The following is a 144,179-nucleotide window of genomic DNA, read 5'->3' as shown; positions in this document are numbered from 1 at the left end:
TCCAATATTGCGGCCTCTTCTTCTGCCCAGGACAAAACTCTAGTCTCCTCTCTGCCCAGAGATCTCTAGACTTAAGTATAAAGGCCACACTCCAGCATTCAAGAGCCTCCACAATATATCTGAGCTCATTTTTCCACCTTTGGTCCCCCTCGACTCCTAATAGGTAGGCTGTCCACACCTTCTCTTGCTCCTTACACATTTGTCCATTCTCCTGGCCCTGTTCATGCTGCTGCTCCATCTAGAGCCATGCTAGTTATTATGGCAGGTGCTACCCACAGCTGGCCTATTGAGAGCTTGATCAGTCTGAACTGAGCCAGACTGTGAATGTAAACATGTGCATCATATTTTGAAGACAGGATGAAAAGGAAGAAAGTAATTTATCTCATTAATTTTATATTGATTAGTGTGTTAAAATGACCCTATTTGGATATATTATGTTAAATGTACTATTGAAATTAACTTTACCTTTTTAATGTTTCTTTTTACTCTTTAACGGGGCTACTAGAAAAATTTTAATTGCAGATGTGGCTCACATTACAGTTCTTTTGGACAGCGTTCATCTAGAATTCCCCCTCTACCCTATCACCTTCACCACAATCATCACTTCTTTAGAAGGACTGCTTGCCTCCTTATTCTCCCCATCAGCTGTAATTCCTGTATCCTTTGAGAGCCACCATCATGGCAATGGCCATGGGTTGGCACCCTGGACCTATCTGAAGGCACTAGCTCTTGTCTACCCCATCTTCTAACTATGATATATGGAAAGAACACAGGTTTGAATGCAATCCACTCATTTGGTTAGCTGCGTGTATTTTCGGTACATTATTTAGCCCCCTCTTTGAGCATCAATCTCTTCCTCTGCAAAATGGGAGTAACGATAACCCATCTCAAGTGTTTACTATGAGGATTATCCAGAGAATGACACACAGTAACTGCCCAATTTGTGGTACCTAATACTACTGCCACTACTGCCCCACTATTATTTTAGATTATACACTCTTTGATCATAGAGGATCAGAGACTATCAGATGTGGGCAGGATGAGGAGGCCCTTTGCCTGAGCCATAGGAGCTCAGCTCTACATGAGTGTGCAAGTCACCCTGGAAGAGCAGGTCCTAGTGACCAAACTCCTTGGACAACCTCCATCCCTCCATTAGTGCAGTGGACCATCTCTAAGTTGACTTGCCTCTGTGACTCCTTGTATTGGCCTTTGTGCCATGAGCCATGGATGATTCCAGTCTAATCCAGAGATCCTTAACAATAAGAAGAAACCCTGAAGAATGACTTAATGATGGACATAACTGGGCATCTGAAAGTGGAACAGCTGTGGGATGATTTTGCTTTTGCAAAAACTCATTGTGAAGAATCCAGGGGATGGCTGAGGTTCTGTTCAGAGCTGGAATGCGAAGTTCAAAAGGCCAGAGAGAATGAAATCAGGGCAGAACACCCAGAAAGACTGGGGCTTACTGGTTCTCTTTTAGAGTAGATTATTCTATAAATGAAAGTATACATTCACTGGTGTAAAAATTGGAAAGCCACATAGAGAAAAATTGCCACCCTTTTGTTATACAAGTCAAACATAACCACTATCAAAATGTTGCTATATTTCTTTTATTAATTTTATTCTCTACATACTTTTGCATAGCTGTGTTGTATGTACACTTTCATAGTCTCCTTTTAATATAAGTGGGTGTTTTTTTATTTTCTAATGGCACAGCAATATATTTTCAGTATAGAAAAATTTTAAATGTGAATAAAATGGAAGTTAAAAATTTAGTAACATTTACTGAATTCTTTTAAACAAATAAATTGCACTTAATTATGAGAATTCCTAACAGTTCTGTTCCCCAGATATCTTTTTTTAAAAAGATTTTATTTATTTATTCATAGAGATACAGAGAGAGAGAGAGAGAGAGAGAGGCAGAGACACAGGCAGAGGGAGAAGCAGGTTCCATGAAGGGAGGCTGATGTGGGACTCGATCCCGGGTCTCCGGGATCATGCCCTGGACTGAAGGCAGCACTAAAGCACTGAGCCACCCAGGCTGCCCCCCAGATATCTTCTGATCAAGGGAATAAACATACATCAAAAGGTTCTCATGTAAAAAGTGAAAAGGGAAAGAATTTCCTTCTTCCTACATCCTCGTCCTTGTTAGCATTCTCCCTCCTGGTAACAATTAATACCAGATGAGTAAATGTGTCTGACAAAAAAACTAAAAAAGAAATTATATGCATGTATCTGCATATATACATATATCTCTCTATTAATTTATAAAACAAATGATAACACCATATCCATTATTATATATATTACTCTTTTCATTAAGTATATCTGGAATACAGGTCTGTATCAGCTGATCTTCCTTTTTAATGGCTATATAGCATTCCATTTTTGTCTACCATGGTATTACTTAATCAATTCCCCAATGATGGATATTTAATTTGTCTTTCGTACTATGGCAGTACTGCAGTGAACATTCATATATGTTCATACATTATATTCAAACACATATACACATACTCCTGCAGGAATATCCAAAGGTAAGTTATCAGCAGTGATATTGCAAATTAAAGGGACAATTCCATAGCTTGAAATATTAAATCTGGAAATACATTGCCAACTCCCATGTGGTCCCTCCTTGTGAGCTGACTTGGGCTTTCTCACAGCATGGCCGACTCAGGGTGGTCAGATCACTTTTATAGTGGCTAACTGGCTGCAAGAGCAAGAATTTCAGCTAACAAGGTAGACATCTTATTATCTTTCCGGATTCAGCCTCAAAAATTATACATTGTTTCTACCATAGAATTCTGCCCAGATTCCAGAGGAGGGATACAGACACTCCCTCTTGATAGGTAGACTCACAGTCAGGCTATAGATTTTCACCTGGGATGGGAGATATTGTTCTGGCTACTTTTAAAAAAACAATCTTCCCCATTCTCCAAACATTTGCATAAATTTATACTTCCATTGTGTATATTAGAATATTCTTTTCCCACGACTTTTTCAAATCTTACTGGTGAAAAATGATTACTTCATTTCTAGTATGATTTACATTTCTTAGTAACATGAACAGATTTTCATAGCTTTCTTGGCCCTTAATATTTCTTTTCCTGATATCTGGCTATTCACAAACTTTTCTGACACCTTTCTATTAATTTTAAGGGCTGCTTGTATGTGAATAAAATTATCCCTTTCTCACTCTGGATTGTAACAATGTTTTTGATACTGCTTTTCCTCTTTAACTTTGTTTTTTTGTCATTGAAATTTATAACTTGTTTCTAGTCATATTTATCAATATTTTCTATTATAGTTCCTGGGTTTTATATCTTGCTGAGAAAAGTCTTCTTCATTCCAATGTTTTTTAAAAAATAAAAAACAAGTTTTCTTTTAGTTTTAGTCATTTTAGCTTATAATCTGCTCCAAATAATGTTATATGGACTATATAATGTTGTACCATCTTTGGTTTCCTGAAAATAACTCCCTTTGGCCAATCCTCCCATTTTCCTTCTAGACCTCTTTCTAAATTGTTGTTTGCAGGAGAGTGGAAAATCAGATGTTTAGGTTTGTTAGAACTATGTACAAAATAAGAATACATTGATTCTCAATAATGATTGCAAAAGACCCTGTAAGGGGAGCCACAAACTTTTATACATGGCTCACATAACATTCATTTTTCTGCTTAAAGATATTGCTTAATCCCTGGTTTTCAGTTACATTCTGGATAGCTGAGATTGCCAGATAAAACAGTAAATAAGACTAATAAAGCTATATGCTGTCTTGCTGTATGTGGGTAGGGTCCTACAAAAAAATATTCACATCAACTTAGTTTTAACACTATTCTATTTTACAGAGGGGGAAAAAAGATAGGTGTCTTTTTAAATCATAAACTGCATTTATTTATTGTTTTGTGATACTGTAATTGGGAATTAAGCCTAATTTTTATGAAAAAGACATCTTGCACACAAAGACCCACCTTCCCAAAAAAAAAAAAAAAAAAACCCACCTCATAATACTAAAAAAGAAAAAGAAAAAATCTTTGCCAAAGGAGTACTCCTGTAATGGTCAAGCTCTAAATGATTGGGCTTACTTTTTTTCTTTAGTAATTGGGAACTCACTATAGCAAAACATTGGAAATCCTCACAGTTTCTAAGTCTTTTCCACAATGTATATAAAAATAATGGAAGGCCTTAAAATAAGTGAACAAACTAATTTAAATGACATAGGAAAAATGAAAGGGAGAACTGAAAGTGGGAAATTCCTCTGCGATAGAAAGAGGACCATCCTGTATAAATAGGGCTACACTCCTGGTAGAAGGGCATTTGCGCTCTGAACTCTCAGAGCTTTGGCTTCAGCATCGAGATGGTAATAGGTGAGACTCTTCCCATTTTCATCATGACCAGTAGATGCATCCTCCAAACAACTCTCCTGTTGTATTTCTCCACCATGGCTCTTGCCATGAGCAACGACTTGCTTCGATCCCAGCTAAGCAGCAGCAGTTTGGAGTGTCAGGAGCTCCTATTACAGTTGAATGGAACCACTGAATATTGCCTCAAGGACAGGATAAACTTCGAGATCCCTGAGGAAATCGAGAAATCACACCAGTTCCAGAAGGAGGACATCATATTGATCACCCATGAGATGTTCCAGAAGATCTTTGATATTTTCAGGAGAAATATCTCTAGAACAGGATGGAATGAGACCACTGTCGAGAACCTTCTTGTGAAGCTCCACTGGCAGAAGGAACATCTGGAGATAATCCTGGAGGACGTCAAAGAGAAGGAAAACTTCACCTGGGACAACAGGACTCTTCTGCACCTGAAGAAATATTACTTAAGGATTGTGCAGTACCTGAAGGCCAAGGAGTACAGCATCTGTGCCTGGACAATAGTCCGAGCAGAAATCTGCAGGAACTTTTTCTTCCTTAATATACTTACAGATTATCTCCAGAACTGAAGATCTCTCAGCCTCTGCCTCTCGGAATGGACGATGCTTGACAAGGATTTCAGGCATTCCTCAACTGGCAGATGCTCTGTAAGTGACAGCTAATGTACTGCATTTGAAATTACATTCATTTTTTGTACTAACTTATTTGATCTATGTACTAAGTTATTTTCCTATTTATTTAAACTTTCACCCTAGAAAATAAATTTCTTTTTATGAAACAAAAATCAACATGGAATTTTAATTTCAATTTCATTAGCATCATGTCGAAAATTATGGAGCACCTAAAAATTACAATTCTTTATATATTGTGCCTACAAAACTGTAGAGATTCTTGCCAAGGAATTTAAAATCCAAAGAAGCCATGTGGAATATATAAAATGATGGATGATAAGGGGAGGTGAACCGTTCAGGAGAATTAATGTGGCCTCAGCCTCTTCAGAATTGAAATGGAAGAGGCAGGCAAGTGGCTCTGGAATTAGAACAAGGAGGTTCCATTGCTTCTATTCTGCTTCTCCTCTGTATCTTCAGGCTCTCTGATCCTAAAGTTAGAATTTGACTAACAGGGCAACTAGAGGAATATTTCAGCTCTTGTGTTTGCCCTAAACTTATTCCTAATTCCTATTATATTCAGGGTGCTCTGCTTGCCCGACACCCTCCCAACCCCACAGGATTTTAAAATATTTATGTGCCCCCCTAAGCTAAGGGTGAGAAGTCCCAGGCACTTCTGTGACATTGTGAAGCAAGCAGTCCTTTTCTTGTACTCTTCCCTGACAGTTAAGATGTATAGCAGTCTCAGTGGAGCTGGGGATCTCTTCCTGCTTCCAGGGCACAGGCACCATAAGAATAAAGAATTCTGCTTTCTATCTCTGCTATCTGGCTAGATTTTTCTACCCATTTGGCAGAAAAGCAAATCTGCTCCTGGTCCCCCCTGCCCTGTTCATACAGAATTCCAGGCTACCTTATCAACTTCTGATGCTCTGCATCTCTGAAGCCCCACGCACCCCTAAGTCCAAATCCAAGACAAGTGTGGCAGATTAAGTCATTTCTGTCAAGTGAAAAACCAGGAAGCATGGCTCAGGAGAGGGAAATTCAGGTGGGATAGAAAGTGTCCTGATTTTTCTCAAGGACTACACTGAAAAAATACAATTTTCCTAGGAGGTCCTGGGGCACCTGGCCAGCATGTACCAATTGGCTGGGTTTCTGTCTTCGCACTGAAAGCCTTGGGAATTTAGACTATCAAGACAGGTGCTCCTGTCTTAAGCAGCTGCCATCCAGGTGCTGCACTCCGCCCCCATGTATGTAATTGGATTTAAGTCCACCTCACAAGCACCCCTCCAATGGGCACAATTCCATCACTGTTGTTCTATAGCTCCAGCAACGAAGTCTCTCAGGTTGAGTCGCTGCCCCCAGGTCACACAGCCGATGCGTGGAGGTTTAAAAAATGCAATGGGCTGAATCGTATAAGACTTTGTTCACATCTAAGCGTTTTCTGCTAAACCAGTAGGGAAGTCTGAGTTCTGTCAAAAGAGCGTCAGCGGAGATCTATCGCAGGGTGCAGACAATGAACTTGAGGCTCCCTCTTCTGGCCGTTACACACCGGCTATGAACCAAGAAGTGCTACATGCCGTGGCAGATCCAAGGCCTTGGGCCTACGATAGCCAGCAGAGGCCTGGCGATACAAGGAACCCTCCCTCTCCTCAAAACAACTCACACTCCACCCCCACCACACCCCTTTTGCGGGGCTACAAAGACAAGAAAATGCAGACTAAGGGGCAGTGGTTAGAAGAGCCAAGAAGCCTAACTCTTGGCAAGGGGCGCCAGCTGCCCATCGCCTTCCCTGCGCCCACCTTACTGAAGGAGTCTCAGCAAGAGGCTCTTCTCTGCTCACCACCAAGTGGGCCCAGGAACCCAGAGGCTGGGGAGGTCTGCTCTGCATGTGTGCTGGGAGCCAGAGGACAGAGGCAAGGCTCCTTCTGCAGAATTATAAATATTTATGCCACAGCTGAGTGTGTCAGCCCGTCTACAACACCAAAAGTCTGCCCATCACTAGGAGAGCATAAATGATCATTAATATTAATTCGAAAAGCACGTGTGTGAGTATGTGCCTATGCTAAATGGATGGCCACATGTAAAGGAATACCGTTATTATTTTAGCTGGCACCAGAATACATCAAAAGAGAGTACTCATTTAGAAAAATAGTGATGAGCCTCCCAAAGTTGTGGATATGGCAACGCAAATGGTAGTGCAATGCCAATGGTACGTTTCTGTGTGTCTGTTTCTGAGGAGGAAAAAGACAGAAGCCCATCAGATGGTCTGGAGCTGTGATCATCCCTGGAATAAAACAGCAGTGAAAATTTTCTGGTAGGGGCAAAGAAAGGGCGTTTAAAGACCTTCTTTTTTTTTTTTTTTTTAAGATTTTATTTATTTATTCATGAGAGACACACAGAGAGAAAGAGGCCGAGACACAGGCAGAGGGAGAAGCAGGCTCCATGCAGGGAGCCTGATGTGGCGCTCGATCCTGGGACCCTGGGATCACGCCCTGGGCTGAAGGCTGCACTAAACCACTGAGCCACTGGGGCTGCCCTTTTAAAGACCCTCTTAAGAAAATGAAAAGATATGTCACAGACTGCGAGAATATATTTGTAAGTCACAGATCTGATAAAGTATATATCAATTCATAAAGAACTCTCAAAACCTGATAACATCCTCCATAAAGATGGACAAAAGGGTTCAACACTTTGGGCCGCCTGGGTGGCTCAGCAGTTGAGCATCTGCCTTCAGCTCAGGGTGTGATCCTGGGCTCAGGGATCGAGTCCCACAATAGGCTCCCTGTGAGGAGCCTGACTCTCCCTCTCCCTGTGTCTCTCCTGAATAAATTTTAAAAATCTTAAAAAAAAAAAAGAAAGATTTCCACACCTTACCAAAGATGGTACACAGATGACTAATAGATAATCAATATCATTAGTTGTTAAGGAAATACAAATTAAAGCCATAGTGAGATACTACTATGTGCTTATTAGAAGGGCTAAAGGTAAAAAGACTGTATCAAGTTTTGGCAAGGATGTGGAGCAACTGGAACCCTCAAACACTGCTCATGGAAATAAAATATGGTACAACCACTTTGGAAATGATATTGTAGGGTTTTTTGAGAATTTTATTTATTTGTTATTTGACAGAGAGAGCACAAGCAGGCAGAGCAGCAGACAGAGGGAGAGGGAGAAGCAGGTCTGCTAAGCAGGGAGCCCAACATAGGGCTCAATCCCAGAACTCTGGGATCATGACCTGAGCCTAAGGCAGCCACTCAACCAACTGAGCCACCCAGGTGCCCCCATTTTTATAGTTTTTAAAAAGTTAACATAGACCTACTATATGACCCAGCCATTCTGCTCAGTTGTTTACCCAAGAGAAAGGGTGAACCCACGCACGCACAGGCTTATATATGAATGCTGGCAGGAGCATTATTTATAATATCCCTCAAATTCAAATGATTAAAGAAATTGTAGGTGCACCCAGGTGGCTCCCTTGGCTAAGCTTCCAACTCTTGATTTTGTCTTGGGTCATGATCTCAGGTTCATGAGCTTGAGCCCTGTAACAGGCTCCACACTCAATGGGGAGTCTGCTTAAGATTCTCTCTCTCCCTCTCCCTCTCCTCTACTCCTCACCCCACTTCCACCTCATGCTCTCTAAATAAATAAATAAATAAATAAATAATCTTTTAAAAAATAAATTCTGGTATATCCGTAGAGTGGAATACTATTCAGCAAAGGAATGAATCCTCAGCACACATAACATGGATGAATCTCAAATAATTATGCTAAATACAAGAAGACAGATTTTATTTTTTATTTATTTTTAAAAAGATTGTATTTATTTATTTGAGAGAGAGAGAGAGTGAGAGCGAGCACTAGCCAGGGGAGAGGCAGAGGGAGAGGGAAGGGGAGAAACAGACTCCTCACTGAGTGCAGTGCTCCATCACAGGGAGCCAAAGCATCTTTCATCCCTTTGTCAGAATCAACATACATTGTTTGATGTCCTAAGATCCCTTAGTAAGATTCCAAGGTAAGATGAAATCAATAGGCCCTTAGGCAAGAAAAATTATCATAAACTCTAAGTTCATCACTGTCAGCCTTTGCTTGTTAGGGGTTTTTATGTCACATTCACACGAGTCTTTCATATTTTAAAAGGTTGCCCAAGAAGTTGATCAATAGCTTCAGATTCTAAAACCCTGAGAGGAGTCCAGAGCACTTTAAATGTTGCACCCCCACACCACATGCATTTCAAGCTGCAGAATATCCCGTCTGGTACTCAAGGAAACTACTTCATCTTTTTTTTACTGTGGTACAATATATGTGACATAAAATGTACCATTTAAACTGCTTTCAAGTGTACAGCGTACACATATTTGTGCAACCTTCACCACCATCCATGTGTAGAACTTTGTTATCTCCCCTAGCTGAACCTCTGTGCTCGTTAAACACTAATTCCCTGTTTCCCCCTCCCACCACCCCCTGGCAACCACCATTCTACTTTCTGCCTCTAGGTGCTTCATATAAGTTGAATCATATAATATGTGATTGCACATCTCCAAGTTTCATCTATGTTGTAACATCTGAGAATTTCCTTCCTTATTAAGGCTGAATAATATTCCATTGTGTGTATATACCATGTTTTAGTTACTCGTTCATCCACTGATGAACTCTTGAGTTGTTTCTATCTTTTGGCGACCATGAACAACGCTGCGGTGAACACCTGCTTGAGTCCTAGCTCTCTTTTAGTAGAATTGTTGGATCACGTGATAATTCTATATTTAATTCTTTGAAGGATCACCAAAGCAACAGTTTTTAAGTTATGTCTTCGTAGTGCAAATATTTGCAATAATAACAGAATGCAAGCACAACAATAACAGCCCCATTTCTTAAAGACATGTTCTGCAAGGGGCTCTGCTAAGGGTGTTATAAATATACACCATCTTATTTCATTCTCCAGAGAAGCCAGGAAGGCAAGTATTATCTCTTTTCTACACATAAGAAAACTAAGGCTCAGTAAGATTAAATAATTAACCCAAGTCCACAGTTGGTAAAAACAAAAAAGAGAGAGAGAGAGATGTATTTGGAACCAGAGACCAGTCTCTAAACTACCTGGCATAATCTACTACCTCCAAAAATGGTATTTTTGACCCAAGTACACAGCAGTGCTATTGTGATTTAGAGAGAGAGTAAGAAGCTCTACAGCCTAGTGGCTCCAGCTCCTGGCTTTGCTGCAAGGGCTGTGGGGACCTTCTGCACATGTGGCTGCTCTCTTCACTTAAGGAATATGTCTCCTTGCCATCCCCATTCAGAAAAGGACAAGAGATCTGGGGGCAGGGGTGCGGGGGGTGGGCAAGAGGATTACTAGGAAATTCTCACTGGCTCTCTTGCCAGACTCTACAGAGAATATTTCTTCTTAAGTTTTTTTGGAGGCAATTGTCTAAACCATGAGTCATAGTTTTCCCTGGCAAGGTTGCATTTCCCTCTCTCCACCACAATGGTCCATCCACCGGAACAGGCAACAAAACTGTATGCGGTTTCCTTTTCAAGTCTGGCACTAGCTACTTTCATTATCTCATGGGAACATTTAAGAACCTGTGTTATTTAAAGAAACATGCAACAAATTTCTCTTTACTTTCATTTTTAATTTCTTGTTGCTCTCTCTCCTTTTCTTTCCCCAGTGAAAACCCAGAGGTAAGGCAAATAGTTTTCAAAGCAGAGAGTGACTTACGAATCCGGAAACGCATGAATTGGAAATCTGTGAATTTGAAAACCCATATATATATTTTTTTTTTCTTTTAGTAGGTTCCATGCCCAGAATGAAGCCCAATGTGAGGTTTGAACTCATGACCCTGAGATCAAGATCTGAGCTGAGATCAAGAGTCAGATGCTCAACCAACTGAGCCATCCATGTGCCCAAAAGTCCAAATTTTTTTTTTTTTTAAGTTTCTTACACCCAAGAGGAAAAGGCTCAGGACATGGTGTTGTTTTATAAACCTGAGAGCTAATGTGGGTCCTGCCACTTCCTAACTGTATGATCTTGAACAAGATATGTAAAATGGAGATAATCCTACCTCGTCGGACTCTGAGGAATAAATGTAATAACAGAATGTATGCTTTGGTCCAGCACTGGGCCTTACTTATGAAAATGCCCAATGTTTTACTTAATTTAAAGTGAGTAAAAATTCATAAAATTAGGGGCACTCCTGTAGTACTCTCCTCAAAATCTTACACAAAAGCAAGTCCTTAATAAATTGATAGTTGGTAGCCACATTGCTCTCATAATGGGATCTAAATGAATGTCATTTTTACAAGTCATATTTATGGATGTTAGGAAAGAATATTCGGCATCTATGATTACAAAGTATAAATAAGACTTTTCTAAAATTCCAGTTTCAACATTTGTATAAGTGGCCTCTGGAAAGTTATTTAAGAAGCAAAACCAATTGTTTCACAAACCTTTGAAATGTCAAAAAAAGATGGGTAAAACAGACTGTGGGGAAGGGTGAACAGAAAGAATAATCCGTCTTTGTTGGTCTCCTATGATACGTCTGAACTGTGCTCAGCATTTCACATATTATATTGGATATCTGTGGTTGTCTGCCTGGCTTTGAGGACCACCACCTACAGCTGTGGGAGCAGGCATCTGACCCAGACTGGGCCACTGAGAGCAGTGGTTTCTCCACGGCCACAGTGAGTGGTCAGACATAGATAAGTAAGTCAAGTAGTGGCCATAAGTAGGTCAAGCAGAACTCTTGGTGAAATGCTAGGGGAAATAGGGTCTCTATCTGCAGTAGCAGGTGCCTGGTCCAGTCTAAACCTAGAGCCAGGAATGCAACATCCAGCTACACAGCTTTATGCTCTGCACACCTTTATTTTTTATTTTAAAGATTTTATTTATTTATTCATGAGAGACACAGAGAGGCAGAGACACAGGCAGAGGGAGAAGCAGGCTCCATGCAGGGAGCCTGATGTGGGACTCCATCCCAGGACTCCAGGATCACACCCTGGGCCGAAGGCAGATGCTAAACCGCTGAGCCAGCCAGAGATCTGATCCCTCTGCACACCTTTAGGTGGTGCTCTTCTCTGGTGATCCCGACATGTCCCACATTGGAAGAAATGCTTAAAAATAAAGCCAACTTGGGACGCCTGGGTGGCTCAGTGATTGAGTGTCTGCCTTCAGCTCAGGTTGTGATCCTGGGGTCCTGGGATCAAGTTCCACAACAGGCTCCTCACTGGGAACCTGCTTCTCCATCTGCCTATGTCTCTGCCTCTCCTCTGTGTGTCTTTCATGAATAAATAAATAAAATCTTTTATTTATTTTTGATGAATAAAATATTTTAAAAATAAATAAATAAAGCCAACTTAAAGCAGAAGGGAAAGACTGACGAAGACACATACCTTAAAGTATTGTTTCAGCCATGCCTGAAGGTTTATGTTCTTAAATGTTTAAGTTATCTGAGCTATGAAATAGAATTAGATAGGCCTGGAAAATAAACTAGAAACCTACCTAACCATTGCACAATCTCTCTTGCCTTTGGAGGCATCCCATTTGTATGTTCCTTCAGCCTAAATTTTAGGAAGCCTGCTCCAGCTAGGTCTGCCTTTCCTTGGAAGCGTGGAGAGGCAAGGCACTCAAAGCCCTTACCTGCCTGGCCCTTTCTTTGCTCTTCCAGTGTAAGCTGACGTCTATGCACTAACCAAGATCAGTGACATATGAAGCCTCCTACAACAACCTCACCACTGAATGCTTTAAATTGAGGTTCCTCTGCATCTCTATAGAAAGACAGCCAGGCCCTCAGAGTTAAACTATCCCCTCATTTCTAGTTAAAAGTTACGTCTTCTTGGAGGCACACAGCTTTGTTTGTCCTTTGGGGCAACTCAACAAACATTTCCTAAATGTGCAATGCATATCAAACACTGTTAGGCACTGAGCTTACATAGACAAACAAGATACACATGTTATACTCAAGAAACTCATTTTCAAGGGGAAACAAACAGATAAGTAAATGGCTAAAAATGATAGCATGATGAGAAACGTCATTCTAACATAATGGACAATGCATACAGGAGCCCCAGTGAAGGTACAATCTGTTCTGTCTGATAGGATTTGAGCAGCCCTCACAGAGAGGATGTCTGCATTTGGATGTGAAGAGATGGTAGCATTTTGAAGTGAAAAGAATGAGAGAGGGGATATTTCTAAAAAGAGCAGTCTGAACAAAAGAACTAGAGTCATGGGGACACATAGACTGTTCGGGGAATAAATGTCATGAAGCACAGTGCAACAAGAGTGGGAAGGAAATGAGGCTGGAATCTAAGTTGCAATAGATGCTGAGGACCTGGAGAGCTGGGTTTTTAAGAGGAGGGGCCTTGGCAGATGATCGCAGCAGGAAGGGGTGGATTAGGGCAGGAGGAGATGAAAACTCAAAAGGCTTTGAGGGTCTGAGCATGAGGGGGATGACGGCATGAACCAGAACTTAGAACAGGTCAGTTTATAGACACATGTCACGTGGATTCAGTTCTGTATAAACCTCTCAGCCTTAATATGCTCTTTTCTCTTCATATTTACAACTTCCCTCCCACTTTGCTACAGAGATACATTTTTTTAAAGATTTTATTTATTTGTTTATGAGTGACACAGAGAGAAAGAGGCAGAGACACAGGCAGAGGAAGAAGCAGGCTCCATGCAGGAGCCTGATGTGGGATGGGACTTGATGCCAGGTCCCCAGGATCACGACCTGAGCTGAAGACAGATGCTTAATGGCTGAGCCACCCAGGCGTCCCTAGAGATACACTTCTGAAAGGACTAAAACGAACGGTTCTCAACTAGACTGAGAAGCAACAGTTGGTGTCATTAATGAACCATCCCCTCTGGCCCCAGAAGCTCTTCTCAGCTCACCAGGAGACTAATGAGGGGTCTCTAAAGCAAGGACCACACACAGCTGGCTAGGCACATGAAATAACTTGAAGAGATTAATATCCTCTACATCTGTGCAAGGTATAAATCCATGTCTGTACAAGACAGAATATTGCTCTTGTCTGCTGGCATTTCCACTGCTTTTCCTGGACATACTTAGAAGGCTTTCCCATTCAGTGGTGGGGATGGCCAAGCTTTCAATCTGTGGCATTCCTTGGCTTCTGCTGCATCACCCTGATCTCTGCCTTCATCTACATATGGTATTCTCTCTGTGTGCATGTCTGTGTCCAAATTTCCAATTTTTTTTTTTTGGCAGGTACAATTCTCCTCTTTGTTTTCTTAAAAATATTGTATTTAAATTCAATTTGCCTACAGTATAACACCTAGTGCTCATCCCATCAAGTGCCCTCTTCAGTACCCATCACCCAGTTACCCCATTCCCCCCCCCTTCCACAACCCTTATTTCCCAGAGTTAGGAGTTTCTCATGGTTTGTCCTCCTCTCTAATTTTTCCCCACTCAGTTTCCATCCTTTCCCTTATAATCCCTTTCACTATTTCTTATATTCCACATATGAGTGAAACCATATGATAATTGTCTTTCTCTGACTGACTTATTTCACTCAGCATAATACCTCCAGTTCCATCCATGTCAAAGTAAATGGTAGGTATTCAACCTTTCTGATGGCTGAGTCATATTCCATTGTATATATTACCATATCTTCTTTATCCATTCATCTGTCAAAGGACATCGTGGCTCCTTCCACAGTTTGCTATTGTGGACATTGCTGCTATGAACATTGGGGTGCAGGTGTCCTGTTGTTTCACTGCATCTGTATCTTTGGGGTAAATATCCAGTAGTAAAATTGGTTTTATGATATTAAGAAATGTTCCTCTATCCCTACACTTTGAAGAGTTTTTTTTTTTATAAAATCTTTTTTTTTTTAATTTTTTTTTTTTTTATGATAGTCACAGAGAGAGAGAGAGAGAGAGAGAGAGGCAGAGACACAGGCAGAGGGAGAAGCAGGCTCCATGCACCGGGAGCCCGACGTGGGATTCGATCCCAGGTCTCCAGGATCGTGCCCTGGGCCAAAGGCAGGCGCTAAACCGCTGTGCCACCCAGGGATCCCACTTTGAAGAGTTTTAATCAGGAATGGATGCTGTATTTTGTCAAGTGCTTTCTCTGCATCTATTGAGAGGATCATATGGTTCTTGTCTTTTATTGATGTGATTTATCTTGGTTGTTTTATGAATGTTGAACCACCCTTGCATCCCAGAGATAAATCCCACTTGGTCGTGGTGAATAATCCTCCTAATGTATCTTGGTGAATATTTTTGCATCCATGTTCATCAAGCATATTGGTTTGTAATTCTCCTTTATGGTGGGGTCTTTGTCTGGTTTTGAAATCAAGGTAATGCTGGCCTCGTAGAACGAGTTTGGAAGTATTCCTTCCATTTCTATCCTTTGAAACAGCTTTAGTGGAATAAGTATTCTCTCTTTTTTAAGTGCTCGGTAGAATTCCCCTGGGAAGCCATCCAACCCTGGACTCTCATTTGTCAGGAGGTTTTTGATGACTGCTCCAATTTCCTCACAGATTACTGGCCTGTTCAAGTTTTCCATTTCTTCCTGTTTCAGTTTTGGTATTTTGCAGGTTTCCAGGAATGCATCCATTTCTCCCAGATTGCCTACTTTGTTGGCATATAGTTGCTCATACTACATTTTTAAAATCATTTGTATTTCCTTGGTATTGGTTGTGATCTCTCGTCTTTCATTCATAATTTTATTAATTTGAGTCTTTTTTTTTTCTTTTTACTAAGTCTGGCTATGGGTTTATCTATCTTATTAATTCTTTCAAAGAACCAGCTCCTGGTTTCTTTGATCTGTTCTATAGTTATTCCGAACTTTATTTCATTGAGTTCTGCTCTAATTTTATTATCTCTCTTCTTTTGCCTGGTGTAGGCTTTATTTGCCATTCTTTCCCCACTTCCTTTAGGTGTAAGGTTAGCTTGTGTATTTGAGATTTTTTCCAATTTTTTGAGGGAGGCTTGTATTGAGATCTGTTTCCCTCTTAGGATCACTTTTGCTGTATCCTAAAGATTTGAACTTTCATCTCATTTACATTAGTTTTCATGAATCTTTTTTATTCTTCTCTAATTTCCTGGTTGATCAATTCATCTTTTAGTAGGATGCTCTTTAACCTCCAAGTGTTTGAGTTACTTCCAAATTTCTTCTTGGGATTGAGCCCTAGTTTCAAAGCATTATGCTCTGAAATATGTAGGGGATAATCCCAATCTTTTGGTATTGTTTGAGACCTGATTTGTGACCCAGTGTGTGGTCTATTCTGGAGAAAGTTCCATGTGTACTTGAGAAGAATGTGCATTCAGATGCATTAGGATGGAATGTCCTATAAAAATCTATGAAATCCATTTGGTCCAGTGTGTCATTCAAGGCCCTTGTTTCTTTGGCGATCTTCTGCTTAGAAGCTCTGTCTTTTGCTGAGAGTGCCATGTTGAAGTCTCCTACTATTAATGTATTGTTATCTATGTATCTATTTTGATTATTAATTGATTTATATACTTGGCTACTCCCACATTAGGGGCATAAATATTTATAATTGTTAGGTCTTCTTGTTGGATAGATCCTTTAAGTATGATATAGTGCCCCTCCTCATCTCTTACTACAGTCTTTGGCTTAAAATATAACTTATTGCTACTGTAGCTTTCTTTTGAGGGCCATTTGAATGGTAAATGGTTCTCCACCCCCTCATTTTCAGTTTAGAGGTGTCCTTAGATCTAAAATGAGTCTCTTATAGACAGCATATAGATAGGTCTTGCCTTTTTTTAAGATTTATTTATTTATTTATTTATTTATTTATTTATTTATTTATGATAGACATAGAGAGAGAGAGAGAGAGAGAGGCAGAGACACAGGAGGAGTCTGTGTAAAGCCTACACCAGGCAAAAGAAGAGAGATAAAATTAGAGCAGAACTCAATGAAATAGAGACCAGAATAACTATAGAACAAATCAAAGAAATCAGGAGCTGGTTCTTTGAAAGAATTAATAAGATAGATAAACCCATAGCCAGACTTAGTAAAAAGAAAAAAAAAAAGACTCAAATTAATAAAATTCTTTTTTCCTTTTACTACAAAATGCATTTATTTCCAGACAGACAAAATTCTCCAACTGCATATATGAGTACATATTATATGGTCCTTCTTCGGTAAATGTCTTGTTTATAAGAGCCATTTCTAATTACTAAAATGCATACCAAAGATTTTTGTCTCTTAAAGTATAACTTAAATAACTTGATAATGTATAAGCCATAAGTCTGGTCACTGACATGAGTGGCCTGCGATTCTTCACTGAGTTCAGCGCGGTATCAACACATCATCCCACAATGAGACTTCACAAGTCATTAGGCAGCAAGCACCTAGCTCACCTGCTGTTGGTGTGAATAGTTGCGGTTGTGGCAGCAAGCCCTCTTCTGTGGGAAAAGTTATGTGCAGACAGTGAAGCATGATATATGCAATGTGGAGAGGCATTTCACAGAATGCAAACACCATTCAGGTAAATAAGTGGACTGGAGCATGGAATTTCAGTGAACGCGAATCTGTTTACACTAGTAGGTAGCGTGGCACCATCTCACTGGGCACTCCATGCCAGGAGCCCAACGCGGGACTCGATCCTGGGACTCCAGGATCGCGCCCTGGGCCAAAGGCAGGCGTTAAACTGCCAAGCCACCCAGGGATCCCCGGGTCTTGCTTTTTTATCCAATCTGATACCCTGTGTCTTTTGATTGGTTCATTTAGCCCATTCGCATTCAGAGTAACTATTGAAAGATATGAATTTAGTGTTATAGCATTACCTATACAGTCCCTGTTTTCTGCAGATTGTTTGTCTCACTCCTTCACTTACAGGGTCACTCTTAATATTTCTTGCAGAGCTGCTTTGATAGTCACACATTCTTTCAGTTTCTGTCCATCCTGGAAGTTCTTTATCTCTCCTGAATGAGAGCCTTGTTGGATAAAGTATTCTTGGCTGCATGTTTTTCTCATTTAGTACCCTGAATATATCATGCTAGTCCTTTCTGGCCTGCCAGGTCTCTGTGGATAGGTCTGCTGTTAATCTGCTATTTCTCCCCATATAAGTTAGGAATCTCTTGTCTTGAGCTGCTTTTAGGATTTTATCTTTATTTCTGAAATTTGCAAGCTTCGCTATTACATGTTGGGGTGTTGATTGGTTTTTGTTGATTTGTGTGTAGGGAGTCCTCTCTATCTCTTGAATATGAATACCCATTTCCTTCTCCAGATTAGGAAAGTTCTCAGCTATTATTTGTTCAAATATACCTTTTGGTCCTCTCTCTCTCTACACACATTCTCTGGAATCCCAAGAAGATAATATTATTCTTTCTCAAGCTATAACTTATTTCTAAGAGCCTCTCTTCATGGGTTCTTTTTTTTTTCCTCATGGGTTCTTAATTATTTTTCTCTTTTTCCTTCAGCTTCCTTCCTTTTCATCAACTTATCTTCTACATCACTCACTCTCTCTTCCACCTCATTAACCCTAGCAGTTAGAGCATCCAGTTTAGACTGCATCTCAGTTAAAGTATTTTTAATTTTGGCCTGATTAGATCTCAATTCTGCAGTAAGAGAATCTCTAGAGTCTTTATGCTTTTTTCAAGAGCCACCAGTAATTTTATAATTATACTCCTGAATTATATCTCTGACATGTTACTTAAATCCATATCCATTAGATCTGTGGCAGAGACTATTGTTTTAGGTTCTTTTGTGGTGAATTCTTCCTTCTAGTCATTTTTTCCAGTGCAGAATGGCTGTATGAGTGAGCAGAGTCAAAAATATCAACCGTGACCTAAGTAAAATACACCCTCGACAATTTTGAAAAGGTCACAGACCAGAAAGTAAAAGAAAAAGAAAAGAAAAAAGACCAAGAAAGTGAAAAATAAATTTTAAAAAAGAAAAAATAGTAAAAATTTTTTTAAAGGGTTGGGGAGAATGTGGTGGGGGAGAAAGAATATAGTCTCAGAGAGTGGACCAAGATGGTGATCCTCTTGGTTCTGAGTGTATTTTGTTCTGTATGTTAGAAGGAGCTAAATTCCAGATTTGTATAAACCAGCAAATCATATAGAGAAACAACAGCAAAAACAAGAAGACAAGAGAAAGGGTGGAATGAGAAGGAAGAGAGAACATAATCTCAGAGAGGACCAACATGGTGCTCCACTTAATTCTGAGTGTATTTTGGTTTGTATGTTAGAAGGTACTAAACTCCAAAATTATAAAACAAAACAAGACCAAAAAAAAAAAAAAAACCCCTCCATAACTTATATATCTACAAAAATTAAATTGAATATGTTGAAAGGAAGCCAAAAATGAAAAATATATCTATGAGATGTAATTGTAAAAATATGAAAATCAAAAAGGAAAAACTTAAAAACTAAGAGTTGATAAAATATTGTAGTTAAGGCAGGAAAAAAGAAAGAATATTGGCAATTTTTAACTTGAAAGATAAACAAATCATAAGGAAAAACCCCTCCAGTTCTATATACTATTTTCCCTCAGTCCTGGAGCTTTCCAATGTTACTTGGTCAGTAAGCTTGCTATTCCCCTGTTCTTCCAGCTTGTATTCTGGGGGAGGGGTCTCTGCACTTACTCTCAGGTGTTTATGGCTGGGCAGAGATGTCTCACCCCTTGCCAGGTGGCCTGGCTCTGTGTGAGCTGTTTCTCTTATAAGGCCTTTTATCCCTGGAGGCCACACCCCTCCCAGATGAAAGGAGAAATAAGTGGCAGTGACCAGATCTCCAGCCCCAGAGCCAAGAGCTCCCCTCACATACATAACTCCTTCAGTGCACATTCGCTTAGATCCTCCTGGGGAGCAGGTGTGGGGGCACTCATACAATTTGAAGGGCACCTAGCAGCAGGAGAGCTTTTGTCATCTTGAGCCCTCCCCAGTTCCACCTGTCCCAGAGGGAACAAAGGATAGCTGGCTTTGTCTGCTCCTAGGCCCTGGGGTGGAGAGCACTCAGCCTCTCTCAGTCCACCTCTCCCAGATGTCCTGAGAGGGTTGCTGCATTCCAGTCCTTTACCAGGATCTAGGAGGCAACTGTCCAATCCGACCACAGTTTGCAGTTTATGGCGCCAGTTGAGCTTTCTCCCGGGTGCCCCTATTCTTAGTGTGTCTCCAGGAATGGTGAGACTTTTCTGCCCCTCATGTGATTCTACCCTATTTCCCCACTGAGGACTTTTCAGGCAGGGAAGACTCTCTCAGGAGCAGATCTCTAAAAGTCCAGATTGTGCACTGTACTGCTTTCCCAGAGCAGCTTACAAAGGTTCCCTCCCCTTGCCATTTATCTTCTAATATATCCTCTGTTTCTCTTCTCTGCACTCCTACCTTGTAAGAAGCGATCACTTTTCTCTCTGTAGTGTTCCAGCTGTTCTCTCTTTACATTTCAGGTTGAATTCATAGGTGTTCAGGATGGTTTGAAAGTTATCTAGGTAAGTTTGGAGGACCAGATGAAATGAGGACTCTTACTCTTCTGCCATTTGCCTCCTCTCTCCCAAATTTCCACTTTTTATAAGGACAGCATCAAATTGGATTAGGGGGCCAACCTATTCCAGTATGATCTCATCTTTATTCACTACATCCACAGCAAGCTATTTCCATGTAAGATTCACATTCTAAGTTACAAGGGGGTTAGGAATTCAAAATATAAATTTGAGGGGAACACAATTAAATACATAACACAGGAGAAGATGACATATCCCTTTCACTTCTCTCCTTTGTTCTGCTTTGTGCAGAGTGAGGAAAAGCTGATCAACTCTTCTGTCTTTCATCCTGAGAGAGAGTCCCCTTTCTCTACCTTGGTTTTCAGCTGCAGCAGCAAGGAGCTGGGGCACAGTCTTCCCCTTTCCTTGAAATGTTTCTATGAAGTCGAAGTGAAAACCAGTCAGCTAAAATGCCACTGAAATTTTCACAGGCTGTTACAGTCATCCTTTCATTATATTTGCTGTATGTAAACTTTAAAAATAATTTAGAGGACAATAAGATATTTGGTGAATTTGCTTTAGACCAATTGGCCTCTGTCCATTGTGCATGTGTATCTTTGGCTCTGTTACAGAAGGGGAACCACATGCATGGAGGGGGAAAAACCTTAATATTAGCTTCTTCACCTCCAGGCTGCAGCTTGAACTCTCCTAAAATCCAATGTCGCTGAATCCCAAGGATTAATTTTCTACTTTATACTCCTGAAACAGTAATTGTGGTTTGCATGAGAGTTTGAATTTCTATTTGCTTAGCTTTGTTCTTGTTTCTTATGGCCTAAATAACACTGGATTTATTAAGCCAAGAGTGCTTAGCTTTTCTGGGCTACGTTATAATACTTTCTGTGATGATCAACAAAGGTTTCATTCTTAAATTGATTCCTCCTAAACCCTTGGTTTCACCTAGGATCTGTTGGTTCGGAGAGGTCTGTAAAAATATAAATGTCCAACCATTGAAGATGAATTAAATAAATTATGCTACAGCCTTAAACTGAAATAGTATATAGCCATTAAAAACGATCATGCTATACCAGCAAACAACCGTCTGTCAAGAAGCAAACCACTAGTGTTTCTTTTATGTAGGCAAAATATTTGTTCCCGAAGTATTTTAGTGTGATGCCTTTTTAAAAATGAAAGAACTTCATATGTATTATTAAAATGTTTTATTTTTAAAATATAAGAGCATAAACATGATGTCCAGTTTATTTTATATGTGCTGGATAGGAGCATTTCAGCTCACAAAAAAATATTTTAGCCACTCAGAAAAAGTTAAATATTGGGGAAAGATTATTTTTGAGTGAAATTAACTTTAAGCTCATGTTAATAGACACTGAGGGATATTAAATCAAGTTAAGAGTCTGAATGATCCTAGTGCACTAACTTCCATCATGTGGACATACTGAGCAGATGAACTTATATGTTCCTTAATGACTCACCTGGTCATAAATTCAAAAGTGTAATGTATTAAAATATTTATAATTATTAAATATATTAAGAGGTGAATTTACATAAATATAATAGCAGAAAAGAGATTATGCTACATCTTTATGCGTTAAAGTTTTTTAAAGATTTTATTTATTTATTCATGAGAGACACACAGAGAGAGAGAGGCAGAGATATAGGCAGAGAGAGAAGCAGGCTCCATTCAGGGAGCCCAATGTAGGACTTGATCCTGGGACTCCAGGAATTGTAAATGAAATAGTAAAGTGAGCATCTTTGAGTGACAGACTTGTGGATAGGTTTAATTTTCTTCTTTGTACCTCTCCTGAATGTTTAACACATTTAGCAGCAGGTAATGGCTTTCAGTAATCATTTAATAATAATAAAATGATCTTAATTTTGAAAACTGAAATACATTGTAATCAGTCTTATTACAACCCTAATGAGACAGTTGCCTTAGCTGTACCTTGACATTCCATATGCTACACTGTGATCCTGACCACAAAATAACTAGGAATGTGAAAATAAGCTCTGCTCAATATAGTTAAAAGCCTCAATTTAGTTATTGAGAATCACATAATGATATTATTTTGTACCCTGGTATAATTTTAAAACATAATTATCCCATCATAAACTTTTATCATTAAAAGAAAATACACTGGGTGGCTTACTGGTTGAGTGTCTGCCTTTGGCTCAGGGTGTGATCCTGGGGTCTTGAGATCGAGTCTTGCATCAAGCTCACTACAGGGAGTCTGCTTCTCCCTCTGCCTATGTCTCTGCCTCTCTCTCTGTATCTCTCATGAATAAATAAAATCTTAAAAAAATAAAAAATAAAATAAAATAAAATGCACTAGTCTGGGATTTAGGAGGCTTGAGACTACGTTTCTCTCTTTGCTATTAGCTAGTGGGCAAATCTCTCTCCAGGACCTCAGAGAGCTCCATGGAGATTAGTTCTGTCTCTCAAAGCTTTTCAATTTTATCTTGCATCCATCTTTTTTAAGGTGATAATTGAACATAAAGAACTTTTCCTGGTCGTTTTAATAGACCTGAAGCAAAAGGACTGGATTGGACTATATCTATTTTTGAATATATATTTGAATCCTTATGTTTATAAGGCAAGACCCATAACTTGTGTAACCGTGGGCAAATTTCTCAACTTTTCAGGGGTTCAGCTTCATCACTTTAAAAATGAGCAAACAAAATAATCTCTCTCTTTAAGATTTAAGACATGAGATATTAAAAAATAAGACATGAGATATTATATCTAAAACCAAGGTACAATTCCTGTTACATAGTTAGTGCTAGACAAATGTTAGCTCTTATTTATTGTTGGCTTCATCAGTTACATGTTTCTACTCAAACACAGATTAAACCCTAGGAAAAACTAAAAGTTTTCATTAACATACATTTTCATTAGGGCACATCTGCTTGTCCATTTTGTTAAGTGCAAATAGACTTTCATGCTAATTATACACAGGAATGAAGTTGATGCAAAAAAAAAAAGAGAGAGAGAGAGAGAGAGAGAGAGAAATGATTCTACATCAGAATTTCCTGGGTACCATCAAAGGAATTCTTAATTTGTAAGAACTTGAGAATCATCTTTTCTTATCATTAATAAAAACAATTTGTATGAAAGTGTTTACCAGCAATCACAACTTAGAATGTTCTACTGAAATCAGCTCATCTCATAATAGTAAACAATAATTTAATGAAAGTGTTTATTTTCCCTTGGCTCTTTATCCATTTCCATTCACAAGCCTTCCTCAAAAAATTGTACCTACACAGTTGTAATACTCAGGCTCATACAAAGATTGCCTGTGATTTTAGATTAATGCTTTTTTAAAGCATCATTTGAAAGTGCTCTTGTAATTGAACTCCCAAATTCTGAATTTCAAGTGGAGAGCCGGGGATTTACCAAATATGTGATGAAGAATCATGTTTTCATGTCCCTTCGCTTTGGCAGGAACTCTTGTTTCAATTGAAAACATTCCCTTACCATTACAGAAACCCAGAGGGCAATCATGAATTAAGACCTAGAAAATAAAACTGAGAGAAAAGAGTAGAATAACATGTGGTTGTCATTTTCAAGGCCACAGAGAGGGAAGCGGTTTTCCACTGCTAGCTAAGCAAAGAGAAGCACACGTACCGCATTAACATGGAGGGCAGACAGTAAAAATAGAAAGAGATGGTGGTTCACCTTTTTCTTTCATGGTGAAGCAGGTGTTGACTTGCCCTGCAGTTAGGGCTGCTTAGTTGAGGATCTTGATGTCATTTTAAATTTGAGGTAAAGTTTTTCTATTTATATTTGTGGCCTCTCACAACCACTCTGAAAGATATGGTGTTTTAACTCAGTCTGGCTCCTCTTCCATAAAGATAAAACTTAGTAGGTTGTGGGACTTCCCCAAGACCATAGTTAGAAATTTGATTGGAAGTCCCTATCTCTGAATTTTCAGTCTTACAAATTACTCTGTCTGTCCATGTGTAAAAAAGAGGAGGGAAGGAAGGAAGGAAGGAAGGAAGGAAGGAAGGAAGGAAGGAAGGAAGGAAGGAAGGAAGGAAGGAAGGAAGGAGAAAAGAAAAAGGTGTTGGTTTTGTTTCAAAAATATATTTACAATACCAGGTTGTAAAGGCAGTATTAATTTGTAGAAATCACTACATCATTCTGCTAGCCTCCTTTATAGCTGGTGGTCACCTCTCTTGTCTAATCTCTGTTCGCTCACCCGACTTATATCCTGTTCTATCTACATTCAAGCAAACAAGACACATGCCTAAGATATCATAATATTTATATGGAAATGACAACTCATCTTCCCCCCCGTCTCATGGCAGACATTGCTAGCTGATAACAGTACTCTTTTCTCCCCACCCAGATGAAGCCTCAGAATCCTCCTCACTCCAGAAAACTAACACCAACTCATTTGGAATGAAACCTCTTTGTTATCTCCAATTTAGAGCCCAGTCCTCCAATCCAGTAGCTTCTTCACTGAATAACATTGCCTCTGCTGGTTATGTGGTCCTTGGTACATTTAATCCTCCTGAAATTCACTTTCCTCACCCATGAAATGAGAATCATAGAATTACCTACATTGAGTCTGTAATAAGAATGAATATAAAAACATTATGCAAACATACAGAATGACTGTTATTACCTTTAATATTATACAATGGTTTTATTCCACTCATTTTAATTGCTCCCCTCATAATTATCTTTCTCCCTCAGAATATTCTGGTCCACCTTACACAAAGTAGTGCCTCACCTAGCACAGTGTCTACACATAATTGGTTCTTCATGAACATTAGCCATCCCACCCCACCCCACCCTACCTCCACCCCACTATTTGTTCCTGACTCACTCCTGGTCATTCATCAACGATTAGTGTTTACAGTGTTTTCACACCACCATCTGCCCCAGTTAAATAAATTACAAAGCATAACATCTCAGGGGATCTAAAAACAATATCTTGAATGGTTTCACTATTCTGCAGCGTTCTTTTCGCACAGAGGGAAAACCCTGGAAAGAAGTATGTCAGTGACAGGGGTATCCCAAAGAGGATGATGACAGTGCTGCTGCTCTTCTGGCAATGGAATAAAACACTGATAATTTCCTATGTTCTGGTCATTGATCATTAATCTTTATACTGTCATATGTGATAATATTATTATCTTCACTTTAGATATCAGGAAACTGTCACAGAGAGGTTAAACAACTTTCCAAGGCCATGCAACTATTAAGTTGATATATTAGTGTTCTCCAGAGAAACAGAACCAATAGGAAATAGATGAAGATGTAGATATAGATGAGATTTATTACAGGATTGGCTCATGCAATTATGAAAGCCAACAAGTCCCATGATCTGTCATCTGCAACCTGGAGAACCAGGAAAGCTGGTGATATAATTCAGTCTGAGCCCAATAGTCTATGAATGGGAGTGGGGATGGGTGGAGGGATGCCAATGGTGTACTGAATCCGAAAATTCGAGAATCAGGAGTGTCAACCCTCATCCAAAGGCAGGAGAAGCTGGATGTCTTAGTTCCAGCAGAGAGAGAAATTTGCCCTGGCTCTGCTTTCTCATTCTATTCAGGCCTTTAATGGGTTAGATGATGTCCATCCACACTGGTGAGGGATCTTCTTTACCCTTTTTATTGATTCAAATGTTAATTTCTTCCAAAGACACTTTAACAGACATGCCCAGAAATAATATTTTACTGGCTATCTGGGCATCTCTTAGCCCAATCAAATGGACACATAAAATTAACCATCACAGTAAGTCATGCAGTTATTATGTAGGGATCCAAAACCAAGCAGTCTGGTTCTAGAACCTATATTCTTGTCTCACCGCATTTCTGCTTCCTCTTTCCCTACTTTCCTCTATGGATTTATGGAGGTTGTGTCAAACAGAATGGGATCTCTCAGGATGGTGTGTTGATGGGGCCAGACCCTCTTTCTCCTTTGGTCCCCTTCCTGCACCTACAGAACTGGATGGGCACTGTCTATGTGCTGTCCATTCTTACCTCAAGGCATGATTTGGCCTTTTAAATATCTCATGAAAAATTTTTGATAGCTATAGAAATATAAATGCATATATCGAAGTATCAGTAAATAGGTATGAAAAGGTTGAATGCAAAAGCAGTTGGAGACAGCAAAACAAACATAGGGTAAACATAGGATAAAGGAAGATTCTGGCTGATGGGGTAAAAGGCCAAAAACAGTCCTAAACTGCCAGAAAATCCATTCAAAAACTATTTCAGAGGAAGATCAATATTTACAACCCTATAATCCTTTCACAATGTATACATGTATCAAATCATCATGTTGTATACTTTATATATCTTATAATGTTATTTATCAACTATACCTCAATAAAGCTGAATAAAACCAATAAATATGGATTAACCAATATTTAATATAGTCCTTTTGTGCTTCACCTACATTTTCATCCTTAGGTTACAAAGCGGATTTTTTTAAAGAATTTATTTATTTATTCATGAGAGACAGAGAGAGAGGCAGAGACACAGGCAGAGGGAGAAGCAGGCTTATGCAGGGAGTCCGACGTGGACTAGATGACAACTCATCTTCCAGGATCATGTCCTGGACTGAAGGCAGCGCTAAACCGCTGAGCCACCAGGGCTGCCCACGAAGTGGATTTTAAAGGCAATCAAAATCTTGCAATATGGCTTACAAAAAATAGAAAGAAAAATTAATAAAAAGTGGGACAAGGAAATAAAAATATGCTATTTATTGGGCTAATACATTAATAGCATTTTTAAGTTTATTTGCTTAGAATATTCAAAATTGACCTCTAAAAGGATCCTTATGAGTTAAAAAATACTGGTTATTTAACTTAATCCATTATTCAACTATTTCAACAAACATCTGTTGATATGCTTTCCACAAAGAGAGACATTTTTAGACAAATATAAACTAAGCTTTTGCCACCAACAATCATAAGTAGAATAAGTGCTAAAGAATGTGACTGAGCTGAGCACCAAGAGGTTCTTAGGTGGAAGGTCTGTTTTAGGTCACCAAACAGTGTTCACCCTCTCTTGCACCTGTGGATCTCTCCATGACTTTCCAACATGGACCACTCCATGCCTTTGCTAATGTCTTTGTCTCTCTTCCTGGACGGTGTTCTCCAACTCATTTCCTGTTGAACTAAGTATTCTCAAGAATGTCCAGGGCTTTTCACTACCTTCCTCATTCTCAAAGACATGATTCCTTCTAGAATTTTCTGAAGAATTTTATTATAACTCATCACGCTATATTATATTTTATGGCTATTATCATACTACTAGACTTCCTTGTTCCCTTCGTGGTCTTTTTGTAATGTCTAGATATGAGCATCTTGAAGGCAGGAGTGCTAGCTTCTTTCCTTTCTTGTTTCTGTATCCCTAGTGTTTAACACAATATCCTACACATGACCCATCTTCAATAAAATTAGAAGGAGAAATGGAAACTGTTAGCAGCTTTAGAGTGTTTAGAGTCTTAAGAGTTGACAGCACATGCAGGAACTGAGAATAGGCTGGTGTGATGGTACTTGTAATCCTAAAAGCAATGGCATTCTTCAAACACAGAGAGTACATCAAGCTCTGTCTTAAGCATTTAACATGAATCAGCAAAGAACTGAGGCCTAGAGGGCTATATTAGCTGCCTCAGATTGAAGGGGGTAAATCTGTTCCAAACCTTGGCAGCCTGGCTTCAGCACTGGTACTCTCCATCACTCTGATTTTCTACCTAAAGAGGAAAAGAGGAGTATCATGAGTATGAACAAGGTGATCAGAATTAAACAGGGGCTAGGAGACCAAAGACATATTTCACACATTCCACAATTCTGGTTTTTGTTGGAAGGAAAAAAAACAACTAACAAAAATCTCAATATACATAAACCTATTGGAAGGACTCTGACATACAAGTTTGTGATAAAGCACAATTAGCTAGAACAAAGCCTTGAAAACCATCCCAAATATCTAAACAAGCATTTTACCCAGAAAGAGTCATTCTTGATTGAAACAAGGACAAACAACATACCTAAAGGAAGGAAAGCCACTATGGGCCATGCAATAGAAAATGTAAACTAAGGCAAGGACATTCACAGCTTTGTTTCCACTTAACTGATTGTTGGTCCTTCATAGGAGATAGTTCAAATCTATCACAATTCTAAAATTGAAATGTGCATCACCATCCAAAGACACTACAAAGTTTTGTTTATTATTAAGAAGTAATAAACAGATAGTGGAAAAGACCACAAGAAAGTAGCAAGACTCTGAAATGTTGTACAAAAACAAGTCTTCCACAGATATAAAAATTCAGAGATGTAGAATCTGTGCAACCAGAGGTGATCCATATCCTGGCTCTCTCTGAGGAAGGAGTGACACTATGAATGGGCTACCATGACCAGCTGGAGCTTGCCAGGTTGAGCCTTAGTGCTACTTCTTTCTAGTACTGCCTGTTCTCTGGACTGTCTCTTTCAAAGGAGGAATAACTGGGAGATTTTGCAATATTTAGAAAACCAAGGAGGCAGATTTCCTCTGAGATGTCTCAAGGACAGAAGCAACTTCAGATTCCTCCAGGTTTCAAATATTGACCAGGTTCCAAAGGAAAGTGCTGTCCCAGCTATCCGAGAAATGCTACAGCAGGTCCTCAACACTTTCAGCCTCAGTGTCTCCCAATCTCCATGGAATGAAAGCATGTAGAGAAACTCCTAAGTGGACTTTATCAGCAAACAGAGAAGACAGAGGCATGCCTGGAGCAAGGAACTGGGCAGAAGGATCATTCCTCCTCTCAGAGGGAGGATTGCAGACTCAGAATAAAGAATTATTTCCAAGGGATCCATGACTATTTGCAAGACCAAAAGTATAGTAACTGTACCTGGGATGTCATCCATGTAGAAAACCAAAGGTGTTTTTTGTTCATGGAGCAGCTTACCAGAAGACTTCAGGACCAATAGGTCATTCACGTAACTAATTTGGAGCTGATTGCTAGTATCATTTTTTTTAATTTTATTTTTTATTTTTTTTATTTTTATTTATTTTTTAGTATCATTTTAGATATCTCCTCAAACCAGTGTGATATTTCTAAGCAACTTTTTCTTTCTTCTTTCTATGACTTAGGGTAATCTTGTCAGTCAATTTTCTGGATTGATAATTTTATCAATTACTCTTGGGGTGCCTGGATGACTCAATTGGTTAAGCATCTGCCTTGGGCTCAGGTCATGATCCTCCCTGCTCAGCAGGGAGTCTGCTTCTCCCTCTCTCTCTGTCCATCCTCCCCAGTTGTGCTCTCTCTCTCAAATAAATAAATAAAATCTTATCATTTGCAAATATTCATTTAATGGATTAGCTTATTAAAATCAACTAAATATTTATTATTAAAATAGTAATATATTTGATGATTCTATGTAAAACATTATTTTAAAATTAAATGATTCTTTTATTTCATTTTTACCATCAAATCTTCTAAATTCAGTGTTCTTATAACTGTGCAAAGGATCATCTTCAGACTGCTTCATTTAACAGAGAAAATAGTCATGTTAAACTATCTTTAAGATCATTTCACAATGCCGAAGGAAAGAATGTCTTGATAGTAGGACTATCAGCCAACAAAGAAGATTGTGGCAGCGATGAAAAATGTGGCAATTTCGATTCTCAGTAAGTCCTAAACTTGAGCAAGAGCAGAACATGTCTTGCACCCTAGCCATCATCCCAATCTTGAGCATGCCTATCTTATATTTTGGATGTCAAATGTGATTTTGTAAGAGAATGAGGACAAAGAAAAGCATGGGAAAAGTGATGGTAGTGGCTAAGAAAAAATGAGGGAAGGGAAGAAAGGTGGAGCAGGAATTTCTGAGATGCCCTCTTACTGTGTCTCTGCACATTGACAAATGTGTAAAGCCCCCGAGGATGGTTGCTTCCCTTTCTTAGACTTCTTGTCTTCCACTTAAGCCCATCGGTGATAATTATCAATCATTGATGTCTATTAAATCAGTGTCATCTTCAAGTTTATGTGAAACATGGGGCCACATTCTCAATATCACGATTCATGCAGGGAAACTTGGACTCAGACATATAGAGAGGCATGTTCACATGGAGGCAGAGACTGGAGTAATGCATCTGTAAGTTAATGGAATAGCAAGCTTTGCTAGGGGCCACCAGAAGCTAGGAAGACGGCAAGGAAGGATCCTCCCTTATAGTCTTCAGAGAGAAGATAGTCCTGCCAACAACTTGATTTTGTATTTTTCACCCCCAGAACTGGAAGGGAATACATTGCTTTTGTTTTAAGCCACCTAGCTTGTGATACATTGTTTTGGCAGCCCTAGGAAGCCAATACTGTCACCTTGGTCCACTCTGCTCAGTGTCCACACATTGACCCAACTCATCATGTAGCCAGTGGTGGCCTCTCACTGATCATAAACTTCTCCTGCAGTACCATGCTCTCCCACATTCCCACAATCAGTTTTCTATGTGTTCATCTCTCTCACTACACTGATAGAGAATATGCATCATTCTTACCTTGGTTTTGAGTGGAGAGAAAAACAGTCTCAGAAAAGCCCACTAATCAGAGATGGTACCCATGGGAGTAATCAACTGGTTTTTGTGGTCTCTTAGTGCTTCCACCTTTCAAATGTTCCTGTTGCTAAGTTAAGAGTTAACACCTCTCCTGTGTGCACATCAAAAGTCGTGTGCTGCCTCAGAAACAGCTTGTGGCACTTCTTAAAGGCTCTGAAAGCTTTTGTTTATTTGTCAGTGTGTTTAATAGAGAATATATGCCATATATAGATTTATAGGATTTAAGATTCAGTGTTTTTTTTAAAGATTTATTTATTTATTTGAGAGAGAGAGAGAATTGAGTAGTAGAAGCAGAGGGAGAAGCAGATTCCCTGCTGAGCAAGAAGCCTGATGCAGAGCTCAATCACAGGACCCTGAGATCATGTCCTGAATTGAAAGCAGATGCTCAACCAACTAAGCCACATAGGCACTTCTACAGGATTTAAGATTTAGACTATAATATAATTCAGCAGTAAAATAAAAGTAACGTTAATTTGATCTTTTAAAAAATATTATTTCAGAAGACATTTACAAATTCTATACACAATGCCTTGGGATCCATATCTTCGAAACTAATTTTCAAAGAAATACAAATGTAGTCAGAGCAACAGTTGGAAATGTCTTTGGTTATTAGATTAAAAAAATCATTGACAATATGTTAAAAGTTGTTTTTTAAGAACTAAGAGCTAATTAAAATCCTAGGGGCATGTGCCTAAATATACATGTTTCTAAGTTTCAAAACCAAGGACTGATGATCACAACAGAGGCAGAGTGAGGAAGAATGAGCACATGACTTGGGTCAGAAAATCCAGCTCACAGAGCAACTGGGTGGCTCAGTTGGTTGAGTGTCTAACTCTTGATTTCTACTCAAGTCATGATCTCAGGGTCATGAGTTTGAACTCTAGGTTGGGCTCTGCACTTGCAGGGTCTGCTTGAGATTCACTTCCTCTTCCTCTGCCTCTTCCCCCACTCTCACACTCTCTCTAAATAAATAAATACATACATACAATCTTTTTCAAAAAATCCAGCTTTCAGTAAGTACCAAGTCTTGACCACCGTTTACTATGTGACTGGACAGTCACAATCCCTCTGAGGCTCATTTGCCTTGAGCCTAAAGACCTTATCAATATTATCTACCCTTCCTACCCATGAGCGAGATTAAATGGGATATCATATATAAAAATACTTTACCATATACAAACATATGGTAAAAATATCATATACAGAAATATAAAAATATGTTGAATATAATGTGAATCTTAAAACCCCTACAAAAAAATACATATTTAAGCCAATTCAAAAAATTATTTTTGTATTATTTACCTGTAGATTTTTTTAAACCATAATAAAACCTAACCAACTTAAACATATTTATTTAAGAACCAATAAGTTTATTTTTTTTTAAGATTTTATTTATTTATTTATTTATTTATTTATTTATTTATTTATTTATGAGACACAGAGAGAGAGGCAGAGACACAGGTAGAAGGAGAAGCCGACTCCCTGCAGGGAGCCTTATGTGGGATTCAATTCCAGGACCCTGGGATCACACCCTGAGCAGAAGGCAGATGCTCAACCACTAAGCCACCCAGGCATCCCCCAATAAGTTTATTTCAAGAGGGACAATCTTCATCCCATTATAGCTTCCATCAGGTTGAGGTGATACTTACTTGTTACACAGAGTTAACATGTCAATTCTTATTAATTAGTAGCAAAAATATCTTAGCACCAAAATGGATGTATCACACTTTGCAAATTATGTATTTTAATTAAAAATTTATTGAATTTCAGCTATAATAGTGTGCCAGGCACTGTGCCAAGTGTGTGTGTGTCTGCATGCACACATGGGCACACACACACTCACACACACACACACCCCAAACAAAATCAAATTTATTCCCCACCACAATGCTGAGTAGTTAGAACTATTACTTTATAGATGAGGAAACTAGAGTGTAAAGCGATGAGTTCCTTACCTAAAAGGTATCTCTGGTAGTAACTGCAACTCAACTATTGTATTCATATTATTTTTGAAATGATATTTAACATACTTTAGACAATATATTGTTGTAGTTATCATTTTAAAGATTTTTCTCTTCCCTCATTAACATTATCTTGGTGGCTAATAGGATAAGTGTCCAACTCTTGATTTCTCCTCAGTTTGTGATCTTGGGTTGTGAGATCAAGCCCCGTGTGGGGCTCTGTGCTCAGTGCAGAATCTGCTTGAGATTCTGTCTCCATCTCACAATAAATAAAAATCTCCTCCTTTGCTTGTGTGCACTCTCTCCTTCTCTCAATAAATAAAATCTTTAAAAAAAATCATCATCTTTTAAAATACACTCTAACATTGTGGGGATTATATCCACCTTCAGCAATACCCAAACAGCACTATTGTGGATATTTTCCCAGATACAACAAAGGGTAAGTCCAACCAGCATAAGCCCTCCTGGATGCTGATAGACCTCAGGGAGCTAAGCTTACACACCCCTGCCTGCACTCCTGCCTCCCCACAGGTGGGGACAGTGAGATCACAAACACTTCAAAGATGAAATCAATCACATTCGGGTATAGCTGTCAAATCACCAAAGTAAAAAATGCTAAATATCTAATCACCAAAGATCTCACCACAGTATGTTTTTGGAAAAGTTAATAGTTTTCCCATCGGAATATTTCTGATGCTCAAAGGAATTTTTGAACATGTTTCCTCTCTGAGAGAGAAGGAGCCTTAGTTCAGAAAGAACAGAGATGAGAATGTGAGGATCCTTCCCTCTCCTGCTCAAGATAGTATCCTAGCTCCATTTATTAAATAAATTTAATCACTTTGTCTTCACAGCACTCTTACCCGTGGGTCTTAAAATGTGCATAGTCTCCCAAATGTGGAGAAAAACTTCCCTTGATAATGATATTCAGGATTTTCCTGGAATAGGATTCTTTACCAACCCCAAGGAATTGTTATGGGGTTACCTGCCAATATTCTTAATGATAGCTATTTCAAAGAACATTGAACACGTTTCAGGGGGAGCTACTCCTCTCTTGGCATCATGCCAGGTTGGGGGTGGGGTGGGGAGCCAGTACAAAGATTCCAGGGCTCAGAAAGCTCAAAGTATGAAGAAGAGGTATGCACACAAATCACTCTAGGACATGGTCAGTGTAAAGCCTGAAATGAGAAAGAAGATACAGAGAGGGGGAAATCTCTTTAGGCTAGAGGCAGAGGACATCAGTGGACCACAGAGAGCTTAAAGAGCAAGAAGTGGTTAATAACGCCAAGGGAAGGAGAAAGCCCAGGAAGATAGGGTCCAAAGGCAGGCCAAGTTGGCTGTGAATGGAAGGGGAGAGATAAGGCAACACCTGGAGTGAAAGCACAGTCCAGGAAGAGGAGTATATTAGTTGTGTCTTTATGTGCCTTGAGGGTGATAGATTCAATTTCTTTAATATGACAGCTGCCCAGAAAATGGGATGGTGATGGATGGGTATCTGAACAGCTTCAGATGTAATTAAATTAAGTTGTAGGGGAAAACACATCCTCTGGAGCACAGGCTGGAATTTAAGATTAGTGTAAAGACTAGCCAGTGTTCTGTTTGTTTAGTAGATAGCACCTTCTAGAATTCTGAAGCACATTCTTAAATTCAGCATCTAAAAAGCAATTTTGTGTGTAAAGGTAGTTTTTAAATCCCTAGAATTGGCCTGAGTTGAAATCTTAGCTTGGTGGCATGCTGGCAGCGTTAATTCCCGGTAAGTTACTTAAGTTATCTACATTCCAGTTTCCTCATCTGTAACATGGAGATATTAATACTCTATCCATCATAGCTTTGCTGGAGGAACAAGGGAGTTAACTCACATTCAGAATAGAGTGTTCAGAATAGAGACTAGCAATTCAACCATCAATATATATAGCTATCCTTATGATTATTCTACTTATTAATATAATGATTTGATCTTGTTTTGGTTATAGTTCTCATAAACATAAGGCAGTTTCTTTACTTCATTTTACATATGAAGCAAAATGTGTGAATGATTTGCTTTAAGGCTTCCTCCTAGCCAGAATTAGAACAAAGCTCCCAAACCTTCACTCATACACACCTTAGTCTCTGTTTAATATGAACAAATCTTTACACCAAGGGCTTCAAGACAGTCTGAAATTATTTTATACAGAACTGAAGTAATAAACATACGTGTGTATGTGTATATTAAGTCTTCTACATATCACATCTGCACTGAGTCATAAGTTTCACAAAAGTTAGATAAAATCTAATTGCATTACAGCAAAAAATAATAACAGTAGAAGTAAGAAATATTGAAATGTAGTGAAACATCCAAACTGATATTCATAATCAGCCCTACACTCTATGTGGGCTTAAGAGGGCTATGGTAAGAGTATGAACAAAACTGCAAAAATAGTACCAAGGTTCTATGCAAGAAACACACCAGTGAAGCCATTGTCATGATTTTTCACTTACAGAAGAGTCACAACACACCTGTCCATCCTTGAAACACCAGCCCTTAGCACCTTGTATGGCACAAAGTTGGCCCATGACACACACCAGTTTGTTGAATTGAATGGGAAGGTAAGCCAAAGAGTTGAAAATACTCTAAACTCCGCTTTGAAAATTGGCAGAAGTATTATATATCCACTGAATACAGAAAGCAAGTGGAAATATTCAACAGATTGATAATCTGTAGCCACAGAGGAGATAATTCTAAACAGTAGATAAAAACAAAAATCAGTTTTATTAAGTATTGGGAGACACTAAATAATTGCAATTTGAGGAGTAGATTTCTTTTTCATACTGTACATAAACTAAAATAAGACAGCAACAACTTCAGTTTCCCAAGGTCAGCTGAGACACAAAAGGAAGGGAGAATGCAGAGGAAAAGGAATAACACTCATGTGGAGGTAGATGCTAAGCAAAATATGGTAGCGATTCATTCCTTCATTGATTCATTCATATATGCCAGCTCCCCTCATTCCAAGAGCTCTTAAAGGAGTCAGTGTGGACAGCATAATATAATAAGCTTTATCTGTAACTGTGACTAAGTGTTTGGTAAAGGGTTACATTATATTTAAAGTTTGACTTTGAAAGTCAGGAAAATAGGGACTCCTGGGTGGCTCAGTGGTTGGGTGCCTGCCTTTGGCTCAGGGCGTGATCCTGGAGTCCTGGGATCAAGTCCTGCATCGGGCTCCCTGCGTGGAGCCTGCTTCTTCTCCCTCTGCCTGTGTCTCTGCCTCTCTCTGTGTCTCATGAATAGATAATTTTTTTAAAAAGTCAGGGAAATAGATGTTATATTTTACAACAATTTCTATCAAAAATCTTTACTTTTTCTTTTAAATTCCTGTGATGGAAGATTAAGTTGTTAGTAATGTAAAAAACTAGCCTGTATAGCTGATTCTGATTCTGCCCATGATGAAATCATTAGTATCCCACCACAAACCATCAGAAACTCAACAAAATACATCAATCAATTGTTTTCAGCACTGGACAAGAGACAATGTGCAGCTATGATTCTTAAGAGAACAGGCAGGGGTCCTTGGGAGGCTCAGTCGGGTAAGCTGTTAAGCGTTTGCCTTCAGCTCAGGTCTTGATCCCAGGGTCCTGGAATTGAGCCCCACCTCAGGCTCCCTGCTCAGCAGGGAACCTGTTTCTCTCTCTCCCTCTGCCTGCTGCTTATCCCCACCCCTGCCTCCTGCTTGTGCTCCCCCTCTCTGTCAGATAAATAAATAAAACTTTTTTAAAAACAAGCAAAATGAAGTACACATTCACACTTGTTTTTTGCCTCAAGGCACTCCCCAAATTGTGGTACCAGGAAGTAAATCCCAGAGAGTAGTAGTCTTGCTGGGCAGAGAAAAAGAGATCGGAGTTTGAGGCTGCCTGAAGTGGTTGGGAGCTGTCCTATAAAAAACTGGAAGAGAAAAGAGTGCCTGGGTGGCTCAGTCAATTAGGTGTCTGCCTTCAACTCAGGTTGTGATCCCAGGGTCCTGGGATCGAGTTCCTCATTGTGGGGGGGAGGTCCCTGCTCAGCAGGGAGTCTGCTTCTCCCTCTCTCTCAGCCTCTCCTCCTGCTCATGCTTTCTCTCTCAAATAAATAAAATCTTTAAAAAAAAAAATTGGAAGGGCAAGAGAGCTATGTGCAGAGATAGAGGTCCAAATGTTTGCAGAGGCATCTCCTTGTGCATTTTGCCAGGGCAAGGGTCTGCAATACCTGGCTGTCAACAGCTACTGAATGCTGTACACCACACAGAAATTCCAGACCTTTTCCAACAGAGGAGGATTTTGGAGTTCCAACCACCTAGAGTAGAAAGACCTCACTAAATACCATGGTTATTTAGCTGAGACCCAAGAAAGGTCATGCCCTAGAAGGGCTATTCTAACCCTCCAGTCATGACTATTTCAGACCTTGAAATACAAAGATAAAGTCTTAAAAGCAATAATAAAGAAAAGATGCACAACATACAGGAAACAATAAGAATTACTGATGGCATCTCACCAAAACAATGTAAGCCAGAAGGCCACAAAAGGATATTTTTTAAGTACCAAAAGTAAACAAATAGCAATAACAACCTATTAACCAAGGATTCTCTATATAGAAAAACATCTTTTAGAAATAAGGTGAAGGGAGGCTGGGTAGTGTAGTTGGTTAAACATTCAACTCTTGATTTTGGCTCAAGTCATGACCTCAGGGTCATGGGATCAATCCCCATGTTGGGCTCCACACTCAGCATGGAATCAGCTTGAGATTCTCTCTCCTTCTCCCTCTACCCCTCTCACTGCACATACAATCTCTCTTTCTCTAAAATAAATAAATCTTCAAAAAATAAAAATGAGGTGAAATAAAGAAAAAACAGAGAATTCATTACTATAAGGCCTATATTACAGGAAATAGTTTTTAAAGTTCTTAAGGATAAAGAGAAATAGTATTAGATGACAATAAGAATCTATGTGAGGAAATAAAGAATCACAAAAATGGTAAATATATAGTAAATACAAAGGCCTTTCCTCATCTTAAATTTATTTAGAAGAGAATTGACTCCCTAATATACACACACACACAACTTATTGTGGGAGTTATCATGTATGTAGAAGTAAAATGTATGACAGAAAGAAATAGCAGAAATAATAAGAGAGGGAATAATCCCGTTTTAAGTTTCTTACAACACATGTGATGTGATATAATATGAATCCAATGTAGATTATCATAGGTTAAGGATATATATGATAATTCTTAAGCAACCACTAAAATATAAACAAAAATAGAGCCAAAAAGGTAATACAGGAGATGAAATGAAATCCCCAAAAGTACTTGGTAATTCCAAAAATGTCAGGCAAGGAGAAAAAAAGATTAAGCAGGGCAATTAGAAAAGGCAAAAGATGGCAGGTATTAACCCAACCATTAGCAATAATTGCATTAAGTGTAAACTAAATAATTAAAAGGCAAAGATTGTCGGACTGGGTAATAAAGCAAGACCCAACTATATGCTGCTTACAAAAGACACGTTTTATTTTTTTTAAAGATTTTATTTATTTATTCATGAGAGACACAGAGAGAGAGAGAGAGGCAGAGACACAGGCAGAGGGAGAAGTAGGCTCCCTGTAGGGAGCCTGATGTGGGACTTGATCCCAAGATTTCGGGATCATGCCCTGAGCCAAAGGGCAGACCTCAACCACTGAGTCGCCCAGGTGTCCCAAGACACACTTTAAATATAAATTAAAAAATAGGCTAAAAGGAAAAGCATGGAAAAGGAGATACCAAGCAGACACTTATAAGTGATAAAGCTAATGTAACTGTATTACTATCAAAGTAGATTTCAAGCTTAACAAAATATTAGCAAATGAATCTATTAATAAGGATGATATATCATGACTTAGTGTGGGGTTTAGCCCAGTATAAGGTTAGTTCATCACATTAACAAATATAGTTTCAATCTGTTGGCATTGTTTTGATACCTTCAGCCACACAAAAACATTTTCTATAATCCTGACTGAACAGCTCTTCTAACACCTAGGTTGTCCAAATCATCTTCTAAATTTTACAACTTGTTTTTATGGCTTTTTTCTTTACGTTTAATTTTTTAATCCACTTGGAATTTACATTTTTATGTGGTATGTGATAGAGTTTCATCTTTTTTTCCCTCTGGATAGATTAACCAGGTGTGCCAGCCATTTAGTAAATATGTGATCCTTTTCCCACTGAGTTGAAATTTCAACTTTGTCAAACATTGAGTTCCTAAATATGTTAAAATCCATTTCTGGGACCTTCATTGTTTTCCCTTGTTTTGTCATTTGTTCTTCTACCAATATAGTGTTTTATGATGTATTTTATTGCCGGGTAATGCAAATCCTTCTCAATATTCCTCTTTTTTAATTACTTTCTTGGCTATTCTTAAATATTTCTCTGTATGGGCTTTAAGAGTATTTTATTCAATAAAAAAAAATCTCCTTAGGATTCTAATTGGAATTACCTTTCATTTATTGATCAATTTGGGAAAATTTTAATTTGGGGGCTATTAAGGATTCTATCTAAAAACATGGTCTGTTTCTCCATTTGTTTCATTTTTTAAATATCCTACAATAAGATTTTATAGCTTCCTTCTTAAGAATCTGTATCTTTCTTCTTTATTTCTAGATATCTTTACTTTTGTTACTATTATGAATGGATTTATAATCTTGTCTTCTTTTTTTTTTTTTTTTAAATTCTGCCTCCCTCCCTCCTCCTCTCTTGTCTTCTTTTTAATTGATTATTGTTTTTATAGAGAAAGGATTTGTAAATCTTTTTAAAATTAAGGCTCCTTTCTGGCCTCTTGGAAATGTGGGATGAGATCAGCCAGCCCTAGAAAGGCAAGCCTAGCTCACAGGATCATCAGGATGAATCAGGACCAGTCCCAAATTTTGTTGTAAATCTCTGCCTCCTGGTGGCTCCCTTACCTAGCTACTCTCTGATTTGAGTGCTTCTGCAGTTTTTTTCTGTTCTTCCTTGGCTGAATTCTATTTGCCCTCTATCCAGTGCCACCCCTGCCCCTAAAGCAAGTCTCAGGTGTTGGGGGCCAGCACATGACTGGATTTGTCCTCTCTTACAGGAAGGCTAACAGACACCACCCAAGCAGTCTCAAGCTATATGGGATAAGACTTTTATACCAGCAATATAAAAGAACTAACCATCTTCACAATGGCCTTAAAAGTAACATATGCAGTAAAGATTATTCTTAATGAATAATCATTATGAATTTTAAGAGTGGCCATTTCAATGTGGTTATATTGGGCTAATAAACTTTATAAATTAACAGACTAAATCTCAATGCAGGGTTAGCCTCAGCAATGACGTGAAGTAATTTTCTTTATCTTCCCTTGACCCTGGTACCTAATGTGCTAATAATACAATTTAGCCATCTTGTTTTCCCCTACTGCTGCACCCTAAAAAGACCCAATCCTTGCCTACGCTTAATACCCTTAGCTGGAGACAAGGAAATCAGATTTTTCTGTCTGCACAATAGGCCAACATGGCCTAGAACACCTGTCTCCACTTCCTGCTTCTGTCCAGCCAATCCTTATTTAGAGAACCAACCGTTTCGTACCTGGGTTTAACCTTGGCTTTTTGACCCGGCCCCTATCAGGCCCTCCTCACTTCTGAATCTGCCTCTGTTCCTCCCCACAGTGGTCTCCATCCTAACCATCCACTTCTTTTCTTTTTTTTTTCCTCAAAGATTTTTATTTATTTATTCATGAGAAATACAGAAAGGCAGAGACATGGGCAGAGAGAGAAGCAGGCTCCCTGCAGGGACCCTGATGAGGGACTTGATCTCAAGACTCCTGGATCACGACCTGAACCAAAGGCAGATGCTCAACCACCGAGCCACCTAAGTGCGCCCATCTACTTATTTTCTATGACTCCTTCCCAATTCAGAACATGTGCTGAACATTCTTGCCGGAGTTCTAGCTCCTGAATTTTATTTCATTCATTTCAAAATTCCTTTGTCTACCAGAGCTGATCCTTCTCCAACCATCACAACCACTGCCACCCCTGCACTCCAACACATACACCTGTTCCATCTTCCATAAGTTTCTACCAAATTTGACAGGCTGTATCCAGGGCTCTACCTTTAAACTGCTGGAAGAAGTCATCTGCTGGGCTTGCAGAACCCTGGCCTCATTCTTATCTGAAGCTTGACGGTGATCTCATTTGATCCTCACATGAGAAGCAGGCTAGGGTCTGCAATATGACTTTCGCTCTAGAAACAAAGGAGATGAGTTTCAGAGACATTACTACTTGTCCAGTATCACACAGAAGTAATCTAGACTTAAACACTGGTCTTCAGACTGAAAACTTCTTGTTTCCTGAAACTGTTTCTTCCTGTCTCTAAGCATACTTTAAAAAAAAAAAAAAAAAGCAGCCATTTGAAAATACCTTGAGGTTGGAGACCATAGCTTTTTGTCTCTAAATTCATTCTCTCTCTCAAATATCTTAATAAGGGCCCACTTAGCACAAGGTCATGCAAAAATATTTTTGATAAGCACACAATAAATCTGTGGAAAGTATATACAAACAGCAGAATGAAAATATAAACCAATGCATGAATAAGGAAGTAAGAACATTAACATCGCTTACAGCCGATGGCTTTTCTAGAAACAGTTTTTACAGAGAACACATATTTGAGATATGGAATAAATCATGGGTTTATAGAATATTAGAACCAGATCATAAAGATCTTTATGGTCTTTTTATCTAATTCCCTTCAAATGACAGAATTTCAACATTGAGAAGGCAATAGGGAGTAAAGCAATCTGAGGTGTAAGCCCTTTTTCTTTGTTCATCAGAAACCGATTATGCAAGGAAAGAATCTTTTCGTCATTTTTCTTTTGGGACTAGCATTTCCTACCATTATTCAGCTATGTAAATGCACAATATGAGCTATCTTCGTCTATTTAAACAGCCACTGTAATTCAATAACTTTTAGGTAAGTTGATATTTAAGTGCTTAGATTGTTTCTTTTAACTTTATTCCTTTTGTTTTGGACTTTCCTTATTCAAAAAGTGATTACAAAAGACATTGCTGGTTTTTCTTCTTCACTTTCTGTATATCATACAGTCTTAAATTCTTAAAGCCTAATCCATTTTTAAAATCTTTTACCTTAGAACACCAAAAAGCAATCGTGCCTTCAAAAGTGATTTAAATGCTAATGATTATAATGTTATTTAATGAGATCAATATAGAAGTGATCTTTTTGAAACTATTTATATCTGCAGCCCAAATAATATTTTCATCATTGCAAAATTAAATCTTATCTCAAAAATTATCATACTAAGTTGGTTTTCTGTGGGTGACTCCTCTAGTTTATAAAGTGAATTGATCTAAGAAAAGCAATTCTCAGTAATCACAGACAATGGCACGGAGCAAGAATGTATAGAAATGAAAACTGTATGTGAATTTAAATAAAACCTGAACTGTAAATAACAGTTTTGAAATATACTAATGTGATTTTCTCTTTTGCATTTCTTTGTATGTGACCTTCTTCCTAGCCTGCCAGAGGCATTCTTTTGCCTCAGGAGATTTGGGCTGGTTGTAGTAAGACTGCCAAGGTATAGAACGAGTCTCAGCCTTTATCTATCAAAGTGGCCTTTCCAGTTCCTAGTGAGGCTATGGTTTTGAGAGCCACACTTTGTCAGGAGGAAAAAGAATTCCTAAATTCCCCAAGGCTCCTTTCATGATAGCAAAACTTGGAGAGCTATGGATTGAGTTTTACAATAAGCCACAGGGAAAGAAAATTTAGTATATATGTCGGTTAGTGAAGACATACCTGTCTCGGGAATTAGCAGGGAGATTCCTAGGATAGGGGGAAAGAGAGATTCTTTTAAAAGGAAGCTATAGTACGAAAATATCTAGAGCCAAAGCCCATTTCTTTCTCTGCCTCCCACCCCCAACTTCTTGTCCCAGGTATAAACCAAATCACAAAGCAGGGCAGGGACTTGGGGAGGACAGGAGGTTGCAAAATAAGGAGCTGCTTCCTTTCAGGCAGGCAATGCTGACAGGGTGTATCTGCTTAAAGTCTGCACCCTAAGGGCTGACTAGCCTCATCAAGTCCCCACTCTACTACAAAGATGGTCGTAGAAATATCCTGAGTGACATAGAAGAATCAGAGCCATTGGCGTAGTACCCTAGTTTCTCAGACAGATGCTGGAAAGCCTGTAGGCTCTGAGAGCAGCATCACATTCAGCCCAGTGCTGTGTCCAGCATGATGTGGGAAAGATAGGGAGATGCCTACATCATGAGCCTGAAATAATGTGACTGATTCCTCACAGCTTACTCCAAAAGTTTCCACATGACCCCTGTGAAAGTTAATAGAAGGAAAATCCCAGAAGGAAATCTCAATGAGGATGGAGTTGGGAGGCTGGCAGGGGTACACTCATGCCTTACCATTTGCAAACATAAAGGACAAGACATATCTTGCAGATGGGTATGAACTTACCATCCCAGCAGGGGGAAGAAAGGCTGCCCTCTTCCCTGGCACCTGCCCAGCCAATGAGAGACATTCACAATTTAGCCAATGAAACTCCCAGTTTACTCCAATGGACTTTATGTTTCTAACAGCTTTCCCAACATCCCCCTGTCCTCTATAAAAGAGCCTTCCTTTCCTTGGTTGGAGGCAGTCCCCTATATAGTTTTGCTGTAGCTTGCTCTGCTTGGGCTGCAATTCTCTGCCATTCTCCAAAAAACCTCACTTTGCAGGTAAGATAACCGGCAATTTTATCTTTTTATTTTTTATTTTTTGGCAATTTCATTTTTTAAGGTTAACATCACTCAGTGATTGGAAGTGGGATCTAGAGAAGACCCCCAACAACTCTGAGGCTGGTGAGCAAACAGGTGTGAGTACCAGCAGAGCCCTTGGGCTCACTGCTTTCTGTTCTACCCTGCCATCTGAGGGTCATATTTCTCCTGGATTTTGGGCAGCTCTCTCTCCAGGCCTTATCTGGGATGTGTTTTAAGGCCTTGGGGTTTTCTTTCTCTGAGGATATTGGTTTGGCCTTCAGACTGACTCCTTTTCAGAACCAGACTATTTCTGTCAGAACTGCTGGTCTTTGGTCTGATTTCTTTGGAACTGGATTGTTCCTCTAGGAACTGGGCTGGCCTTTGGCCTGATTCCTTCTGGAACCAGGCTGCTCCTGGTGCAACTCTCCTGTTTAGGAAGTTTTCTCTTTGCTGTAGAGAAAATCCTCTAAGAGGAGCACCTGGGTGGCTCAGTGGTTGAGTGTCTGCCTTTGGCTTAGGTCATGATCCTGAGGTTCTGGGATTGAGTCCTGCATTAGGCTCCTCGCATGGAGCCTGCTTCTCCCTCTGCCTATGTCTCTGGCCACCCCCTCTCTCTGTCTCTCATGAATAAATAAATAAAATCTTAAAAAAAAAACAAAACCTCTAAGAAATGGGATTCCAGTCATCAAAATGCTTGGAGGGTACCCTTGCCCCAAATCGCCCAACTAGACTCTGGCCAGTTTTATGTTGAAAAGCTATGGCTCCCCAGTGTGCATATTTATAATCAAGTGGACTGATTTAACCAAAAGTAATCTAGAGCTTCAGTGGCCTTTAAGGGGAATTTTGATCTTCCCAAACTTGTTTTACTCAAGATTAAATTAGAAAGCCATGGCTCCCAAACCAACAACCCCAAACCTGAATGGGATGCCTATCTGAAAAGGTACCTTGAGGCTTCCAGATGTTTTGAGGATCCTAAGTTTGCCTCTGCAAAATACCTGCAGCAAACAATTGAAGGGAGTCAAAATGGTTCCTGAGGACTTTTTCCCCATCTCCCATCTTCTTTGTCCTCAGGCATGTGGCAGCCGACTTGTGCTCAGCGCCCCACCCCAGCACCATGCTATTTTCTTCTCTTTGCCAAACTTCCCATCTCCTCCATTTCTCACCCTACTTGTTCTTGAAAGTATGAAAACCTGCCTCCTTAAAATTAAGTCTGCTGAGGATCTAAACAAAACTCAAGTTTCTTATGTTACCCAGGCTAAGGCTGAATTGTGAGCCATAGTTAATGAGTTTCCTAAAATGACTGACGACTCCTGTAAGTTTGCTGAAGAGTTTAATCTAGTTATTCCAATTTACCAACCTGATTTCTCAGATTTATATCAGTTAGCCCACAAGCTTATTGATGAGGACCAGACTAAACATTGGATGAAACTAGCCAGAAGGGAACATTCTGAAGGAAATTTAGAGAAACTCCTGACTTTTTTTTTTTTTTCTTTTTTGGTAAGTAACCTCTACCTTCAACATGGAGCTTGAACTGAGGACCCTGAGATCAAGAGTTGCACTATTTACCAGCTGAGCCAGCCAGGTGCCCCCAAGCCCCTAACTTTTTTAAAAAATTGGATGGATGGATGGATGGATGGATGGATGGATGGATGGATGGAGGAAGGTGAGGGAGAAAGAGACAGAATCTTAAGCAGCCTTCACACCCAGCATAGAGCCCGAGTCGGGGCTTGATCACCCAACCCTAAGATCATGACCTAAGCTGATATCAAGAGCTGGATGTTTAACTGGGATGAGCTACCCTGGCACCCAACCAAACCCTTAACTTTTGACAAGATGGTGGAGCACTGGCTGGAAAGCTCCACCAAGAAATTACAATAGCTTTTCCCATGCCTGCTGATTGGAACAAAATTCAGGCTTGCACACAAAAGCCTGATGAATTTGTTCATGACTGTTACAGTCAACTCCAAATAGTCTTTGAAGAATATTCTGGTCTTTAGATGTTGAGTCCATCCAGGTAGCATTTAACTCTAAGATTATTAATTGGTTGAACTGGGATATTTCTCTTTTAGCTAGGACCAGAATGGAATGGGAAATTACCATTCCAGATTTAGTTAATTTGGCAAACCAGCTCACTTACAACCTAGATAAGTCACCTAAAAGAAAGACTGCTAGGGGTTCCTGGGTGGCTCGGCCAGTTAAGCATCCTGCTCTTGATTTTGGCTCAGGTCATGATCTCAGAGTATGAGATCAAGCCCCTGGTCTGGCTCCAAGCCCAAAGATCTCTCTCCCTCTGCCACTACACTCTCCCCCCTCCTCTCTAAAAGAAACAAAACCCCACTAAAATTGTCAATTTTCAACTCCACCAAATGAAGGCCCCTAAATAAAACGAAAATCTCTTCATTTCTGCTGTTATTGCAAAGATTCAGGGCATTGAAAAAACAAACTGTCACAAATTTAAGTGCTCCATGCTCAGAGAAACCAGTCTCCAGATTGGGAATGAATCTCCCTCTGTCCATGTTGACACCAGAGCTCCACTCTCGATGCTGAACCCCAATGCTGTAAATCAGCCCCTGCTCAAAGTACCAAAACAGTTCAGATGTTGGAGGTCCTCTAATCAACTTCTATGGGTTCCTGTCTCTGAACCTACTCCCTTTTGTCTAAGCCCTTTGAGAAATACACACTCTTCTCCTTAGTTCCTCTGGCCCTATTCATTCAATGACCCGACATTTCTTAGAAAAGTATCTTGCCTGAATTTCTCCCAAAAGGGGGAAATAATTCTAGATTTTGATGGAAATAATCAAAATAGCCAACCAGGGGAATTCAACGACACTTTGACATCTTTTATTCATTTTTATTGGATCAGCTACCATCCTGTTTATGAACAAAATCCTCACCTGATATTGGCAGATTCCACAGTGCACTTCCCATCAAGATTCAAATAGATCCCTCAAAACCTCTTCTATAATTAACATGCTATTAATAATAAGGTGCTTGAAGGCATCAAGCCGGTAATAGAAGATTAAAAGTGTTAGGGCCTCATTTTCTCCTGCACTAGTCCCCCCTACTACTAGTGTACCCATGAGAAAACTCAGTGGCTGACAGTGGAGGTCTGTCCAGCACCTCTAAGCAATAAATAACATTGTTATCTCTTGGCACTGTGTTGTTCTCATCCCCCATACACTAGGGACATCCATTTGTACTGAAAGTAAATATTTCACTGTAAGTAACCTATGCAGTGCCTGTTTTAGTATTCCAGTTGATCAGGATAGTCCATTTGCTTTCAGGTGGGAGGAAGGGAAATACACTTAGAGAGTAATGCCCCAGGGTCTCACTGAGAGTCCTTCTTATTTTTCACAAACCTTAAAGGCTGATTTGGATGATAGATGATTGTCTGCAGATTCTTCTAGTTACAATACACAGATGAGTTGCTTCCTTGCCCTCCTTCTCAAACCTGTTCACAGGAAGATAGCATCTACTCGTTAAAACTTTTGGCTTTAAAGGGACATAAAGTTTCCAAAGAAAATTTATTTGCTCAAACCCAGGTTTAATACTTGGGGTATCTAATCTCAAATCAAGGTCTATATTTGGATCCAGATGAAACCCCTCATGACCGCTTAATGCTGACAAGTTACCTTTTGAATACCCATGACAATGTACAGGAAACTCCTTAAACATATGCAGATTTTCCATGGTTTACTGGTGGTTCTTATTTAAAGGATAAAATTGGAAAATATCATGCTGGATATGCTCTTGAAACTCCTTTTGAAGTCACCGAAACAGTGCCTTTACATTTGGTCACTTTAGCCATAGAGACTGAATTCTATACCATTACTTGACTTTAGCCAAGGCTAAAACCACAGACATCCATACTGATAGCTGGTAGACCTTTGGGGTAACTCATGACATTGGAATATTATGGAAACAATGAAATGTCCTTCCCTCTGATGGGAATGAAATTTAAAATGGCTTCTATGTCCAAAATTTATTAGATGCTTTGCTTTTTGTCTAATGCTTTGGCTATTACAGTCCCTGGGCATTCCAGATTCAACTCCCAGAGTAATCTACTTCACTAATATTTCTGCAAAAAGTGCTGCTCTCAAGGAAACCAGTAGCCAGATCCCTATTTGGATTCTTTGGATCCCTGGTCCAAAGGGATTGCTCTCCCAGCATCATTTGGAAAAATGGACAAAAGACATCCAGCAATTGGCCCCAGAGAGAGAAAAGCAATACGGAAATCTAATCATTGTTGGCTCAATAAAAAGAAAATACTGGTTTGGGCCAAATAACAATCTGCCCTTGACAATAAAAATCTAAAATTCCCAATTCTTACCACTGTATCTGCGTTAAACTATCAGACTATTGACAAAATCATGGCAATAATGAGCCAATATTGGTGGTGAGAAATTAATGAGACTCCAAAAATTGCCTACCTCACTTGTCCCACCTGTCCAAAGTATATTCCAAGGAAACGTATTTATACACATGGATCATACACCTTCTCCCTCTCATGGATAAATGTTTTAGTCTTGGTTTATATGTTTTCTCACTAGATCCAAACTTTCTCCTGTAGACAAGCCAATGCTGCTTCTGTCAGAAAAGATTAGCTCTATCTGGGAACCCATTTTACTAGTCAGGTGGTTTGATAAGCCTTTGCTATTTGACCAGTTTTAGAATACTTCCCTTGTACATACCATCCTCAATCCTCAGGGTTAGTCACATGTACTAAAGGGCACTATTGAGACTCAGTTGGCAAAATCTGTAGAGACCCTCCAAATACCTTGGCCAAAAGCATTGCCATTGGTCTTCTAAATCACAGATATATCCCTTGGGAACTCATAGACTCTTGGCCTTTGAGAGAGTCACAGGTTGTCTAATACACTTGGCCCCTGCCTTCTTTGGCTCATGGTTGATAAAAGGAAATATAATTCAATAGCATAAAGGCCTAATATTGCTTCTATTAAAAATAACCACGCTTTGACAGAGCAATCTTCTGGGAGATGATGACCTTAAGGATCACATCTTGCAACCTAGAGACTTCTGTTGAGAAAGACACCTCCAGAGAAACTCTTCTACCTCACTGGAAAGACTTGTATCAGAAACTGCTAACTAACCCTTGTGCCATCAAACTCCAGGGTATAGACTCTTAGATTCATCTGACATATTTAAATGAAGCACCAAACCCTGGCTGGACTCACATACCATCTGGTGGCCTGAAAGGAAAGATTTCCTGGAATTGAAGCAGATGTCATCTGATGAGACTCTTTCCCAAGATGTCTGGGCCAGGCCTGTACACCTTTTTCTTACTGTTGCTTTCTCTCTTTTCTGGAAAGACAATGCCCCTGCCTGCATTTCTCAAGCCCTTGTAAGAGGAAGGAACCTCTTATTTTGTTTATGGCCTTTTGGAAACAGCCTCATCATGATCCCAGGACAGTTTAATTTTTCATTTGCTTTTTTTGAAGGGTTAGAAGGTTCAGAACTCACAAAGGTCTTCTTTAATCTAAACTATTAACTGGCTTTGGATTCTTATCCAGATTGATGTCCTCTGAATGTATAAACTTACAGGCTGTATTATCCATAACACATTTAGTTACAAACATCTTTTGAGATGTCATCTCTTGAGAAGACAATACTGCATTCAAATGTCTTTGAAATTTTGCTTTTTTTGCAAAAAGTTCATCAGCTATTGTTTCATGTTTATACTTGCACCATATCTTCCCAAACATACTTGCTTAATTCTTTCAGTGGGCTCTTGGAGTATTCACTGTTTTGCTTTCATAGTTACTTTAAGTGGATACTTCCAGAAGGCACACATGTCTTCGGAGTTGCCTTGAATAGGGAAAAGCTCTCTCCCCTAAGTCAGGATAAGTGTCAATAAATATTTCAGTTGGCTACTTGCAGACCTGGTGGCCTGGTCTAGAACCATGTGATAATTTGGAATTGCTGTTACTTCTGTTTTGTATGATTAAGTTTTGTATTTTGTTGCCTACAAAACTTGTTAAAAATTATGTACCCAATAAGGTGATGCTGGCTCAATGCTTTGGGATGATGTTGAGAAGGTATGAACTTTAGGTGGGAGTACCTGAGAGTTTCTTCCTCCTAACCATCCTTGTTAACTCAGATGTGGCCTTACATCTTCTAATTGCTATGCACTTTCCCCTGAAAATAGGACATGACACCCAGGAAAGGTCCTTCCTGGCACTGAGGGACAAAACCACTAAATATGGAAAAACTTACTGTCAATCCACAATGCTTTCGAAGATCTTGATCAAAAGGGGGAATGTGAAAATTAATCATGGAAATCTCATTTAGAATGGAGTTGGGAAGTTAGCAGGGGAAATTCTCTCTCGTGCTCTACCACTCATTGCCAGTAGCAACCCCAGCAGGAAGACACAGACTTTGCATATGAATATTACTCTACTATCCCAGCAGAAGGAAGAAAGTCTTTATTCCTGCCCTGGCAATAGTCCAGCCAATGAGATCGGTCACAACTCAGCCAATGAGAAGCCACTATATTTCAAACTCCCAGTTTCCTCCAATGGACTTTTTGTTTATAACAGCCTTTCCTCTATAAAAGAGCTCCCCACTTTCCTCTATAAAAGAGCATTTACCCTTGTTTGGCAAACTTGCCTATTGTTTCACCTTCGCTTGCTTTTTGCAGATTATAGTTCTATGCTATTCCAAATAAGCCCACTTTTTTGCTGGTAAACTAACTGGCACTGTTCTTTTTTAATGTTAACACCCTTCAGGAGGGTAGGAAATCAAGAGGGAAGGGAAGGACCAGCAGAGGCCTTGGAGGTAGAAAAGTAGGCTGACAAGACAAGGACAAAAAATGAGGCAACGTGGTGAGGGAATGGTCATAATCAACAACACGTGGGTTCATTTTGACGTCAAGCGATCCAGTGAGGACACTGCGCTTGCACAGGGCCCTCGAGGTTCTAAATGACAACCCAAGGACCTGTGTGTATAAGTGAGACCAGTCTTCACTGCCTAGGGATTGTGTGAACTTGCCCACTCACCAAGGTGCCCTGGGGAGAGGAATAGTAACTCAGAGACTGAAAGGAAGATTTTGAGTTGCTTTTAATAGACAAGTTTTATTTTATATTGTTTTTCCTTATACTCAATGGAGTGGAGGTTCACAAACAAGAATAAATCAGTTATTCAAAGCAAACAACCGAGGGCAGCTAGGTGGCTCAGTTGGTGGGGCGTCTGCCTTCAGCTCAGGTCATGATCCCAGGGCCCTTGGATCCAGGCCAGCATTGGGCTCCCTGCTCAGTGGAGAGCCTACTTCTCTCTCTCCTCTCCCTCTGCTACTCCCCCTACTTGTGCTCTCTCTCTCTCTCTCTCTGTCAAATAAATAAAAAATCTTAAAAACAACAACAAAAAACAAAGCAAACAATCCAAAGACTACATTTCTCATTATAAACTAGCATGTTGAATCTTGGGTTTATTGAAGTGTAACTGACATAAAATAAATGGCACAAATTTAAATGTGTAAGTTTTAAGGTAAGTTTACACCTGTGAAACAATCACCACCATCAAGTCACTGAACAGAGCCATCGTGCATACCCCTTGGGAGACCCTCTCTTCTGCCACACCCTCCCTCATCTGTCCTCAGGCAACCACTGATCTTTCTGTCACCAAAGATTAGTTTCTATTTTCTAGAATTCTATATAAATAGAATCATACAGCATGTACTCTTTTTTTTTCTTATCTGGCTTCTTATGCTCAATATAGTTATTTTGCTTCATCCATGTTGTTGATTGTATCAGTAATCAATTCCTTTTTTATTGCTGAATAGTTGTACGGACTTGCCACAACTTGTTTATCCATTCATCTGTTGATGGCCATTGGGTTGTTTCCAGTTTTTGTTTATTATAAACAAAGCTGTGTGAGAGTTCCAGGTCTACTGCATCATGACCAACACTTCATATAGTGAGTATTTTTTCATGTTATCCATCCTCATAGGTGTGCAGTGATACTGTGTTTTTAATTTGCATTTTCCTAATGACTAATGATGTTGAGTGTCTTTTCATGTTCTTGCCATCTGGGTAGCTCTTTGGTGAAGTGTGTGCTCAAATCTTTTGACTGTTTTTTTATTGGGTTGTTTGCTTTAGGTTTTACATAGACTTACATTTTGACTGTATTATTTATGATAGAGTATTTGTGAACAAATACTGAAGAATCATATGAAGCAGGTTAATATAGCATGGTGGTTAAGAATTCAAGATCTAGAGACAGACTAAAGTTCTAATCTCAGTTCCAACATTTACTAGTTGTGTTGGTCTTGGACAAGATAATTTAACTGCTCTGATCTTTTTTCCTCATCTATAAAGTTGGGTAAGAATAATTACCTTTCATAGGATTGCTCTGAGGATTAAGTGAGATATGTGGAAGAAGAGAAGGTCCATGGCATAGAAAACAAAGCTAAAAATGACTCCTGTGTAATTGAATGAGCCAATTACACATTTGAACCTATTTGCCTTGGAAGAGGACAGGAGATAGACCAATGAATGATGATGCAACAAGGCGAGTATCCCAGTCCAGAGTTTGATTATTTTTTTTTCTGTTATTTATTTTTTAAGAGAGGGAGTATGAGCCAGGGCCTGGGGTGTAGGAGGAAAAGAGAAAGATGGAGAGAGAGGATCTTAAGTAGGCTCCATGGGCATGGACCCTATTGCAGGGCTTGATCTCTGGACCCTGAGATCATGACCTGAGCCAAAAATCAAGTCAGATACTTAACCGACTAAGCCACCTGGTGCCCCAGGGTTTGATCTTTTGAATGGGGTAGTAAGGATCAACAGTTTAAAGAAGAATGGTTAAAGGTTTAGCCTAGAAGTGCAAACAATGCTTTGGAACAGCTGAAAAAGAGTCATAATAGAGGCTGAGAGTATGTACAAGCAAAGATTACAAGAGAGGACTATGACTAATGGGTAAGATTAAGTAATGGGGCAAATATGCTGAAATTTTGCACAGCAGGATGGAAAGAGCTCTCAACCCAGTTTTCACTAGCTTTTTGGTGTCTGTGAAATAAGGAGATTGGACCATATAATCACTAGGGTTTTATTTGGATACAGCAGCCTGTGAAATTTCCAGCTATGAAACTGCAAGTGGGAAGAAGGGATAGGTTGTGATTCCTGAAAATTCTAGGTGGATAAAGTAAAAAATGAAATGTAGAATTGAAAGTTATCAGAGTATAACTGGTTCCTTATAGAGCTATTTGTGGCTAATGGAAGCAAAATTGGGCTATGGGACACTTTCCCAGAATCTCTATACTCAATGAATATTGCACGAAGTAGTGACATTTAAAAATGAGCTTACGATGGAATGGGAGGGAATAAACCACAAATACAATGGATGGATGGTTAAGTGTCCAAAGTCAGGATATTCAACCTGGACTTAACTTCTCTGAAGATCATTGTGAAATAGTATACTTTATCACTTTTTGTGTATGGTTTTTATTTTTTTTTTATTTTTTTTTTTTGTGTGTATGGTTTTTAAAAAAATCTCAAGTCAGTCTGTTATTGCTGTGAAATATATTTCAAGGCTTTAATCTTCCAGTTAGTGTTCATAGTGATGAAAAGACTTTTAATCATTTGCCCAAGAAAAGCAAAACTGACATGCTCAAATAATGTTAAAATTGCTTCAAAAGACAATATATTAATTTTGAGTTACTTGAACTCTCATGGCCTCGGACATCTGTACAAGTAGATAACTGAAAGTCCATTATCCATATTTCAAAAATGCAATTCTTGCTGAAAGTTTGTTTTATTTTGGTTAGAATTTTGGGAGAAGAAAACTCATATCAGGTTTTATCCATTCATTCAAGACATTTCTGGACACCTTCAATGGCAAGCACTCTACTAGGCACTTTTATACATTTTATATGTTTTATGCATTTTCTTATTTAATCCCAATGGTTGTGTAGTTGGGAAAAAATATTTAGAGAAGTTAAAACTTGTCAAATTCTTACAGTTAGTAATAAGAATGGCCCTCTGGGAATCTGTAATCTAGTGGAATAGGCAGGTACCAAACCTAAAACAAAGTACCATCATAGACCTCTATTAGCCCAGTGTGGCTCCTTGAGGAAGCCCTGGGAAGGAATATATATATATATTAGATTTTTATTTATTTATTCATGAGGCACACACACACACACACACACATATATATATATATATATATATATATATATAGAGAGAGAGAGAGAGAGAGAGAGAGAGAGAGAGGCAGAGCATAGGCAGAGGAAGAAGCAGGCTCCCTGTAGAGAACCTGATGAGGGACTCAGTCCCAGGACCCCAGAATCATGACCTGAGCCAAAGGCAGACACACAACCACTGAGCCACCAGGTGCTGAGGGAAGGATTTTAAAGGATGCATGGAACATTGAGAGGTAAACACTGGGCTGTGAGAAGGGGAGGAGGCAGAAGAGAAATTCAGAATAGAGGAGAAAAGTTTCACAGAGGCCTGATGACCAAGAATACCATGGTGTGGCCATGGAACAGTAAGTGTTGCTGTGATTGGTGAGGGGATAGGATGGAACAAGCACATGACAGGCTGAGAGGAGAGACTGTTGCCAGAGGAACCCAGGGAGACCTCTGAGCCCTGAGGCTCTCGCCCCGCCTATCCCAGAGACATCACCAGAGGTTCTCAGTTTCATCACAAGAATTCAAGGACAGAGGAGACAGTGGTTGAGGGGTGCAAGAGAAGAGTATTAGAGAGAATACACTCTTGAGAAGTCAGAGTGGGCCAGCTCAACAGAGAGCTGTGCCCTGGGTTTGGGTTTCTACCTTATATTAATAGTTGTTCACTAAAGGATGGAGTATTTCTTTGGGTGCAGGGTTTTTTTTTGCCTTTTCTCCCTCACTTGGTCAGGGTCTCAGGCCTTCTTTGTGTGGGCCTGTCTGGTTTGATTTGGCTTCTTGTGGCTTTGTGGAATGCTGCTAGGACAGGTTGCTAACTTTCCTGATAACAGGCCTTGCCTCCCCCTTCTCTGGCCTCCAGGCAACATATCAAAACCTAACTAGCTCTGTTCACTCCAACAATATAACTGTAGCAGGCAACAAGGAACCAGCAAGGGATTCTGACCAGGGGACTAGCTGGAACAGGACTGTGTTTTAAGAATTCTTCCAGCATCTTCAACTAATGTATGGCAGTCTGGATAGAAAGAGGAGGCAGGAAGGCTGGTGGAGGCTATTTTGGTAATGCTGGGCAGAACCTGAAGAAGATCTGCCCTGGGCCCTGCCAGAGGAAAAGGAGAATTTTGCTTTCCACCCCAAATGTTCTCTTGGAAGTTCTCCTCTGCATTTATTCCTTGGAAAATGAGTAGAATTCCCTGACTGCTTGATTTGAAAAAGCTTTTTGTTCGTTCGTAGTTTGTTCTTTATCTGGCAAGTAAAAGGAAGCCTTTTTGTGTCCTTTTTCTGAGGTTCTGGGTCATAACAAATGGAAGTAGAATGCTAGAGATTAGTAAGGGATCTGGAAGGGATGGAATCAATAGAATTTGATTGGATGGGGAGACTTAATGATGACTCCAAAATTTTAAACCTGAATGACTAGAAAAATGGTGGGATCCCTATGGGAAATAAGATGGTGATTTGAGAAGAAAGACAGTATGCCAAATGGACTTAGTTGGAAGTTACAATAGCCTTTTCATGCGGAAATATCCAGAAGCTGTTGACAGGCCAGAGCTGGCATTCATTAAAAAAAAAAAAAAGCAGGGGCTGGAAATAATACAGTTGGCTGTTGTGTGCATGGAGATAAAGCCATGTGTGGTGGGTGCCTGTGTGGAGGGATAATGTGGTGGCAAATGGACAAGATGGCCCAGGGCAGAAGTTTGAGGAAATAAAGCAGGAGGGAGAGAGATTTAGAGAGAGAGAGAGAGAGAGAGAGAGGACAGAAGGCTAGTTAAGTAGAACATGCAGACATGCAGAGCTGCAGAGGTAAAAGGAGATGTAAAGTTGGTAAATACAGCAGACTGGGGAGGAGGGGAAAGAGGATGTAGTCCTATGGGCTGTGTTTGGTGATAAAGGGTCACTTCCTCTGGGCAGTCTTTCTGCCCCGCTCCAGGCCATCCAGGACTGTCTTCCTCTATAGCTTGGCATGAGCACTGGTGACAAGGGTAGCCACCGGTGTTTGCTTGTGTATCCGTTTCCCCTTTAGATCAAATGCTGGCAGAGGAAGGACCCTGTAGAGCTGTCTACACCTAAGAGGTGGGCTATGACATGGGCAGTCATAATGAACTGCCAGGGAGGAACATATGGCCTAATGAAAATATACTGCAGCCGTGGAGTTCTAATACTGCCATTTATCAGTCCCATGAACTGTGGCTAGTAACTTAGCATCTTTTCAGATGCCTCAACTTCCTTTTAGGTAAAATGGGCATAACTACCTTCCAGCATCAAAAATCAGGTGTTGTTGACCCACTTACTTACAAGTGCTTTTTTGTTTTTAATATATTGGGGGACTGTTTATGTTAGAGTGTGGATATAATATAATCTGGATATAATCATCAAAGTAGCTCCTCTGCCCATGAAGGAGAGGATGCCATAGGCCTGAGTGATCAGGAGGTTTCCTGAGGGGTGGGCCTAAGATAGGAAGAAAAGCACAAGGTGAATAAGAGGATTTGCAAGCATCTGGGAAGACCCAGGGGAAGGTGGTGGTGTGGTGGTGGGGGGGGGGGGGGGGTGGTAGGCAACGATGCCTAATCCTGGAGGAATCGGGCTCCTTAGCGGAAAAGAAGGGGTTAGGGAAGGTGTGCCCACAGGCTTCCTCGCTGACGGGCTCTCACAGGTGAGGGTCCTGAGAGAGACAGGCGCCCACCTGGAGCCCAAGCATCCCCGGGGATGGCGTGACTGCAAGCAGAAGCATTTATTTTTTATTTTTTATTTTTTTATTTTTATTTTTTTTAAATTTATGATAGGCACACAGTGAGAGAGAGAGAGGCAGAGACACAGGCAGAGGGAGAAGCAGGCTCCATGCACCGGGAGCCCGACGCGGAATTCAATCCCGGGTCTCCAGGATCGCGCCCTGGGCCAAAGGCAGGCGCCAAACCGCTGCGCCACCCAGGGATCCCCAAGCAGAAGCATTTAGAGCCTAAGGCGGAGGGCCCATTAATCGCCTCGCAGCTGCAACGTGGAATCACCTTCCAAAGATTCGGCCTCGGGGCAGGAGCTCCGCGAAGCCGCGGACGTGGCGCAGCCGCTCCAGGCCTCCCCCGCGCAGCCTCGCGCACCCGCCGCGGGCCCGCCTCCGCCGACGAGCGCGCTCTCGCCGCTGCAGGAACTTCAGGAACTTGGCTTTCGTCTCGGACCCAAAGCATGACCTTGGGGTTTGGTGTGGTTTTTTTTTTTTTTTTTTTTTTTTTTTGTACATTGCTGAGTGTGGGGAGCCCCGCCTTTCCGGCCGGGGCTTGGCCGCGGGGCCGCCCCTCCCGCGCTCCGGGCCCGCGCTCCTTCCCTGACGGCGCTGGAGGGCCCGGCGGTGCGGCCCGGAGACCCATGGCGCTGCCCGCCTGGCTGCAGCCCAGGTAGGGCGCGCGGCCGGGGCCGGGGCCGGGGCCGGGGCCGGGGCCGGGGTTCCCTCCGCCGACGCCCGCAGGCAGCTGGGCAGGCACCGGGCGGCGCCGCGCCCCCCTGCGCTCCCCTAGCCCTGGGGCTCCTGCCCGGCGGGAGCTGGTCTTCAGGTCCCTGGGCAAGCCCAGGAGGAAGGCTCTGTTATTTCCCCCGTGTCCAGACGAGAAAGCGGGAAGGACAGGCGGCGCCGCCAGCCGTGCCTTTGGTGCACCCCCTACCAGCCCCCCCCCCCCCCCCACACACACACCGGGAGCCCTTTCCGGCGTCCCGCGGGCTGGCTTTACACCTACTTCTGCAGAAACACCTATTGCGTGTGTAGAGTCCAGGGCCCAGTTCCAGAAAAGCTTGCTCAGCCGTGTTAGGGTAGGCCCTGGGGATGTGTATGTTTAACCTGCGGGCCAGGTGATTCCCCTGCTGGATTAAGGGGGCAATCCTTTCGCCCGCCCCTGAGTCTGTCGCATCATCTGTAGGGGCCCTGTCCTCAAGCCATACTGCATTCCCGCTTCAGAAATGCCTTCTTTCTCAGAGGTTTCATAGCTCCGACTCGGAGAAATCCTTGTCTATACTGGCAGGGCCCCTCCTGCCACCCTTCGGAGCCCCCAGGGCACACTTCAAACAATGCTTTCCCTAACTACCTCAAACTGTATCTCTCCGTCATCCCTTAGTCATCTCCCCAGCAACCCAGTTTTAAACCCAGCTTGACTTCCCTTTTCTGACTTAAGTCACTAAACTGCTTTCTATGTGTGTCTGGTGAAGGAAAGGAACTGCCCCTGCAAATATAAGGCAGCGGCGACGTGCTGACCCCCATCACATAATGCGTAGGAAAGTCTGGTATGGCCAACGCCTAAATTACCCACCATTTGGAAATGCCACCATCACTGCTCCCCTCTTGTAGCTGTAGACCAGGGATCTCGGCTTTGCACTAGCAGGCAAGCACTGAGCTGGTCAAGCCCTTACCATCCTCCCGCCCCCTCCCGCCCCCACCCCCTCAAATCAAAGCCATCTTTGCAATGCTTATTTTAGCCCTTGGTGAGAACAAGGTTAGAACTTCCTCAAAGCTGAAAGTGAATTTTGAAATAGAGCCATATTTGGCTTTAAGCAAACTCAGGATACTCCTTTTAAGCAGATCATGTGTGCTCTGGGTCCTTTCAAAATCTGATATGCATTACAGAGATAACAACAACAACAACAAAAGACTGATAAAGAATAATTTTCTCTTGCTCAGGTGGGCTAGTAGGTTAAAAGATGTGTGTACAATGCTGAAAAGATTATTGAAAGGAAGCATTTAATGGTATTTTCCTATATTTATAGGTATAGGAAGAACACCTATCTTTTCATCTACTACTTAATCCAGTTCTGTGGCCACTCATGGATATTTACCAATATGACAGTCCGATTCTTTTCATTTGGAGAAGGTAAAACTCCAAAAAACAGTTTTGGATTTTTAACTTTCAATATTTGCTTTCACCCAGTTCTGCTTATATTAATTTTTTCACTTCTATGAACTTTACCTAATATCCTTCGCTGCTCTAAAATTTAGTAGCCATATTTTTTCAGGAGCCTTACTTCTTGCAAAAACAAAAATTTTTTTGGAGAAGGGGGCAGGTGAGATGAGGGAGAGAGACTTGGCTTCCCTCTGACTAGGCAGTTTGTCCTGAAAGCACAGACATGGCATTGGGGTGGTGTTGTGTGACTCTCCCTTTTTGGTTCTGCGGCAAACCTTAGCCGATTTGATGGGCTTTGAGGAAATCTGTAAATTGCAGTATAACATTTTGTGCAGAGAGCTGAGGAATTAACCAAATTCTTCCCTTGTTTTTTTATTCCCCAGGAGTAAGATAACTGGACACCACTAATAAGTGAAAGACAAACTGTTATAGTCTCCAAGGTTATATTTGTATATTTGGTCCCTGTAAGGAGTCGTGGGTTCCTAAGTAAATGACACACATTATAGATGATTTACTGTTTATATGGTAGTTGGTATTAATGGTTAAAGTCAAAAGTTTCCTCCAGATTTCTAAAAAGTAAAAAAATTAAAAAAAAATAAAATAAAATAAAAAGTAAAAAAATTTAACTAGCATTTCAATTTTTAAAAGATGAAGCACTAAGTGACTGTCAAAATAACATTCTTTTCACATTCCATCCCTACATGGGTGTCATCACAGTTTACAAACACTGGGTGACTTGACAGTTTGAGCCACTGCTGGTTTCAGCTAGAAACAAACGCTTAAAATATATCCAGGAAAGGTCATGCTGTGTCATCAATTCAGCCTTCTGTATCATAAGGACATTAATCTAATTCTGAGGTACCATGACTATTTTATGTTGCTCTTTCTTACTGCAAATCTGCAGTTAAACTCTTGCCTTCAGCATCCTCCAAAGATACAACCCAAGGCTTGAATTTCAGCTATGAATGTTGGGAGGCTTCAAGCAGAGGAAAACATGAGCATGGGGGATACTTCCTGTATGTTTATAGGGGAAAAAAAAATCAATACTTTGAGGCCTTGGAAGTTCACTGGGGCTTTGTGGGCACAAGACAAGTCATTCACTACAAGAGTCACAAGCAACGAACGCTTTTTTATCCTGCCTGGCCTTTCTAGTGGGAAAAATTGCTTTAAGTCAGCTGTGTGTTTATATCATAGTTATTATCCTACTGTTACAGTTATAGAAACCTTATTAAAGAAACACAACCATTCATATGGGAAGCAGATTGAAAAAGCGACTGAAAACAAGTAAATGGGAGCTGAGTACAATTCCTGAGTCAAAGTATAAATTAAGGAGCTTAGTAGTGATCTAATCACCTGAATAGTAGTAACACCTGCTACCTTCCCGGTCACAGAGCTGTGTCACTGATAATGCTCCATTGTAGCAAGCACAGGGCAGCAGGTGGGAGCACCGACTGCCGGGCCTCGGGAACTGTCTGTGAAACGGGGATGATGATCATTTTAGTATTCACCTCACAGAGCTGTTGAGAAGGGTAATCACTGGGTAGTAAAGACAACAGTGTTTCCTAGATGTCTTAACATGGCAGGGTTTCATTTGAAAATCTAAAGTGAGATATTTATCCTATTTAGAGGAATAGTTTCCCTCCTAGCTCAGTTCTCTCCACATGCAGTATGGGCTTTCTGCAATGCAGTCTCCAAAAGTCTCCACCAGAGGCCCAGGTTCTAGCAAAGGTCCAGAAAGCACTAACCAAGTGTGTATAGGACACAAATGCTACACACACATAAGATGTATTAAACATGACCTCGTTATGAATGTCCTTTCTGTAAAGCTTCTCTGGAATCCTATTTTTCTCATCTTTGTCATTTTCTTGTCCATGATAAAGATGTGAGCATGCCAGCTTCTATAACCTGTTTACATTTGATATCATCTAGATTATACTGGGTTACTTTAAGTGGGACTGTTTTATAAAATATATGGGGAATTATAATATATATATAATATATATATAATATATATAAAATATGTATATATATGGAGAATTAAAAACTAGCTTTCGCCATGGGCCGCCTTTTTCAGATTTTTACTTTTTTGGAAAAAGAGCAATTAAGATGTACTATAATATGCAGTGCTTCCTTTGGTTGCATAGTATTCTTGATAATTTAGTAGCTGTTAGGAAATTTCTCAAATATACAATGAAAAAAGAAGCAAATCATGATTTTTATTTCAAAGTCCTGCATATTTTTGGGTTGTGACCCAGCTTTTACTTACTGTACCTGTTTTTAATTCCCTGGACACAGATTCCATGGTCGACACTTTTTATGCTATTGGTCTTGTGATGCGCCTTTGCCAATCCATTTCCCTCCTGGAGTTGCTGCACATATGTCTTGGCATTGAACCAAACCATCTGCTGCCTAGGTTTCTGCAGGTAGGTTTTTGTGGGGTTCTTTAAAAAGAAACAATATTATTGGGGGCACCTGGGTGGCACAATCAGTTAAGTGGCCAACTCTTGGTTTTGGCTCAGGTTGTGATCTTGGGGTCCTGAGATTGAGCCCTGCACTGGGCTGAATGCTCAACAGGGAGTCTGCTTCAGATTCTCTCTCCCTCTCCTCCTGCCCCTCCCACTCTTGATATCTCTCTCTCTAAAATAAATATAATCTTTAAAAACACACACACAATATTATTAACTATATTCCCTATGCTCTAGTTTTCATTCCTGTGACTTTATAACAGGGGTTTGTACTTATTCATCTCCTTTATTTTGCCCATCCCCACAACCATCTCTCCTCTAGCAACCAGCAGTTCCCTGTATTAAGGAGTCTGTTGGGGATTTTTTGTTTGTTCATTTGTTTTTTAGATACTACAAATAAGTTGATTATACGGTATTTGTCTTTCTCTAACTTATTTCACTTTGCATAATACCCTCTAGCTCCATCCATGTTCTTGTAAATGGCAAGATCTCATTCTTTTTCATGGCTGAGTTACATTCTTGTGTGTCTATACACACACCACATCTTCTTTATCCATTCTTCTATGGATGGACACTTGGGGTTGCCTCCATACCTTGGCTATTATAAATAATGTGACAATAAACAGAGGGGTACATATGCTTTCAAGTTAGTGTTTTTGTTTTCTATGGGTATATACCTAGTAGTGAACTTACTGGATTATATGATATTTCTATTTTTATTTTTTAAAGGAACCTCCATACTGTTTTCCCCAGTGGCTACATTAGTTTACATTCCCATCAGCAGTTTCCTTTTCTCCACATCCTTGTCAACACTTGTTATTTCTTGTCTCTATGATTCCAGCCTCTCTGTCAGTTGTGAGGTGTTCTCATTGTTTTGATTTGCATTTCCTTGATGATGAGTGATGTTGAGCATCTTTCCATGTGTCTGTGGGCCACGTGTATGGTTTCTTTGGAGAAATGCCTGTTCAGTTCCTCTGCCCATTTTTTTATTGGATTGTTTTTTTTGGTGTTGTGTAAGTGCTTCATATATATTTGGCTATTAAACCCTTATCAGATATTTCACATGCAAATATCTTCTCCTACTCACTAGGTTGCCCTTTTGTTTAGTTGATAGTTTCATTTGCTCTGCAAAAGCTTTTTATTTGGTGTAGTCCCAATGGTTTAATTTTGTTTTTGTTTCTCTTGCCTGAAGAGAGATAAGCATAAATATGTTGCTAAGGCTGGTGTCCAAGAGATTACTGCCAATGTTTTCTTTTAGGAGTTTAATGGTTTCGGGTCTCACATTTAGGTCTTAAATCCACTCTGAGTTTGTTTTTGTGTAAGAAAGTGGTCCAATTTCATTCTTTTGCATGTAGCTGTCCCATTTTTCTCAACATCATTTGTTGAAGAGACTGTCTTTTTCTCCATTGGATATTCCTGCCTCCTTTGTTGAAGATTAATTGACCACATAATCATGGGTTTTATTCTGGGCTCTCTATTCTGTTCCATTGATGTGTCTATTTTGTGCCAGTACCATACTGTTTTGATTATTCCAGCTTTGTCATAGATATTGAAATCTGGAGTTGTAATATCTTTACTGTATGGTTCTCTCTCAAGATTACTTAGTCTATTTGAGGTCTTTTGTGGTTCTATACAAATTTTAGGTTTATTTGTTCTAGTTCTGTGAAAATGCTTGTGGTATTTTTTATAGGGTTTGCATTAAGTCTGTAGTTTCCTTTGGGTAGTATGGATATTTTAATGATAGTAATTCTTCTAGGAGCATGGTTCTGCAGGTTTTAATCACATTATCAGTATTATAGAATCTGTTTTATACTTTGTTCTGTTTTATCCTCTCTTGACATAAAGTTAGCAGTTAAAAAGTCAACCCCTGAAAACTTGCAACTCAAGTCACTAATAAGAATTCCATGAAAAGGGACACCTGGGTGGCTCAGTGGTTGAGCATCTGCTTTTGGTTCCAGTTATGATCCCAGGGTCCTGGGATCGAGTGAGTCCCACATTGGGCTCCCTGCGGGGAGCCTGCTTGTCCCTCTGTCTATGTGTCTGCCTCTCTCTCTGTGTCTCTCATGAATAAATAAATAAAATCTTTTTAAAAAAAGAATTCTATGAAAAAAACAACTTCATTCTGAGGCACTGGACAGTTAGACTAGCCAGTTGGACTAGCCATTGCCATCAGGCCAATGATGCTGTTGCTCTGTACAGCACTGTGGTGATCCTCTCTTAGGGGCAGATTTCATAGCCAGTTCTCACTCTCAGTGTGCCACTGTGCTGGGCACTGTAGGATGATGGAGGAGAGTCATGGAATTGGTCATTCAGACTTGGGTTTGATGCCTGGCTCCTCTAACTATCACTGTGTGATCATATCATCCATAGTTATCGAGCTGTTTTGGGGGAAGGACACCACACAAAATATCTGGCCAAGAGTAAATGGTCCAGGGGTACGTAGGTGGCTTAGTTAGTTAAGCGTCTGCCTTCAGCTCAGGTCATGATCATATGGGGTCCTGGGATGAAGCCCACTCCCTGCTCAGCAGGAAATCTGCTTCTCCCTCTCCTTCTGTCCTTCTTCTCCCCTCCCCTGCGTGTGCTTTCTCTCTCTCAAATAAAATTTTTTTAAAAATCAAATTATCAAAAAAATTTAAAAGTTTCCTTCATCCATAGCCAAAGAATAGAATACTCAGCCATTTCTTGTTCTTTCTACCACTTTTACAAATGGAAAGAAGGGATCATTCATGTTTAATACAGCGTCTAATCATAGACTTGAATCTATAGACCTGGATTCAGATCCCAGTTCTAACTACTAGTTGTATGAACCTTCTTTTTATTTTTTTATTTTATTTTTTTTAATTTTTCTTTATTTATGATAGTCACACAGAGAGAGAGAGAGAGAGGCAGAGACACAGGCAGAGGGAGCCCGACGTGGGACTCGATCCCGGGTCTCTAGGGTTGCGCCCTGGGCCAAAGGCAGGCGCCAAACTGCTGCGCCACTCAGGGATCCCTGAACCTTTTTTTTAATTTCAAGTTTTTAATTTAAGTTCTAGTTAACAGATAGTGTAAAATTAGTTTCAGGAGTAGAAGCTAGTTATATGAATTTAAACATAGAAATTGTTCTGGACCTCAATTTCTCATGTGATGTGAAAATAACACATATCTCGTGGAGTAACTGAAAAAAAATGGGCGAGATAAGTTCCTAGCGTTTAGTTAGAATACAATATCTATTACTATTATCTTAGCTATGATTTATTTCCTGTACCATGTCTGTAGCCCTAGATGACCATGTTCCTTTGTTTTTTTTTAAAGATTTATTTAAGAGAGAGAGTGAGAGTGTGTGCTTGCATGAGTGGTGAGGGGGAAGGGCAGAGAGAGAGGGAGAGGAAGAAGTAGACTCTCCACAGAGTAGGAAGCCGGACATCGGGCTGGATCCCAGGGCCTGGAGATAATGACCTGAGCCAAAGGCAATCAGTTAACCAACTGAGCCACCAGGTACCCTGAATATGTTCCTATATTTTAAATTGATTTAAATTCAGTTAACATGTAGTGTATTATTAGTTTCAGAGTTAGAGTTCAGTGATTTATCTGTCTTCTATAAAACCCAGTGCTCGTTGTATCACATGCCCACCCAGTTATGCATCCCCCAACCTCCCTCCCCTCCAGCAACCCTCAGTTTGTTTTTTATGATTAAGAGTCTCTTATGTTTTATCTCCCTTTTTGACTTCATATTGTTTCATTTTCTCCTTACTTCCTCTATGATCCTGTTTTGTTTCTTAAATTTCATGTGAGTGAGATCATATGATCATCTTTCTTTGCTTGACTTATTTTGCTTAGCATAATATCCTCATTCCATCCACTTTGTTGCAAATGGTCAGATTTCATTTTTTGATGGCTAAGTAATATTCCATTGTACATATGTACTATATCTTCTTTATCCATTCATCTTCGATGGACATCTGGGCTCTTTCCATAGTTTGGCAATTATGGACATTGCTGTTATAAACATTGGAGTGCGGGTGCCTCTTTGGATCACTACATTTGTGTCTTTGGGGTAAATACCTAGTAGTGCAGTTGCTGAGTTGATTTCTGCTATAATCCTAATTAATTCTCTTTATCTGCTGAGTTTAGGCTTTATTTGCTGTTCTTTCTCCAGCTCCTTTAGGTGTAAGGTTAGACTGTGTATTTGAGATCTTTCTTACTTCTTGAGAAAGGCTTGTATTGCTATATGCTTCCCTCTTAGGACCACCTCTGCTGTATCCCAAGGTTTTGAAGAGTTGTGTTTTCATTTTCAATTAGCAATAATCGTGCCTCGAATAAACCTCATTGGCTATGATACTGCCACTGTGCAAAGCTTGTGTTTTCATTTTCATTTGCTTCTGTGAATTTTTAAAATTCTTCATTAATTTCCTGGTTGACCCATTCATTCTTTAGTAGGATGTTTTTTAGCCTCCATGTATTTGAGCTCTTTCCAAATTTCCTCTTGTGATTGAGTTCTACCTTCAAAGCATTGTGGTCAGAAATTCTACAGAGAACAATCCCAATCTTTTGATACCAGTTGAGACCTGATTTGTGACTCAGTATGTGATCTATTCTGGAGAATGTTCCATGTGCACTCGAGAAGAATGTGTAATTTGTTGGTTTAGGATGGAATGTTCTGAATTTATCTGTGAAGTCCATCTGGTCCAGTATGTTATTCAAAGCCCTTGTTTCCTTGTTGATCTTCTGCTTAGATGATCTGTCCATTGCTATGAGTAGGGTGTTAAAGTCCCCTACTGTTATTTCATTATTATCAATGTATTTCTTTAATTTTGTTGTTTATTTCTATAATTGGCTCCTCCCATGTTAGGGCATAAATATTTACAACTGTTAGATCTTTTTGGATAGACCCTTTAATTATGATATAGTGTCCTTCCTCATCTCTTATTACAGTCTTTGGTTTAAAATCTAATTTGTCTAATATAAGGATTGCCACTCCAGCTTTCTTTTGATGTCCATTAGTGTGCCAAATGGTTTTCCAGCCCCTCACTTTCAATATGGAGGTATTTTGGGTCTAAAATGAATCTCTTATAGACAGTGTATCAGTGGATCTTGCTATTTTATTTTATTTTTTTTATCAATCTGAGACCCTGTATCTTTTGATTGGGGCATTTAGCCCATTTACATTCAGAGTAACTATTGAAAGATATGAATTTAGTGCCAGTGTATTACCTGTAAAGTTACTGTTTTTGTATATTGTCTCTGTCCTTATGTTCTATGTTACTTTTGAGCTGTCTCTTCACTTAATGGATCCCCATTAATATTTCTTGGAGGGCTGGTTTAGTGATGACAAATTCTTTTAGTTTCTGTTTGTCCTGGAAGCTCTTTATCTCTCCTTCTATTCTGAATGACAGCCTTGCTGGATAAAGTATCCTTGTCTGCATATTTTTCTCACTTAGCACCCTGAATATATCATGCTAGTCCTTTCTGGCCTGCCAGGTCTCTGTGGATAGGTGTGCTGCCAATCTTATGTTTCTACCCTTGTAGGTTACAGTCCTTTTGTCCCAAGCTGCTTTCAGGATTTTTTCTTTGTCTCCATAATTTACAAGCTTCATTACTAAATATTAGGGTATTGATCTATTTTATTGATTTTTGAGGGGGGTTCTTTGTGCCTCTTGGACTTGGATGTTTATTTCCTTCCCCAGAATAGGGAAATTTGCAGTTGTAATTTGCTCCAATATACCTTCTGCTATTCATTCTCTCTCTCTCTCTCCCTCACCCTCTCCCCCCCCCATCTTCTTCTTCTGGTACTTCACTTATTCTAATATTATTTCATTTTATGGTATCATTTACCTCTCAAATTCTCCCCCCTTGTGATTCAGTAGTTGTTTATCTTTCCTTTTCTCAGCTTCTTTATTCTCCATTATTTTGTCTTCTAGATCACTAATTCTCTCTTCTGCCTCATTTATCCTAGCAGAGCCTCCATTTTTTATTGCTTCTCATTAATAGCCCTTTTAATTTCCACCTGATTAGATTTTAGTTCTTTTATTTCTCCAGAAAGAGATTCTCTTGTGTCTTCTACACTTTTTTCAAGCCCAGCTAGTATCTTTATAATCATTATTCTGAACTCTAGTTCCAACATCTTATATCCATATTGATTAGGTACCTGGCAGGCAGTACTGCCTTTTGTTCTCTTTTTTGAGGTAAGTTTTCCCATCTTGTCATTCTGTCCAGAGAATAATAGATGAACAAAGAGAATAAAATACTAAAATAGCAACAGCAACCGCAGAGAAATATACACTGAACAAATCAGAAGAAACCAGAAACCAAAAAAAAAAAAAAAGGAGAGAATGACAGAACATAATCAGACAGATGAACAGAACAGAGCAATACACTAGATCCTGGGTGGATTTTGGTCTGCTTGTGAGAAGAAACTAGATCTCAAAATTGTGAAAAAAGAAAAAATCATATATATACAAAAATAAGTACAATGAAAGGACATAACTGTAGAAATGAAAATTTAAAAAGACTTAAAGAATTGATTTAAGAAATTAGTTGAAAAGGAAGAATAAAAATAAAATTGGAAGACCAAAGAATCATGAGAAACAACCCCACAAATTCTCGATACTACTTTCCCCTAACACTGGAATTTTGCAGTTCTTTGTGATCAGTAAACATGGTCTTAGCCAGATGTTCTTGCTGATTTTCTGGGGAAAAGGCCTGTTGTGCTGATTCTCAGGAGTCTTTGCCCTGGATGAAATTGCGCTGCCCTTTCCAGGGGACCAGGCTAACTACTCGGCTCCGGGTTGCTCTCGGTGGCTTTTGTTCCCTGAAGGCTTTCCGGGCAGCTTTAGAGGTTGACAGTGAAAATGGTGGCCTCCCACTCTCTAGTCCCAGACCGAGAGCTGAGGGCCCCACTCCTCAGTGCGCCCTCAGGGAAAAGCAGTCAATCATTCCTGGCCACCTGATCCCCGTCTGCACTCTGTACTTACTTAGTCTGTGACTGAGCATTTCTATCTCTGGCCTGTGACCCTGTTTGGAGTTCCCAAAACCCTCAGCATCTTGCCACACACATGTGCACCACTGCTTCCAGGGGAGGTGGTGGGGTGGGGGAGGTCTCACAGTATCTCTCACTTGCTGGGCCCCTGCTTGGAGAGCAGTCATGTGATCAAGCCCTGGCTAGTGGTTTATGGCCACCTTGAGCTGAGAGCCCACTCCTGGCCTCACTTATTGCTTCCCTCTCTGATGCCTGGGAACTCAACCACACTCAGGCACCTGATCTTCCTGTGATCCCAAAGATTCTGAGACTACACTGCCCTACCTAAGATCTGGAACTACTTCACCACCTGGGCACCTTTTAGGCAGGTATATCCCTCATCACAGCAGACTTTAAAAGATTCAATTTTTGTGCTCCACTGCTCTATCACTTTCTGGTAACAGGCTGCCAGAGGCTCCCCACCTTCCACTGCCCTGCTGGTCTATTGTCCCATTTATCAGATTCACTTCTCTACAACTCCTACCTTGCAGAAAGTGGTTGCTTTTCTATTTGTAGAGTTGCGGCTATTCTTTTTTTAGGTCTCCTGTTGAGATCATAGGTGTTCAGAATGATGTAATAGTGAATTCCTGGGACCAGACAAAACTGAGGTCCTCTACTCCTGTGCCATCTTCCCTCTCCTAGCAGATGAAGACATTTTAAGTGTTGAAATATCAAATGTAAAAAAAAAAAAGGTAATATTTTAGAGTCTGAACTCCCAATAACAGAATAACCAGCAATCCAAGATCTAGAGGGACTTCCTTTAAGTGTATTTCCTTACAAAATGAAAAGGGGTACATATCTGTTCCTGAAGAAGCATATTATTTGGAAACAAGATTTATTGATGTCTATTACATGTTAACAACCAAAATGCTTATAGTTCCAGTATCCCATCATGATGATTTTAGAGAATAGAATTATCCACCCAGGTTGAATGATAATTGTAATCTAGCATATGAAATTATTTTTCCTGGAGTATGACCAAATTCATTGAAATTCTAAGTCATGTTTGCTTTAGGTATACTTTTTGGGTTTTTTCCTTTTTTAGGCTAAATGGCTAATATTAATTTCACAGTAGAACTTTCAAAATTAAGAGTACTGTTATTTTAATTATTGACAATGTAAGGAATTCAAGTGAGAAATGGGACAGAGTTGGAAGAAAGAAAATAGAACACCTTAGCCATGCCTAGAAAATGGTTTTATATGATTTCCAAGATTACATAGACTTATCTAGTAATAGATATTATTATACAACTTAGAAATCTGATTTCTTGGAGTTCCAGAAATTCCAGAGTATTCAAATGTGATTTTAATCACTATTAATGTAATGGTTTATAGAACTATGATCACTGGGATCCCTGGGTGGTGCAGCGGTTTGGCGCCTGCCTTTGGCCCAGGGCGCGATCCTGGAGACCTGGGATCGAATCCCACATCAGGCTCCCGGTGCATGGAGCCTGCTTCTCCCTCTGCCTGTGTCTCTGCCTCTCTCTCTCTCTCTCTGTGACTATCATAAATAAATAAAAATTAAAAAAAAAAAAGAACTATGATCACTGTAATCAAACTATATCATGGTTTGGTAATTTATAATAATAATGGCAAGAATACATTGAATCTTTAAAGTGAGTTTGCAGGGGCACCTGGGTGGCTCAGTCAGGTAAGTGTCTGCCTTCAGTCCAGTCATGATTCCAGGGTCCTGGGATTGAGTCCTGCATTGGGCTCCCTGCTCAGCAGGGGGTCTGCTTCTCCCACCCCCACCCCCATCCTTGTGCTCATTCTCCCTCTCTTGCAAAAATAAATAAAATCTTCAAAACAAAACAAAGTAAGTTTTCAGTGACTACTGTTAAGGGGGCCCAAGTGATTTTTAAGTCTTTTTTGTTGGCAGGGATAACAAGTCAGGGATTCACCACATTAGGGAAGACAGCTCCCTTTTCATGCTGGGCTACTATTAATCTTTGTTGTGATTGTTTGGCTTCCCTTTTTTTTTTTAAGATCTCTTTGTGATTTTATTTGTTCTCTATTTGTGTTATTAATTTGCTATCTTTTCTATAGTTTTCCAAAAGGACCCAGTGTTAGAAAGGGCTTTGGAAACCTCTATCATCTCATTCAGAGTTTCATTCTCTACCCCATTCTTTTGAGTTGTGTATACAATTAGAAGAATTCCTCATTATGATCTGACTCTGAGGCCTCTGTTTTAAAATAACAAAACAAACTCTAAGGTTGTGTAACCATTCTTGGTTTTCCTATTTCCCCATTTCTAAGTGAAGAAACTGAAGTTAAGAATGTGGCTAAGCTACTCACACAGTAATCATGCTGATTATACACAATATCTTGAAAAAAACATGCATGGTGTCCAGCTGCTTTCAGTGGGCAAAAAAAAAAAAAAAACCAGTATGTAATTTGTGATGTTATTTTGCCACTACCTTTGTGAGACTAAGTCAATGACTGAATTCTCTTTCTGGAAACTGGTCTTCCAGAATATCAAGAGGGTTCCTGGGTGATAGGCATTAAAGAGGGTATTTGATATAATGAGCACTGAGTATTATATGCAACTGATCAATCACTCTATCCTACCCTTGAAACTAGTAATATGCTATATGCTAACTAAATTGAGTTTAAATAAAAATATTTTTTAAAAAATCCCAGTATGTATAATATATGTCTTCTTTATCTGTTCATCAATTGATGGATATTTGGGTTGCTTCCTTATCTTGGCAATAAACATAGGGGTATGTATATCTTTTCAAATTAGTGTTTTTGTTTTCTGGGCAGCCCAGGTGGCTCAGTGGTTTAGCGCTGCCTTCGGCCCAGGGTGTGATCCTGGGGTCCCAGGATCGAGTCCCACGTCGAGCTCCCTGCATGGAGCCTGCTTCTCCCTCTGCCTGTGTCTGCCTGCGCCCCCCCACCCCGTGTTTCTCATGAACAAATAAATAAAATCTTTAAAAAAAAATAGTGTTTTTGTTTTCTTTGGATAAATACCCAGTAGTGGAATTGCTGGATCATATATGGTGGTTCTATTTTTAATTCTTAAGGGACCTCCATGCTGTTTTCCACAATGGCTGCACCACAGGTATTTTCATCAGCAGACGAGGGCACCTGCAGGTCTCTTTTTCTCCATGTCCTCACTAATATTTATTTCCTGTGTTGTTGATTTTAGCCATTCTGACAGGTGTAAGGTGGTATCTCTTTGTGGTTTTAATATGTATTTCCCTGATGATGAATGATGTTGAGCATCTTCTCATGTGTCTGCTAGCCATCTGTATGTCTCTGGAGAAATTTCTATTTGGGTCCCCTGACTATTCTTAATCATATTATTTGGTTTATTTTTTGGTATTATAGAAGTTCAACCATCATCTTCCATTCAGTAGGTTGCCTTTTTGTTGATGACGTCCTTCACTGTGCAAAAGTTTTTTTTTTTTTATTTTTGTGTAGTCTCAATGGTTTAATTTTTCTTCTGTTTCTCTTGCCTGAAACCTATCTAGAAAAATGTTTCTATAGCTTATGTTAAAGAAACTACTGCCTATGTTTTCTTCTAAACTCTTAAGGCTTCAGGTCTCATGTTTAGGTATCTGACCAATTTTGAGTTTATTTTTGTGTATGGTGTAAGAGTATTCCAGTTTCATTCTTTTGAATGTAGCTGTCCCATTTTCCCAGCACAATTTGTTGAAGAAACTCTTTCCCTTTTGTGTATTCTTGCCTTCTTTGTTGTAAATTACTTGACCATGTAAGCATGGATTTATTTCTGGGCTCTCTATCCTGTTCTGTTCCACTGATCCCTGTATCTGTTTCCAAGCCAATACCATACTGTTTTGATTAATACAGCTTTGTCATATATCTTAAAATCTGGGATTATAGTAACACCAGCTTTGTTCTTCTTTTTCAAGGTTGCTTTGTCTGTTTGAGGTCTTTTGTGATTCCACACAAATTTTAGGATTATTAATTCTAGTTCTGTGAAAAATGTTGGCATTTTTTGGGGGATTGCATTATATCTGTAGATTGCTTCAGATGGTGTGGATATTTTAATGTTATTGGTTATTCCATAAGCATGGAGTATCTTTCCATTTATGTGTCATCTTCAATTTCTTTCATCAGTGTTTTATAGTTTTTGGAGTACAGGTCTTTCATCTCCTTGGATAAATTTACTCCTGGGTATTTTGTTATTTTTTTGCATAGTTGTAAATGTGATTGTTCTCTTAATTTCCTTTTCTGCTACTTAACTCTAGAAATTCTCTCCATAGAGGGAATAGTTTATAACTGCATCATTTATAACTAAAGTGCCAGCTGCCATTTATAACAACTTAGTTTTAGGTGCCACTTAGCTTGGAATTTAAGATTCCCAGATAGAACATAAAAATGCAAAGTATTTTTATTTTATAGTTACCATGTGGTCTACTCAGTTACTTCTGAGTAGACCACATTAAGATAATGTTTAATTTGGCCTAAGTTATAGGGTTTTTATTGTATTTTTATTTTACCTAGCTTGAGCTACACAAAACATTAAAAAACTGTTAGTAATTAGTCATGTTCTCTTAGGATTTGTTTAAAATGACAAAGTGCTAAGTTCTCACAAGTGTAAAGCTCAAATAACTAGTCAAATTATTATAAAAAAGAATAGATTTAAAAAGTCTTTTCTTCAAAAGTGCTTTTGGTGTTGAGAATATCAAGGAGGTTCTTGTTTTAAGATTTAACTTTTGGAGACAGACTTTTTGAAAGAATAGAATATAACCTGGGTATTAGGCATGAAGATAGCCCATAAAATAACAAAGGGGAAAATGTATTTAGTGCTTCAGAACAAGGGATTTACATCGTCTAGATTTCTATTCCAGATCTCCAGGCAAGTCACTTTCACTTTGCAAAATGCAGTGCCCTTTATAAAAGGCAGCAAAAAATAATAACACTTATTTCTTAGGGTTATTATGGAAATTAAATGAGATATGGTATATGTATGGAACCTCATACAAAGTAACCAATAAATATTGGCTGTTTCAATTTGAGAATAGCTCCACCTAAATTCTCCCATTGTATTGCCATTGAATGGTCAAGTTAAAGAACCATCAGACAATTTGTTAATTAAATTGATATTGGGGGCACCTGGGTAGCTCAGTTGGTTAAGTGTCTGCCTTCAGCTCATGTCATGATCCCAGGGTTCTGGGATCAGGCCTTGCTTTGGGCTCCCTGCTCAGTGAGGAGTCTGCTTCTTCCTCTACTCCTCCCCCATTTTGTGCCCTCTCATTCTCTCTCTCAAATAAATGAATAAATAAAATCTTTAAAAAATTGACATTGTAGGAGGGGTCCTCCCATACCCACACGTATGTATGTTTATGGGGTTTGGGAGCATGTTGATTGCTAATTTCTCTGCAGTTTGGATTACATGAGTAACACACCACAGACCAAGTGATGATTTTCAATAGGATGAAGTCTGTTGTGCAGCACCATCCCGTTTTAGGAGATTTCCCTCTCAGTACTCGTCAGTTAAGGGACCACTTGACATCATGGATACCTTATAACTCTGGAAACCAGGAAACTTGGGATGGATGTTTCTAAGTCTGCCACTAGGAAAAGTCACTTCTCTGGTTCCCCAATTTTTTATTTGTAAAAAGGTGGGTTTGGGTTTATCTAGAGTGGACCCTAGAGATCCATCTTATCAAGATGAATCTAGGTTTTTTTCTGTCTTTAGTCAGCCAAGTAGTTAGAAATATGTGTTGTATATACACATTCATGTGGATGTATCTTGAGATTTTCATTAAAAATTAGATGATTTTCCTAATTAGCAGGCACTGACCAAACATAAGATTAGGTGGTTCTTGTGTACTTGTTTGCTTGCTAAGATCTTTTATTCAAAGGCTGCCAGGTGTCCTTGACAGCAAGCTTGGATCATTTGGTAATTATAACTGCAGTTAAGTATACTTCATTATGTAAATATAATTAAAGAAAGAAATTAGGGCATTGTAAAGAAAGACTGACAAACTAAATACAGCTATGTAAATAGCTCTATGGATCAACTAAGGTTTGAATCCTATCTAATTACCCTAGCCAAGCAAAGACCCTCTTGACTCACTCCTGTGGTCATAAACCTGCTGACATAGCTTATACATGTGCATATTTGATCATGTGGCCCAGTGTTAGCAAATCTGGGGCTTTTCTGCACTAGGTGGTTTTCCAGGATTAGCAGCCTATGATTCTAAGTCACAGATTATTCCATTCTTCTTGATTTGCCTCAAAAGCATAGACAACTGTTGAAAGGTATAAAGCAGTCCTCCCCTTTCCTTTATCAATAATATGCTCCGTCAATCTCAAGCACATTTTCCTCTGACCATTGAGAGCAAAGTAGAATGTTTTATTAAAAAAAAAAAAAGGAATGAAAAAATGCAGACTGTACAGGGGGCATTATTAATACAATCTAAGAAGGCACATTATATTTAGATGGGAAAAGAAGAATTGATTTTTTTGAGGTCAGTAATTGGCACTAAGCCATAAGTGTGTGAATTCTCAATGATTTGCAAATGCTTACTGACTTGGAAAAAAAATGTGTATGTTGAATTCTTTTCATTTTCCACTGGCTTATAAAGGTTAGGATTATATTACATCTCTTCCCCCTCCATCCACAACCAAAAAAAAAAAAAAAAAAAAAAAAAAGCTACAATAGCTTCCCTGTTAGATGAAATCAAAATTTCTTGGCCCATCATTCAAAACCCTTTACAACCCAGCCATTACCACGTTTTCAATTTTATTTCCTATTATTCCTTCCCCTGCACCTTCTGCCAGCCCTCGCCTCCAGGGGTTTTATTTACTCCCCAGTACAGCCACATTTTCACACTTCTGCCTCTTTACTTAGCCTGCTTCCCTAACCTAGGATGTCCTTTCTCCTATTCAGTTTACCTGACAAACTCCTGCCCCTTCTCCCAGCCTGTCTTCCTAAATCTCTGCATCCTTTTCCCAGGCAGGTGTCTCCTTCACCTGTGTTCTCATTCAGAGCACTTTAAATGACAGCATTATCATCATTGACAGTGTGTTGGGATTCTGTGCCCTCATTCTCCTACCACTGCTATCCTCTGGAGCAAGGACCACACTTTCACTGTATATACAACCTTGGCATCGAATACATAGTGGGCATTCAATAAAAGCTTGCCAAAGTGAATAAAAACATGTGTACATATATAGCAGGAGAAATAGCCTGATTCAGATAAAATATATGTTTTCTTCTGTTTTCATTCATTCCATATAATTTGGGGGATACAAAAACACCAGGGAGGAAGTGAAATTAAACCATAGCCCTGCTCTCTCAGAGATCAGGTTAACAGTTTAGCATACCTCTTTCCAGCTAAAGCATACTCTTCCTTTGAAGAGGAACTGTGGTTTGTAAAATTAGAAAATTATCTACATGCTTAACAGATGATCCTAATTCTTGATTTTGCTGTGTCTTTGTTAGCTCACCGAGAGAATAATCATCCTCTTTGTGGTGATCACCAGTCAAGAGGAAGTTCAAGAGAAATATGTGGTGTGTGTTTTATTCATCTTTTGGAATCTGTTGGATATGGTTAGGTAAGGAGGAAAAATAATCTCTTAAAGCCAAGTTGCTTTTCTACAATGAAACTGATAATAGCTGCCTACATTTGGTTACTCTGTGAGAAAAACCTAACCCCTTTCTAAATTATTTTATCTTGATATGGAAATGTATTTTTAGTACTTTCCATAATGGACACATCAGAGACAATGCAAACCTACCATGGTATTACAAGAGCAAATCAATGCATTCAGGTTTCTAGCAGAAGACTTGGCACAGCACCTTTTTTGGGATAAACCTCACAGCTGTTTGCTAATGAAAGGCATTCCTTGCGATTGCTCTGGTACATGTTACTCTAACAAGCAGAACAAGACTTTTATTATGTCATAGTCAGGATTTACAAAGCTGGTTTCTGTGAATTCCAGAATATTTTTAAACCTAGGGCCTCATCTCTCTGGGGAAGAATGCACCTCCACATTCATTTATTTTGTATTTATTTTTTATTGAAGTATAATTAACTTACAATGTTATATTGGTTTCAGGTGTCCAACATATTATTTGGTCAGTTCTATATGTTACTTAATCAATGCTGACCATGATAAGTACGGTCAGCATCTCTCACCATACAGCATTATTACAGGATTTTTTACTCTATTCCCTATGCTGTACTTTTCATCTCCATGATACATTTTTTTAAGATTTATTTATTCATGAGAGACAGAGAAAGGCAGAGACATAAGCAGAGGGAGAAGCAGGCTCCCCACAGGGAGCCCAATACGGGACTCGATCCCAGGACCCCGGGATCATGCCCTAAGCCAAAGGCAAATGCTCAACGACTGAGCCACCCAGGCGTTCCCTCGATGATACATTTTGTATACAATTCCAGTGGGTTCAAATGACTTAGTGAAGTTATTTTGTAGATTTCCTGGAAATCCCTGAACCTCAGGTTAGGAATCTTTGCTCTAGGTCATCTTTAGTTTCCTTCTATATCTAAAACCTTGCCAAGAGATGGGTCTAGTCTTACCTCTACCAGCAGTGGCATAAATAGTCCCCTTGGCTCAGAGATGTGCTAACTGCTACCTTGGCTTTCACAAATGAGAACTGCCCCATTCACTTGAAAGATCTGGATGTGGGTAGGTAACAAAAGAGCCCTAGCATTTTAGCTGAGGTTATGTAAATTCTTTATTCATTGTATTGTCTTTAACTTAGCTAAATTATTCCTAAATAATGGGTTCAGCCCTAGAGTGAGTTACAATGAAATATTTTATTGAATGAAAATGACTCTAATTCTTTGTATATATAATTTATTAAGTCATTTCTCATTTTTTAACTGAAAAATTTGTAGACTTGGGATGAATTTTGTGGACTTATATAGTCCATGACTTTCTATTCCTGAGATAAGAAGTCCCATCTGAGGCTATGCTATGACTTTGTGACATGATGTTCTCTGGTATGCCTGACTTTTTCAGTGTCCTTCCAGTTTCTGATAAGCTCAGTTAAACCCATTAGAGAACAAAATGATTTTAACATAAAAGATGCCATCAAAGGGCTTCTTAACATAGAAAACCTTAGGATAAATCCTACCTCCATTTACTTGGTATACAATCGTGGACATATCGCTGAACCTTCAAAAACAACAGAATTGAGATAATTCATGTACTTTCACATTCACCCTTTTATTTTTTAATAATTAATTAATTAGACCAAGAAGGGGGTAAGAAGGGGAGAGAGGGAGTGAATCTTAAGTAAGCTCCATGCCCAATTTGGAGCCAGATTCAGGGCTCAGTCTCAGGACCCTGAGATCATGAGCTGAAATCAAGAGTCAGACTCTTACCTGACTGAGCTACCCAGGCACCCCAATATTCACCCTTTAAAATAGAAAATTTGAGGGGTTTAGTATATTTAAAGATGTATAACTATCATCACTAATTTGAGGACATTTTCATTGCACTCCAAAGAAACCCTAAACCCTGTAGCAGTAAAATCCCCATTTCCTCTTCTCTTAGCTCTTGCCAACCACTAACATACTGTCTCTATGAATTTGCCTTTTCTAGACATATAAATGGAACCATACAATATGTGGCCTTTTGTGACTGCCTTCACTTAGCATAATGTTTTCAAGGTTAATCCATGTTATAACATGTATCAGTATTTCATTCCTTTTTACATCTGAATGATATTCCATTTCGATATACCACTTTTATGTATCCATTCTTCAGTTGATGGACAGACTTTTAGGTTATGAGGAATATTGCTATGAACATCCATGTACAAGCTTTTGTATGCACATAGGCTTTCATTTCTCTTAGAAGTGAAATTCCTGAGCACCTAGCCTTTTTGAAACATTTTTTTTTCCTCTGTAAAGTTGAGGTGGAATTATCTTTCCAACTTACCCTAAAATGACTTAAAAAAAAAAAAAAAAAAAAAAAAAAAGCAAGGACCAGAGGGGCACCTGGGTGGCTCAGTCTTTAAAAATCTAGCTGCAGGAACGCCTGGGTGGCTTAGTGGTTGAGTGTCTGCCTTCAGCTCAGGGCATGATCCCGGGGTCCTGGGAGTGAGTCACACATCGGATTCCCCTCAGGGAGCCTGCTTCACCCTCTGCCTGTGTCTCTGCCTCTGTCTCTCTCATGAATAAGTAAATAAAATCTTTAAAAATAAAGATAACATAAAAATCTAGCTGCATCAAATGGGTTTAGCTTCTAAGTGAAATTGAAGTCACTAATCAGGAAAACTTGTAATTTGTTGAGGGATAAGAGTGACATTTTTCTTTGTCCACCATAATTATCCATGATCTACCCCCTGAGATGAGCCAGACTGACACAGGTCCCTTCCTCTTATTTACTTCCTTATCTCTTCTGATTAAATGATAGGAAACAAAGTCTGGAATTTAAACTTTCCAGTTGTATCTGTATTTAATTACAATGTAAGGTATTTTCTTCTCTTGTTATTTCCCAAACATCAGCAAGAAATGATGTTTATGAGCTCCCTGTCTTCTTTTAGGTACACTTACAGCATGCTATCAGTCATAGGAATATCCTATGCGGTCTTGACCTGGCTCAGTCAAACACTGTGGATGCCGATTTATCCTTTGTGTGTTCTTGCTGAAGGTAAGAAAAGAGTGACTTTGCATTATTGCTTACTGACCAAAGCAATCTAGTTATAATGGCTCACTAAACTTTTCAATGATTAAATTCCTATTTTTGCTACTGTTAGCTGACAGCTGACTCAGTGGGTCATTCCTGGCTCACTTCCCTTGATGCAAAAAAGCAAAGCATTTTTAACAAAAATTCAAGCAGGAAGCATCTTTGCACAGTAGACAAAATATTGGATGAGGAATAAAAACATCTGAGTACAGGCCTTTAACTTCATTAACTTGACTGTATGAGTTTTGGGTAAATCATTTAACCTCTCCCACTTTACTCATCCAAAAGGGATTTAACATTTAGTGACTCAGTGTTTCTTTTTAAAGTAGACTCCACACCCAGCGTGGAGCCCAGTGTGAGACTTGATCTCATGACCCTGAGAATCAAGACCTGAGCTGAGATCAAGAGTTGGGCGCTTAACCGACTGAGCCACCCAGGTGCCCTAGTGATTATTTTTAATTTAATTTTTAATATTTAGAAATCTACTTCCCCCTGGCTGGACCATTTTTCCTACCTAACCATCTACTATGCATCACATTCTCTGCCAGGAACAGTTAATGCTACCTTTAGTTCAGTCATCAACTTCTCAGAGAAGCATTCCTCAACTTTCTCAACCACTTCCATTCTCTGCCCTCCTACCCCAACACTATAGCACCATGAATCTTTCATAAGACCTGTCTGAGGTGTAATTAGACATTTGTGTTATTCTTTGAATAATGTCTGTTTCCTGTCTAGCCTCTAAGTAACTTGGGGATACAGGGTTGTCTTTGTTTCCTTGCTCACCTTCCCTTATTCACCCAGTATACATGCTCAGTAAACACTGAATCAATTATTGAATACAATATGAAGTGAGCTAATTACTTGGCCTAAATGTAAACCTAAAACTTAAATAATTCATCAGTTTGCAAAAAGCTTGAGGATATTAGGGGAATATATGCTTCCTCCTCTAATGGATTTGGCAGACTGGTAGGGAACCTTCTGAAACAGGCATTAAAATTTTGAAAACGGAAGGCATAAAGAAATTAAGAAGCATGTTAAGGTAATTAAAGGAAAACATACAGAAAGAAATTTCACGTAAATTGATGGTGACATTGGTGATAATCATAAAGTGTATACATTATACCCATATGTTTTCTATCTACCAATGACCAGAGAAAAGTTTATATTGTAGTAAATCATATTAGGTAGAACTTAATTTTTTTTTTTTTTTGCTTTCAAAAGAATTGCTAATTTTTAGAATAGACCAAGCCAAGAGAATCTAGAGAATACTCCTGAGGACTAAAAAAAAGCTGGCTTGTTCAAGAATGAAATTCTTCACTCATTGAAACAATAAGTACATTCCTTTGTTACATCATATGAAAAATACCATAAGGAATATATTATATAGGAATCAGGTAGAGATAGGAGTGATCTTTTCCTAAAAATAAACGATGAATAACTGTATAGAAAACTTTTTCATTCTTGTTATTTGATAATGTTAAGCCTTCACCTTTCTGGGAAAGCCATGTTCCAGTATGTTTGCCATAAAACTCATTTCTTTTTTTTGAAATTAGATTCATAAACTTATTCCTGCAATTTAAAAGCAAAGTATATGCAGAAAAAGAGTCTGGAAGCATATGTGACAAAATGTCAGTAATGTTTCTGAGTGACAGATTCTAGGTAACTGTAGTTTTATCTTTATAGGTTTCTATATATTTCAAAAGACCCAAAATATAAAAATACGTAGTTAAGAAAACCTACTTGACTTTTGATGACTCTAATATTATTTAATAACTAATGTTTCCCATCCAATAATATAAAAGACAAAAGCAAGTTCTATAGATAACCAAAGCAACTGTTTATACTGCTGCATATGGTGCATCATATGGAAATCTTAGATGGCATGTTTTGGTGTCAAATTCAGATCCTGTGCCTATGTCACTCATCCTGCTCAGACTGGCTCTCACAGCTTTGGTTGCCCAACATTTTTTGTCTTTAAATTTTTTCCTATTTAAGATCATTCTAAGACTTACAAAAAGTACAAAAATAGTGCATTGTTCATATGTCCCTTTCATCTAGTTTGTCCCAACAACATCTTATATAACCATAGTACATTATCATTTCCTGTAATGTCATAAAAATCTATATGTGGGATATGATTTCATAGAACCTCCTTCTCTTTATTTTTATTGAAATATAATTAACATAAAATGTTATATTAGTTTCAGATATATAACATATTGATTTGGCAATTCCATCCATTACTCATTGCTTGCCAAAATAAGAGTAGCCACCATCTATCACCACACAACATTATTACAATTATTGACTATATTCCCTATGCTTTTCATCTCCATGACTTACCTATTTTATAACTGCAAGTTTGTATTTTTTCATCCTTTTTATCTATTTAACTCACACTACCCAGACACCTCCCCACTGGCAACCACACGTTTGTTTTCTGTATTGAAAAGTCTGTTTATTTTTTATATTCCATATATAAATGTAATCATGTGGCATTTATCATTCTCTGATTTCACTTAGCATAATACCCTCTAGGTCCATCCATGTTCTTGCAAATGCCAAGATCTCATTTTTTATGGCTGAGTAATATCCCTCTGTGTGTGTGTGTGTGTGTGTGTACACATACATACACAGTACATCCTCTTTATCCGTTTATCTATTCATGATGCTTGAGTTGCTTCCGTATCTTGGTTATTGTAAATCATGCTGCAGTAAACATAGGAGTGCATATATCTTTTCAACTTAGTGTTTTTGTTTTCTTTGGGTAAATACCCAGTAGTGAAATTACTGGATTGTATGGTATTTTTTTAAGCTAACAGTGTAATTATCCATTTTATTAAGGCATAATTTCTCAGAAAAAATACATAAGACAAAATCTTAAATCAAGTATATTTTAAATATTCACTCATGCAGTGCATTCATGTGTGTATTCAACATGAGGTTCAACTTATTCCCATTTAATATTTGTGAAATTTCCTAATGAGTTCACTTATATAGTATTTCTATTTTTATTTTTTTTCACAAACTTCTGTTTTCCACAGTGCCTCTACCTAATTACATTCCCACCAATAGTACATCAGGTTTCTTTTGCTTTCTATCCTTACCAACATTTGTTATTTCTTCCTTTTTTTTTTTTTTTTTTGATACTAGCTATTCTGACAGGTGTGAGGTGATATCTCTTTGTGGTTCTGATTTGCATTTCCTGGATGATGAGTGATGTTGAGCATCTTTTCATGTGTCTGTTTGCCATCTGTGTGTCCAAAAAATGTTTATTTGGGTCTTTTGCCCATATTTAAATCAGATAATTAACCTACTATCTGGTATTGAGTTGTCTAAGTTCTTTATATATTTTGGGTATTAACCCTGTGTCCGGTATTTTGCTTTCAAATATCTCCTCCCATTCTGTAGGTTGCCATTTTGTTTTGTTGATGGTCTCCTTTGCTGTGCAAAAACTTTTATTTTGATGTAGTCCTTACAGTTTGTTTGCTTTTATTTCCCTTGCCTAAGGAGATATCTCTATAAATAGGTTTCCAAGGGTGCTGTCCAAATGATTGCCTATGTTTTCTTGCAGGAGTTTAATAGTTTGAGGATTTACATGTAGGTCTCTAATCCATTTTGAGTTTATTTTTGTGTATGGTGTAAGAAAGGGGTCCAGTTTCATTATTTTGCATGTAGCTGTCTATTTTTCCAGCACCATTTATTGAAAAGGCTCTTTTTTCCACATTGTAAATTCTTGCCTTTGTCATAGATTACTTGACTATATAGACATGGGTTTATTTCTGGGTTCTCTATCCTGTTCCATCAGTCTATGTATCTGTTTTTGTGTCAATACCATACTGTTTAGATTACTACATCTTTGTAGCATATTTTGAAATCTGTAATTGTGACCTCTGGCTGTGCTCTTTCTCAAGATTTGCCTATTCGAGGTCTTTAGTGGTTCCCTACAAATTTTAGATTATTTGTTCTCATTCTATTCTGTAATTTTTATTTGCATTTCTGTGGTGATTAGTGATGTTGAGCATCTGTATGTCTTCTTTGGTGTAATATATATTCATGTCTTCACATTTTTAAACTTGATTGTGTTTTTGGTGTTGTATAAATTCTTCCTATATTTCGGATATTAATGCCTTATAATACATATAATTTTCAAGTATCTTCTCCCATTTAGTAGGTTGCTTTTTTGTTTTGTTGGTTTCCTTCACTGTGTAAAAATCTGCTTTTAGTCCCAATAGTTTAATATTGCCTTTGTTTCCCTTGTCTGAGGAAACATATCCACAAATCTGTTGCTAAGGGAACTATCCAAGAGTATACTGCCTGTTTTCTTCTAGGAGTTTTATGGTTTCAGGCTTCACATTTATATCTTTAATACATTTTGTTTTTTTGTTTTTTGTTTTTCTTTAATACATTTTGAGTTTATTTTTATGTATGATATAAAAAAGGGGTGCGGTTTCATTCTTTTGAATGTGGCTCTTCAGTCTTTATTGAAAAGACTGTCTATTCTCCATTGCAATTCTTACCTTCTTTGTCATGGATTGACCAAATAGGCATGGGTGTACCTCTTGGTGCTCTATTCTGTTCCGGTGATCTTTAGGTCTTTTCTTTTTTCTTTTTAAGTAGGTTCCATGCCCATGTGGAGCCTAATGAAGGGCTTGAACTCATGATCCTGAGATTAAGACCTTAGCTGAGATCAAGAGTTGGAGGCTTAACTAACTGAATTGGTTTTTTGATAGGGATTGCACTGAATCTGTAGTTTGCTTTGCATAGTACGGACTTTTAATACTCATGAGCATAGTATATCTTTCCATTTGTGTTATCTTCAGTTTCTTTTATCAGTGTCTTATAGTTTTCAGAGTATAGGTCATTCACCTCCTTGGTTAAATTTATTCCTAGGTATTTTATTCTTTTTGGTGCAATTGCTAATGCGATTGCTTTCTTAATTTCTCTACCTTGTTATTAGTCTATAGAAATGCAACTGATTTCCAAGCATTAATTTTGTATCCTACAACTTTACTGAATTTGTTACTTCTAATGTTTTTTGGTGTCATCTGTAGGATCTTTATGTATAATATCAGGTCTTGTGCAGTGAGTTTAACTTATTCTTTGCCAATTTGGATGCCTCTTATTTCCTTTTCTTGTCTGATTAATGTAGCTAGGCCTTCTAGTACTATGCTGAATTAAGTGGCAAGAGTAGACATCTTGTTCCTGATCTTACAGGAAAAGCTCTCAGGTTTTAATCATTGAATATAATGTTAGCTTTGTTTTTTTTTTTTTAATATAGCTTTAATATGTTGAGGAATGTTCCCTCTAAACCCACTTTGTTTTTATCATGAACAGATGCTGAACTTTGTCAATGCTTTTTCTTAATCTATTGATCATGATTTTTATCCTTTATTTTGTTGAAAGGTGTATCACATTGGTTGATTTGCAAATATTAAACCATCCTTGCATCCATAGTTAATCCCAATTAATCATGGTAAATGATCCTTTTCATGTATTTACTGAATGTAGTTTGCTAATTTGTTGAGGATTTTTGCATCTATGTTCATTATGGATGATAACCTGTATTTTTGGGAGGCAGGAGGTAGCATCTTTGGTTTTGATATCAGGATAATGTTAACCTCATAGAATGTATTTGGAAGCTTCCCTTCCTCTTGTATTTTTTGCAATAGATTGACACGAATAGATATAAACTCGAATCCATCTGGTCCTAGATTTTTGTTTGTTGGGATTTTTTTAAATTATCAATTATATCAATATCAATAATTATTATTATTATTATTAATTGGTCTATTCAGATTTTCTATTTTGTCCTGATTCAATTTTGGAAAGATGTATGTATCTATGAATTTATCTATTTGAAGTTGTCTGACTTATTGGCATATAAATTTCTTACAATGCTTTGTATTTCTGTGGGTCAGTTATTATTTCTGTTCTTGATTTTATTTTGGTCCTCTCCTTGTTTATCTTTTCTAAGAACCAGTTCTTGGTTTCATTGATCTTTTCTATTATTTTTGGCTTTGGGTTTTTATTTTTTTGTAGTCTCTATTTATTTCTGCTCTGATCCTTATAATTGCCTTCCTTCTACCAACCTTGTATCCTACTGATTTTTAAGTTTCCCATAGAAAAGCACCACTGGTTTTCAAAGCCAGATGTGATAGACACCCATGTTCCCAGTGCCAGGAATCTCTGGCATGGAGTGTGATCCCATTCTTTCTCCATGCTTGTGGTGTCCGTTCTATTTGTGGTAGTCTCATCAAGGTTTTGGTTGCCCACCACATCTCCACCCCTCCTGCCCTTTTCTATGTGGCTTCTCAGTCGTTAGGTTGTTTTCAGAGTTGTCTAGATGTAGTTATCATCTTGGTGTGTCCATGGAATGAAGTAGGATCCTCCTACTTCACTATCTTCCCCTGACTCCCTGAATATCCATATCTTATCCAACACCAGCCTCCTTCCTCAAAATATTTTGGGCACCGTTTGTCTCAGAGTTTCTCAGAATTCTTTAAGTTCTACTAGTGGGTGAGGAGGAAGGATGGAGCTCCTCCAAAGCCAGTTAAGCTGAGGAAATGTTGGGTAAAACCAATTTCTTTATTGCAGAAATTTTAGGAATCTCTACTAATATGTGTTTTGAAATTCCAAGAAGAAACTATGGGCAGCATTTCTGAAGTTGATTTGTCTAGCCATCCCTTTTTATGGCTAAGGGGACAAGTACTGGGGGGATATCATTTTAAAAAACATTATAAATGATTTCTCTGTAGGCATAACCAAGTATAAAATGGACCAAAGTTCAACAAGTCACACTGCTGTAATGGCCTTGTGAGTTGAATCAGTCCGATTCCTATACCATAATGTATCTTTAGCTAAAGGATTCAGCAACTGTCACAACTATCATTATAAAATTCAAAATACGGGATCCCTGGGTGGCGCAGCGGTTTGGCGCCTGCCTTTGGCCCGGGGCGCGATCCTGGAGACCCGGGATCGAATCCCACGTCGGGCTCCTGGTGCATGGAGCCTGCTTCTCCCTCTGCCTGTGTCTCTGCCTCATTCTCTCTCTCTCTCTGTGACTATCACAAATAAATAAAAATTAAAAAAAAATATTCAAAATATCCTTCAACTACATAGATATTCATGTGTACACACACCTGTAGCATTACTAGGGGAAATGTTCACAATTCCTTCCTTGTTTTTTAAACAGCATTTGCCATCTATCAGTCACTGCCTTATTTTGAATCATTTGGCACTTATTCCACAAAGCTGCCCTTTGACTTATCCATCTATTTCCCGTACGTGTTGAAAATCTATCTCATGATGCTCTTCATAGGTAAGTGGCTCTTTTGTTTTATTTTTTGGTTTTGCATTCTTCCTGTGCTTTCTGGCTTGTGCCAATCTGTCCTTTAACAGAAAGGGCCATGAACACGGGAGAAACCGAAGAGGGAGTCCAGCATGATGAACTAGAACTTGTGTTCTAGTAACCTACAAGTGTGTGGTTACCTACAAGTTATGATACCCTTTTCAGGGTATCACAAGATCAAATATACCACTGTTTCACTGTATAAACAAGAACAATTTCACTAGCAGGTAATATACCTGCACTGTTTAGGAAATGTGGACATTTGACCATGGATACAGAGATCTATGGTGAAAACACAGATGTCAAACTAAGCAGGCTTGGCCATTTCTAGTTTTCCCATTTATATCAATTTTGTTTCCTGCTTGTTTGGTTTCATGTGCTAGCATTTCCCAGCAGGCAAGTGGGAGTAGGTGCTAAAAACATAAGAAAACTGTGTGGAACAAAAACTTAGAGTTAAGAAAATTTAATTGGCAAAGGACTTCCATGATTACATTTCACTTTCTGCAGCTCTAACCTTCACAAATCCCCAAGATAGTTGTTCTAGAGGTAGTCATTATCAGACACATAAAAACAATGCATGAAAGAGCCGACAGATGTGAAACTTCAGGGTTAGTAGAGAGAGCTGCCCTAAAGAAAGGGAAAAATTAACTTCTTGCTTCAACAAAATAGGATGGTACAGGAGTTTGTGTTATTTCCCTTTCTGGGCCCTTGTTTTAAGTGTTCCTTCTTTGAGTCTCCCTTGCAAGTGTGTTGTCCGTAGGCTCCAAACAGCACTCTGACTATATTTTAAAACCATGGTTCCTTCCAGAGAAATGGTTAATCAGCCTCACTTCTGACTCTTCCTTCTCTATGTCAGGAATGTATTATACCTACAGCCATCTTTACTCAGAAAGAAGAGACGTTCTCAGAGTCTGTCCCATGAAAAAGAAGAAAATGTGAAGCACAGCATTCCGATGTGACATAAGAAAAAAAGGCTTGTGGATTCAGCTGCAACAGACAACACAGGAAACATTCTGTGGGAAAAATACCTGGTACTTGACACAAATCCATGACATAATTGTTCTCCTTGAGACAAAGCCCAGCAGTCTGTTATCCTCACATTATTTTCCAAACACGTATTCTGCACAACCTGCTTCACCAAAGCTGTGGATTTGATACAGGTTAAATTTATTTTCCTGTAAGGTTAATGAGAAATCATTAACTGGAATGGATTCCATTAAATTGAGAAACCAAAGTTGTTAGCTTGAATTATATTTATTTATATCTATTTCTTTTCATTTTGGAGTTCCCAACCATCTTACATTAGACACACTTAGAAAATGATATATTTTCCAAACCCTGAAAGAGTATTCTTGATACTACACAAGTTATTTGTACTCCGATGCCTTAAAAGAGGAGCCCGATGAAGACAGACTAGATCTTTGGTAAATAAATAACATCCCATATTCCTTTTCTGGAGAGAAAACAATCGGGCCATATACTTACCTTACACAGAGACAAAAGGTAAAAAACTATAATAAATTATTTTAAAGGAGGCAAGACAATTAAATTTGTGATGTTTCAGATTATTACTGAATTATCACTAATCTATGTCTTAAGTCATCACTTAGTTTTGAAAACTTTTCTTTGAACAACTAAAATGTATGTGAATAATTGACTAATACCATCATTTCTGTACCATTGGTATATAATTCACTTTTCTTGAAAGAACTCTAGAATATTATCTAGTAACTATGTAAAAAGGGTACTAAATATTTTATGATGTAAATACCAGGTAGCAAAAATGTAGTTATAAAAAAATTGGTAAGAGAAATGATTATTAATAAAGATAATTGGCATCTTTATAAATTTAATATCCTTTCTAGAATTTTAAATATTAAAATTACCCTTTTAAAAAGCTACATTTTGGGGCACCTAGGTGGTTCAGTCAGTTAAGTATCTGATTCTTGGTTTTGGCTCAGGTTGTGGTCTAGGGTTGTGAGTTCAAGCTGCGAGTCAGGCTCTCTGCTCAGTGGGGGGAGGGGAGGGTGTCTTCTTGTCTCTCTCTGCCCCTCCCCCTCAAACACAAGTTTTAAAAATAAATCAGTCTTCCTAAAAAGCTATATTTTGTTTTTATTTTTTTTAAGATTTTATTTATTTATTCATGAGAGAGAGAGAGGCAGAGACACAGGCAAAGGAGAAGCAGGCTCCATGCAGGGAGCCCAATGTGGTCTCTAGGATCAGGCCCTAGGCCGAAGGTGGTGCTAAACCACTGAACCACCCGGGCTGCCATACATTTTGTTTTTAAACTTGCTTATTTTACTTCTAAATTTAAAAAAAAAATACTGAAAACTTTAGAACAGAATCCCTTTGCAAACTTTAGGTGTGACTCAGCCAAGCTTCCTCTCAATAAATACAGCTATTTAGATTGCTAAAGTACTCTACGCATCTAGAATCACTAATGTGGCAGAGTAAGAATTAAATGATATCGTATTGGGTCATTATAAGAAATTAAAATTTTATTATTAAATACTTTATTTTTTAAGCCAAATTACCTTAACCAGCCTACTTGAAGACTAAAAAGAACCAGTTTATAATGATGGATTGACAGTAATTTCAGGTCTCTGCAACAATTGTAACAAAGATCTCTGATTCCTTTGGTGACAGTCACAACGGTTAACATTATTGTGGTTGGCTGCTGTATTCATAATTTCATTAGAGGTTGGTGGAAATAAGGATGGACTTTCTCTTCCACTCAAGTTCATGCTCCCCGATTAAAAAAACTAGACGATAAACATCTACCTAGTTAATTGGATATTACCCATATTGCAAAGTTGATTTCTTTGGCTATTTTAACTGTCCATCAAATCTCAATTTTATTTTGTTCAATATTGTCACAGCTTTAGTTCCTCAAATCTAAAAATATAGGTGAAATTGGCAAACTATTAGATATTTTAAAAACAGAAAGCATAACTTTTAAAATGATCTTTCCTGGGGCACCTGGGTGGCACAGTTGGTTAAGCATCCAGCTCTTGATTTCAGTTCAGGTCATGATCTTGCAGTTGTGAGATCAGGCTCCATTCTGGGTATGGAGCCTGCTTAAGTTTCTCTCTCCCTCTTCCACTGCCCCTGCCTCTTAAAAAAAAAGAGGGTGGAGTGATGGGGGGTAAAAACTGCCCTGAATGAAAATTTCTTTGAAGAACTTATTACTCAGCGAAAGTCTACCTAAAAAAAATACAACAGATACTGCAGTATTATCAAAATGCTTGGGCTTTTTATCAAAGTAGTTGAAAAGCAGTAACACTTCTTCCAAAAGTATCCATTCTATATTAATGCATTTTATTTTCCTCCAGTATGCTTTTCAAAAATTGCGCTTATCCTGGTCTTACATTTTTGGTCAATAAATAGGTTAATGTTAGGATGAGAGGATTCTTCATTGCTGCATACCTGTTTGCGTTCATTCAGGAAACACTTATGTTGTAGGGTGCCGGGCACAGTGTAGGAACAAAATTATAAAACTGTAACAGGCTTCCTTTTTTTTTTTTTTTTTTTTAAGATTTTATTCATCCATTCGTGAGATACACACACACACAGAGAGAGAGAGAGAGAGAGGCAGAGACACAGGCAGAGGGAGAAGCAGGTTCCCTGCAGGGAGCCCGACGTGGTACTGGATCCCAGATCTCCAGGATCAGGCCCTGGGCTGAAGGCGGCGCTAAACCGCTGAGCCACTGGGGGTGCCCACAGGCTTCCTTTAAACACATTTGTTACTAAAGAATGTACATCTCACTGAAGTCCCTAAAAGAAGCTATTTTTAGTATACCTTATTCTGCCTACCTTAAGCAAGTTGTCACCTATAAGAATTTGTATTTCTTTCAAAATATGATGCAGAGGGGCAACTGGGTGGCTCAGTCAGTTAAGCGCCTGCCTTCAGCTCAGGTCATGATCCCAGGGTTCTGGGATCGAGTCCTGCATTGGGCTGCTCAGTGGAGTCTGCTTCTCCCTCTCTCTCTGCCTCTCCCCCGGCTTATGCTCTCACTCGCTCACTTTCTCAAAAAATGAAAAAAAAAAAAAAAAAAAGCGTAGCTATAACATGAATATCCAAAATGTTTCTGCAAAGAATCTTATATTTATTTATGAACAAAGAAAACAGTTACATTTTATGATGCTGAAGTAGTAAAGTGATTTAAAATGAATATATGCTAAAAATCATCTCCTTTTCCCTCAACATCATCTTCTCATTTATTTTTCCTTTGTAAACATAATGTTTTCCCTTGTTCAGGTAATTTTTACTTTCTACTTCCATGTCTACTTGCTATGTTAACTTTGATATGGTGCTGTGTTCCAGGGTCCTTTTTCAAAGTATATTCCATGGAGCAACAATCATAGAACTATCAGGGTGCCACCTAGGACACAGATTCATGGGTTCCACTGGAACCCAAGAACCTGCATTTTCCCAGGCTCCTCACATGCACCTCTTGCACACTATAGTGTGAGTCTAAAGTATTTCAGTCTTGGACAGAAAACTGTTAATAAGAACTTACATAAAAGCCATCATACAATATAGTTCTGTTTTTAGAACTGAGATTATGGCATTTATTTTACGTTTAGTCTTCATAGATGTTCAACAGGAATTAGTTTATCTTTGCTAAGGGTAGCTAGAGTTTAAAATCTCCTCTTAAAGGTAACTGTTGATTCCATATGAAAAACAACTAGTAAGAACATGCCTTAATTCATCAAATAAATGTAGATATCCACTGTGTCCTTACTTTGTGGTTATTCAGCTGAGCCACATGGTCCTGTGAGAGAGAAACATGACCTGGGAGTAAGAACAGTGGGTTTGATCTGAAATCCAGTTCCAATGTTTATTAAGCGAATGGCTCCCTGAGTTCTTCTCCTTAACTGCCCAACATTGTTGTAAAGAACAAATGCAGGATGGTAAATTAAACCTTTTTAAGTGACAAAGAGCTATACAGAAGTAGGAAATTTGTGACATGTTGCCTTGATGCTTAAAAATTATATGATGGAAAAAATATATATGATGAGTTTACAGATTTCTATTTTCTGAATATAAGTTCCACGAAGGCAGGAATGTCATGCCTTGTTCACTTTGTACCCCAGAGCCTCAGAGGGTGGCACACTGTCCACACAGAATTGTTTGTGCGGCTCTGACTTTATTGATTACTGACAGTAGATCGAGAAAAAGACATGTTTTTAAAAAGAAATCTATCAGGTTAATCAGGTGATGTTTCAATTCTATTTGATTACTGTCAGGGCACTTCATGGTTAGAAGACACAAAAAGTTTTTTTTTTTTTTTTTAAACTTCTATTAAGTACCCTTTCTTACTGCGCTACTTGCTTTTAGAATGTTTTAAGGAGAACAATTTAACTTTCCATTATCTTCCCAAGTCCCAACACTTCACATTGTCAACCATTAGAGCTATTTTCAGTGAAACATAAAAGTGGTAACATTTCTATTACGTTTTAGAATTTATGAAGCATATTTTTGTATTCTTTTATCCTCAAAACTACTTTGTGAGGGAAGTTATTCCTTTTATCCAGGAAATAAAACCAAAGTCAGGGAGTCCTCTCTGTCGTTCTTAGTTTCATATCCAATAGTTTAGCTAGAAATTATTTCACAGGTTCCTTATGTTTGACAAGAATCAGACAATCTAAGTGACAGTTTTACAGAATACCATACTGTTTATGAAGATTTACCACATTACATGCACACACACAACTTCATAATTACTACAGACATCACACACTTAAAAAGAGGAGACTTTAGAGTTTAAGATCAGAATAAAGTGTTTCCTTCCAGAAAATATGAAAGTATATTACCTCATCCAGGACCAGAGCAATGATGATACACGTTTATACATGAAGATGACACCTTGACGTCTTTTTCTGCGGTGGTGAGATGAAGCATGTGCATTGTTCCAGCAACATTCTGTCCCCTGGTTCCATCCGAAATGCCTGCAGCTAGCAATAGGCTTGGTGGGGCAGAGATACAGACTCACCGAAGGCCTAGCCTACAGCCTGGCTTCAGTGAAGACCCCATCCTCCTAACCAAAGGATCTGATTGCCCTTCTCAAACAGTAATTTATGAAAATGTTTACCAAAAGTTTAAAACTGCTTATTTTCAAAGTTACTAAGTTCTTTCAAGATGGTAGTTGAGTCCCTAAGTCTTATTCCTTTTATAAATATAGTATCACTATCTTTGATTAAAATCATTTTGGAGAACTTCTGACGATTAGCCTCATAAAAGGTTATAGTTAGTTACTATAGTGGAGTAACTACATATAGTGGAGTCACTACATGATAAAATACAAAGAATTTGAGGCACCTGCATGGATCCCAACCTGAATTTAGAATCTACCTGTTCTAAATGCACTTTTCAAATCAAGAGTCAGTGTTCTGAGATGCCTTATTGGCTTTAACCCCACACAATTCATTTGTGACTATATCCCAGCACGCTCTTTGTCTTGGCAACTTGTGATTTCAAAATCCAACCGAAGATGACTTGTGAAGGAAGCATTTCTATACATAGTCTGGAATATTTGTTCTAAAAAGGCAGAGACTTCTGGTTTCTAGAGAATCAGGTGAACCCTCCTGAGGGAATAAGTTCATTCTGACCTGAGGTCATACAGGTAACCAAGAGAATATTATTCCAGTGACCTATATCTTAGAATGTTTAGATTTAAGAAACTTTAGGTTTTCAAATTAAGAATTTTTGAGAGAGCAAGCAAGCGAGCAAACAGGGAGGGGGAGAGAGAAAATCTCAGGGCTGAAAGCCCAGCGCAGAGCCTGGCATGGGGCTGGATCTCATTACCCAGAGATCATGACCTGAGCCAAAATCAAGAGTTGGTCGCTTAACCAACTGAGCCACCTGGGTGCTCCTAGAATCTTACATTTTTGATTCTTTAGATGTTACCATGAACAGGAAAATCCTACATATCTTAAGCTCAAGACTGCCAAAATCAAAAACAGGCATGGGGCCAGGGCTAGGAAGAAAGGATACAGATATATTTTATTTCCTCGTTTTTGTACTCTTCTGTTTTCTTGTCAGAGGCAGGAGCAGGGACAAAGTTTGCATGAAAAGAAACTAGATTGAGGAGAAAAGGGCAGGCTGGGTTTAGAACACTGAGCTAATGCTTCATTCCTTCCTCCAGCACTAGCAAGCTCTGCCTGCCAAACTCGGCGGAAGTGCAGACACACTCTTCAGTGCCCACTTCCCCCTTCTTGATTGATTGCTAGCCACTTTTGCAAGCTGGCCCAGGAATTTAAAGTCCTTCAACCCAAGACCTGTTCCTTTATACTACAACTCCTAAACTTTCCAGTTCCAGCAGCTTTTTAACATGAGGTACTGTCCTTTTCTAATTTTTTTTGTCGATGTACAACATTATTATATTCGTTTCAGATGTACAATAGAGATGTTTGTCAATTCTATACATTATGCAATGTGCACCACAGTAAGTGTAGTCACTGCCACCACAGTTATTTCAATATTATTGACTATGTTCCCTATGCTTCAGGGTTATTTCTTTTCTCTGATGACAGCAATCTGTATTCAGTATGAATGAGGCTTCATCCTTAATAGGAGTTTTCATCTTAGAGTGAGCCCTAATGCCCAGATGCAGTAAAAAGAGCACTGAATCTGGGGTTTTAGGGTCTTGGTAGCCCTGCCTCTTATTTGATGTATTTTCTCCATATTAAAATAGAAAATGCTTCTTCCCAGTCTTGTAGAAATGAAATAATAGAAGTGAAAATTTTAGTGAACTTACAGTCTGACACCTAACAATAAATGTTAGATGAATTTCAATCCCTAATTGGTAGGAAGTAAAAGGAAGTGTATGCAGTGGGAAGGAAAGAGAAGGTGGCTTCTAACGTAACAGTTTCAGCTTCTTTCAAATTCATTCCCCTCTGGCCTGGCCTCTAAGGAAGTAATAATAAGACGTGTTGGCGGGATCCCTGGGTGGCTCAGCGATTTATTGCCTGCCTTCAGCCTAGGGCATGATCCTGGAGTCCCAGAATCGAGTCCCACGTCGGGCTCCCTGCATGGAGCCTGCTTCTCCCTCTGCCTGTGTGTGTCTCTCATGAATAAATAAATCTTTTTAAAAAAAATGTTGGCATTGCAGGTGAATACTACCTGAAAGCTTGCCTTTCCTTCCCCTTTTCTGTAAAGCATCTAGTGCCATAATGAAGTTCAGCAAAAGAAAGAACAGAATATGAATTACACAGTGAATCACAAGTATTTAAACCCTGGCATTATATATTTGTCAATTCATATATTTGGAAAACAGAATTAGTAGAGCTATTTTTAACCTAAGTGGGAAGTAGGTTCACTTGGTGACAATATGAATGTACATGTCACACAGGAATAATAGTAAGGTTCTATAGTGCTTTTAAGTACTAAGCATTACCATGGCATTGTAGACACAGGGCATATTACTCCAGTGGCACAACTTTTTCCCCCAGGTATATATATATCTATATATAGATATATATATCCATGTATATATATATGGATACCCATATACGTACCCATCAGTACATTCATATTGGTTAAAGCCAACCCTGATTAATGCCTGCATGAAGGAAAAATAAGTAGGAAACAGATCAAATGCTGGCTGATTCTCAAGCCCTTGAGTAAAATCTATCCTTGAGGACACTGTCACATTACTTCATTTATTTGTTATTAGGCCACTGATCACCCTGCTTAAGATAGAGATGTGTACTTACAAAACACATTGTTCTTTCAAGGAGATATTTGCCCAGCATTCCATCCATCTTTCTCCTCAAGGAAACCCAGTTCACATATGACCCAGGCCTGGTGAGTTAGAGTACCCCAACTCCCAAGGCCCAGATTTAGTTGTTCAGTGTGACCCAAGCAGAACCAGAGTCCTCTCCATATTGCTTCTGACATACCCATGAGCAAAGACACCTTTCCTCCCCTTTGAGTTTTCTGGTAGCCATCTTACCAACTTATGTGGGGTGATCCCATCTATAGAAATGAAATAAGAAATGCCAATAGAAATGGCATTGTTTGACTCAGCTGACTAATCAGATCTACTCTTGAACTTCTTGGTTTGTAAGCTAATATCCTCTTCCTTGGTTGAAGCTTTTTTGAATTGGGTAACTTTCAATTATATTCAAGAGTCCCAAGCATAGGAAAATTCTAGCCACCACTAATGAATCTGATACAGCTAATGTTCAATACACACACCATGCTTATTATTCAATGCAGGCAGCCATTCCAAGACTGTGTTTTATCTATAAGAATAAGAAAACACTGAGTCAATGAATATCCTCTAGAGAATTCATGGGAAATCGATCATGATGCCACTGTTACCACAACCATTTGGTTTTGCTAGCAAACCCCCGTGCCTTAAAACAAATAAGTATCGTGCACAAAATTCACAAGATTATTTTACTAGAATTTATGGGGAAGAGATAATGGAGTCAAATTGTCACAAAGAAAATCTTCAGATTAAACTCCAGCCAAATAAAAAATAATTCAAGTTCTTTCAGTCTCCACTGCCTGGGCACCGAAGCAACACCCCTTCTCTCTGCAGGCACATGTCAAGCTGCCAGTTATTGTATCCACCTGTTTTCCTGCCACTTAACTCTCTGCATCCTGTCTCGGCAATCCCAGATGTGAGCTCTGAAAAACTTCTTCCATTTCTATGGTTGTCCTCATCCAGCTGAGGCTGCTGCTATCACAAACCTTCACCAACCATATGCTCTGGTCCATACAGCTTTCTTCTTAAACTCTGGGAGGACTCTTAAGGACAACAGGGTGGCTAAGGGAACAAAACAAGTAAAATACACTGTTCCATCTAGTGAAACTGCATTTGAAGAGGTCATTTAGATCGAAAATGTGTCAGAACAGAGCTTGGCTTTTTCTTCCTTGGCCCATCATCAAGACTAAGAATTCCCATCAAGCCTTAGGCAGAATTTTAATAGTAGAAAACTATTAATAAAATCTAGGAGAAAGGGTGTTTTCATGTTGTTAGATTATTCTTCAAACAGTTAACAGGAGATTCTACAGAGTATAACAACAATTGACTTCTGGGATGCTGTTTTTTTTTTTCCTTCAACTGAGTGATGGTTAAATAGGTTATATTCCTTCCCTTTATAAGAAAGCTACGTATGATTTTTGGACTTTTCTACATGAATAGGACTTTTTCCATTAGATGTTTAGTTAAAAGATAAACAAAATAAAAACCTGATCCTGTGATGAAGTTAGGTTCACATGCTCAATGGAGCAGGCATGGCTGTGCTAATCTGCATTTGACTATGTGCCCACAAGTCCATACCTTTTCTTATTCTTCACAGGTCCCGCAGGGATCAATTTAAAGTAGGGCAGTTCTGTGTAATTCCTCTGGGTCACTTATTATAGATCTTATTTTAGGATATTAATATAAATATATTGAGATGTTATTTAAAATGTAATAGTGAGGAAATGTAGGTAAGCCAGTTAGACTCTAATAAGCCCTTAAGTGAACATGTACCTCCTTGACCCAAATTTTCTTCATCAGTATCAAGTTGTTTCCTACTTTCATGACCTAAAACAGTGTATGTTTGGAGCAACCACTGGTATTATAGACCCATGGCCATAAAAAATGAGTTCAAACTCCCTGAGGCTAACAAATGAAGGAAATCCTAGCAAGTCTCTAGGGACAGATCAAGTAAACATGTCAGACTACTGTCCCTATGCTCAGTGAAGTTCTGTGTTTGATCTCAATCCACTTACCTACCTATACATGCCCTTCGAGTATGCTGGGGGTAAGAAAAAGGATCAGATCAATTCTTACTTGTTTGGCAACCAACAAAGTATACCATACTTAGATTAAAATATGGTCATACTAAGACTCTAGGCTGGCCAGCTAAATTATCATAAGTGCAGGGCAGCAGGTGATTTTCCCAAGTGTAGTATCTTTCCAGGGCAATATCTTATAGCATGTTAGGGGCCACTGCAACAGCAGCCATTGGTTGGACCAGATCCCCACATCCTGAGAGACAGATGACAGTACAAGCTGTCTCAGGCCACAGAACCAATGCCCAAAAGGCTTCTCAGATTTGAGTAAAATAATGTACCTAATTTTCACAGAAAGACTTCCAGATTTGAGTAAAATAATGTACCTAATTTTCATATATTTATGCTTGTGGTTCTTACAGTTCAACAAATCAACAAAGAAGTGTAAAAAAATACAAAAAGTACTTAAATGCCTAAAAGCATGGGTAATGTCCAATTCCCTTGGCAAAATACTATGCAGCTATTACAAATACTATTAATGAAGGCAATATAGGAATAGGTTAAAATGCTTTAAAAATAAATTTTAAATAAAGGCAGTGCTCAAAGTGTCTCTGTGTATTTTTTCAGTTGCTTAATAATTATAAATACATTAAAACAATGCTTATATGCAGAGGAGGCCAAAATTTCTTAGGGAAAAAATATAAAAATTGCCATTGGGCAAGGGCAAGGGGACTCTGGATTCCTCTCTGCTCCTTCCTGAATTTTCTAAACCTTAATTAAAGTAATAGGTTGCCATCATAATTAAACATTTAAAAGCTATTTAAATAAAAGTTAAATTTAAAGGCATAGAACTCTTCTTAAATCCACATTCTACTTCAAAATGCCACATGATGACAGCTCTAGATTACTTCTCTAGACTGAATTCAGATGAGCCCTTTCAGGAGCCAATATACACTAGAATGCTGTTTCTGTAGCAAAGACAATCATGGATGGCTTTTACCTATATTGGGCATGTAGTATGGAAGTAATACCTTTTAAAAGATCCCTGGATTTTGCTGAGAGGACTTCTTTAGGGCTTTCCATGATGCTGAAGAGCCAGTCAATGAACTAGGAAGATGAAAAGGAAGAGCAGTGTCAGTGAACACGGTCCCACTATTAATAAGAAAGCAGTCAGGAGCTTGGGCCTGCATTTATGCATATCTGTGCAAGGCTGGCAGACTAGAGATGAGAAGAGGACCAGGCCTAAGAGACAAGGAAGTTGGACAGAGCTTCCATTTAGTCCAATGACCCAGCAAAGTTAAAACTCATTTCCTGGCTAAATGCCCTGAGATCTGCTATAGATTTTAACAGTGAGGTAGATATGGGCCCAGGGAATCTCCTGTGTGCCACAAACTTTCTCTCTCATCACTGAGAGCATCAGAGAGGTTAACTGAGCACCTTGCCCAAGTCCACTCCCAATGAATGGCAGAGTCCAGATTTCAACCTCAGTACATCTGACTGCAGAGCCTCGCACTTCTTCTTTGCATCCCGCTGCCTGATTCTGCATACAACTAGGCCCAGGCTCGTGGGGTGGGTAGTAAATAGGGGATTTACTTATGTCTGACATCATAAGCCCTTGTTTCTAAAATAAGATATTCTGTAGATGAGGACAATTTCTGCCCAAATGGAATTGAAACAGGAAGTTGAAATGCAAGGGAAAGGCATAAAATAATTTACTAGGTAAAGCCAAGTGTGTTAACTGCAAATAAATCCTATAAATGAGGTAGAAACTCAGACTACTCATGAGTTTGACTGTTTGATCTCCAAGGGTACAGCCAAAATTGTTTCTGAATTAGATAGAGGGTAATTTCATTCATGTCTAAATGTTGCCAATCTCTACTCACTAAAAAAACACATACATTAGTCATAGATACTAGGTATTTTAACTTTGGACACAGAAACTGGCTTGAAGAAAGAGTAAGATAGAAAATACTCCTAATTCTCTATTTTGAGTAAATTTAAAAAAATTTTTCTTTTCCCAGTTTTGTTTTATAATATCCTACTGTTATGTAAATAAATCAAGAACTACAAATACATAATAGGTGTAGGATGTCTACACTGCAGTCCAAAGTGATCACGGTGTCCCAGATCAGAAAAAACATAAGGGGATACCACATTGGAACTTACTTTGATTTAAAATGAAACAGAAAACACAAAATTTGGATGATATGAATATTTAAGAAAACAAAGGCATTTGAATGGAGATGCTTAGTGGAGTTGTGCGTGGCTAACCTGTGAGTCCATGGTTCAGAAATATTTTTAAGGACTAATGTTCAGATTTTAACAGTAAGCCACAAAAAGTTAGCTTTAAGCTTTCAACCTCATTAAAAAAAAATCCAGTTTTCATTGAATGGGATTCAAAAAAATCTTTCACTCAACTGTATTAAAGGCAATTCAGAGCCATGGAATGAGAAGTACAGAAAGCACAGTGTTTTCATAGGCTCCGCACAACAGCCAGGAGCCCGGGGACACTCGACATTAAAAACCAAAAGGTGCTTCCTATGGTCTGGATTTTGCTAAGGGCTAGGATAATGACCTTTACAAATTTCCCAGTGTCATCTAGCACATGCCAGGAGCAGGACGGGCCCCAGGATCAGCAACGTGGCTATAGGATGGAATGAGCTATGCAGAACCTTCATTGTGCTATGAGAATGTGGATGCTCCAGATGCCCACCTCCCCAACCTAACTCCCAGGCATGATGGATCATTCCCAGCCTTGCTCACCACCACTGTATCCTTCTTGTCATGCAATCCTGCAGCCTTGAACTTGCCTGTCTGTCCTTACTATGACGTTCTGAGCACCCAGAGCCTCACTTACTCTTTCCTCCTCATGATCAAGAACACATGTGTCTTCAAGTATAAGCTAAGGCAAGTATAAGCTCTTCTCTGCCTCACCTCCTACCATAAGCAATTTCCCACTGTTGCCACCATTGTTTTTTGGCCAGCAGTGAGCCTCACTCTCTGAGGTTTTGTATCTGGCTAAGATTCGGGGCTGAGGATGAAAACCTGTGGGGTAATTCCAGTTGCGCTTAACTCCCAACCTCAATTCTAAAGCAGAAATTGCTCAAGAGAAGATGGCCACCTTCCCTGGCAGGCAGGTGGCTGCTCACCTCACCTTCTGGGTCTGTTCCTTCCATGGCTCTTTTTGCAGCAGAAGAGGCATGCTACTGGGAAGGAGAGTGAGAGCCTCCTGAAGAGCGACCCTGTGCATTGGGCTCCTGCCAAGGAAGCTTGAAGCTGACCCAGCTGGGCCATTTTCCTGATGCCATGGCAACCAACTAGCACTGAGGCCAAGGAGGAGAGGGGCACCGTGGTCCGCCCACGTAACCACTGCAGTTGCAAATACCAGCAACAAGAAGTCCAAAGCCTACAAAGGAAATAGAGTTAGGTCATGTGTTTTAACAATTCAGAGCAAACCAAGTTCATACACATAGCTTCTATCATGATGATGCAATGTCATCTTCCCCTTTGTCCCAGAAGAGGAGCCACACTGAACAACAAACTCTATTTCCATGCTTTTAATGAATTAATGTTTTACGGCTTCAGAAGGTTTCAGGGATCCTCTTTTGTAAGACAGAAGGCCCAACAGTTTCATTATTATTGCTCTAATAATACAGGAGAAACATTATTTAATTCCTAATAATACTGAGATCCAAATATGCCTCTGCTTTGGTGTTTCCAAAAAGATAAAAGAATTCATTAGGAGTGATATAGAAAGGGATATTAAGATTTGTTGTTAGGTGGCCAAAACGGATTTTTAAAAAGAGGTCTGATAGTCTGTTTCTATTTTGAACATTAACAAATGACTCCCTACATACATTTTATTTTTCTATTCTCATTATTTAATCTAAATATTTGAGTGGCAAACACTTGGTTTTGTTCCATTGATGCTGAAATGTAAACATTAAGACAAACTAAAAACAAGCTTTCTTGGAATAAGTGAGTCAGTCACAACAAATCATTAGGCATTTTTTAAAACCATTTTTTCAGTATGTTCAGTCATAGACTCACCGAAGTCTGGATCCTGACCTATATCTATAATTCCAAGAATTAAAAAAAAAATTTAATTCCACTGTAATATTAGTTTAGGGTATATAATATAGTGATTCAACAATTCCATATATTACCCATTTGCTCATCAATATAATTCCCTTCACCTATCTCGCCCATTCCCCCACCCACCACCCCTATGGTAGCCATCTGGTTTGTTGTCTACAATTACGAGTCTGGTTTTGTTTTTTGGTTTGTTTTGGTTTTGGTCTGTCTCCTTTATTCCCTTTTGTTTGTTTTGTTTCTTAAATTCCACATATGAGTGGAATCATATGGTATTTGTCTTTCTCTGACTGACTTATTTTGCTTAGCATTATCTTTTCTAGCTACATCCATGTTCCTGCAAAGATTTCATTCTTTTTATGGCTGAATAATATTCTCGTGTGTGTGTGTGTGTGTATCTCACTTCTTTCTCCATTCATCTATCAATGGATACCCAGGTTGCTTCCATACTTTGACTATTGTTGATAATGCTGCTATATACATAGGAGTGCATATATCCCTTCAAATTAGTGTTTTTGTAAATCTTTGGGGAAATACCCAGTGATACAATTAGGGTGGTTCTATTTTTAATTTTTTGAGGATACTCCATACCATTCTCCACAGCAGCTGCACCAGCTTGCATTCCTGCCAACAGTTCATGAGGGTTCCTTTTTCTTCACATCCTCACCAACATTTGTTGTTTCTTGAGTTTTTATTTTAGCCATTCTGGCAGGTATGAGGTGATATCACACTGTGGGTTTGATCTATATTTTCATGATGATGAGTGATATTGAGAATCTTTTTATGTGTCTGTTGATCATCTGGGTCTTCTTTGGAGAAATGTCATTTCATGTTTTCTGCTCATTTTTTATTGGATTTTTTTTTTTTTTGGTGTTGAATTGTAGAAGTTATTTATATATTCTGGACACTAACCTTTTTATCAGATATGACATTTACAAATATGTTCTCCCATTCAGTAGGTTGTCCATCAATTTTGCTTGTTTCCTTTGTTGTGCAGAAGCTTTTTATTTTGATGTCGTCCCAATCAATAGTTTATTTCTGCTTTTGTTTCCCCTGACTCAGGAGACATATCTAGAAAGATGATGCTAGGCTGACATGAGAGAAATTACTGCTTGTGCTTTCTTGTAGGATTTTAATGGTTTCAGGTCTCACATTTAGGTCCTTAATTCATTTTTGAGATTTTGTGTTTGGTGTAAGAAAGCAGACCATTTTCATTCTTTTTTTTTTTTTTAATTTTTTTTTTAAACTTTTATTTATTTATGATAGGCACACAGTGAGAGAGAGAGAGAGAGAGGCAGAGACACAGGCAGAGGGAGAAGCAGGCTCCATGCACCGGGAGCCCGACGTGGGATTCGATCCCGGGTCTCCAGGACCGTGCCCTGGGCCAAAGGCAGGCGCCAAACCGCTGCACCACCCAGGGATCCCCATTTTCATTCTTTTGCATGTTGCTGTCCAGTTTTTCCAACACCATTTGTTGAAGAGTCTTTTTCCCATTGCATATTCTTGCCTCCTTTGTTGCAGATTAATTGACCTATGATTGTGGGTTTATGTTGGAGTTTCTATTCTGTTCCATTGATCTATGTGTCTATTTTCATGCCAGTACCATACTGTTTTGTAATTACAGCTTTGTAACATAACTTCAAGTCTGAAATTGTGATACTTCCAGTTTTGATTTTGCTTTGGCTATTCAGGGTCTTTTGTGGTTCCAAACAAATTTGAGGATTGTTTGTTCTAGTTTTGTAAAAACTGCTGTTGGTATTATTTTTTAAAGATTTTATTTATTCATGAGAGACATACAGAGGGAGGCAGAGACATAGGCAGAGGGAGAAGCAGGCTCCATGCGAGGAGCCCGATGTGGGATGGATCACGCCCTGAGCCAAAGGCAGACACTCAACCACTGAGCCACCCTGGTGCCCCTGCTGTTGGTATTATGAAAAGGATTGCATTGAATCAGTAGACTGCTTTGGTTAGCATAGACATTTTAACAATATTTGTTTATCCAATCCATGAGCATGGACTGCCTTTCATTTCTTTGTGTTGTTTTCGTTTTCTTTCATCAATGTTTTATAGTTTTCAGTGTATAAGTCTTTCATCTCCTAGGTTTAGTTTATTCCTAGGTATTTTATTATCTTTGGTGCAATTGCAATGGGACTTGTTTCTTAACTCCTCTTTCCGCTACTTCATTATTAGTGTATAGAAATGCAACAGATTTCTGTACACTAATTTTGTATCCTGCAGCTTTACTGAATTCATTTATCAGTTCTAACAGCTTTTTGGTGGAGCATTTCAGGTTTTCTATATACAGTATCATGTCATCTGCAAAGAGTTTAAGCTTTACTTCTTCCTTAGCAATGTGGATGCCTTTTATTTCTTTTTGTTGTCTGACTGCTGTGGCTAGGACTTCCAGTACTATGTTGAATAAAAGTGGTGAGAGTGGTCATCCTTGTCTTGTTCCTCACCGTAGGTAAAAAGTTCTCAATTTTCCCCCACTGAGTATGATGTTAGCTGTGGGTTTTTTACATGTGGCTTTATTGTATCTAAGTATGTTCCCTCTAAATCCATTTTAATAAGAGTTTTTATTTTTAATCATGAATGGGTGTTGTATTTTGTGAAATATTTTTTCTGCATCTATTGAAAGGGTCATGGTTTTTATAGTTTTTCTTACTGATGTCATGTATCACGTTGCTTGATTTGCAAGTATTGACACCCTTGCACCCCAGGAATAAATCCTACTTAATTGTGATGAATTATTTCTTTAATGTATTATTTGATTTGGTTTGCTAATATTTCTGTTGAGGATGTTTATCAAAAAGATTGGCCTGTAGTCTCTTTTTGTGGTATCTCTTGTCTGGTTTTGGTATCAGGATAATGCTCATCTCACAGAATGAATTTGAAAGTTTTCTGTCCTCTTCTATTTTTGAAAAAGTTTGAGAAGAAAAGGTATTAAGTCTTCTTCAGATGTTTGGTAGAATTCACCTGTGAAGCCATCTGGTCCTGGACTTTTGTTTGTTGGGAATTTTTTGATTACTGATTCAATTTCATGGCGGTCATCGGTCTGTTAAAATTTTGTTTATTCCTCATTCAGTTTTGGGAAATTATATGTTTCTAGGACTTTATCCATTTCTTCTAGGTTGTCCAATATGCTGGCATATAATTTTTCATAACATTCTCTTATAATCCTTTGTATTTTTGTGGTGTTGGTTATTTCTCCTCTTTCATTTGTGATTTTGAGTTTCCTTTTTTTTTTTTTTGGATGAGTCTGGCTAAAGGTTTATCAAATTTTGTTGATTTTTTTCAAAGAAACAGCTCCTGTTTTCACTGAACTGTTCTATTGTTAAAGTTTCTCTATCATGTATTTCTACTCTAATCTTTATTATTTCCTCCTCCCTTCTACTGGTTTGGGATTTTGTTGTTCTTTTTCTAACTCCTTTAGGTGTAAGGTTAGGTTGTTTATTTGAGATTCTTCTTGGGGTAGGCCTATAAACTTCCCTGGATGTTTCTAGTTTCATAGTGTTGTGGTTAGAAAAGATGCATGGCATGACTTCAATTTTTTTGTATTTATTGAGACTTTTTTTGTCACCTTGTTTTGTGACCTATTCTTGAGAATATTCCTTGTGCACTTGAAAAGAATGTGTATTCTGCTGTTTTACGATAGAGTATTCTGAATATATCTGTTAAATACATCTGGTCCAGTGTATCATTCAAATCTTCTGTTTCCTTGTTGATTTTCTGTTTGGATGATCTGTCCATCGATGCTAAGTGGGGTGATGTTAAAGTCCCTTATTTTAATTGAATTACTATAGATTATTTCCTTTATGTTTATTATTAACTGTTTTATGTATTTGAGTATTCCCATGTTGGGTGCAGAAATATCTTCTTGTTGGATTGTCCCCTTTATAATTATATAGTGTCCTTCTTTGTCTCTTGTTACAGTCTTTCTTTTAAAGTCTATTTCATCCAGTATAAGTATCATCCAGTATATGTATCATTTCCCCAGCTGTCTTTTCAACTGCATTTACATGATAAATGTTTCCCTATCCCCTCACTTTCAATCTATTAGTGTCTTTATGTCTGAAATGAGTCTGTTGTAGGCAGCATATAAATGGGTCTTCTTTTTTTATCCTTTCTGTCACTCTTTGTCTTTTGATGGGAGCATTTAATTCATTCACATTCAAAATAATTACTGATAGGGATGTATTTATTGCCATTTGTTGGTTGTTTCTGTAGTTCTCTGCTCCCTTCTTCTGTTGGTCTCTTGTCTTACCATAAGTTGGCTTTCTTTAGTGATATATTTAGAATCCTTTCTCTTTACTTTTTGCATATCTATTGGTGGGTTTTAATTTGTGGTTACCATTAGATTCGTATATAACATCTAGTGCATATAGCAGTCTCTATTAAGTGAACAGTCACTTAAGTTTGAACACATTCTTTACTCCTCTCCCTGCCATGTTTTGGGTATATGGTTTCATATCTTACATCCTATTATTTTGTGAGTCCTCTGACTAGTTTTTATGGATATACTTACTTTTACTGCTGTTATGCTTCCTGATTTTCTTAATCTTACTTATGGTCCTTCCTTTCCACTCAAAGAGTCCCCTTTAATGTTTTTCATAGGGTTGGTTTACTGGTCATGAGGTCCTTCAACTTTTGTTTGTCTGGGAAACTCTCTCTCCTTCTATCCTAAATGATAGCCTTACTGGTTTTTCCCTTTCAGCACTTTGAATATATCATGCCACTTACTCCCTTCTGATCTGCAAAGTTTCTGCTGAAAAATCTGCTGATAGCCATCTGGGGTTTCCCTTGTATTTAACGGTCTTCTTTTCACTTGCTGTTCCTAAAATTCTCTTTATCACTACTTTTTGCCATTTTGATTCTATATGTCTTGGTGTGTACCTCCTTGGACTGATTTTGTTGGGAGATCTTTGTGCCTCCTGTATCTGGATTTCTGTTTCCTTCTCCAGATTCCAGAAGTTTTCAGTTATTATTTCTTTAAATAAAGTTTCTGCCCATTTTTTCTTCTTTTTCTGGGATCTCTATAATGCAAATGTTATTCTGATGGAGTGGCTGGGTTTCCTAAGTATGTTCTTTCTTATTTTGCATAATTTTTTTCTCTCTCCTACTCAGTTTGATTTTTTTCCATTACTTCATCCTCCAGGTTGCTGATTCATTCTTCTGCTTCCTCTAGTCTTCTATTTATTCCATCTAGTGTATTTTTTATTTCATTTATTATTTTTCATCTGTGACTGATTCTTCATATTTCTTTGTTAAGGGTGTCACTGGTGTCCTCTACTCTTTTCTAAAGTCCAGTAAGTATCTTGGTATTCATTACTTTAAATTCTCTATCAGGCATATTATTTATCTCCATTTTGCTTAGGACTCTTGCTGTGGTTTTGTCTTGTTCTTTCATCTGGGACATATTCCTCTGTTTTCTCATTTTATTTAACTCTGTGTCTGTTTCCATGTGTTAGGAAAGTCAGCCATGTCTGCTGCTCTTGAAAGCAGTGGCCTTATGAAGAAGAGGTACTATAGTGCTCTGCAGAGTACTGTCCTGTTTACTGGAACCTGCAGCTTCAGAGGTGTCTCCTACACTCTGTTGTTGTCATTTGACTGCTTTTTCCTTCAGTCTAGTCATCTGCAACGAGTCTCTATTCACCTGTTGTGGGCAGTAATTAGTCCCTGTGGTGTTAGTGGGCCAGTCTGGTGCTGCCTTGAGTTGAGTCAGGCCAGAGATACAGTGGCATCAAACTGCAGAGCACTTGCCATGTGTTGTCCCCTGAGAAGCTCTTTCATTAGTGGGCAGGCCTGCAATCAGATGAATTGTCTGTCCCCAGCCCATTACTGGGGCCACAATCTGACCAGTGTGTGCGCTCATCTTTCTCTCTCCCCAGGACAGGAATCACTTTGGAGGGGTACTCGTCCCTGTCAGGGCTACTTGCACACTTCCAGGCTTGTGGATCAGTTTGAATGGACTTTGGCCAAGAGCATATTGGAGGAGGTGGATCTGTAACAAGCTTGGGCATGAGATGTGCAGAGCCCAAAAGGTCTGTACACCAGGGCTGCTGCCTCTGGGACCACAGTGGTTGGGTCTATCTGCAAAGCATGCAGGGGTAGGGCATTCAGTTTTACTAAGGTGCACTAAGATTTTCTGTGAAAGGAGACCCACTACTACCATAGGGCCAGTCCGTGTGGATCCGCAAAGAGTGGGTGGGCAGGGGACACAGTTTTAGCCAGATGTGTGCCAGTTCTTCACAAAAGGCTACCTGCCACTACCACCTCTGCTGAAGCCCCACAAGGTATGTGGTTAGTGAAGTCTGAGCAGGTGTTCTGTGGGTAGGGATCCACAGCACAGGGACTGAGGCAAACCCAGCTGGAGTGGACAAATCCTCAGAGCTGAGGTGGGGAGGTGGGGTGTAGTGTAAACAAATTAGGTAGCAAATGTGGGTGCCAGACTGGTTCCTGCAGGTGGCTGCAGGTGGCCAGGTGTTTATGCTGGGGGGGAGAGAAGAGAAATAGCACCTACCAGCTCCTTTGTTCTTGGAAGAGTCTCCTTGTGAATATCTATCTGGGACAGGCTCTGATTAAGTAAATAACTTCCTCCCTATACCCCTATATATTTTTTCAAATTGCTGTTTTGGCTATTTCTTGTGCTGTCTCTTTAAGGACAGGGACTCAGTTTCCTCTCACTAGCCAGGCTCACCCACAATCCAACCTGCTGGTTGTTAAGAACTCACAAAACTTCATCCCCTCTAGTTTTCAAAGGCAAATGTTATGGGGATTCATCTTCCCCATGTGGGCTCCCGGGTGTGACAGCCTTCTCCCTTTCTCCACACCCATAGTCTGTTTAGCTAACCACTGCATCTCCACCCTTCCGACCCTCTTCAATGTGGCCTCTTCTGTACGTTTAGTTGAGAAGTTTGTTCCACCAGCCTTCGGGTCATTTTCTGGGTTATTTACCCTGATGTGAGTGTTATCTAGTTGTATCCATGAGGTGAGGTGAGCTTGGGGTTTTCCTATTCAGCCATCTTCTCAGCCTATATATCTCCTTAGACATTTTAAATAATCTGTCTAGGATCCATCCATTTAGAGTTTAGACTAATCTACACTCTTATGGAAATGGTAGTAACAATGAATTGTTGGATTACTGTGACTGAAATTATACTTCCTTCTGCTTATCTGTATTTTCTAAGTTTTAAAAGATTTTTTTTAAAAAAACAAAGTCAACAAAAATATAGGAGATCAGAAGAAAATGACAACAGATTCTGCTAGTTAAAAAAAGTTTAAAAAGTACTTTTTCATTTCTTAAAATTCATAATTTCACGAATTAAAATTTCAAAACTATATACAACTCTTTAGGAAAACTGATCAGAATTCCAAACAACATACCAGGCTATCCAAATTCCATTTACAGTAAACAAGATACCTGTGAAACATGCCTGTAGAAAAAATTCTACTATTATAAAAGGCATAGTGGGCAGGGAAGTCAAGAAAAGAAGAAGAGTGGGAATGTGCTATCCTTCTTTTATTTATCAACCTTTCTCTATTTTAATTTACCCAAATAAGTGGCTGTTAACCTTTTTTGGTCATATATCATTTTACTCCTCTCATGAACAGAAGTATTGGTACAAACACAGATTACTTGCATGAAGGAACCTCTTCAAATCAGATGTTTGAGGACATTCTCTGGGCCAATGCAAACACCAGAGTCCTGTACCCGACCCTCCTTTGTGGAGTCAACCCCAAGTATATAGAACCCTGGGTCCTTTGCATGCTGCCCACTGAGGAACCTACTCTGTTGAAAATATTTTTCTAAGGGCAGCCCTGGATATCTCTCCAAGAGCCAGGCAAGATCATTCCTTGTGACATCAGAGTTACAACCAGCATTTCCCAAAAGTAAAAGGGGAGAGGGAGGGGAAAAAGAAAAAAGGACACAGCAACTTTTTTGTCTTTTGGGAGAGCAAAAGTAAGTTTTACATTTTAAGGGAGCCACAAATGACTCCTCTAGATTGTACCTCATCAAGAGCCACGTTCGGAATAGATGTCGAGTGGTATGCAATATTTCTGATATAACCCATCAGTTCCAAGAGCCATTCCATTCTCTTTAACACACCTGAAACAAAAAGGGTATTTTCTTACATGGTTTTCCTATGAAATGTAAAACCGTTCAGTATTAGCCACCATAAATAAAACAGAACACCTCGTGAGAATTTCACAAAAACAGTTTCAAATCCTCTTGCAATACCTGAGACTTGTGATTTTGCAGTGCAGAGTTGACATTATTCACATTAGATGACTGTATTTTTATCTTAATTTTCAAAAGGTAATTTATTCTTCAAAACTATGCACCTATTAGTGATAAAATGCACTTATTGGTGTTTCTCTCTCAACATTCAACTCACTAGGAGAAATCTGGCAGGCCAACTAGCCAGCAATGTTGAATCGTGGATAATCAGGTTTTTTAATGGTCTTCCTTTACTTAAATATTCCCATTCTATGCCAAAATCGCAGAGAAAACCTACCCCAAAGACATAAAAAGAAAAATATAAAAACCAGTCATTATACAATAACTGGAGAAAAAACATCAGCATCAATATTGATTTTTCCTTTTTTATTATTTTTTTAAAATGAGGATTCCCAGCATGGTAATGCTTACTTGGGAAGGTTGTCAAATTTTAGTGAGTAAGAGGAAAATGGGAACCAAACTGGAAGGCCAGCTAGTTAGAACCAAAGGCAGCATCAAATTTATTTGTTTGCTTCCTGTATCTTGCTTCCTTGGGAGCATCTACTAGATTTCTCCCCGATAAATGCACTTTTGATTTAGAGTAAAAAACCCAGTTTTTCATCACAGGTTCATTTTTCATGAAGCAGGCAATAATGCAGAGATGAGACAACTATCTCAGTTGCTAAAGAGGAGAATCAATCAAAATTTCCAATCTAGTCTCAAAAAAGAGTATTAAAATTATGTCTCCCAGTTTTCTCTCAAAACCTAAAGATACAAGAGATGAGGGAAATACAAAAAATACAGAAATATAAGTAACTTGCCTAGGGTCACTAGGGCTTCCCTGCCATACCTGCTCTATTGGAGCCAGGTGCCATGTGGAACTGAACGTAGACTATAAGCAACGTGACCAAAGGCATGGTAGGAGAAATGGGAGAGCTCATTATTCTTAGAGTGTAAAGGTCTATGGTTATTTTATTTTTTTAATATTTTATTTTTTATTTGACAGAGAGACAGAGAGGGCACATGCAGGGGAAGCAGCAGATGGAGAGGGAGAAGCAGGCTGTCCGTTGAGTAGGGAGTCAGATGTGAGGCTTGATCGCACGACCCTGAGATCATGACCTGAGCCGAAGGCTGATGCTTAACCAACTGAGCCACCAGGTGGCCCACAGTCTACAAAACTCTAAAAGTTCCATCGTCTGATTCATTAGCAGAGCTTCAGGCTTACAGCTTGTGGCTTGAGGTTGTAGTTAGGGTGCCCAATTTTATTCCTTTCACCCCTGAGAAGTTCCCCTATAGAATAACAAGTTAATTTTATTGTCGCTGTTTTCTTCATTTTATCTGCTTGTTAAATAACCACCCAAAAGTCATTTCCCTGACATCGCAGAATCGATTGACATCCTGTTTGGGAAATGAAAGCAGGCAGAAATCAACCTGACATACTTATTTATATCCTTGGGGGCCTGGAGAGCCAAAGACAATACCAAATTTACCAACAGTATTCATCCTCATCTCCAGGGTGGAGGTCAGGAGCTGGAGTGGAACTGGTTATTTCATTTAAGGTTGCCCCTCCTTTAGGGTAACGAAAGTCCTCCTGGGTCAAGAGGCACCAACCTCGTTTTTTTGTTTTTTTGTTTTTTTTAAGATTTTATTTATTTATTCATGAGACACACACACACACACACACACACACACACACACACACAGAGGCAGAGACACAGGCAGAGGGAGAAGCAGGCTCCATGCAGGGAGCCTGACGTGGGATTCGATCCTCAGTCTCGAGGATCACACCCCTGGCTGAAGGCGGCGCTAAACCACTAGGCTACTGGGGCTGCCCACCAACCTCGTTTTTAAGTTGAGGAAACAACTATAGCTCAAAAGGGATGGTAGGCTGACTTTCTGTTCCTGCTGTTGGCCCCAGGCTGGCCTTACCTGTGTTAGCATGGCTCACAATCCGTGCCTGGTAGAGGCTGTGCAGTACCATCCAAGCTAGTGTGTCTCTTTCCTTGTGCTCAACAGCAACACTGAGGATATCCATCAAGCTCATCAAGGGGAATCGTCCTTGAGAGACCAAGTACAGTCTGACAAAGGCAGCCTTTTCTATGCTGCTCTGCAAAAAAAGCCAATTGTTCAGTTACTATTAAATTAGCTGAAGTTATTATCAAACCTCGGGGCAAGGGCAAAACAGAAAGGGTGAGTTGAAACTTGATTATTATTCCAAATGCTAAAACTGTTCATTTCCTGCAGCACGTGACCTATCTGCCTGGGTGCTCTATTTTAAAATGTACATACAGATTGAGGGTTCTAATGTCACCTCCTGTTTTCTCCTAAAACCCATCAGTGACTTTAGGGGTTAATTGGTGATGATATTTTACACAAATACACAAATAATGATAATGATGATGATAACTAAAAAACACAGCACTTATGTGCCAAGCACCATTCTAAGCACTTAACATATATTAATTTGGCAGTTCACAAAGTGCGGTACACAGACCTCTGAGGGACCCCAAGACCCTTTTAGAGGGTCTGTGAGGTCAAACTATATGCACAATTGCACCAAAACTACAGTAATAGTCACTGTATTTTTCATGGCCACTTGCAATTTTTTTTAAGAAAGGACTTTTATTTAAAATGCCCTTGTAAACAATAAAAATTATTAGTTACATTAAACCTTCGCCCTTAGTACAAATCTTTTTAAATAGCATGGATGACAAAACAGCAAGTATGCATGAGGAATTTCTGTGGCATACCCAAGTATTTACAGTTGTTTTGAGGAAAAACACTCATATGTTCGGGCTGTGAACTGAAATAGCCACTTTTTATGGAACACCATTTACTTGATGATTGATGGATAAACTATGGTTATTCAAATGGAGTATTTGACAGACTTTTTTTTTTTTTTTTTTAAATGGAAGAAAGTGAGACTGTCACTTCAAGGAAATACTTGACAGTATTTGTTGCCAATGATAAAATCTAAGCTTTCAAGTGAAAATTCGACTTTTGGAAAATTTGTATTTGCTACCAAGAGTTGGCAGCTTCCCAATACATGAAAGACTCTTCTGATGATTTTAACAAATGTGATATTTTGATATTGTATAATGAAATGCATCAACATTTAGAAGATTTTCAAAACTCAGTGATTCAGTATTTTCCAAATGCTTTTGTAATATCATACCCAGAGTGCAAGCTGGACCAATGGATTTTAATATAACAGACTATGTGAAGTTTATTCATATGGATTCAGACTCCGCATGCTGTCCCTACCCTGAGGAAAACACCATTTGTTGAGTTCTGTTGCAACATCAAAAAAAAAAAAAAAAAAAAAAAAGATATCCATAATTATCTGAAACTATTAACACATTCTTCACATTTCCACCAACATGTATTTATAAGGCTAGATCTTCCCCACATACTTTACCAAAATAACATCACAACAGATTGAAGCTATGAGAATCCAGTATTAGAGATTTCCGTTAAGCCAGACATTAGAAAGTTGCAAAAATGTGAAACAATGCCACTTTTCTTATGATTTTGTTTTCAAAATTTTTTCCTATTTATGTAAAGATGCAATGGGTTTTTATTACTATTACTATTAAGTAAATATTTTTTAACTTCCTAGTTTTAATTTCTAATATGGTAAATATTGAAAGATATGACTCATTTAAATTAAAGTCCTTTGAATCTTCAACATTTTTTAAAACACTAAAGTAGTCCTGAGACCAAAAAGTTTGGGAAGTACTGTATAGCCACTGAATTTTCACACCACCTTATGCAGCTGACTACCACCATCCTTCCTTTATAGATGATCATTGGAAGCACAGAGGTTAAGTAACTTGCTTATGGTCACATGGCTTGAGGTGGCAGAGGTAAGAACGGGAACCCAGGGAGTCTGAGCTCTTTATTCTTTCCAAAAATGAATAGAAAACACTGACCTCAGTAAAACACACTAATTCTTTTGAGGACAGGAGAACACTATTCAGTGAGTTCTAGTGAAAATGCTCTGACTGGTATTTTAAGAACCCTGGTGAGTAACACAGCAACCTTCAGCTCTACATGCCATGAAGTAAATTATATGCATTACTTCAAACTATATTACATAAATATAATAATGATAGGATATACTACATGAATGTGATAACTATGACAGTAAATAATTACTGAGTACTAGCCTTATATCAGGTACTTCTCCAAGAAGTTGACATGGATTAAGTCATTGTTAACTCTCAAAACAACTCTGGGAAGTAAGTGCTAATATCTCCCTTTTATAGACAAGGAAACTAAGGCAGAGATTATGAAATGTATTCAAGGTTACAATGCTAGTAAATTACAGAGCTGGATTTCAAACCCCAGCAGTGAGGGTGCCTAGTCTATTCTCTTAAGCATTTCCTCATACTGCTCGTCTTAGCTTAAATCAAACTCCTCTCCAAAATCCTGATATTCCAATACTACACCAAGGGTTCTCAAACCTCAGGATGCAACACAATCACCTGCGCTGACTGTTAAAAGACAGATTCCTGAGCCCCACCTCTGACTCAGCAGACCTTGTGGGACTCCAGAATTTTCATTTCTAACCAGTCACCAGGCTGGTTCAGGGACCATATTTTGAAAATCACTGCTACATGATGCAGAAATTCAAGGATTGAAGTGAAGAGGCAAACCTATCATCAGGTGAAATAAATGGTAAGAGGTCCACTGGCCCGGTGAGGGCTCATAGTTCTCTAGACCCCTGCTATTACATGGTATGTAGGGTTGACATGTGTATAAGTATGTCCATTGGGATATACTTATAGTAAAAAAAAAAAAATCATTCAGGGGATCCCTGGGTGGCGCAGCGGTTTGGCGCCTGCCTTTGGCCCAGGGCGCGATCCTGGAGACTCGAGTCCCACGTCGGGCTCCCGGTGCATGGAGCCTGCTTCTCCCTCTGCCTATGTCCTGCCTCTCTCTCTCTCTCTCTCTCTCTCTCTCTTTCTCTGTGACTATCATAAATAAATAAAAATTAATTTAAAAAAATCATTCAGTGTTTATGTGCAATCTAATAAGACATCTATTATACTAGCTAAATGTGTAACTTAACTGGTATGTTATTCAGCCGTTGGGCATCGGTATAAGGAGTACTTGTTAATTATCTTGTGTCTGGGCTAACAGTGTTTTTCAAATTGCCAACTTTCTTCTTTACAAAAGGATAAGTACCAGGTGAAATAAAATAAATTTAAGAACAAAACTACTTATTTATGTCTTCCATGCACCAGAAAGTTCTTTAGCCAGAATATTCCCATTCTTATGGATTTTGTATTGAAGATGTTATCCTGTACTTACATTTGCCCATAGGTGACACTAAAATGTTCTTGACAAAGTTGAACTAGGTTAAAAAGTTGTTTACCCATCTACCCATCCATACCATTAGACTGAACATGAGATCCCACAGCAAAACAGAGTTTCCTCAAATTGTCCACTAACAAATATGAAGCAAAACTAGCTTCAGTCAAAAGGATACTGTAGTCATCTCTTCAATTGGAATTCCCACTTTAATAATGGAAATAAATACACAGGTATGTTATTACCTTAGTAATCCGGGCAATCCGATTGGCTTCATCATCTGTCATTTCTGAGAGGCATTTTGCTACACTGACATATACCTCTAGATCATTTCTCTAGTAAAGAAAAATCACAAGCATGTCAAAATACAATGTAAGATAACAGACAAGATTCTCAATGTTCTGATGAATTATTAGCTTTACTTATCTCCATGAACAGCAGCTTATGAGATTTTAATCAAACCAAACATATGGCCAGTTTTTATCATTAAAAAAACATCTTTCTGGGGCACCTGGCTGGCTCAGTAAGTAGAGCAGGTGGTCCCTGATCTTAGAGTCATGAGTTCAAGCCCCACATTGGACATGGAGTTTACTTAAAAACAAAACAAAAATCATCTTTCCTATTATTTTATTTGTTTGGCTGTACTTGTCTATTTGTGTGACTGTACTTTTTTCCTCTTATCAGAATCCATCATTCCAAACAGATTTTTAACTTCTTTGTAAAAGTATAATTCAGGAATCAGGAGGGGAAAGGCTAGTATTACGTCACTTGATATAAGAGAAAAACACTGGACAATATGTCTAAAGATTCTCCAGGTGTAACATGTAAGTGTTTCTGAGCTTGTTCGTCTTCTGCAGGCATTTGGTAAAAGGCCTAACAACATATTTCCTGGGGTAGCACTGGTTAACCTGTTTCTAAGCTGGCTCAAAACTTTGGTTCTAAATACTCAACCTCAATTTAGATCTTGGAAGCAAACACATTCTTAGTGAAAAATGTGGTTATTTCTTCCTAGCCTTCCCACCACATTCTTAAAACATACACCTCCCTGCTTTGCCAAAAGGGCTTTAAAAAATCCCAAACATAAATTGTCAGGAATGTAAATATTTTTGTTCCTCACCCGAATCTTATTTGGCAGAAGGTCAAAAATTTTTCCAGTAGCTTCACAGAGCAGACTCCAAAGGTGATGGGTAGGGCTGGGCAGTTTCATGGCCTGACTCAGACCCTGTAAGGCACTCACACATAACTCAGGATGGGGAAGTGGGGAAGCTGCTTTAAAAACTGCCACCATCACATTTTCAACAAAACCCACGATCTGTTCGTCTGAGACATGTTTTATCCATAGAGGTGCAGACACCAGCAGGTATTTCTTGATATTCAACTGGAAGCAAAAGTAGAGAGGTCAGGAACAGGCAAGGCTGGGTTGGCAGTGCTCAAAACCTCGAGGTCATCACTGTGTTTGAGGGTGGGCTGAGAGAGGGAAAGGCTCAGGTTACTTCCTTGCCCCTCATTTCCGTCAGCCTCGTGATCCAATGGGCCATGAATGCACGCAGTCTTGGCTGCTATGGGGACTTGTGATCCAGGGTGACTCATGTGTATATATGGTATCTGCCAATCCATCTGTGAACTACTCCGCTTAAGCCTTGGAGCTTTTAAGGGAGGGGAATAAAATGCTACTTCTGAAAGTACATGACGATTGCTATTCAATCTTGAAAGGTCACATTCCCTGGCAGGAAAAAAATCCTCAAGGTGAAAGGCTCATCTGCAGGAAATCAACTCACCAGAATATTTGATCTTATTAATGTCTTCTTCTAGGAAGCATAAGGGAATAAAAAGAACTGACATGCCAGGACCATTTCTGACCAAAGAGCAACAGCTGACCATGTGGAATTGACCATGGCACCCTGGAGGTCATGGAGCTGAAAAAGGGGCATGGTTCAAAATAGCTCGGTGCCAGACACGTTAAGAGAGGAGGCTTCAAAAATTCTGAGAAACATAAGCATGCTTCTCAAGGAGCAGCAAGTTGAAAAGAAGTGGTATTAAAAAGAATAAAACCCAGTAAATTTCAGAAAATATCAGTGTGGTTGCATGAGTTGCTGAAAGAGTTCTCCATAAAGAACATGCCATTTCTGATCTTTTTTTGTAAATGAGAAGGTGTATCATTAAGAAAATGAATTCACAAACTTAATGTGTTCATTAACAAAGACAGTAAGGAAAGTCCACAATCACGGACAAACGCCAAAAAGTAACAGAGATCTAAAAGAGAAGAAGAAGGATAACTGAATTCTGGAAATAGTTTCGAGGTAAACAAAACAGGCTGAGTTATACCGGACTCTAAAGGAAGGAAGGGTTAAGAGAACAGTGTCTTCGACACAGACGGAGTCAGGCAGGCTCACTCCCGTTTCTTAGCAATATAAATTGTTTAATTGAGATGTGCCTCGGTTTGTCAACCTGTAAAATGGAAACCAAAAATCTACTTCTCAGAAGCGAAATAAGCGGGGCATAAAAGACTTCATCTTGTATGATTCCATTCTAAAGACTTTCCAAAGTTTATATGAAATTTAAATTTATAGGGAAGTTCTCTTTAAAAAAGGGAAAATTACAGAGATGAAAAGCAGATCAGAGGTAGCCTAGGTCTGAGACGGGGAGTGGGGATCGTCCTCAAGTTGGCACAATCCAACTTTCTGGGGGTAATGGAAATATGATGGGTGACGGCTGAAAATCTATAAATGTACTGAAACTCATCAAACTGTATACTTAAAATAGCCATATTTTATGGAATATAAATTATAACTCAAGATTGTAAAAAAAATATGTCAGAATTAAAGAGAGATTCCATCTGATGTCTGAAAGTGCTCACTGAGTGCTTACAAGTAGCAGATACCTAGCAAGTGCTAGGTACTGGCAGCTAGATGGGAGGTGCTTAGAGCAGACAGTCTGTGATCATTGCCGACAGAGAGGATGCAGCTTTCAATCACATCTCCCTTCAATTAAAAAGCATTAGAATATGTAGCAGAATTTAAAAGAAAAAATATGGGCAGCCTGGGTGGCTCAGCAGTTTAGCGCTGCCTTCAGCCTAGGGCATGATCCTGGAGACCCAGGATTGAGTCCCGCATTGGGCTCCCTGCATGGAGCCTGCTTCTCCCTCTGCCTGTGTCTCTGCCTCTGTGTCTCTCGTGAATAAATAAATGAAATTAAAAATTAAAAAAAAATAAAAGGAAAAATAAAAGAAAAAAGATACAGGAGAGGAACTAAAATTAAAAGACTGAGCAACTAATGTGAGAACTTTGAATTCTTCTCAAAGAATTAAAGCCTCCTGAATAGAAGAGTAAAAATAGGATCATTTGATTTGTAATTAATTGGTCAACTTCTAAGGAATTGTGGAATGCAGGAGGTTGTCCTAGCTTGGAATATATTCAAAATCATACAATTTGCTAATTTCACATTTCTTAATGATCTGACCCCATTATTCCTACTCACCCTTAGCCTATACCTGGAAATGCTGACTCCCTCCCTCTATCATAGATACAGGGCTAGGTCACTTCTTCCTCAGTGCTAGCACAGGTGTTCTACTCTCCTCACCTACACCCTCCCACCTACATCCCCCCGCCCCCGCCCCCCAACCCCGGGGCCTATAACAGGATGCCTAACAAAATCCTACCAAGCCTTCAAGGCTCATCTGAATTGCTGTCTTTTCTGTGAAAGGGAAGGATCATATATGGATTTGCTGTTCTCTTAATACCTACTGAACCCATATATTGTATATCATATAAATAAACCCAGGTTCCAATAACTCTACAATTTTCTAGCTGTGTGATCTTGAGAAAGGAACTTTAATATACCTGACCATAATTTTCTTTTTTTTTTTTTTTTTGCAATCAATGGGAGCTGAAAGCATGAGCACCAATGGCTAGAGCAGAGTTCTGAATTACACAATCTCCCAATCGGCTGGCCAGCTACTGCCAAGCTCCCAAGTTTTACAAATCATGTCTGTCTACTCTTCACTTTGAGAACATATACCCAAATGAATGTTCACTTCCCCCAAAAGAACCATATCTTCCTGTTGCCCAACACCTTGAATTGCTACATACACTCAGCCCATAGATCAGTGGTGGCATCACCCACAGTCCCAAAAGGGCAGCCGCATTCTGGGATGACTGGGCCTGTGTCACCATAATTTCAAGGCACAGTTGCTGTATCTCTTCTCCTGCAAGAGAAGAAAAGAATATGGGTTATATAGCTGCTTCGTGGACTCATTTTCAGGCTTCTAGGTCTCAAATCAAAGCATCTGCTTGTGTGACTTTTCCCAGTAACAGAACTCGAATGAACCAAAAGATAGTTCGTTCAAGTTGCCTTTCCACTGTGAGGCAAAGAAGGTACACACTGGCAACACAGGGTTAAACTTGGAACTGGCAATGCCATGCTCTAGCTCAGGAAATTTCTCTTATGATGTCCTAAGAAATCTAAAGAATTGAATACTATCAAAAATTTGAGAAAGTTATAGCTAAAACTCTCTGTCTCTGTTTCTCCCTCCTCTCTACCTTGCATTCAGTGCACAGAGAAATTTGTTTAGGTTTGGGAGGATTTAAAAATGTAGCCACATTCTCTAGTGATCTAATCTTTTCAGCAGCCTGATTCCCATCGGTAGCCATATTTTCCCAATGAGATCCTTCCTTCTTCTTTCTCAGTATTTTTACTAAAACACCAACATTTTTCATACAGCACACGAAAAAGCAGGGAAGGCTCAGGAGAACATTTTTTTCAAATGAAATCTCCAGAACCACTGTATGGTGACATCGTATCTCATACGAGTATAATGTTCAAATGAAAGCATTTAAGTGAAAAACTGTGCATAGTCAAAATCATCTTTGATTATCCTTTCAACTGTACACAAATTATGGCTCACAAATCTTTCTGTATATCATATGTGAGCACCCAAATGTAAATAATAGAGGACTCGTTGCAAACACACACACACACACACACACACACACACACAGAGTAATATACCACTACTAAAAAATTGTTCTCCCCACCCTATCTTTTTCTGGAGGTGTGTGTGGGGGGCATGTAAATGGGATTAAATTTGCATATGCTAACTCCATTAAAAAGGTTGATGTGGATGAACCAGAGGTGTGCATTCCCTCTGTCTCTCATCACAGAGTATCTGCGTTAAACAAAATAATGGTCCTCAGAGATGCCTACTTCCTAACTCCTGGAACCTGTGAATATGTTACCTTGCTTGGCCAAGGAACTTCTCAGATGTGATTAAGGTTAAGGACTGCTGAGATGGGGAGATTATCCTGGAGTATTCAAATGGACCCATTAAGTACATGAATCTTTAATGTGGAAAATATTTTCCAGGTTGTACAGAACCAGAAAGAGGACAGTGTGAGAAGGTTTTAGCTCTCTGTTACAGGCTTTAAGGATGAAGAAAGGGGGACACAAAGTCAAAGAATGTGGGCAGCCTCTAGAAGGGGAAAAAGGAAAAACACAGATTCTCCCTGCCTTAGTCTGTTCAGGCTGGTATAACAAAATATCACAGACTGGGTGGTTTATAAACCACAGAAGTTTCTCTCTCATAGTTCTGGTAGGTGGAAGTCCAAGATCAGGGTGTCAGCATGGTTCGGTTCTGGTGGAATCTTTCACCCAGCTCTAGACGGCCAACTCTTGCTGTGTCCTCACACTGTGGAAGAGGTGAAGGAGCTCTCTGGGGCCTCTTGTATGAGGCATGAATACCATTTAAGAGGGCTCTACATTCATGAGCTAATCACCTCCCAAAAGCCCTGCCTCCTCAGACCAGCACGTTAGGAATTGGGATTTCAACCTATGAATTGGTGAGGGGACACCAACACTTAGACCATCGCACCCTTCAGGCATGGGGGAAAGAATGATGCTCTGCTGATCCCTTGATCTTGGCCCAGTAAGCACCATGTTGGGACTTCTAACCTACAGAACTATAAGATGATACATTTGTGTAGCTTCAAGCCACTAAATCTGTGGTAACTTGTTAGAGCAGCAATAGCAAACCACCACAGGGTACTTCCCTGACTCCTAGAACTCTGACAATACATCTAAGGACCACCAAACCAGGCCTTCTGGGGCCTGCACCACGCAGGCAGCAACACACACACACCTCAGTCAAGCACTGTTCTGATAAGTGCTTCTGGTCTGTGTCTTCAGACCTCCTCTTCCTTAGCCTCCACGATTTAGAAAGTGACTCAGTGGAAGTAATCCAACTGTTCCATCCAAGAAGAAAGACTATAAGATCCCAAAGGTCTATCTAGTCACCACCAATTGTGACCCAGAATCTATTTTTCTATTCAGGTCACATCCTAAAAGCAGAGTCTGAAGGCCTAAAAACACTTGGTATTTACCAAAGTTTAGCCTCATAAGTGGAGAGAGGAGAGCAGCCCAGTTCACAGGAGGATACTGGTAGCTTTCTCCGACAGCTGCGATGGGTTTCATTACAACTTTGAGAAGTGACGGGAGCACAGATTCAGGACCTGCAAGAGAAACGAAAAAAATTCATGATACACCCTGACAGCATGGTGAGGGAGGAAATGCCAACTTTCCCTTTTCCCAGTTCCAAAGGATTTGGCATCACACCTTCAACTGTGGTCAGTCCTTCAATTCTGTGCTCTCAGTCTAAACCCTATTTGTTACAAAATCCTGCTCCCTCTGTTCTCTTTCTGTTTGCCTCCAGTTTTCCCTTCTTGATAGATAGAAATATTCCACATCACTCCTTAACTGTCTTCCAAACTCTCCTGCAGGCACTTCATCCAACTTTCTAAAAAGAGTAACTTATCTACATTGTTGCCTCATTATTCATTCACTTGCTCCTTGATCCACTTCCAGAAAAGGAGACAATCACTGCCTACTCAGGCACAGCCCCTTCTAATGATCATAAAGTCCCTCAGTCCCCATGGCCCACAGTGGTCACAACCTGTACCATGTATTCACCACTTGCACTCGTTAGCCATGGCCATGGCTGCTTGCACCAGAGGTGAGTACCAATAGTACAGCTAATTCACAGGCTGATCAGCTATCTATGACCTAAAGCTATAGCTTTTACATAATCTTTTTTTTTTCCAGGTGGGGGCTAATTTAAAATTGAAATGATGAGACACTGGAGCAATTAGTAGTGGAGCCATAAAGCAAGTCAGGGTTTGAGTAGCCACAAAGGGCCATGTAAAAGCGAAGTTCGAAGGAAGCCTGAAATGATGTGTAAAAAAGTAAAAGAGCAAGGAAAAACAAAGCAGCTGGATCAACATATGCAGCAGAAGGAAAATCAGCACCAGCAGAAGGAGCAGCAGACTAAGGAAAAGCATCAGTAGATAAAGGAAAAACAGGGGCAGGATCAGCAGATAAGCAATAGTGAGCAGACAGCAAAAGAGGAGAAGCAAAGATGGGAGGGAGTCAACAAAAGGAACAACAGCCACAGAAAGGACAAGCACAGAGAAGGAGAAGCTGAAGCAAAGAAGGCAGCACGATCACCAGGCACTGAACGAGAAGGAAGCTGAAGTGGGGGCAGAATGCGTAGAGAAACAGCAGCTGCAGAAAGGAGAAGCATAGGAAAAGGGAGAAGCCAAGGCAGAAGAGGCAACACGATCAGCAGGGACTGAACAAGGGGGAAGCAGAGGTGGGGACAGAATGCGTAAGAGAAACAACCGCTGCAGAAAGGAGAAGTATAGGAAAAGGGAGAAGCCAAGGCAGAAGAGGCAACACGATCAACAGGGACTGGACAAGGGGGAAGTTGGAAGTGGGGACAGAAGGAGTAAGAGAAACAACCGCTGCAAAAAGGAGAAGCATAGGAAAAGGGAGAAGCCGAGGCAGAAGAGGCAACACGATCAGCAGGGACTGGACAAGGGGGAAGTTGGAAGTGGGGACAGAATGCGTAAGAGAAACAACCGCTGCAGAAAGGAGAAGCAAAAAAGGAGAAGCTGAGGCAGAAGAGGCAACACGATCAGCAGGGACTGAACAAGGGGGAAGCAGAGGTGGGGACAGAATGTGTAAGAGAAACAACCGCTGCAGAAAGGAGAAGCATAGGAAAAGGGAGAAGCCGAGGCAGAAGAGGCAACACGATCAACAGGGACTGGACAAGGGGGAAGTTGGAAGTGGGGACAGAATGCATAAGAGAAACAACCGCTGCAGAAAGGAGAAGCAAAAAAGGAGAAGCTGAGGCAGAAGAGGCAACACGATCAGCAGGGACTGAACAAGGGGGAAGTTGGAAGTGGGGACAGAAGGAGTAAGAGAAACAACCGCTGCAGAAAGGAGAAGCATAGGAAAAGGGAGAAGCCAAGGCAGAAGAGGCAACACGATCAGCAGGGACTGAACAAGGGGGAAGCAGAGGTGGGGACAGAATGCGTAAGAGAAACAACCGCTGCAGAAAGGAGAAGCATAGGAAAAGGGAGAAGCCGAGGCAGAAGAGGCAACACGATCAACAGGGACTGGACGAGGGGGAAGTTGGAAGTGGGGACAGAATGCGTAAGAGAAACAACCGCTGCAGAAAGGAGAAGCATAGGAAAAGGGAGAAGCCAAGGCAGAAGAGGCAACACGATCAGCAGGGACTGAACAAGGGGGAAGTTGGAAGTGGGGACAGAAGGAGTAAGAGAAACAACCGCTGCAGAAAGGAGAAGCATAGGAAAAGGGAGAAGCCAAGGCAGAAGAGGCAACACGATCAGCAGGGACTGAACAAGGGGGAAGTTGGAAGTGGGGACAGAAGGAGTAAGAGAAACAACCGCTGCAGAAAGGAGAAGCATAGGAAAAGGGAGAAGCCAAGGCAGAAGAGGCAACACGATCAGCAGGGACTGAACAAGGGGGAAGTTGGAAGTGGGGACAGAAGGAGTAAGAGAAACAACCGCTGCAGAAAGGAGAAGCATAGGAAAAGGGAGAAGCCAAGGCAGAAGAGGCAACACGATCAGCAGGGACTGAACAAGGGGGAAGTTGGAAGTGGGGACAGAAGGAGTAAGAGAAACAACCGCTGCAGAAAGGAGAAGCATAGGAAAAGGGAGAAGCCAAGGCAGAAGAGGCAACACGATCAGCAGGGACTGAACAAGGGGGAAGTTGGAAGTGGGGACAGAAGGAGTAAGAGAAACAACCGCTGCAGAAAGGAGAAGCATAGGAAAAGGGAGAAGCCAAGGCAGAAGAGGCAACACGATCAGCAGGGACTGAACAAGGGGGAAGTTGGAAGTGGGGACAGAAGGAGTAAGAGAAACAACCGCTGCAGAAAGGAGAAGCATAGGAAAAGGGAGAAGCCAAGGCAGAAGAGGCAACACGATCAGCAGGGACTGAACAAGAGGGAAGTTGGAAGTGGGGACAGAAGGAGTAAGAGAAACAACCGCTGCAGAAAGGAGAAGCATAGGAAAAGGGAGAAGCCAAGGCAGAAGAGGCAACACGATCAGCAGGGACTGAACAAGGGGGAAGTTGGAAGTGGGGACAGAAGGAGTAAGAGAAACAACCGCTGCAGAAAGGAGAAGCATAGGAAAAGGGAGAAGCCGAGGCAGAAGAGGCAACACGATCAGCAGGGACTGAACAAGGGGGAAGCAGAGGTGGGGACAGAATGCGTAAGAGAAACAACAGCTGCAGAAAGGAGAAGCATAGGAAAAGGGAGAAGCCGAGGCAGAAGAGGCAACACGATCAGCAGGGACTGAACAAGGGGGAAGTTGAGGTGGGGACAGAATCAGCAAAAGGACAAACACTGCAGAAAGGAGAAGCATAGGCAATGAGGAGAAGCAGAATAGCTCAATCAGCAGATGCTACATATGGAGAAGGAGAAGCATGGGTAGAGCTTCTCTAGAGATAATACACAAATCACCAATAAAGATGTGAAAAGATGCTGACATCACTAATCATTAGAGAAATGCAAATCAAACCACAATGAGATAATACCTCACATCCATTAGGATGGCTACTGTTTTTTTTAAAAGGAAAGAAAAAGAAAATAAACAAGTGTTGGTAAAGATGTGGAGAAATTGGGCCGCTCGTGTACTGTTGGTGGTATCAGAATGGTAGAACTGCTATGAAAAACAGTATGGTGGCTCCTTCAAAAACTAAACAAAGAACTGTCATATGATCCAGAAATCCTATTTCTGAGCATATATTCAAAAGAATTGAAAGCAGAAGCTTGAAGAGATGTTTGTATATCATTGTTCACAGCAGTGCTATTCACAATAGCCACGAGGTAGAAGCAATCCAAACTTCAATCAATGGATAAATGAAGAAACAAAATACACACACACACACACACACACACACACACACACACACACATATATATATTAGTATTCAACATTATAAAACAAGGAAATCCTGTCATATGCTACAACATACATGAATCTTGGAGATACTATGTTAGTGAAATAAGACAGTCACAATACTACAAATACTAGAAGATTTTATTTATATCAGATATTTAAGTAGTCAAAGTAATAGAAACAGAAAACAGAATGATGGCTGCCAGGGGTTATGGGGAGAGAGAAAGGGTAGGCATTAGTTAATGAGCACAGAATTTCAGTTTTGTATGATGAAAAAGATCTGGGATTGGTTTTCCAAAAATGTGAATTTAACACTACTGAACCATATAGTTAAAAATGGTTAAGATGGTAAATCTTATGTTGTGGGTTTTTTTTATGATTAAAAAAGATAAATAAATAAATAAATAAATGGAAAATCTTGGTTTCCAGCTCTGTGTGTAAGCAGCTTGAAAGTCTCCATTCTGTCCTGATAACAAATAAAAAGCTGAAAAAACTAACTAATCAACAACAACTCTTGGTTCTGCACAGAAGGAAGAACATGGGACAAATTGCTGCCCTGGTGAGTGAAGGGAAAGACCCATGAATAGAGGGCCTAATGGTTTATCAGAGTAGAGGGTCGTGAGAAGAAAACATTGCAGGAACCCGTGCCAGGATAGGAAAGCCTGAACTACAATGATGAAATGCCAGAAGCCTGTGTAGACAGCATCTATGCCCACAAATCTGACAACATAAATGAAATAGACTAATTATTTGAAAGATACAAGTTGCAAAACTGAAAAAGAAACAGACAATCTGTATAGGCCTGTATCTACTTGAAAACTGAATTAATAGGGACATCTGGGTGGCTCAGTCCGTCAAGTGTCTGACTCTTGATTTTGGAACAGGCCATGCTCTCAAGGTCATGAGATCGAGACTTCATCGGGCTCCACGCTCAGTGTGGAGCGTGCTTGGATTCTCTCTCATTCTTCCTCTGCACCTCTCCCCTCTGCTCATGCTCTCTCTCTCTCTCCCTCTGAGAAAAAAAAAAATTCCTAGCTTACGCATTAGTAAGAAAAGGAAATAATAGTCTTACTCATTGGGGCGGAAGATGGAAATAACTAAAATCAGAATAAAAGTGAAAGGAGGTGGAAGATGTCAGAGGAGGAGGAGACCTCAGCGGCGTCTGGTTCCAGGACTCAGCTGGGTAGCTATTAAATCTCTCTGAACACCTGCGAACTCAACCAGAGAGCCATGAAGAGAAGAGCTTCAACTCGACAAATAGAGAAGGGACCACCTTCTGCAGCTGAGAGGCCCAGAGCAGGGAGTCTGAGGCCATAACCGGGAAGATAAACCAGGCGGGAGGGAGCCTCCATCAGCGGCTTCCAGGGGGCCACAGGGCAGCAGAGCCGAGGTGGGAACCTCAAGGACTCTGCTGTGCTGAGGGACGTCCCTGCTGAAAGGCGCTGGGGTGGCGCGGAGGGCTGAATCCCGGGTGGGACAGGGCGCTCGCAGCCCCCCCCCCCCGCCCCGGGGTCACAGGAAGACCAGGGCAGCCCGAGTGTGGCGGAGCTCCCAGGCCCCGAGGGGGGCAGGGGTGGCCTAAAGCACCGCGGAGCCCAGTCAGCACCGACACACTCCAGCGGGGGCCCAGCAAGACCCCCTTCAGCCTCCAGGAGGAGCACAGAGCCACGTGCACCGCACAGTCTGGGGCTCGGGGCTCAAACGGGGTCACGGGCCTGAGACAACCCCTCGGGCTGGGTGAGCACGGAGCGCGGACGGAGACCAGACAGGAGACAGGGGGACTGACTGCTCTTCCCTGAGGGCACTGAGGGGCCCTGGGCCTGCGCTCGGGGCTGGGGATTGGGAGGCCGCCATTCTCACCGGCGGCCCCTAAAGCTGCTGCCCGGAAAGCCTTCGGGGAACAAAGGGCACCCAGAGCAGCCCGGCCCCGGGCAAGGGCGGGGCAATTGCACCCAGGGTACAGAAGACACCTGAGCATGCGTGCAACAGGCCCTTCCCCCGGAAGATCAGCAAAAACATCCAGCCAAGACCAAGTCTCCGGAACACTGAGAACTGCAAACCGCCAGCACTAGGGGAATACAGCACACAGAATTCACTGGGGGGGGGGGGGTCCCCTTGTGATTCTTTAGTCTTTCCATTTTAATTTTTTTCTCTTTCCTTCTTGAACCTATTTCTTATTTTATCACTCTTTAAAAAAAAAAGATTTATTTTCTTACATGAGAGACACAGAGCAAGAGACATAGGCAGAGGGAGAAGCAGGCTCCTTGCAGGGAGCCGGATGCTGGACTCCATCCAGGATCCCAGGATCATGACCTGAGCCAAAGGCTCAACCACTGAACCACCCAGGCATCCCAATCACTCTTCTTTTAAAAACCTTTTTAAAATTTTCATCTTTACAGTTAAATTCTATCCTTTCAATGTATTTAATTTTTGTAAATAAATGTTTTTCCTTCCTTACAATGTTGAGATGTAGTTTCTTCTAACAAACTGACCAAAATACATTGAGGATATAGTGTGTTGTTCTGTTCTGTTCATCTTTTTCTTTATATTCCTTTTCTTTTTGTCATTTTTTAAAAAAAGATTTTATTTTTCTTTATTCATGAGAGACACAGAGCGAGAGCAAGAGAGAGAGAGAGAGAGGCAGAGGGAGAAGCAGGCTCCATGCAGGGAGCCCGACTTGGGACTCGATTCCCAGTCTCCAGGACCACACTTCGGGCTGCAGGCGGCTTTAAACCACTGCACCACTGAGGCTGCCCTCTTTTTGTCATTTAATTTGCATTTTTTAGTTACATTCTATCCTTTCATTGTATTTATTTTTTTTCATGAATATAAGTTTTTCTTTCATTACAATTTTGGGATATAGTTTTCTAACAAATGGACCAAAATACACATAAGATCCGGTATATTGCTCTATTCTGTTCACCTGTTTGATTATATTCTCTATTTTATTTATTGGGTTTTTGTTGTTGCTGTTGTTGTTGTTTTGGGTCTATTGTGATTTGTTTAGTGTATATTTCTATGGGTTTGTTGTTGCCATTTTAGGGTTTTGTTCCCTTGTGCACCTATTCTTCTCTGAGCAGAATGACAAGATTGAAAAACTCACCTTAAAAAAAGAGAAAAAGAGGCAGTGCTGATAGCCAGGGACCTAATCAGTATGGGCATAAGTAAGATGTCAGAACTAGAGTTCAGAATGACAATTATAAAGATACTAGAGGGGCTGGAAAAAAGCATAGAAGACACTAGAGAATCCCTGCTGAAGAAATAAAAGAACCAAAATCTAATCAAGTTGAAATCAAAAAGGTTATTAATGAGATGCAATAAAAAGTGGAAGTTCTAACTGCTAGGGTAAATGAGGCAGAAGAGAGAATTAGTGACATAGAAGGTAAAAGGATGGAAATAAAGAAGCTGAGGAATAAACAACTACTGGATCATGAAGGGAGAATTTGAGAGATAAGTAATACAATAAAACGAAACAATATTTTAAAAAATTGGAATCCCAGAAGAAGAGGATGGAGAGAGAGGGGCAGAAGGTATATTGGTGCAGATTATAGTGGAGAACTTCACTAATCTGGAGAAGGAAACAGGCATCCAAGTCCAGAAGGCACAGGGAACATCCCTCAAAATCAATAAAAATAGAACCACACCCCAACATATCATAGTGACATTTACAAATCTCAGAGACAAAGAGAAAATCCTGAAAGTAACATGGGACAAGAAGTCTGTAACCTACAAGGGTAGAAACATCAGACTGGCAGCAGACCTATCTACGGAGACCTGGCAGGCCAGAAAGGACTGTCATGATATATTTAGGGTGCTAAATGAGAAAAATATGCAGACAAGAATACTTTATTGAGCTCTGATCTCATTCAAAATAGGAGAGATTGAATAAAAGGCAAGACTCATCAATCTGCTATCTGCTAGAGACTCGTTTTAGACCCCAAACACCTCCAGATTGAAAGTGAGGGACTGGAAAACCATTTAGCACACTAATGGACATCAAAAGAAAGCTGGGTGGTGATCCTTATTTGAGACTACTAGATTTTTTTTTTAATTTTATTTATTTGTTCATGAGAGACACAGAGAGAGAGAGAGAGAGGCAGAGACACAGGCAGAGGGAGAAGCAGGCTCCATGCAGGGAGCCTGACGTGGGACTTGATCCCGGGTCTCCAGGGTCACGCCCTGGGCCAAAGGCAGGTGCTAAACCACTGAGCCACCCGGGCTGCCCAAGACTAATTAGATTTTAAACCAAAGACTATAATAAGAGATGAGGAAGGACACTGTATTATAATTAAAGGGTCTATCCAACAAGAAGATCTAACAATTGTAAACATTTATGCCCCTAACATCGGAGTACCCAGTTATATAAGCCAATTAATAACAAAGCTAAGAAACACATTGATAATAATACAATAATAGCAGGGGACTTTAACACCTCATTCAGTCCAATGGACAGATCATCTAAGCAGAAGATCAACAAGGAAACAAGGGCTTTGAATGCACACTGAACAAGATGGACTTCACAGCTATATTTAGAACACTCCATCCTAAACAACAGAATACACCTTCTCAAGTACACATGGAACATCCTCCAGAATAGATCACATACTGGGTCAAATATCAGGTCTCACTTGGTACCAAAAGATTGGGATCATTCCCTGAATATGTTCAGACCACAATACTTTGAAAGTGGAACTCAATCACAAGAGGAAATTTGGAAAGAACTCAAATACATGGATGCTAAAGAGCATTCTACCAAAAAATGAATAGGTCAACCAGGAAATTAAAAAAGTTTTTAAAATTCATAGAAACAAATGAAAATGAAACCACAAGTGTTCAAAACCTTTGGGATGCAGCAAAGGTGGTCTTAAGAGGGAAGTATATAGCAATACAAGCCTTTTTCAAGAAGCAAGAAAGATTTCAAATACACAACCTAAACTTTTTTTTTAATTTGTTTATATTTATTTATTCCTGAGAGACACAGGCAGAGGGAGAAGCAGGCTCCATGCAGGGAGCCCGATGCGGGACTCGATCCTGGGACCCCAGGATCACGCCCTGGGCCGAAGGCAGGTGCTAAACTGCTGAGCCACCCAGCGATCCCACAACCTAAACTTATACGTAAAGGAGCTGGAGAAAGAATAGCAAATAAAGCCTAAACCCAGCAGGAGAATGAATAAATATTAAAGCAGAAACTAATCAAATAGAAATCAAAAGAACAGTAGAACAGATCAACAAAAACTTTTTTAAAGCTAGTTTTTTGAAAGAATTAATAACATTGGTAAACCCCTGGCCAAAAAGAAAAGAGAGGGGACCTGAATAAAATAAAATCACGAATGAAAGAGGAGTGATCACAATCTACACTGAAGAAATACAATTTTAAGAACATTATGAGCAATGATATGCCAACAAAGTAGGCAATCTGGAAGAAATGGATGCATTCCTAGGGATGTATAAATTATCAAAACTGAAACAGGGAGAAAATTTGAACAGACCCATACCCAGCAAGGAAGTTGAAGCAGTAATCAAAAACCTCCCGACAAACAAGAGTCTAGGGTCGGATAGCTTCCCAGGGGAATCCTACCAAACATTTAAAGAAGAATTAATACCTATTCTTCTGAAGCTCTTGCAAAAAACAGAAAGCAAGGGAAAACTTCCAAAATCTTTCTGAAGCCAGCATTACCTTGATACCAAAGCCACACAAAGATCCCACCAAAAAGGAGAATTACAGACCAATACCCCTGATGAACATGGATGCCAAAATTCTCACCAAGATTCTAGCCAAAAGCATCAACAGTACATTAAAAGGATTATTTACCACAATCAAGTGGGATTTACTCCTGGCTGCAAAGGTGGTTCAACATCTACAAATCAATAAATGTAATACATTATATTAATTAAAAAAAAGAACAAGAACCATATGATCCTCTCAATAGATGCAGAAAAAACATTTGACAAAGTACAGCATCCTCTCTTGATTAAAACTCTTCACAGTGTAGGGATAAAGGAAACACCTTGATATCACAAAAGCCATATATGAAAAGCCCACAGTGAATATCATTCACAATGGGGAAAAACTAAGAGCTTTCTTAAGGTCAGGAACATGACAGGGATGCCCACTATCACCACTGCTAGTCAATATAGTACTAAAAGTCCTAACCTCAGCAATCAGACAACAAAAAGAAATAAAAGGCATCCAAACTGGCAAAAAGAAGTCAAATTCTCACTCTTTGCAGATGAAATGATACTCTATATGGAATACCCAAAAGACTCCATTTTAAAATTGCTAGAACTCATACAGAAATTCAGCAAGGTGGTAGGATATAAAACCAATGCATAGAAGTCAGTTGCATTTCTGTACACTAATAATGAGATAGAAGAAAGAGAAGTTAAGGGGTCAGTCCCATAAGATACCTAGAAATAAACCTAACCAAAGAGGCAAAAGATCTGTGCTCAGAAAACTATAGAGCCCTCATGAAAGAAATTGAAGAAAACACACACACACAAAATGTAAATACATTCCTTGCTCATGGATTAGAAGAACAAATATTGTTAAAATATCTCTGCTACCAAGAGCAATCTATACATTCAATGCAATCCCTATCAAAATGCCAATCATCTTATTTCACAGAGCTGGAACAAATAATCATAAAATTTGTTTGGAACCAGAAAAGACCCCAAATAACCAAAGGAATGCAGAAAAAGAAAACCAAAGCTGGGGGCATCACAACTCCAGATATCAAACTCTATTACAAAGCTATAATCATCTAGTACCAATCATGGTACTAGAACAAAAACAAGACATATAGATCAATGGAACAGAAAAGAGAACCCAGATATGGACTGTCAACTCTATGGCAACTCATCTTTGGCAAAGCATGAAAGAATATTCAATGAAAAAAGGGGCTTCAACAAATGGTGCTGGGAAAATTGGACGGCCAATTTTCCAACCAGGATCTTTCCTCACATCATACACAAAAATAGACTCAATATGATGGAAGACCTACTGTGAGACAGGAATCCATCAAAATCTTAGAGGAGAACACAGGCAGCAACCTCTTTGATTGACCCTGGCTGCAGGAATATCTTGCTAGACACATCTCCAAAGGTGGGGGAAACAAAGGCAAAAATGAACTATTGGGACTTCATCAAGATAAAAAGCTCTTGCACAGCAAAGGACAGAGTTGACAGAGTTGAACTAAAAGGCAACCTACAAAATGGGAAAAGATATTTGCAAATGACACATCAGATAAAGGGCTAGTATCCAAAATCTAACTTATCAAACTCAACACCCAAAGAATGAATAATCCAATCAAGAAATGGGCAGACGATGTGAACAGACCTTTCTCCAAAGAAGACATACAAATGGCCAATAGACACAGGAAAAAATGCTCCACATCACTTGGCATCAGGGAAATACAAATCTAAACCACAATGAGATACCACCTCACTTCAGTCAAAATGGCTAGAATTAACAGGTCAGGAAACAACGGATATTGATGAGCATGTGGAGAAAGGGGAACCCTTTTACACTGTTAGTAGGAATGCAAACTGGTACAGCCATTTTGAAAAACAGTTTGGAGTTTCCTCAAAAAGTTGAAAATAGAGCTACCCTACAACCCAGCAATTGCACTATTGGGTATTTACCCCAAAGATACAAATGTAGTGATTCAAATGGGCACCTACAGTTCGATGTTTATAGCAGCAATGTCTATGATAGCCAAACTATGAAAAGAGCTCAGATGCTCAACGACATATGAGTGGATAAAGAAGATGTGGTATATATACATATATATAATGGAATACTATTCAGCCATCAAAAATTGAAATCTTGCTTCTTGCAATGACATGGATGGAAATAGAGGATATTATGCTAAGTAAAATAAGTCAGAGAAAGACAATTATCATATGATCTCACTCATATGTGGAATTTAAGAAACAAAACAGAGGATCATGGGGAGAGAGGAAAAAATAAAACAATACAAAATCAGAGAGGGAGACAAACCATAGGAGACTCTTGATCATAGGAAACAAACTGAGGGTTGCTGATGGGAAGGGGGCAGGGGATGGGGTAAATGGGTGATGGACATTAAATAGGGCATGTGATATAATGAGCACTGCAATGATATAAGACTGATGAATCACATACCCCTACCTCTAAAACCAATAATATATGTTAATTAATTGAATTTAAATTGAATTTTTTAAAAATTAAAACTTTGTGCATTAAAGGACACATTCAAGAAAGTGGAAAGGCAATCTACAGAACAGAAGAAAATTTTGCAAATCATATATCTAATAAGGATTTTGTATGGGGAATATATAAAGAACTCATAACTCAATAATAAAAAGTAAAAAAACTAAATAAAAACTGGACAAAGGATTGAATAGAAATTTTTTTCAAAAAAGAGACACAAAGGTTCAACAATAATAAGAAATGATGTTCAGTATCATTAGTCATTAGGGAAATGCAAATCAAAACCACAATGACATATCACTTCATACTAAGATGACTAATGTGTCAGTGAATGTGTAGACACTGGAACCCTTACACATTGTTGGTGGGAATGTAAAATGTTTCAAGGTCTGTGGAAAATAGTTTGGTGGTTCTTCAAACAATTTACCATATGGTCCAATAATTTCACTTCTAGGTATACACCACACCAAAAGAATTGAAAATGGATATTCAAAAAAATACTTGTACTCATATGTTCTCAACAGCACAATTTATGATAGCAAAAAGTGGATGGATGTATGGATAAACTGTTGTGTATTCATGCCATGGAATACTGTTTGTCCATAAAAAGGAACTAAGTACTAATACATGCCGCAATAGGAATGAACCTTGAAAACATTATGCAAAGTGATAAAAACCACACACAAAAGATCACTAATTGTATGATTCCATTTATATGAAGTATCTAGAATAGATAAATTCATAGAAACAGAAAGCAGATTATAGTTGCCAGGGGCTGAGAAGAAAGAGGGAGTGAGGAGTGACAGCTACTTAATGTGTATGAAGTTTCCGGGATCCCTGGGTGGCGCAGTGGTTTAGCGCCTGCCTTTGGCCCAGGGCGTGATCCTGGAGACCTGGGATCGAATCCCACGTCAGGCTCCCAGTGCATGGAGCCTGCTTCTTCCTCTGCCTGTGTCTCTGCCTCTCTCTCTCTCTCTCTCTCTGTGTGACTATCATAAATAATTTAAAAAAAAAAAAACTTAAAAAAAAAAAAGAATGAAGTTTCCATTGGGGGTGATGAAAGAGTTCTGGGGGTGCTTGGGTAGCTCAGTCTGTTAAGCGTCCAACTCCGGATTTCAGCTCAGGTCCTGATATCAGGGTTATGAGATTGAGCCCTGCATTGGGCTCCACACTGGGCATGGACCTGTGTAAGAGTCACTCTCTCACTCTCCCTCTGCCCCTCTCCCTTCTCTAAAAAAAAAAAAAAAAAAGTTCTGATTGTGGTGATGGTTGCACAACAGGATGACTGTAATAAATACCACTGAATTGTACGCTTTAAGATGGTTAGTTGATATAAATGACCTTTTCTTCGTCTGATCATTTCCCATGTTCATGTCTTCCCCAAAGACTGTAAGTTCCTTAAGGATAAGGGAATACTAAACCCTTTAACTCAACTCAGCTAGTCCAGAACTTTGAACAGAGGAATATTTACATGATTGCTGAGTAATTGGTCCTTTTTTTTTTTTTTTTTTTTTGTCCTTTAGAATAGTGATCATGACTTCCTCTTTCATAGTGTCTTACCCTGCTTGCAGGGAGGTCCAGGGAGTTCCTAAAGATGGTTAATAACAGTGAAAAGTAAACCCAGTAGTTGTGTTGACATAGTAATCAGAGTTTTCATGAATGCTGCATTATTTTGAATTTTCTCTAGTGTGCTAGTCTTCTCTTTTCCTTTGCACATGGTTCTCTTGCAGAGGAACCTTTCTTACCAATTCCTAAGCAATTCCCTAGCAATTCCTGGTTTACTACAGTTGCCTAAGCCTTCCGGGGCTTAATTTTCATAGTTGTGTTATGGAGTTCATAATAATACCTACTGCAGAGATTTATGAGATTAAATGAGTAATGGCTGCAAAATACCAGCATGAATCACTCAGAAATGAGATATTTTTTACTATCGTTTTCATTAATTGTGCACACAGTAGTTACTCACTAAATAATTACTTCTGAGTTTCTTATGGTGATTATTTACAGAAATTCGGATGCCTCTTGACCTTTGGTTAATGTCTCTACATTTCAGGAGCTGAGGAGAATGAACTGGTTAAAAATACAGAAAAGCTGGCAGGGAACTTACCTCAAAAACCAAAGACTTCGAGGGATAAAAGGGTGTTAAAAGTCTTGCATAGGGATGCATGGGTGGCTCAGCAGTAGAGCGCCTGCCTTTGGCCCAGCATGTGATCCTTGAGTCCCAGGATAGAGTATAATAAAACCAAGAAAAGTCTATTGAATTCATCAGTCAGGTCTTTGGTGATCAGAAGGAGGGTAATGTCAGTAATAACTTAGTAGTAGACTAAGCCCTGTTCATGAGTGAGAAAAATGAAGGCAGTATTGAAGAAGTTATTTTGTCATAGATAAATATAGGAAAAATATCTAACAAAGGGCCTCATGGAAATGTCTCATATTATGGGCTTTTACCATTCTCTCCTTGCCCTAACTTATGGTAGCTTCTTTCATACAACACTTACCAGGCATTATCTTGTACTGTTAATAAATATTTTATTTTCAAAAAAAATTTTTTTATTTTCAAAATCTACTAACAGGAAGAAAATTATTCAAGTGTAAGTATTCTTGATCTCTTCTTTACCCCTTGTAAGGGGATGACCTGAGTATGTCTTTTGACTACAGAGACAGGTAAGAGAGATATGAGGATGAGTAGCTGTCATGGTAAGTGTGACTTTAAAGGGGATTTCTTAAGTTTTTTTATACTTATAAAATACATGAATTTATTGTCACTGTTAAATTTTCAAACAATTCATATAACTTAAAAGCCCACCCTTTACCTCTTGACCCTGCCCCAGCCCCACACACTGCTAATAATTTAGTGTGTATCTTTCTAGACATTGTTCTATTACTTAGGAAATCTATACATACAGAAATATTTCATGTATATTACATATTATTATTCCATATATATCAATCTCTAATTTGTTTTTTTATTTAATAGATTTTAGAGATTTTTCTTAGTACATACAAATACATTTTTAAATTATGTATTAAAGTAAAAATTCAATTCATTCCTTTTTTATGTATATAGAGAAAAAAATTTATTAGGTAACAGAAAAATAAATAAATTCTACAAAATAAAAAAGATAGCATTCTATGTAATAATTAGCACCCAAAAAAGAATAGAATGGGAAATTACACCTCTCAAGAATACCTATTGACAATAATAATAAAGATCTGGTTTAGTAATCACAAACTCTTTTAGTGCTTGTTTGGGAAACTCTTGAGCTCTCCTTCAATTCTGAATGGTGCCCTTACTGGGTAGAACCTTCTTGGCTACAGAGATTTCCCATTCTTTTTTATTATCATTTAAATTTAATTAATTAACATATAGTGTATTATTCAGAAGTAGAGTTTAGTGATTCATCAGTTGCATATAACACCCAGTGCTCATTACATCAAGTGCCCTCCTTAATGCCCATCACTCAATTACTCCAGTCCTCCCGCCCCCAGCAACACTCAGTTTGTTTCTCAGAGTTAAGAATTTCTTGTTGTTTGTCTCCCTCTCTGTTTTCATCTTATTTTATTTTTCCTTCCCTTCCCCTATGGTCCTCTGTTTTGTTTCTTAATTTCCACATTTGTCTGGAAAACAGTATGGAGTTTCCTCAAAAATTGAGCGACCCTATGATCCAGCAACTGCATTATTAGGTATTTACCCAACGGATACATAGTGATCAGTAGAGGCACCTGCACCCCAGTGTTTAGAGCAGCCATGTCCACAATAGTCGAAATATGGAAAGAGCCCAGTGTCCATTGACAGATTAATGGGATATATATATATATATGAATGTTATTCATAACATTATTCATATGAATGTTATTCATATGAAAGTCATATATATAGATAGATAGATAGATATAGATATAGATATATAGATGTTATTCAACCATCAAAAAAAAAGAAACCATTTGCAATCAGAGTTTTCTTCCCATTCCACACATCGAATAGATCATGCCACTCCCTTCTGGCTTGCCAAGTGTCTGTGGACAGATCTGCTCCTTCCATCCTGGTGTTCATTACATCAAGCCTGTTTCCCATCTCAGTTATTGTAGTTTTCATTTCTTACTGATTTTTTTTAACTCTTTTATTTCTGTGATAAGGGTCTCTCTGAGGTCTTCAATCCCAGCGAATATCCTTAGGATCGTTGCTTTAAATTTTCCATCAGGCATGTTATTTCAATCTGTCTCAGGTATCTGGCTGTGACTTGATCTTGTTCTTTCATTTGGGACAAATTCCTCCATCCTGACATTTTGTCTAAGTCTCTGCTTTCTTCTGGGCACTAGAAAAGTCTGTTTGTTTCCCACTATGGAGAGAAGTGGCCTTATGAAGAAGAGGGTCTGTGGTGCCCCTGTGTGGGGCCTTGGTGTGTGTGCTGCATGCGCTCTGCTGCTCTGGTTTGGCTGCTCTGTCCTTCAGGCTGGTTGTCTGCAGGGGCTCTTCTGGCTGGCTGGGGACAGTATTTGGTTCCTGACCTGAATGTGATGAGTCTGGACTAGGTGTGCTCTGCTCTGCCTGTGAAGTGCGACCTGACACTCCTTGCACTAGAACTGCAGCCCTGCAGAAGTCTGGTCAGGGGACGTGGTCAGTGCGGCGGCTTGAGCTGCTCTTCAGGGCCAGGGGCCTGTCCCCACTGGATTGAGGCAAGCTTGCCGGAGCTCAAGGGAGTGGGACTTGGTGCCAGCAGGTTAGGCCACCCGTGTCCTCGCTGTGCTGCTTCCCACCCCGGGCGTCTCTGTGTTGATGCTGCCGGGCAGGGGAGGAGACTGGCACCGGCCACCTCCTTTGTCCCCCAAGAGCATGCTCCGGGAAGGCCGCTGCCTCTCAGGAACGCACTGTAAGAAAGACAAATCATCTCCCCCAGGTGTCCCAGGCCTTTTCCAGATCGCTGTTTCCACGGCTCGTTGGCCGGCCTCCCGACCAGGAGAGACGCAGTGCCCTGCAGGTCCTAGCCCAGCCCAGCCTGCAGGCTTCTCAAACTCCAGGCTTTAGGGCCGTGACCTGGGCAGGGGCCTGCGCTGGTCTTCTGGGGGACAGTGTCACTGCGAGGGCACCAAGTCAAGCTTGACCTCGAAAGACAGTCTCACCAGAGTGCAGGGAAGTGGGTTTGGTGGAAGCAAGTGAGGCCCTCTGTGCTGGCCCAGTGTTGCCTCCTGCTGGTGCATCTGTATTTCTGCTGAGGGACCGGGTGAGAAACGGGGCCCGCGGGCTCCTGTGGGCTCAGAGAGGCCTCCTCGGGAATACTCTTTCTCTGCAACTCCTCCAAGAAGGGCAAATCATCTCCTGGCCGGGCGTGTGCTACAGGCACTTTTCAGTTGGCTGTCCCCACGCCTTCTGCTCCTTGCCCCTGGCGGTGGGGGGGGGGGGGGGGGTGTTTCCCTGCCTTCTCTCCAGGAGCAGGGCAGCGCCCCCAGTGCTCTAGGCCAGCCAAACCAGCCTTTCCAGTTCCAGGCTTGAAGCCCCATTGGCTGCAGGAACTTACAAAAATCAGCCCATCTCTTTTTCCCAGCAAATGGCTTTGGGGAAATGTTCTCCTTGTGGGTTCCCCTATGTGCTCCTCTGCCTCTGTCCTTCTGTCTCTCTGTCTCTCTGTCTTGCTTCCACCACCATGGCTCACCGCCCCCCCCCCCCGCAGCAGTCCTGATCCCTTTCTACCCCAAACCAAGTCTCTGCCCCTCCTACCCTCCTCCATAGAGGCTCCTCTCCCTTTTAGTTTTGAAGTCTGTTCTGTCAACCTTAAGGCGGATTTCTGAGGTATTTAGGATGATTTGATAGTTATCTTGTGTTCCAAGGACAAGACCAGCCTAGCCTAGGATCCTCCTACTGGGCTGCCATCTTAGCTCCCCGCCACCCCCCCCCAATTCAATTCATTCCTAATCCATACTTGAGCAAGATTTTTAGATGGAACGTGACAAACTGTCTATAAAATGTATCAAGAAGAAATCATTTATAAGAAAATCTGAGAAGGGGGAAATATGCAGATGAGCTTGATTTATCAAATATCAAGTGATCCTCTAAGGCTATAGAAATTGAAACCAAGCGATGTTATTGTAAGAATAGACAAAATTGATCAAGAAAACAGATTAGAGGTTGATGATAAGACAATTGAATTTAGTGGACCTTTGCATATAATAGAAGTGGCATTTCAAACAAGTGGGAAAAGTGGGTGTCAGGGGCAATTAGCTAAGCCATTTGAAAAATACCATAATTTTGTCACATTCTTACAGGTTCTCCTTGCTGCTTCCCACTTAAGTATATAATCAAAAGTGGGGACAGAGAGACAAATATAAGCTAGATAGAGTCATGTGACACAACTCTATACAATAGAAAATTTGGGAGAAGTCTGCTAGGCAATTCTAGAAAGAATTTCAGCTCTTATTCCTCTTTCTGCTAGGGATGCTCTTGTAAGGGTTTGATACTTGGAGCTAGTGTACTGGTCCTGTGACTATGAGCAAGACACCAAGAGAGTCACAGAGATGCCACTCAAGCACACTCACAGCTTTGAACTGCTGATCTAACCCTGCAACCATCAACCTGTAGACTTTAAATTGAGATAAGCACCCACCTTCATTATTTTAGCCTATAATAATGGAGTTATCTGTTAATTTACAACAAAAAAAAGCATTTTTAATCAATACAATTATATTGATCAGATTTAAGCTCTTTCTTTAAGCCTTGATAGACTAAGGTATATCTTTTTAATAGATGCAGGGGTTCCGGGGCTCCTATTAAGATTAGTGGTTGGTTTTTCTCCTTGTTGCATACGGATGTAGTAAATTACGTGAACAGGTTTTCTTATTTTGAACTATCATTAATGTCCTGGATAAACTCCAGTTGTTTATTTATTATATCTCTGGTCTGATTTACTAATATTTAACATGATGTTTTTACCTTCATGTTTATAAGTAAGAACATCACATGATTTTTCTCTTCTGACTTTGTTATCTAGGCCATAACAGCCTTATAAAATTGAATTGATTAGCTCTCCATCTTCTCCCTTGCCCTCTTACAACAGGAACTAAATATGACTTACTGAATAGTTTCATGATATGGTTTCCCACTTTGCTATTTCTTCAAGCCTCTTGACTGAAGACTTGTATTGTTTTTTTTAAAACTTTCAGTGATAGACGGCTATTTCTTTTGGATGTGATATCATGTTGAAAAGACTCTAAGAAGTAGCAAGAAGATCCTCATGCAGTGGGGCTAAACTTGTCTGAAACAATATTTTAGTTTTATCAAAATGAATTGTATTATATTTTGAATTTTACTTTTCTTCCTTTGTTCACCTTGCTGAGCAATATGCTCATAGATTTAACAGGGGCTTGAATTCTTGTCAAGACAGTTAATTACATGAACATAGCAAATAGTGAGTGCTGAGATAACCTCTTGCAGCTTGACAGCAGGAAGCTCATCAAAGCACATATTCCTAGTACAGTACTTATTCAATAAATAATACTTAAGTTCCTACCATGGACTGGAAACTGTGCTAATGACTGGGGTTACAAAGCTGAAAATCAAAAAGTCTAATCTTCTGGAAGAAACAAAAAAAATAAACCATCAATTACAGAACAGAATAAGTGTTCTAGTGGAAATACTGTATTTGCACAGAGCCATAGGCATGGGGGGTGGGTTGTAAAAAGGAGAGAGATAATCGAATAATTGGTACTTTGAGACTGATAAATGGATATGGAAAAACATTGAAAGAATTGGACAATGGGAGAAGGGCCAGAGACATGCTGGGATTCAGAAGCGAGAGCTAGCCAAAGAATTGGCAAAATTGGACATTTTATAAAAATAAGTTAGAGCTAGGAACAAAATCAAGTCTCCCTCCTTACAAGGGGTCTAGAAGTGAGAGATGGGAAACATACATTTGACCTTGAATGTCCCTGCTACAACTTTGAGACCAGGATGTTGTTAAATTTCTTAACACAGGCCAGGAAAAGAGACCTCCCTGTGCCCAGTTTCCTTATCTGTAAAATGAAGATAATCATACTACCACCTCCTAAAACTGGGGTGAGGATTAATTGCTTTAGTTTATATAACCTGGTCAGAATGAAACCTGGCACTTAGTAACTGCTCTTTCCATGTCAGCTCTTCTATGTGAATCTGGTTAGAAGATTATCCCCTAAGGTTCCAGGTTTGTGGCAGGAAAAAGAGGCAGTTCTGAGAGAGCTGTCCAGGAGAATGTATAGTGTCAGCCCAACCACTGCATGAGGGAGAAGAGAAATAGCCATACACGAGGATGACTGCGCCAAGTGTATCTCAGCAAACATTCCTATGGGGCACCCACACCAGCTGTCTACAAGCACACACCTCTCCCCATTGCCTTCCCCCACTGTGGTTCTCCCTTGTATTCACAATCTAAAAGTTTCCACCACAGGAAGCGTACAGGCACTGAACCAAGCCAAGCCCCCTGGGGGGCGGGGGGTGAAAGGGAAATCCCAGCCTCCTTTTACTTTTACCTTTTTTTTTTAATTTAAATTCAATTTGCCAACATATAGGATAGCAACCAGTGCTCATCCCATCAAGTCTCCTCCTCAGTGCCCACATCACCCAGCTACCCCATCCCCCCACCCACCTCCCCTTCCACAACCCTTTGTTTCCCAGAGTTAGGAGTCTCTTGTGGTTTGTCTCTAATTTTTCCGACTCAGTTCCCCCCTTCCCTTATAATATTGTTCATTTTTTCTTATATTCCCCGTATGAGTGAAACCATATGATGATTGTCCTTCTCTGATTGAGTTATTTCACTCTGCATAATACCCAGCTTCCTTTTCCAATTCAATTTGACAACTTGCATTTTAGTTTCCTTTTCGCTTGTTGCGTCAGACTCATTATTTTTTGCATTCCCCGGTTCATTACACAATGGCTGCTGATGAAATAAAACTAAATTTAGCTCTAAGTTTTAATTACGTTAAGAATTTTGCTTTGGGCTGTTTCACTCTGTCACTGAAAGAGTGTCTAGGAATCCCAGAAATTGCTTCAGAGACTGGAAACTCACCGGGAGCCCAGACCATAAGACACTCCCACATGTTAGCTGAGCTGAGAGACTGAGAGCTTAGGCTTACTCAGCTGCTGTTGTGAATGTGTTGCCTAATTAATTCTCTTTTCAACTGCTGGCAGGCCTGGAACCATCCATCCCTGAGTGGTCATGAAAATTAAAGAAGTCAGGCTCAGAGCATTGCCTGATATCTGAAGGGAAATGTAAATCCAGGCTTGATGCAGACTGGCAAGCAATAAGCAGCAGTGGGAGTCCTGGTTACAAATAGAAGAGAGGCTGGGTAGGCAGCCCCTGTGTTTGTCCCTGGGCCACCAGCATGTGGATAGGAGCATCATAAGTGTGGCCGGGGGCACACAGTGTAGAACCCTCTGGTTGCATGTGCATATCGGAGCAGGGGTACAGTTAGCAAGAGCGAGGGATGACCTTCAGGAAAGTGGCCTTGGCCCAGCTGGATCCCAGGTGACCAGGAAAAAAACTGAGGAATGAGTCTAGTCAAAGGCCTATGGTAAGACATCCAGGATGTGAGAAAGGAAAAGGAAAGAGAAAGAGTCTGAAACCAGGTGCACTTAGATCTTAGCTACATGTTCTGTCTCCTTATACCAGGCCCGTGGCCCAAAGGTGATTCTCCCTCTCAGCAGCTGCTGGCTTGGGGTCACAGGGAAACTCCAACCCTGGCCTTGGGTGCTGAGTGAGGGCAAGAAGAAGGCAGCAGGTGACAGATTTTCCCCTACCCCAAAGCAGGCTTTTGCCTTGTGGTTCCAAGTTTCACAGGAACTCTTCCGGTTCCTGAGTAAAATGTCTCCAGTGAAATGAAAACTTTTGGTGAGATTACCATGCATTTTATTGTTGTAGAGACTATTCTTTTTGGACCAAGTTCTTCTTCTTTTCCTGTGTCCTCATTACCTCCTCTCCTCCTTCTTTTCAATGGACTTCTCTCCAAGTGGAAGTTCACGCTATAGTTGCTTGCTACCCAAGATCAGGAAAAAAATCACAGTTGTTATACTGTGATGGGAAAAGAAGAACCAATAAAGAAAAAAAATTAATGTTATTATAAACCCATAATATTTATCTTCAATTAGCCACCTAAATGAGTTCTTGTAAATATTATCAACAGCAGCTGTTTTTGTCTCAAGACCCACTGATACTCTTAAAAATTATCGAGATCCTCCTCCCCAGAGAGATTGTATTGAGTTATATTTGTTGATATTTACCACCTTAGAAATGAAAACAGAAAGTTTTAAATATTCATTCTTTTAAACATAGCAAAGGCCTACTACATCTTAACATAAAATATTTTTATGAAAATAACTGTTTTCCAAAGCAAAAACAAAAAAAAGAAAATATTTTAAAGTTTTGCACATCTCTTTAATGTCTGGCTTAATAGTGGAAAAATAAGTTCTCAAAGGTGCTCTGAATTCAATCTGCTGTGATATGTTGTCTGTTTCAAGTCTTTGAATGGAAATCTAGTTCCACACAGGTAAGGGATTGGAAAATGGAAAACCTTGACGACCACTAAAAAGAGTGTCTAGGAATCCCAGAGGTGCTCAGACTATAGTCTGAGAAACACTCATATACATCTTCATCACACAAGGTTGAAAGGATACTTACTGCCCACAGTGAGTTTGAATTACGACTGTTCCAATTCTGTTTATTTTCATTATAGTTTCAAAAACCAAGCAGTTTGGGAAAATGCTACGCTCTTATGGCTGATATTGTTCAGAATTATCAGCTAAAAGGTTTAGGTAAAGAATAAGTGTTCACAGCTTTGATTCTTGTTTACTATCTTCTTTCTTTCTTTTTTTTTTTAACTATCTTCTTTCACTGTGAAATGTAACATTCACAAAAATGCAAAAAGTTAAGTAAAAATGTTAATGAATAATTAAAGTAAATAGTCCTATAGCCACCAACCAATAAAAATAATCAAATTTTGCAACATTCTAGAAACCTCACCACCATTACCATCCAATGTGCCCCTCTTGGATATAACTCCAATTCTGTACTAAAGGTAACTGCTATCCTGAATTTTATGGTAATCGCAGCTTCACTTTTCTTTATAATTCTACCTTGAATCAGTCTATTTTTGCCTATTTTTAAAAAAGATTTATTTATTTATTTGAGAGAGAGAGACTTGGGGGGAGGGTTGCAGAGGGAGAGGGAGAGAGAGAATCTCAAGCAGACTCCCCACTAAGCATGGAGCCCAAAGGGGGCTCCATCTCAC

General features: G+C 39.5%; 3 protein-coding genes, 1 long non-coding RNA gene and 1 pseudogene across 5 annotated transcripts; 2 read left to right on the top strand and 3 right to left on the bottom strand.

Moving 5' to 3' along the window:
• The first annotated feature begins 4,329 nt into the window (after window positions 1–4,329).
• Window positions 4,330–5,125, top strand: LOC140640937 (interferon beta-like). Its single transcript, XM_072840297.1, has one exon. It carries the CDS (start codon window positions 4,357–4,359, stop codon window positions 4,948–4,950), a length of 594 nt encoding a protein of 197 aa, XP_072696398.1. The 5' UTR covers window positions 4,330–4,356; the 3' UTR covers window positions 4,951–5,125.
• Window positions 5,126–27,772: 22,647 nt separating this feature from the next.
• On the bottom strand, window positions 27,773–50,456 carry LOC140640936 (uncharacterized). The gene is made up of 7 exons (XR_012037536.1): window positions 49,890–50,456; window positions 47,015–47,106; window positions 44,600–44,650; window positions 43,375–43,416; window positions 42,706–42,732; window positions 41,009–41,139; window positions 27,773–28,110 (listed from the first exon to the last, which is right to left on the bottom strand). It is a non-coding gene; the product is annotated as an uncharacterized lncRNA (long non-coding RNA).
• A 6,421-nt stretch (window positions 50,457–56,877) lies between these two features.
• Window positions 56,878–87,358, top strand: LOC140641519 (very-long-chain (3R)-3-hydroxyacyl-CoA dehydratase 4). Of its 2 annotated transcripts, none has more exons than XM_072841517.1 (7): window positions 56,878–56,986; window positions 58,537–58,640; window positions 60,966–61,093; window positions 75,556–75,668; window positions 78,631–78,737; window positions 85,969–86,094; window positions 86,981–87,358. In XM_072841517.1, exons 2-7 carry the CDS (start codon window positions 58,610–58,612, stop codon window positions 87,061–87,063), a joined length of 588 nt encoding a protein of 195 aa, XP_072697618.1. In that variant the 5' UTR covers window positions 56,878–56,986; window positions 58,537–58,609; the 3' UTR covers window positions 87,064–87,358. The 2 variants fall into 2 exon arrangements, with proteins under 2 accessions (XP_072697618.1, XP_072697617.1); XM_072841516.1 differs by lacking the exon at window positions 56,878–56,986 and adding an exon at window positions 57,038–57,179.
• On the bottom strand, window positions 65,363–65,473 carry LOC140642072 (U4 spliceosomal RNA; annotated as a pseudogene).
• Window positions 87,359–95,516: 8,158 nt separating the features above from the next.
• LOC140641518 (focadhesin-like) lies at window positions 95,517–121,009 on the bottom strand. Its single transcript, XM_072841515.1, has 9 exons — window positions 120,860–121,009; window positions 118,574–118,689; window positions 115,603–115,863; window positions 114,731–114,820; window positions 111,099–111,276; window positions 108,961–109,058; window positions 100,014–100,265; window positions 97,891–97,966; window positions 95,517–95,903 (listed from the first exon to the last, which is right to left on the bottom strand). Exons 1-9 carry the CDS (start codon window positions 120,948–120,950, stop codon window positions 95,830–95,832), a joined length of 1,236 nt encoding a protein of 411 aa, XP_072697616.1. The 5' UTR covers window positions 120,951–121,009; the 3' UTR covers window positions 95,517–95,829.
• Window positions 121,010–144,179: the final 23,170 nt, after the last annotated feature.

The sequence above is a fragment of the Canis lupus genome, chromosome 10, assembly GCF_048164855.1.
Source record: "Canis lupus baileyi chromosome 10, mCanLup2.hap1, whole genome shotgun sequence".
NCBI lineage: Eukaryota > Metazoa > Chordata > Mammalia > Carnivora > Canidae > Canis > Canis lupus.
This window is presented reverse-complemented; position numbering and strand designations above follow the sequence as displayed.

Excerpts from the sequence above, each read along its gene's own strand:
- LOC140640937 (XM_072840297.1), top strand. The coding sequence starts at position 4,357 with ATGGTAATAGGTGAGACTCTTCCCATTTTCATCATGACCAGTAGATGC.
- LOC140641519 (XM_072841516.1), top strand. The coding sequence starts at position 57,151 with ATGGCGCTGCCCGCCTGGCTGCAGCCCAG. Across the intron at positions 75,669-78,630 it reads AATCTGTTGGATATGGTTAG|GTACACTTACAGCATGCTAT; the intron begins GTAAGGAGGAAA and ends GTCTTCTTTTAG. Across the intron at positions 78,738-85,968 it reads TTTGTGTGTTCTTGCTGAAG|CATTTGCCATCTATCAGTCA; the intron begins GTAAGAAAAGAG and ends TTTTTTAAACAG.
- LOC140641518 (XM_072841515.1), bottom strand. The coding sequence starts at position 120,950 with ATGAAACCCATCGCAGCTGTCGGAGAAAGCTACCAGTATCCTCCTGTG. Across the intron at positions 111,277-114,730 it reads GGATTGCCCGGATTACTAAG|AGCAGCATAGAAAAGGCTGC; the intron begins GTAATAACATAC and ends CTTTTTTTGCAG. Across the intron at positions 97,967-100,013 it reads GGAAGGAACAGACCCAGAAG|TTCATTGACTGGCTCTTCAG; the intron begins GTGAGGTGAGCA and ends TCATCTTCCTAG.